This window comes from Diadema setosum, chromosome 4 (assembly GCF_964275005.1).
Source record: "Diadema setosum chromosome 4, eeDiaSeto1, whole genome shotgun sequence".
In the NCBI taxonomy this organism is placed as follows: Eukaryota; Metazoa; Echinodermata; class Echinoidea; order Diadematoida; family Diadematidae; genus Diadema; species Diadema setosum.
This window is the reverse complement of record NC_092688.1, coordinates 34,340,494-34,484,672: the sequence shown is the minus strand read 5'-3', so window position 1 is coordinate 34,484,672 and position 144,179 is coordinate 34,340,494.

The window sequence follows — 144,179 nt, the reverse complement described above, 5'->3', positions numbered from 1 at the left end:
ACGTTAATTGTTACACGATATCACAGAATGGCGCGAAAGGATCGAGATACTGATTTTGGATCCGTTCGCACTATTACTGTAAAGCATTTATGTAACAATGATTCACCATAAGTTCCTCCACCTCAGCCACTGAAGGAACATCTGATTGATTTTTTTTTTTTTCATGGTCGCATGATACCGCAGGAAAGTCTACAGACTCTGGCACTCATTGTATAACGACGCGTATAATAGCCCAACGTGTATATGGCGCGATGAAGAGGATATAATTTTGCGTCGTTTTCCCATGTAAAAAGTCAGAGCTGTATTTGTCTTTTAGTTGTTATTGTAAAATACGCTGCTACACCACATGGCTGCTTGAACTCTCTTAAAAGAAGAAGGAGGAGTAGGAGAAGGAGAAAGAGGAGGAGAAGAAGACGAAAAAGATGACGACGACGACGACGAAGAAGAAGAAGAAGAAGAAGAAGCATGTCCGCAGACACATAATACATGTACATCAACCCGCCGCCGTTCGTTCAACCCGTAGACCACACAGACCGGACACCGTCCTCACTGCCTTCCTTCCTCCTTTACCGTATCTCTCCCTCCCCCCTCTCATTCTCTCTATCTCTCTCTCTGATTGGCCTTTCTCAGTTTCTCTTGTCATGTATCCTGTCCTCGGTAATTCCCGAGCGTCTGCGTGGTTGTGTGTGCGAGAACTTATGTATGCTTCCGTTACCTCATTTTCTTTTTCTTTTGTAATTCGAATTTATTAAGTGGTCCACACAAGCTTGTCTTTTTCGTGGACCTTTTTTTTTTTTTCTTTTTTGGTTGTTTTCACATATTAACCTATACGGTTTTGAATGAATAGTTTGATATTGTATGTGTTTTATTTATTTAGCTTTAGCTATTATTCAGCTAGTATTTTAACGGAACACGCTACATCTGCAGATGGCTCCATTCTCATAAAGTGCAATAAACCCACCACCACCATGTCAACACGGAAGTTTCGAGCTTGGCAGATTTTATTAGATTCTACATAAAGTTTTTACTAGTAAACTGACGCAGAATGTCGACCGATGTCATGCTCTTCCATTTTATCAACATGTTATTGACACAACTCGAACCAATATCTCGGTTCTTCTCAACTGTAAACATGAAATCTGCAGACGCCAACATGTTCATACTGGAGAACGATATGATTCAATGTTATTAATTGTCTTGCTCGTGATGAAAAAGATACCGATAGGTGGCATTTACCTAGTGGAGGTAGATAGCCTGTCTTTGGTACTTGCTGTCAGTTCATGACTTTACCAACACCCAGTAAAATAGCCTTGACAAAACTGCAATTTCTTAAAACAAGATAAAGGTGAAATTTCCATCTCACGGGAAATCATTTCTTGCGCTTTTATACCCCCATTCCACAGAGATTTTCTCTCATCGGTCCCTCAATGGAACAAAGTTTACCGCCTCTGGCCACCCGCCGAAGTGTATCGGATCACAGTCCGATGAATCCGACTTTGTTGGTAAAATATTAGGTGAGTGTCAGACGTGTGGCGCGTGATCTTCATCGGACCATCTTGCCTCATCGGATCACCGCTGACCTGATAGTCGACCAACAAGAGTAGGATTCATAAGACTGTGATCGGATACACTTCGATGGGTGGCCAGAAGCGATATACTTTGCTTCCGTAATCTCGGTAGAATGGGGGTATGAGACTTTACGGACTCTGCTTCAAAACTACCCACTTATACGTTGAGCTCGCAATTCTGCAGTGAAGCGCGCGTCCTCTGAAATGTTTCTTTGCTCATTGATGATGATGATGATGATGATAATGATGATGATGATGATGATGACGATGATGATGATGATGAAAAGGTCCAGGCTGCTCTGGATGCATGAGATTCTCGGGAAGGACAGAGGTCGAGGACATTCTCAAATGGTGAGGCCAAAATATGTGTCAATTACTTTCCTGACACACTGGAACTAAACTCTGGAAAAAAGGCCAAAAGTGGAGTAAAACGAACACTTGAAGTTTTTCTTTCTGAGAGAAAATATCGCCTTGTCATTATGTCGTGGATAAAGATAATCTACACCTAAATGGCATATGAATTTCTTTGTACAGGATCTCTTGATCAGCATGGCAATTCAAATATCGTCAGCAAATACAAAAAAAAAAAAACCAAAAAAAAAAAAGACTATTAAGAGGGTTTGTATGTCAATGCGAAGGAGAACTAACATCCTGCAGGTAGCAATGGCAGCACACAAGAAATGTGAATTGGGCAAGTCAAGTACTTAGGTTGAAGTCTAGTCTAAAAACAGAGCAATAGTAATGCGTAACAGTACGTGTGTTATGATTTTACATGTACCATGAAGGCTGCGTGACGATCTACGTTTTGAAACCTTGCCAAACCGAGGATGTGGTACTGCTGGTTTCCTGGTACTGCGGATTTGGTTTGCGGTCCTCTGCGCATGGCCTTTGTAGATTCAATTTGGGCGACCTCGAGACGACTGAAATTGTGTGACGAATCAGTAAGTTTACCTTTTCACAATAACCAGTAAAAGAGAAAGATGAATAAAGAAACAATTCGCACTGATAGCTACAATTGATTCTGTTTTGTTCTATGGGCGGATAAGTCTGTTTTGAATCTGTGCCGTGTATCTCCTGTTTATTCTATGCGACAGCTTAAATGTTGTATGATTTAAGTGCTTATTAACATTATAAAGCATGTTTGAAAAAAAAACAACTTTGTATGCCTAAAATATGATTTATACGTATAGTATTATATATAGGTAATGGATCATTAACGTCCATGCAGCGTTATTCTACATAGAGTTAGCTACACCAAATTAGGAGTTCTGTAAGAGGATATTTTGATGCGTCGAATAGAGCATTTTTCTTCTCATATTAGGATATATATATACATTTAATATAAGTATTATGTATAATATATATATGGGTGAGAATTTTGAACGATGTACAATTGCCAATTTTCGCACCTTATGACATTCTTTCCCTTAAGAATTAGAACACGCCAGGATGATCTAAGAAACCAGATTTTTTCATGTCATCTCAAAGATTGCTAAATTTCCTTTCAGGAAATATATGGTTTGGTTGACTTTTGCCTGATATTTTTCATTTGACAAGGACTTAAAGCGTAAAAATACGGTAAAAACACTGTTTTCACAATAATTGTTGTTTTTCAAATTAATGATGTGCATTTTTAAGCGTACGTGGCATTTAAAACTGCATCTGACCATATTCTGGATCTGACATATCATGGGTATGAACCACAAAATTATAAGAACTTTATGAGCACGTACAAAATCACAGAAAACAATTGAAATATCAAAGTCCTAAACAGACGAACGTCCGTGATGCTTTTATTTCTATCGCTGCTGCAAATTCTACTTTGTTGTCCCAACTGTAATGTATACGAAAATTTGGTGTTCCACCTAATGAACATATCCTGCAAAAATTGTACGTCTGCTGGCTGTACATGGGACGTAATATTCTTTTATGCAAAATTATACTCAGTTTTCGTCACGGACGTGCTTCCGCTATTTTCTAATAAAGATCGTATCCCATTAAACGTTATTGGCGATATTGTTCTGAGTCGTAATCAACTAAGATCTAGCCACATGATAATATCTTTGTTTTGAGTTTCTGTCCTTCCTTTGTCAAATAGGAACCGAAATTATATTTCTAGACGAACCTCCGAGAAAAAAAGAACGTCCGTGATGATCAAAACGTTTTCGAGGGGGACATCATTTTGCTTTGATGATGAAGGTGCATTTTACCTTTGGCTCTCTAGCCGAGGAGCTGCATGTTATTTTTGGAGCGGACTGAGGCTTGTCCGCAGTTTTTGGACCATGCAATTCACCGAAAACCGAGCAAATAATTAATATTTTCTCTGAAAATTCACCTCCTGATCCCCCTCTAAGCAATACATATGTTGTAAGGATGTCAAATTTCTTTTAATTGCATTCACAATACCTTTCCAAATTTTTGAAAGAGTTAGGAAGGCTAGGTACTCTCTGCCGATTAGTTATGCGTCCTGGAACATGACCCTATCAGTAGAACGAACGTCCGTGACAATTCCAGCGAACGTCCGTGACGTATGCAATCCCTCCGATAGGGATAACTTGTCCCGAAAGTGTCCTGTATTCTTTAAAACGTTTAGCTCCAATAGCCACAAATAAAGTTTTACAAAGTAAACAATGAGTTTAGAGCAGTAGTTTCAGAATTTTTAAGGCGTTATGCGATCATGATGAACAAACAATTGAAAATTTACTCACAATTTCACGCCTGTTTTCCCTCTAATTATACAAGAACAGCTACACACTGAAAACAAAGCTATAGGAAAATGGAATTTTGCGTAATCTGTAACTTCTGTGCATTTAAATTTCTTTCTAAAGAGGATCTGGAGACAATTTGTACTGTTACAGGTTCTGGAAGTTTCGCTCACGGATGTTCTGTCCGAGAAAGGAAATTTCTGATAATTACAAATATATCACTGCAAATTAAGTTAATGTTATTTGAAAATATTACCAAATCACCGAGCCGCTCATACCCAAAAGTGAACAATGTTCAGCAGCTCAATTTACTTGTAATAACAAAAGGAAAACGTTTTGGTCACGGATGTTCGTTGGTAGAATAAGTCAATGGATTACATAGTAGGAGAAAGAGGATCAGTGCCATTTTTAGTGACAGGTGCTCCAAGTGTTTATCTTTTGAGTATGGTAGCTGCCGTCTCAAACAGAACACATCCAGTTTTGGTCTTCATAACGGACGTTCGCTGTAATTGTCATGATATCAAATGCCTTAATTCATTCTTATTTTTCTCTTCATGACGATTTTTCTCTCATTCCCTCAATAGCCTGGACATGCTGCGACCAAACATAAAACAGAAACAAAACAAAACAAAACAAAACAAATCCGAAAAGTGTACGTAATCACATGCAGGATAATGACGGAAGAAGTCTGTAATGGGCATGTGTAGAATAAAAAATGGAAAAGTTTCTGAAGGACGTGGAAGCAGTTGAATGAAAATGACTGAGAAACAGAGAAGGGATCGAGCTCCAACACACAGAGAAAAGAATTGCCAGTGCACTCCCGTTGTACCAAATTCCTGTGGAGACGTTTTTGTTTGTTTGTTTATATTATTTATTCATCGAAATGCCGTCACAAGCGAACAAAAATAATGCAGTATACAATTATTGTCTGATGAAAACAAACAAATCCTCCGCTTATCATCACATGGTGTTGTTTTATACCCATCAATGAAAAGCAATGTTCATTTTACATTTAAGAGACAGAGAGATCGTCAATTTGTTTGTGCTTTTGTGCTTACTTTGAAAACACATGTTAAAAAAGTAATGATTAAGAATAGGTTTAAGGTTGCACTTTGATACGTTCGCTCTTCCTAAGATTCGTTACTCCGATGTCCAAACGTTTGTTATTCCGAAAATGAAAAAAAGTTTGTAGTTAATTAAGGAGGTTTGTTATTAAAAATTTTCTTATTCCGAAAGTTTATAGTCCGAAAAATAAATATTAAGGATCATTATTTTTAGGTCCGTTCTTCTAAAAGTGGAAAGGGCCTGATATTCGTTTAGGTGAAAACGGTTATTATGAGGTATTGAAATTTGGAGGATTTTAGTTGTTACCTTGTTTCTCCACATTTGGATAAGCGAACATGATTTTTCATGTTCCAATTAATAAACCTTTCGATTAACCTTCGGAGATTCCTATCATTTACCGAATAAAAAAGATTCATAATTATACGAACTCTATCAATTTTCGTATTGACAAATTGTATGAATAACGAGCCTCCGAAATGACGCGCTACAAAATGTTTGTTATAACAAACCATATTGTATGATATCGAAGTCACAAACATCCATCCAAGTTATATGGACTTATTGTGTCTTGTTATGACGAAACTTCGCAGTATCGAACCTATTAACATTTCTGACTAATATAATAATACAAATTCTCCACGGTAACAGTGTGTAACACAAGGAGCAAACATAGAGGGATTTCTTCCCAACGTATTCGTTTGCCCTCCCCAGCTAAACTTCGTATTTCTATATCTTAAACGGAACACATTTCTGGTGTCTTTCTATGTTAATTCTTTGTCATAATTTTAGCTGTGACCATGTTCGTTATAAGCAAATTTTGCATTGTAGACTTTAGATAACAAATTTAGGACCTGAATCTTTACTTCATGATAACGAAATTTTGATAAATATATTCGTTCTAAAGGATGGACTACGTCACTGAGATTACACGTACGTTTGTACGTTCATTTACGAGAGATCGATAATTGTTTTCTTTGATTCCTCAGTATGAGAAGATAAACAAGCTTATATAATTGAGAATTGGTAATATCTATTCAGGATTTTGCAGATGAGTTTGTTCTCGACATGAAAATGCTGTTTGTTGAGAGTAGAATGCGTTTCCAACTCAAGAGAGCTGCATCTTGTTTGTTCCGAACGTCCGTGAGCTACATGCGAACCTCCGTGATGAAAACTATGCTATGTTTGTTGGGTTATAGAGACTGCCTAGATCAGATACATCTTAAAAAGGAATGTTATTATTTGGGAGTGAGGATTAAAGTATGGGATAGTGAAATAAGAGGTCAAAATATTGAGTTTCTGTAAATGCGCGTAAAGTGGAGAAAGTGTTTAGCGAAAGAGCAATATTTCAACAGAAACGACGAATTTAGTTAAATCATCAGTTGTCTACCATTACGTACAGGTTAAGAGTACAAGCTTAATATTCTGCAAGCACGTACACATGTCCCTTAAGATATTTCGTTAGGATTTTGAACTGAATCAGATCTTTTCAAACTATGTTAAATGGTATTCAAGTGCATGTGCAGTACCATTCCTCACGGACGTTCGCTGCTCTGGACATGGTAAACTTCAGCGGTGAATAAAAACTTGTTCCTCTGGGAAAATCCTAGTATAATTGGGTTCATATTAAAGCTTGAGTTACACTCTTTCAGGTAGGATGAATAATTTGGAGAATTTCCTACTTTTTAAATTTTGCCTTAATTTGACTCAATTGTGCATCGTTCAAAATTCTGACCCATATATATATATATATATATATATATATATATATATATATACATATATATATACATATATATATACATTATGTGAGGTTCATTAACTGAACAACTACAGGTAATGTGGACGTCGCTAGTTTAACCACAGCCTAGATAAATGGTTTACCCGGTTTTTTGTTTGTTTGGGTTTTTGTTTGTTTTATATTGCCAAGCTTTTGACCTCATCGGCCTTCAAGTTCAAGTTCAAGTTCAATCTAGTTCTTATTTTCCACCCAATGGGGAGTTGTAAACGAGCAGAAAGGTTGTTACGTAAGTCCTTGTAAAGATGACCATACAGATGTTCTTATTCAAAAAGTCCGTCAGTGTAAAGGATTCACATTCACTCATCTCAACTGCGTGTCTTTGTTGAAAAACATAGAAGAGATTCGATTGTTGCATGAACAAATTCTCCCTGATGTGTTCGCACTAAGTGAAACGCACGTAAATGAAAACATTGATGACACTGAACTCAAAATAGATGGTTATGATTTAATACGCAAAGACAGAGAGAGAAATGGAGGAGGAGTTGCCGCATATACCGGGTGTCCCAAAAAAAGCGGAACGGTGGATTTTCAGTACCTTGCGGTCTAAAAGTTATATATCTTTTAACATTATTAGAAAGAGCATCTTCCGCAGAAGACTACGTTACCAAAATCATTTAATTTGGTTCAGTACTTTTTATTCTACGCCAGTTTCTGAAAATGCAGTCACTGTCAAATTTCGCCGGATTTTTGCGACTTATGAGATAATAATTTGAGTGCGACACGCGATCCATACGGTGAATATTGTGTAAGCTCGGTGATCATGTCAACAAAAGATACAGCTTTCACATTGGGAACGGGCCAGGAAAAAACAGTGTGTGTGTGTGTGTGTGTGTGTGTGTGTGCGCGCGCGCGCGCGCTCCCAATATGAAAGCGTTATCTTTTGTTGACATGGATCAACGAGCTTACACAATCCACCGTATGGAACGCGTGTCGCACCCAAATTATTATCTCATAAGTCGCAAAAATTGAAAATGACTGCATTTACAGAAATTGGCGTAGAATAAAAAGTGTTCCACCAAATTTAATGAATTTGGTGTCATGGTCTGCTGCGGAAAATGCTCTTTCTAATGATGTCAAAAAATATATCACTTTTAGAACGCAAGGTACTAAAAATCCACCGTTCCGCTTTTTTTGGGACACCCGGTATTAAGTCGAGCGTTAATTACGAATTACGTGTAGATTTAGTAGATGAAAAGTTGGAGATATCACTGATTGAAATGAAGTTTACATACATGAAAAATATTCTTGTGTTGGTATGGTACAGACCGCCAAACTCTGGTGTAGAAATTTTTCAGAATTTTGAGGCACTCTTCCAAAGAATTGACGATATCAACATGGACGTAGTTATTATTGGTGATATAAACTGTGATATGTTAGATCGTACTTTGTGGCAGTCGAAACGGTTTTGTCAGATATTGGATAATTTTGATTTGAAGCAAGTCATAACTGAACCAACTACAGTAACAAATGTGACTTCAACATTAGTGGATCTCATTATTACAAATAATTCTGATAAAATAAGACAGAGTGGAGTTATTCATGTAGCTCTGAGTGATCATTATTTAATCCATTGTACGTGGGGATCGGAACACAGATCAAACGCCAACCCCCCAAACCAATACAAGTATATCATGGTACGTAACGTAAAGCGTATAGATATGGAAGCATACGTTAAAGAAATTGCTGATATTGATTGGCATGAATTGAGAACTAAAGATGATGTAAATGATGCTTATGGTTATTTTGAAAACACGTTAGCGGTTATTGTTGATAGATATGCTCCCATTAAGAAGCATAGAGTAAGAAAGAAAAAATCCCCGTGGATGACAAGAAGGATATTAAAGTTGATTCATGTAAGAAATACACAAAAGAAAACAGCAAAGAAAACGAAAGAAGACAGAGATTTGAGTGAGTATAGAATATTAAGAAATAAGGTCACTACAGAAATAAGAAAGGCTAAATCTGAGTATATCACTAAGAATGTTGAAACAAATGATAGAAATTCTCATGAGGTATGGAAATCATTGAAGCATGTTATGCCATCGAAGAAGAAAGATCAAGATCCAGTGTATTTACAAGGTAAAGATGGTGCATTGATGAGATCAGAAGAGGTTGCAGATGGATTTAATGTTTATTTCAGTGAAGTTGGTCAAATCATACAGAGGAGCGTCACACAAGATAGTAATTTTGGCTACAGGAAGTATATACCAATCAATCAACCAAATTTTAGTTTTCAGCCAATCTCTGAATCAGATGTTGAAAAAGCATTGCGGGCTCTACCGAACAAAAAAAATCCAGTGAAGGGGGTACGCTACCTCTGAGTCTGTTAAAAGCCGTATCTGAGTATATCATTGCACCATTAGCCTTTATATTCATTTTGTCCTTTAAAACTGGTAAAATTCCGACTTCACTGAAATGTTCAAAAATCATCCCTATTCATAAAAAGGGAAGGAAGACAGATGTCAATAATTATCGACCAATCTCCATTCTGCCGATCACTGTGAAGATGCTTGAAAAGATTGTGTACAATCAGGTTTACTCCTATTTGCATTCAGTAGACGCCATTAACAAAAACCAGTCAGGTTTTCGCCCACAACATTCAACAATGACCACGCTATTGAAGGTTACAGAAGACTGGCTCTCCTCTATGGATGATGGTACAATGACAGGAATGGTTAGTATAGACTTAAGAAAAGCCTTTGATACAGTGGACCACGCCATACTTGTAGACAAGCTGCGCATGATTGGCATGGCTCCCCATGCCTGTGAATGGTTTAATACCTCAGCAATCGCACACAATATACTGAGGTGAATGGTTTTCAATCGAAATCACTTAGCGTAACATGTGGAGTCCCCCAAGGGTCCAATCTTGGCCCACTTTTGTTCACAATCTATATCAATGATTTGCCTAACTGCTTACAACGTTCATCGGTTGCATTATATGCTGACGATACGTGTATTTATGTGTCTGGTAAAAATGTAAAACAGATGGAATAAAATTTAAACCATGATATGGCCTGTATTGCAGATTGGCTAATATGTAACCGATTAGCCCTTAATTTTGAAAAATGTGAAACTATGTTAATAGGATCTAAAAAAAGGTTAAACATGTGAATTTGAATGTGATTGTAAATGATGTTAGAATAACTCAAGTTCCTTATTGTAAATATCTCGGTGTGTATATTGACCAATCACTAGACTGGAGCCATCATATTGAACATTTGTATGAACGCATTATCAGAGATTTGTATCTGTTAAAGAGAGTAAGACATTTTATATCAGTTGAAACAGCTGTTACATTCTATAAATCCATCATTCAAAGTAACTTTGACTATTATGATGTTATATGGTCAAATGTTAATCAGAGTCATATTCAGCGTCTTCAAATTCTTCAGAATCGTTCTCTAAGAGCAGTGTTGCAGGTGAATTCGAGATACCCAACTAATTTTGTTATACTCACAAATTAATGTTGACACACTTGAGATGAGAAGAAAAAAACATATGTTGTGCACAATGTATAAAGTCACTTATAATTTAACCCCTAAATATATAAGTGAAATGTTTGAGTTGACAATTTTTGATTATGATTTAAGGAATACAACGCTGATATTCAAGTTACCATATCAAAACCTGCTTTAGGCAAAGGAGTTTTAGTTATCAAGGTCCAAAATTATGGAATACAATGCCAACATGCGTAAAACAGCAAACAATTTTTAGCGGTTATAGACGGAGTTTGAATTTGTATCTGACACCACAGTGATATTGTACCCATTCCCCATCTTTTTTTTTTTTCAAGTAAACCAAGCATGTATTCATTTTTTTAAATGTAAATATATATATTTTTAATTTTGTTCTGATTTGTTTCATCTAATTGTATTTTTTATATATGTTTAATGTACATGCATATATGTTTTGATTAAAAAAAAGTATGTCATTTTTACCTCATGATGCACGGACATGAGGAAGAACAGCCGTCTGGCTGAATCATGTGCCGTGTTGAAATAAATAAATGAAATGAAATGAAATGAAACAAAATATGAAATATAAAGCATGCGTATTAAAACAGTCACGTTGTTTGATTAATATTGCAATCAAGGAAAGAAACACAGAACGAAAAGTGCATCACATAGTATATAAGAAGATATAATGATATACTATATAGTATACCTAAGCACATCACATCTATGCGTGCTTTGAAGGATAACAATAAGGTAGGTATGGAAAAAGAATGGTCCACTAAAAAGCTATAGGCTTGTAATACATGATTCACCAAAACATAGTGATAAATAAATATACATCATCATTATAAACTGTAAGTATTTTAAAGTAGAGAAAATACAATTTCAAGTATATCTAACAATGTTAAAGTTGCAAGCACTATTCGATGAGCCGTGTGTACCCAACAGCAGAATAGTGAAAAAAGCAAAACAAAACATAAATCAAAAAAGTGGATATATACGTGCATATACATGCACACGTGCCCATGCATTGCCCACATTCGTATAAAAAGGAGAACGGAAAAAGCAGATGAGTGCTTTAACAAAGGACGCAATATTCACAAGGATGCGAAATCGTACAAGGAAGAGAACACAGTAACATTACAAAGCAACTAAGAATCAAGCAGAGATTGGACTGAAGAGGACAGGAGCAAAGAAGAATATAGAACGGTGTGCATATTTTCAGAACACGCCACTCTTTTTCAACCGCGGGCGAAGTACGAATATCATTACTGAAAAACTATATATTTATTATGTTAAAAGCAAATATTATTTTCTTAGTTTTTATTAAAAAAGTAACAACTTTACAAGATTCTTTATACCGTTTTCAAGGTAGTTCCAAAGCTTTGGTCCAGAATATACGAATGTACTTTGGGTTTGTACTGTTGTAGTTAAGGGAAGTTTTTTTTTTTTTTTTTTTTTTTTTTTAGTTATCACTATTGTCGGGTGATGTATATATGGACATGACTATTTCGATGAAATAGATCGTGAAATATTTTAGGAAGATGATTAATGTTATAATCAAACATAAACTGACCAAGTTAGAATAAATACATATCTTTCATTTTCAAAATCTTGTGATAGACTAAAGAAAACCCATCAGTGTGCGTTTGACGGTTTGTGGGTGAAGGTAAAAAGCAATTCGTAGGGTCTTCTTTTGCAATAATCAAAGTTTGTCTTAACTTATCTGGTATAACGGTAATATCGAACCTAAATATAACACCATTAATACAGATGAGGGAAGCCAATACAGTATCTGAACCTATGTTACAATTATGTAAAATTATTTACAAATATAGGTTTTCCCCGGCGGCCAATTTCGCACTTTTTTCAGTCCAATTCCTAATTGCTGCATTCAATTTAGCAAAATTTAGCCTAGATGGCCTGTTCGGTATTTCAATTTTATAATCTTTTCATTCAAATTCATTTTGGAGCATTCAAATTACCTTTAACATCATTCGAATCACCACTTTTTCAGTTCAAATTCGTAAGACAAGCACCTTTTCGCAAATCGTTCATTCAATTTAGCATGATATAGTCACTGGTCACGTGATCACGTATACGCTTCGCTCGTTCATTCGAATTCATTCTTGGGCATCCAATTTCGCATTTACTGCAGTCAATTTAGCAGACACATTTATGCTCTTATTCCTTTTTTCATTTTCATTCATCATAGTTATTGTTTGCAAGAATCATAACATTTTATATTTTCGTATTCATTCTTCATGTATAACATGCGCAAGTCGTAGAGTTCAGACGTGTTTCAGGGTGGGCTCCCGCCGCATACTTCCTCCGTCATTTACACATATCGAAGTACAACCTCTACTTGTCGTCAAAGGTGCAATACCACGCGGAATACCATTTAATTCTACAAGTCATGTCAGATATTCAAAAAACATATAATCTACGAACTCATATTTCAACGCAAAAATCTGACAAATCCGCCAAAGTCACGTCGAAAATGCCAGGGAACAGCAATGCAAGGGGGGGGGGGGACCTACCACAGCGGGCACGAGGACGCGCTCATTGCAACCTGCGCCTCAACCGGCGCCTCAACAGGAGCCCCCACAAGCCATCGGTATCCCAGCAACGCCGACGCCAACTCCAACCCCAGGCCCTGTGAATGTCCTGCCAACTACAGGTGCTGGAGATTCCGGGGACTCTCGTGAACAGACATCCTGCCCACCAACCAACCCCGACTCTGGCGTTTCCACCATAATGAACGAGTTGAAAGGCATGATAACTGAGCTATCCAACAAGTTGACAACGAAAATGGACTCGGTACTGCTGGAGATAAATACCGTGAAACATGACCTGGCAGAAACGAAAAGGTATGTGTCCGAAATTGAGGCAACCGTGAACTTCAACGCTGAAAAAATACAGTCGTTAGAGAAGGAAACCATACCTAACATAAATAAGTCAATGGAAAACAAAATAGACGATCTTAATGAAAAACTGATATTGCTGGAGCTGCACCAGAGAAAGCAGAATCTCCTTATCTACGGGATTCCGGAGGACAGGAATGAAAATATCTATGATACGATTGCTCATGTCTTCTGTCACTACCTCGGCACTAATTCAGAGGAAGCCCGGGCAATTCCAGTCATCAATGCCCACCGACTGCCCTCCGCCAGAAGAGACGCTCAACCCACAGGACCCCAGCCTATAATTGTCAGATTTGGCCGAATGGCTGACAGAAATCGTCTGCTACAGGCGTACGAGCATCCCCGAACTCGACCAGCCCCCGCCGCCCCTTCTGGAGGTCGACCGGACCCAATACGCCCCTCGAGTAACCAATCGACCCAAGCCACTCCAGACGGCCAGCAACCCGAAAGCACGGAGAGAGTCGACAGTCCTACCCAACTGGGATCCACCAGCCCCGCCCGGAGCTATGCTGACAGCGTATCTCACGGATTCAACTTCGCCAGGGTGTCAATACGCACAGATCTACCTGCCAATATGAAACGGGAGCGGGCACGATTAGCAACTATCGCCTATAAACTTCGACAAGAGAAGAATCTGTCAACCAGAATCCGGCAGAATGGAACCAAGGTGTACCTTCAAACGCGTAAAGCAAAATCGAATGGAGTGCCGCAGCAAAATTGGAGTGACTGGAAAGAGTAAGCTCATTTCATTCAAAATGTATTCTACAGTGAAATTATATTTTAAGAAATTTGATGTCTGAAAACGTGTTTTCTTTCTCGTACACTGCAACCAAACAAAGAAAAATTGTGAATCTTTATGCTACCCAAGAATATCAGCTTATTTATGGCTCACATAAGATTATCCATAAATGTAATATTGCTGTTTCTGATGCCAGGCAAAAAACAGCCTGAGTTAGTAGGTGACAGAAAAAAAAAAAATCTCAATTCAGGATGTATGAGGCACAAGACTCTTCGTCAGTATCTCTTTTTTATTCATACATCGGCATGATTTTTTTTTCTTCACCATAAAGAAAGAGCGACATATGTTACTGCCAATGCAATCAAGAATATTGCTTAAATTCCGTGTGCACTTTATATGGAACTCTTATAGTTGCCGATTAATTTTTTCTTTGTTTTGTGTTGTTTTTGTTCCCAATGTCTCGGAATGAATTCAGTGGTACATTAACTCAATTTAAAACACTGGTATTTAGTTCACAAAAGAAAAGAGAAACGTTTCTGATAAGCCCGGTGTGACGCTTCTTACATGATGAACGAACGTTTCAACTTTAAAAGTTTGAGTATTTTATTTGGTTTAAAATTGGTTAGTTTTTTTTTATGGCGAAAAAGTGGTTTTGCGCAGTACAAATTAATGATAATTTCTCCTTCGAATTTCTATAGAGTAGTCAATAGGATGCATAACATGAAAGTTATTACACCCTTTTAAAAAAATAATAATCTTTTTTTTTTTTTTTGTTGGATATACAGGGCACTAATGTCCGTGAGACAAAATGTATGTTATAATTCTTTGAAAGGTAATTCGCATATATATTCTCATTTGTTCAAGTATTCGGCGACTCTCTCGGGTTCACCCTCTGTATCTTGTCAATCTGATAAATCATCGCACTCATCAATGTTACATTGTCCCGTTATATTACAGACTAAGGGAGGTCGAAATGATATTTTGATGAATTCATTAGAATTGAATACTGACTTTTTTCTCGGCAATGTGTCATTCTTTTTTAATATATAAAATCCCTTTTGTATGTGTGGCGGTCTACCCCCCCCCCCCCCCCGAAGAGGAGGTGATTTGCGACCAGGTTGTTACCGCCTGCTGGATGAATGATTATTTCAATCCTTTAAAAGGTCAAAGCCCGAGATTTTTTTTTTTTTGTTGTTGTTTTTTTTTTTGTGCGTATGTGTGTGCTAAGGTACAGCGACACTCTTTGGCTTGCCTATTGTGTGATGATAGAATAGACTGGAGATGCACTCCTCAGTATAATCCCCATTAATATGTAAATAGAAATTAGTGTAATGTAAGAATCATTATGGAGTTTCTAGCAACGTCCACGTTGCCTGTTACACCATAGCCACTGTTAGCTGCCACCTTGTAAATTCATCCATGACTGCTACTTTTCTTGAAAATGCACCCAATAATTGTTTGTGTGTATGTGTGTGTCTGGCATACCGTCTCCCTTTCGACCCCGGGTGTCCGATTGATGCAATTTAACAGCTTGCATTGCTTCTCCCTCTAAAATTGAGACAAAAATAATGATGGCTTTCCCAGTCAAATGAATGGATTGAAAGGCTGTTGTAAATTTGATGTCTCATAGTATTGTCGAGGCGCACACATCCTAACTTCCTCTTTTCTCTAGATGAGCGACTTGGAATTTCTTCGAATTGTGTTTTCAATTAAAGTAACTCCATACCCCTTCAGAGGATGAGCCCAGATGTTAGAGGTTTGCAGTTCACATAACCCCATTCTTTTGTTCTAAAAAAAAAAAGCACTCTTTGCAGTGGATGCACTCTATGGTACATCCAACTTAAATCATGGCTATTGTGTGTCTTAACACTGGAGTTGAGACACGCCCATAATTCCACAAAGAATTTGATTTCAACAAAAAGGTCAAAGAAAAAGAAGACCTTTAGTGTCAACAGCTTGTCACTTTTGACAGACATATAAATCACTTAATATTTGAATATGAATATCCAGCCCCCCCCCCCCTCCCGTGTGATTTGGGATTCATTAGCCCCTATCCGATAATGAGGCCAAATGTGACAGGTTTACGCACTAAGCGTAACCCCATTCTTTGTAAAACTGCAGCATTGTTCCGCATGCACCCTGTGATATTGGTCTCTAAGGAATTTTCTTACAATGTATAGCAAATTCTCGCACTTATAAGTGAAGTGCTAATGCGCTTTTATCTCATGTCATTACCCTCTCCTCCTTGCATTTACAAATGAGTTGAAAGTACGCTTTTATCTTATGTCATTACCCTTCTTTTTTGTATTTACAAGTGAAGTGAAAAAACACACTTTCATCTTATGCCATTACCCTTTGCCATGACGCCTGTATTTGTTATTATGTGTCAATCCCTTCTGTTCATTTATCGTGAAAACATTCCCTGGATCCCTTGAACTACAGTAATTTATGTAAAGTACATAATTTATTATCCCACACTGGTTTGCTCCGGTTTGTAGAGTACCAAAAGAGTCTGTATCCTGCCACCGCGATTCTTTGGCTATACCTTAGAAGTTGCATACTGTTTGTCATAGCAACAGTGCAATGCACAAGGTTTTAATGTTTTCCGTAAATATTGAGCACTATAAATGTACATTATTTTGTAGTAATGGAAGTTTTGAAATGTTTTTGAAACATTATAATACGCTCTGGACCTTAAAACTACTCCAGATGTTTTATGTATTCAACACACAGGTGACGTGCCTTGTACTAAATATCACGCGAATGTCTATTGTGTATGGTTTAACCGTGGTACTTTGTTAGTTTTCTTTTCCTTTTTTTATCCTTCTCCTCCTCTTCTTTTCTTCTTCTCTCTCTTCCTGCTACCACAGATCCGTCTTGCAGACAAGTGCACAATTAAATTGTCCTACCTGTATATTCAAAAGCCTTTATTCATACTGTTCATTATACTCATAGCCACCAGGTGGCAGATTTCGGGTGTCTCGCTGGGACAGTGTGAGGTTTCCGGGGTTCCCTCGGGAATTATCATTTCCTTTGTCTACAGCCTTATTCTCATTTTGTTCCTATAACCTGAAGTCATGAGGTACAATTTTGCACTATCCTGTTTGATACCTGTATTTTTTCCTTTTCTTTTGTGCGGATATTACTTCCCATGTTCATAGTATACATGTTGTCTATTTCAAAATGCATTTTATGTGCACTGCATAGTTCTTCTCCCCTTTTACTTATATGTTGGCTTACACTTAGTCTCAACAATGTTGATGTCACACGATAGGGACGCTAGCTTCCGGCTCTATGCCGCCCTCTCTCGCTTGCACTGGCGTTCCCTCTGATTTCCTGCACACATGGTATAATGCATACTCTTTGCATCCTCAGCATACCGTCCAGTACATATCTCTGTTACCTTTCTGTCTGCTGGCCATTATTATGAAACGTTTTCGCCTCATTGATTACATTGTTATATTGTACAATTCTTGATTACCATGTACAATACTTTGATCCTCAATCTTGAACTCATTTGTTTTTTTGGATGTTATATATGAATGTAATTATTTTTTATTATTTTTTTTTCTTTCTTTCATTAATCGTTCCGAAATGTTATATCCGAAACTCAAGAAAGATGTATTTAAACCTCCTTACATATTCTCTTATGCTGTTAAATTGTCGTATTATCATTGAAGGACTATTGTTCATTACAATTTTATTTCATCTAATGTAATTCTGTTCCCCATCGTATTTTCCGTATCTGGCGGGAGCCCTCCCCCAAACACACTACAACATGGCTTTGTTATCCCACCTTCTTCGCTCTAGCATATCGGCTTGCCTCTCACAATCCTCTTTATCCTTTCCAATGCATGTATGTCTTCTCGGAAGCCCACTGAGACACTGGATTTATTCTTGTTATTGTGTTGTGTGTGTTCTATGTCCTTTTCTGTCGATTCTTCTCACTGCTCTTACTTACCTCATTCTTCCCCTTCTCGCTTCACGTTCTACGTCTCCTCAGCGATCTTCTGCTTATCATGATTTTGACGTCACCCATGTTCGTAACTTACTCCAGTGTCTTGCCACATTACGGCGACTGGGTATTTACTTGTATTGCCCACTCGTTCACTACATCCTAGTTTCGTTGATGACGCAGACTTTAAAAGATTCGTCTTGTATTCGTAATTATGGCTAATTTTTTGAATGCTTCATTTTATTCCTTATCGAACGATGATTTTTTTGAATTGTTTAGGGACACAGGCTTAGACTCTGACCCAGTGAGTGGGTCAACCAGTATACGAACCACCCCTTACGATAATTTTGTTACCGATAGCCTGAACACTGCTGCAAATGAATTGTCTTTTGATTTTAGTAATGATAATATCACCCAAAATAAGTTGTGCAATTACATTACAGTGAATCAATACAAAAATATAATTCATAATTTTTCTGAGGATACATTTTCTTTTTTGCATTTAAATATAAGGAGTTTGAATAAACATTTTGATGATTTAAAATTTTTATTAGAATCTGATGCAAGTCAGTCGCTATCCGTTATCGGATTAAGTGAGACATGGTTAGCTTCCAATGCAGAAAATTATTTCGCAATCGAGGGTTATAATTTATTTGTTAACAATAGGTCTGATAAGAATGGAGGGGGGGTTGCATTGTATGTAGCACGTTCCTATGATACTATTATTCATGAAGATATCTCTAGAATGGACAATATTGTTGAATCTTTGTTTATAGAAATTTTCATCCCAGGATGTAGAAATCTTATGGTAGGCGTTATATACAGACCCCCTAATTCAAATTCTAATGATTTTTTAGATTATTTTTCAGATCTGGCTAATTCACACGTTTTTCAAAATAAGGATTGCTTCTTACTCGGCGATTTTAATATTGATTTGCTGAAGTCTGAGCGTGATAATATCTCTAGTGAGTTTCTCCACACACTTCTGTCCTCGTCTTTTCTTCCGCTTATTTCTAAACCCACACGTGTTACAGATCGCTCTGCCACCCTCATTGACAACTTGTTTTGTAATATTTTACCCCTCCCCGATTCTTTTATAATTCTTTCAGATATGACCGATCATTTTCCAATAATGACTTGTTTTACACCTAAAACACCAGCTAATACTAAACCTGTTTCATCTTTTTTGTTCAGACGTAGAGTTTCACCTGAAAAGTTAGCAAGTTTTGATGCGGCTCTCGAGAATGCTGACTGGTCAGGAGTATTTGGCAGCGATGACGTTAATATATCTTTTCATAATTTTATGGAAATTTTCAATCATCATTTAGATGATGTAATTCCAAAACAAAGAAATAGAACAGAGTATAAAAAAACACCCAGGTTACCTTGGATTTCAAGATCAATTCTTCGTTCAATTAATAGGAAAAATCGTTTGTATTATAAGTACAAAATGGAAAAAACTGAGCGATCGAAGAATAGATATACATCATACAAAAATACTTTGACAATGATTTTACGTTCGGAAAAGAAAAGATATTATGCTAAGCAATTATCGAAATATAAGTTTGATATGAAAAATACCTGGAAAGTTTTAAAACAGGCCATGAATGTTCCGAGTAAAAACTCTGACATTGATAGAGTTAAAGTGAATGATGAATTGATTAATGATCCCCTTTATATTGCAAATATTTTTAATACTTATTTTTCAAAAATAGGCGAAAATTATGCTCATAACATTCCTGCAACAGAGACTCATTTTACTGAATTTTTAGGTCAGCGTAACTCTGATTCCATATTTTTCACACCAACTAACAGATTTGAAATTATTGATATAGTTTCCTCTTTTGAAAATAAACGTAGTTCTGGTTATGATGAGATAGATAATTTTGTACTTAAGGGTGTTATTTCCTCGGTTGCTGATCCACTTGCTCATATATTCAATTTGTCAATTTTTAACGGTGTGTTTCCCGATAAAATGAAATTAGCTAAAGTAATCCCAATATTTAAGGCAGGTGATAAGTTTGAAATCAGCAATTATCGCCCAATTTCATTATTATCGTCATTGTCCAAGGTTTTAGAAAAACTCATTTATAAGAGAATGATTAATTTTTTGAAGGCACATGAGGTTATTACGAATCATCAGTTTGGTTTTCGCGAGAAACATAGTACTACGCATGCTCTTTTGCATTTTGTTGATAGAGTTGTTCATGCAATTGATAACCATTCTCATTTAGTTAGTATTTTCTTGGACTTCTCCAAGGCCTTTGACACTATCAATCATGATATTTTACTTTATAAGTTATCGCATTATGGAATACGTGGGAAGGCCTTGGAGTGGTTCAGGAGTTATTTAGTTGATAGAAAACAATTTGTAACAATCAAAAACTATGATTCAGTTGTCAGAGAAGTCAAATGCGGCGTCCCACAGGGAAGTCTTTTAGGGCCGTTATTGTTCATTATTTATATCAATGATTTTTGTCGCGTATCCGACAACCTCTCTTTTATTCATTTTGCAGATGACACAAATGTATTTTTTGCCCATAATGATATTGATTTTCTTGTTCATAAAATCAATATTGAGTTGAAGAAAGTGACAAATTGGGTCAGGGCCAATAGGCTATCACTCAATGCTCAAAAAACGAAATATATGCTTTTTAGTAACACTGTTGATAGTTTAAGTATGAATATAGTATTAGATGACTCTCATCTACAAAGAGTCTCACATACCAAATTTTTGGGTGTCATTGTGGATGACAAACTTTCCTGGAAATCACATGTTGATAATGTTTGTAATATAGTATCACGCAATATAGGTATAATAAATAGATTGAAATTTTATATTTCACAAAAATCATTACTTATGTTATATTCGTCGTTAATATTGCCTCATCTTAATTATGGAGTATTAGTTTGGGGCAACACCCATCAGAATTTATTAGACAAAGTGTTCCTTTTACAAAAGAAAGCTCTTCGTGTTATCTGTAATTCCTCTGTATGTTCTCATACAAATATGTTGTTTGCCTCCAACAAGCTCTTAAAAATGACAGATTTGTTTTTGTTTAATTTAGGGCAATTTATGTACAAGTATTGTAATAACTTGCTTCCATCTATTTTTGATTCTATGTTCCTCAAAAATCAATTATTTCATAAATATCCCACTAGGCGATCTGGTGAATTTCATTTACCTCTTTTAAGAACGATTTTTGCTAAAAACTCACTTATTTATGTAGGCCCAAATTATTGGAATTCTTTGAATCATGACTTAAAAGATGCTCCATCCATATACTCTTTCAAGAGGAGACTGAAGTCTTTTTTATGGCAATCGTATGACTCTACAATACTGAATTAACCTTTTGGGTTTTTTATACTAACCTGTTTACTTTGTCCCCTATTCGAAGAATTAACGGTATTTTTCCCCCTGGAGGTTTGCAATGTTGTCATCTATGCCATTTTTTACCCATAGAGTCTACTAGCTGACTCTCCGTGTGCTACTTCGGTTCATATATCCCTCTATTTTCTATTTTCTTGTCTTTCTTCAAGGCGTCAAAATTTCGCTTTCCCCAGCAACTATCTTCTGTTTCTCTCGGCATGCTTCTGCCGAAGATCGCTGTTTATGTTTGTTGTTTCTGTTGTTCTGTTACTGTTTCTGTCTCTTGTTTGCGTTCTTGTCTGCTATTTTGTCTTCAGTTCGTCAGTCTTGTCCATCCCGTTTTGTCCTTTACAACCTTTTCTTTAGTAGTTATCCTGCTGTCTAGTCCTGTTTTATGTTAGTTCGCGTCTATGTAAATGTATTTATTTGTTAATCTAATTTCTAGTGGGCTTCCAGACTTCTTCCACTTTGTTATCTGTTTGTATATACGACGGTTCAATTTAGGATCTTTTCGTTCATGTTCTTCTCCAGAGGGACCCACATACTACAAGCTCTGTCTTTTTAGTGGGTCCCTCCATTTTTCACATTTAAAACAACGGTATACATGTATTTCGCTTTGATCACTTATGTTTCTTTCTTGCAATACAATGTATGATTACTTTAGGTCCTCAATTGTTATAATCTTTTTATTTCACTATGTTCTACTTACCTTATTTTCTGTTACAAAATGAAGTGAAACATATGTTTTTTGTTGAAAAATGAAATAAACTTTGAACTTTGAACTTTGAACTTTATTCTGATATCATCTTTGCAACAGTACTTTGAAAATATGTGTATGTGTTTATAATGTTCGATAGCATTATTTCATTCACAGATACATTAATCTTAAATTTGTTTTGACATTAATTGGGAGAAGGAGGTTTCAGTTTACATCGTGATTAATACTTTCATCTACATGTTTCATTATGTTCATTTGCTGGGTGCTATATTGCGTTAATCATCATTAGGAATAAAGTTCTTGGATCAGCTCTAGCCATCAATTTGTCAAGGTTATTACCCTCAAATGCCTCTATGATTCTTTTCCTGTCTTCGTGAGAGAAACGCCTGTATCTACCTTGTGCTGCCATGACTGGACATACAATGACATAAGAAAGTGAAGTGAATCTATGGTATTGGTGCATGTGTGGTTCTGATAACATGTATGAAAGAATAGGGGCGTTACAGAACAACAAACTTGAGTTATTTAGGGTCAAAGATACCTTGACTATACCGGGTGTCAAAAAAAAAAAAGCGGAACGGTGGATTTTCAGTACCTTGCATTCCAGAAGTGATATATTTTTTGACATCATTAGAAAGAGCATCTTCCGCAGAAGACCATGATACCAAAATCATTAAATTTGGTTCAGCACTTCTTATTCTACGCCAGTTTCCGTAAATGCAGTCATTTTCATTTTTTTGCGACTTATGAGATAATAATTTGGGTGCGACACGCGTTCCATACGGTGAATTGTGTAAGCTCGTTGATCCATGTCAACAAAGATAACGCTTTCATATTGGGAGCGCGCACACACACACACACAGACACACACACAGACACACAGTTTTTTTTTCCTGGCCCGTGCCCAATCCGAAAGCTGTATCTTTTGTTGACATGGATCACCGCGCTTACACAATATTCACCGTATGGATCGCGTGTCGCACTCAAATTATTATCTCATAAGTCGCAAAAATCCGGCGAAATTTGACAATGACTGCATTTTCAGAAATTGGCGTAGAATAAAAAGTACTGAACCAAATTAAATGATTTTGGTATCATAGTCTTCTGCGGAAGATGCTCTTTCTAATGATGTCAAAAATATATAACATTTAGACCGCGAGGTACTGAAAATCCACCGTTCCGCTTTTTTGGGGACACCCGGTATACTTAACAGTGTGTGGATAAAACAAAAATTCACATTTAAATACGTATAAATCACGGTTCTCACCTTTTCAAAATAGAAATAACATTATGCCAATTTGAAAGAACATGTTTGGAATTTGACTGCCCATACGCGAAATTGAATGACTGAAATACCATTTTCCGCCAGTGCTGGCGAATTTGAATGACTGAAGAGCACGTGCAATTTGAATGCCCGTTTTACGAATTCGAAAGGCACATGTGCAAATTTCATTGATCGAAATGCTAAATTGAACGAACAAGTTGCAATTTTGAATGACAGAATGTGCAGTGACGAGGATTTTCGCTAAATTGAATGAACCTTTTATCAAATGGACTGACAAAAGTGCGAAATTGGCCGGGAAAACCTATATTTTAATGTGACACTTCATGAAAGTTTATTATCAACACAAACACCTAAGAATTTAATGGAAGAATCTACTTCCAGGGGAGTACTGTAAAATGTTATTTAACTGATGGGTTATCTTATGAGCATTCATTTTGTTTTTGTTACATTCAGTTACGCGTAAATACATTGTGTTACATTATTCTATTCATCGTTTTCTGTTTCCACCAAAATATCAGGCCAGGGTGAGAATATAAAAAGAGATATCTGCTAAATGATATAAATGACAATTGTCCGAGGACCTATAGAAATCATTAATGTAAATAATAAATAACAATGGGACTAACCATCTCCCTTGTAGGACACTGAAGTGCACATATTGAGATCTGTATAGCTTACGTAGCTTGTGAACCACTGTAATGCTTTTCCTCGAATACCATAATGAGATGATTTGGAGAGAAGTATTCATGGTTAATTGTATTGAAAGCATTTGAAAAATCCCCCCCCCCCCAAAAAAAAAAAAACCATAGTGTGTTTGAATACGTATTTACTTGATGGCGTATGTGGTGTAATAACCCAATTCTCAACCATTTGTAACGATTTCGTTTTTCCGCTAATCAAGGCTAATATAGGCAAAGTTTGACAACAACAAACCATGTCACACACACACACACACACACACACACACACACACACATATAAATGCATGTGTGTGTGTGTGTTGTATGAAAAAGGGTGTTGAGTGTAGGTTTGTGTGCATGGGTCTGTCTGTATATGTGACAAATAACAATAGAGGAAGAAACACTTTATCTATTGATTATGACGGTATAGTGATGTACATTGAAAATTGAAAAAAAAAACCAAAACAAAACTAATGCCTTCGTCTTTCGCCGAGTCAATGGATCCGAAACAGAAATTGTGCTGTTCATTGCATGTCAAATGTCGCTAATCATTATTCTTATTATTTATTGTTCTTTTCTTCCAAGCAAAACACAAACACACACACACACACACACACACACGCACACACGCACAAATGCATACACTTACATAGTAGGAAAGCAAAGTAAAAATAATGTGCTGCCTATTTCTTTTTATGTCTCGGAACAAACAGAACGATGCAGCAGGAGGCGTATCGATTCCTGTGATTCGTGATTATAATAATTATGATTACTGCGTATGCGCAGGGTGTGTGTGGGGGTGGGGGGGGGGGGGGGAAGGGGACCCCATGAGCCTAGCCACGCCGGATGTTGTACCACCCTTCTATTCGATTTGTGGTCCTCTGCGCATGTCCAATGTGGATTCTGTTAGGGCAAACCCAATACGAGTGAAATTCTGTGGCCGAATGGGCAAGCATAACTCTTTGGATACCATTATTGTTGTTAAGACCGCGCACAGTGCATCGGTCCAAAGAGACAGATAGAGGCGGCTGTTAGACGCTGAATATAGCTTATCCACTCAGGCACAACACACACACACACACACACACACACACACACACACACACACACACACACATGTATTTTAGGTTTTAACACGTTAAGTGATTGTGCCATTCAAACACCGGAATACCAGTCAGTAATTTCTATGAAAATCATATTTTCATGTTTTTCAAGAAATTTATACAATCACTATGACTATTGACAAAGGTCATATACAGCTATTGACTGATAGAAAGGCAGTCAGGTACCGGTACGTTTATTTGAAATACCATGAAGCCAAAGAGAGACCTCCAACTTTCTTCTTAAAAATAGGGATGATCTGGCTCTAAAGTAGGAAAGAAAGAGCAATTCCAATAGGAGAGTGAAGTAAAATTATCAACAAAAAGATAAGAAACTCCTATTGAAACAAGAGCTGAGAACGGTCATAAAAAAAATTCTTTCCTAAAAATCTAGAATGATTGGGAGGACTGCAAAGAAATCTGTCATTTATCATAAGATAACCAACTCTGAACTATACTGTGTATCCCGCATTGGAGAAAGAACAGAGAGAACTGGTTAGATTCTTGGTTACAGCTCGTTATTCCGAAGGTTCGTTATTCCGAAGGTTCTTTATTCCGAAGGTTCGTTATATCGAAGATTCGTTATTCCGAAGGTTCGTTAATCCGAAAATGAAACAAAGCTCGTTATTCCGAAGGTTTGTTACGGACCCTATATCATTTCGGATCAACGAACCTTCGGAATAACGAACCCTATTTCATTTTCGGATTAACGAACCTTCGGACTAACGATCCCTATTTCATTTTCGGATACACGAGCCTTCGGAATAGCGAACCCTATTTCATTTTCGGATTAACGAAGCTTCGGATTAACGAACCTTCGGAATAACGCCACAAATGTTCGGATTAACGAACCCTTTTTCATTTTCGGATTAACGAACCTCTAGGTAAAGGGAATTTGTGTGTTTCGGATTAACGAACCTTCGGAATAACGAACCTTCGGAATAACGAACCTTCGGAATAACGAACAGCACCCAGATTGGATTCGTTACCTTTACCGTAACTTATAGCAATACCTCACTCTTGCGATGACAATGACGGATGTATGGATTTTGTATACTTCATGACTTGCTTTCTTTCTTTCATCGCACATTCGTGACTCCATATAGCCATTACTGACAATTTAAGACCAGCGATAAATTCCACAGAAGCGCCAGGTTGGTTGATTTTATAGCATTTCCATCTTAAATACACAATTTGCTGTTACAAGCTTATTGAAGCATCGAAGCCCTTCGAACAAAACTGAGTAGCCTACTCAGCTGATAATCAGTCCATTTATGACAAATGTTGTCTTTGGAACGGAATACCACTTTGGTAAACCTTAATGGTGGTCACTATCAAGGAAGGGGGAGAAGGTAGGAAGCAATTGTGACATTTTTATTGGCATGCAAGCATGCAATAGCACTATTTGTTTTAATGTACCCGAGTTCACAAAAAAAGAAAAAGAAAAAAAGATAATGATAATGAATAATGAATAATACCAATCGTTAGGTGGCGCTGTATATACACGCTCAGTAGATTGATGGTTTGCTTCCACTGGCACTACTGCAAGTATGGCATGTCATATATAGTCACCACAAGTTACAAACAAAGGAGAAAAAAAGAAAACAAGAACAATAACACTTATACAACATAAGAACCTTTATCATTGATTATTATATAAAAATGACATTGTTTATTTGGCCCCTATTTACATATTAAACTTTGTTTTTGCAGATGATACAGGTATTGTATTTTCTCACAGAAGTTTTGATACCCTTGTAAGTGTACTTATTGGTGAATTATTTAAAACTCATTCATGTTTTAAATGAAACAAACGGAAACAGAAAAAAACTGACCAGAATGAATATTATTCATTAGTGGAAAATTGAGCAAAGAAAATGGGATTCCATCAGGATTCGAACCCGAAACCTCTGGATGCTAGCCAGGTGCTCTACTGACTGAGCTATAAAAAGCCCTAGTTCAGCGTTCGTCCCAGAGGCCCTAAACTCTCAGTGCTCGAATGTAATGTTCAGAAGCTATAGCAGTGTGTTTACTTATTGTTGTGTGAACATTATTTGCTTCGGAATGGTCTCATATTCAAGTAAATTCAAGTGAATATATCTCATGATACTGAATCATATGGAGGTGTTCGAGTATGTGTGCTTTTGGAGATGACATTACGAAAATTTAGCTCCAGTGGTAAGTTATTTGCTCTTTAGGTGAAGAGTAATAATTTGCCAAAAGTGATATGAGATAAGAGAAATTACATGTGCACATTATAATCATGTTATAGCAGTGAACATATTCAGTTCAGACGCAAACGGAAAGTTTGAGTTTTTGACAAAGAGACGCCCTGTAATACGTCTTTGGATATATGTTGTTTTGTCTATCATGCCTATGCTCACTTCAGTGAGTCATTTGGTGTAATGTTTAATGACATAATGGAACAGTTTACAAGATACTGTATGATATTACATATTATGTTTTGATGCGCAGACATAAATCTAATTTAAGTTTCAAGATGGAACATAAGAGGTATGGCACAGATGTACAAATGCAAATATTTCTAAATCAGTCGAGGTGTTAATCATAAAATTTGGTATGCAAACTTTTGGCTTCGGTGTAGTAAATTTTGGAAAAGTGTGAAGACAAAAGTGCACTTTGTAATTGCAAGTGTATATTGCATTATATTCTAATTTTATGTGGAGTTGCTGTAGTGTCAAGTGTAGACCACGTTAAACAGGGAGGTCAGTTTAAACAGGGATTTTGAGAGATTACAAAGTCAGAAGGTACAAAAGAGATAAAAGTAGTGGTATATTATAACAAGGTATTATTTTCATTGTTTCAGAATCTGCCAAATCCAAGTGGTGATTTGTTGTTCTGATGCTGTTTGCTCTATGCTACTATTAAGATACAGCATGGAACATAGATGTCATTAATAGTGAATAGTGTATGCAAATATGCTCATCTGGTGATAGTGATTGCAGACTTGGTGTTGATAGGTGTTGGTAAAAGAGAATCAATGGGTTTAAAAACCAAAGGAGGATCCAAATGCATATTGAGAGTTTTGTATTTGGACAAACTTGGTTTGTTGTTATGGGCATACTCGTTATATGGTATTGCATACATTTTTTTTTTCCATTAATTGATCCTAGTTGTAGAGTGACAAGCTGAGTCTCAAAGGATTTGTGCATTTACCAGTTGGTAATACATAGAAACACTCTCTGAAACACAAAAGCTTAAACGAGAGAAATTGTGATTTTAATCACTTGAGGATTGATTATAGTAGAATGAGCAGCAGGAGGTGCAAGTGCCTTAAGTAAATACATGCCTTGTATTGAGTTTGAGTAGGATGTTTATCAATCAGAACAGTTTAAAGTGCCAAATTCATAGGAGCATTGGGTTATGTGTTTTACATTAATTTGTTCTAGTTTGTTTCATACTATAATGTATGCATGGTAGTTAACCATCCGTTGGTATTTGATTTTGTTACTAGAACATTGAAGGGTTATGTAGAAGCCTAAGTGAAGCTTCATGGACACTAATAGAGCATGGTTTATGTTGGTTAACATGGTTTCAAGGAAACAGAAAGAGGTAATTATCACCGGCAAGCGTGTTGAAAATTAAGGGGCCGGAATGTTTTTTTTTTTTTTTTTGACGCTTTTTATAGCCTTTATTCAGACTAATCAAATGAAATTGTTACATTGTAGTGACACAAAATATTTATAATACACTGTTTGACGGACAACAAAAAGCTTTTGTGCAAAATATATATAGATTAAACATTTATAAATTGTACACACTTGACATGATTCAGTCACCAGTCTGAATAAAGATTTTATCTAAAACAAATACAAGAAACATGAGAGGTGATGGAATTAAAAAATCTTTAAAATGTAATCTATTCACCGGTTATAAACATCATGAGAACTAATATCTATCTCGGTCTTAGGCAAGTGGAGATTCATAACCAGATAATATTTGATTAAGCTTTAATAATGACGATCAGAGAAAAAGAACCAGTATATGGAGCGGGTAAAGCAAAACACAGGATATTCAACTCATTTTAAATAGATTGACTGAGGTAAATACAAAAGATATGTCTTAACAGGATGCAATGATTAAACCCGGTGTTTCATGAAGTATAATTTTCCCATTTCGTGTAATGTAATGCCAATTTATCCTTTAATGTTGCTTTTTCATATTCAGACTGTTTTGAGGTGGCGATTGCCCTAGATATTTCTTCACAGGTTGGAACTCTTCCAATGTTACTGCAGATTTAACATGAATAGCGCCACCTTATTACTCTTCCAATGTTACTGCAGATTTTAACATGAATAGCGCCACCTTGTGGTCAGATATAAAAATGCATATCTCACTAGTATCATAGGCAGTATCAGAGAGAAGAGAGGACTTGGCTGAAAGAACCGGGTGAGGGATGCTGTGATTGTGACTCGGGGGAGGCGCACAATCTTTCAACTCACTTTGTACCGCTTTTCCTACTTTTTCCACCTTTCTACTTTTCCACTTTTGGCACTATTTACCACTACTATGCTACTATTCTGGTCGGTAATCATAAGGACGTAGAATTGAACATGCATCAGGTTGATGACAGGCAGTGGAAAATTCATCGTGTTGACCTTCATTAATGCTCGTGTCTCAGGTGTCCAGAAGTGTAACTTGTCATAGTGAGTCAGACGCAAACGATGCATTAAAGAACACAGTGGACAATACCACCCACAGTACACGTACTTGATTGTGATTCGCTGCAAGTCTGTGAGTACTTGTACCAGAGACTCCAACCCAAAGCACCTTCTGATCTGGAGATTCTCCCGCCTGAAACCCCTAGCAAACGGGAGACTCCAACTTGATGTGTGCGAAGCGCGAAGTTCCTAGGGTTCTAGATGCTCTCTTGTGATCTAAGGCTTATTTTTTTCAACACACGATAGAGATAAGTAAGAAATCCTTTCCAACGGGAGACAAAGAGCCAGGGCGGGAGAAATCAAATCTCAAACGGGAGAACGGGAGATTTTGCAAAAATGTGTTTTCGGCGGGAGATCTCCCGTCGAAAACGGGAGAGTCGGAGTCTCTGTTGTACTAGTACCAGAGCAGAACATGATTGTGTACAGACCATCATTATGCGATGATCGATGTGATGACTGATGTGTGAATGGAAGTGGAAATCGGGAGACGGATCGGAGGAAGAGTGCCGTGATTAGAAAGAGCCAACCCAAGAAGCCCAGGTATCATACATTACAGCATACAACAGACAGTAGCAATAACCAGCAGCTACAGTGGGTCTCTCCACACGTTCCCAGATGCACAATCTCGCACTATTTAAGGGCCATTCCATTATCGGGAGCATCATTCGCCCGAAGAAGCCAATTGATAATTAGCGAAACGTCGCAACAGTGAGTTTGTTTTCTAGTTTCTTGATTCAGCTTATCATTGATCTTGTACTTCGAATGGATGAATGAGAAGAATTTACATCAGTCTAATAATTATTTTGTTGAAAGATTTTTCCCTGTACACGGTATGTCTAAGGAAAGGTAGAAAAGGTTGATTATTGCGACTTAATTTGTAAAATGAAAAATTCTACCCTCGGAAAATCCCTTGCATTTTATTTCACTTTCACCGTGGAATGTAAGAAGATTTCCTTTTATTACAAAATGTGTTAAATCCACTTCTAATGCTAAGAAGAAAAACCTGATTTTTTTTTTTCACAAGCTTGTAAGTGTTTTCATGTAACGACTTTATTTCCCATAGTACCTCGTAATGCTATGAAGACAATGCGTCTCCTAGTTGTATGTGTGTACAGTGGCGCCATAGGTTGCACTGCAGCAGAGCTCTTCTAAAGGAAGTTATTTTCGCCCTGAGTTGCTTCTGTTTTTCAGCAAATTTGGTAACATCCTCTCTGGCTATACTCAGAGTCCTCGCTAGACCACTGTCAGGTCATTCCAACATGGGAATGAGCGGAAATGCCAGTAGACATTTTCAGAAATTTCTGCAAGCAAAGAGACCTACTCCATGGAAGGAGGCCATTGCTATAATACATGCCTTTGTGTTTCATCTACTTCAGTGATTTTCTTCGGTCATGGGTAAAGCAGTGATGGCCGTCAATACAAAGCTTGCTTTTGTTATAGTGCTCTGGTCCTTCCTCATGACAATGCCTGGTATTTCTTACTCTAGAGAGCAGCTTTTGTCAATAGGAGCCTCATCTCAGCACCATAGAGTTCCACTGGATGTGTATCATACATTGAAACAGCATGGCCTGTGCACAATTCAACCAACCAAACGTGGAAGGAGAGCTTTTGAGAAGAGTCAGCATCCTATTACAGTGATATCTCCGTCCAGGACTTGTACAAAAGCAAGTGAATTAGCTGTAAAGAGGAGGACACGTGTTGAGAATCTTGTTTCTATTCCGTGCCACCCAAACGCAGAAGTAGAACAAAGTCAGTCTGCAGTAAACTCATCAGTGCCATCTACCATCTTGTTGAATGCACGATCTCTCTGTAACAAGGCAGATGAACTCCTTGCAACTTCACACACACACACTTTCAAGATGTGCATCTGATTGCAGTCACAGAAATTTGGTTTTCCGTCGACAAGACTGCCTCAGCATGTCTTCTTCCCGGATACCAACTGCTACATCGTGATCGCTCCGACGGTCGCATTGGCGGAGGTGTGGCACTGTATGTACGCAATGATATCACCGCCACTATGATATTTGAAGCCAACACCCCTCCATCCTTGGAAATCATGTGGGTTAAGTTAAAGTCATCCTCAGATACATCATGGCGACATGACATAGTTGTCGGTGTTGTGTATTTCCCACCACGCTGTCCCTATGTGATGAAATGTGCGATCACATCGTTGATGTTGTAGACTCAGTTCGAGCACAATCCAATAGTACCACACTATAAATAGCAGGAGACTTCAATGATCTTGATACCCAGCCCATCGAGCTGCACACATTGCTTCGGCAGGTCTTTCTGGAGCCAACGAGAGGCAATTCCATCCTTGATAAGATCTTCACTGACATGGGGAGTGACTACAGAGAGCCTACTACGCGTGCTCCCCTAGGTAAGAGTGACCACCTGATCGTATCACTCCAACCTTTGACTCGACAGGTTCCACGCCAAAATGTCAATTTCTTGATTCGACCTCATCGTGATTCATCCGTGCGCTCCTTTGGACAATGGATAACACATACCAACTGGTCGGATGTTGATGAACAGCCCGATGCATCTTTGCAAGCAAAGCGGCTCCAGGAAATCCTTACTGCTCGCTATCATTCTCATTTTGGTGAGGTGTCCATCAAACGTCGAGTGAATGACAGGGTGTGGATGAACAACCGCATTAGACGACTCATAACCACCCGAAATGACCATCATGACCGGGGTGATATGCAATCTTATAAGCAGGCTCGTAACCTTGTTCAAAGAGAGATTGCTCAGGCAAAAAAGAACTTTGGAGCTCGAAAAGTACATCACCTTAGGCGGACGGAACCTGGAAAATGGCACCAACAAATCAGGCCTTACAGGGATGCGCAAGTCTTCTGTCTCTAAGCTGGCTTCTGATAAAATGCCTGCTGAATTTGCCCATGAACTCAACTGCCATTTTGCCAGTATTTGCAACCGACTTCCTAGCCTTGATGTATCTGCCTTGCCCGCATATCTACCTTCCCTACCTCCTCCAAAGATCAATCGACATGAAGTCTATAAGCGTCTCAAGAAGTTGAATGCATCCAAGGCTGGACATCCTAGAGACATACCTATTCGCCTCATCAAAGAATTCGCATATGAAATCTCTGAACCCTTGACCACCATCTTCAACAACTGCTTTGACAGACAGGACACTTCCCATCCTGCTGGAAAACTGCATCTATATGTCCTGTCCCCAAAACAACACCCGTTGTCGATTTCAGTCAGCTGAGACCCGTTTCAATTAACTTGCCCGTGTTTTTGAGGGTTTCCTAGCAGAATGGATGATGGTAGATGTCAAGCCGATGATTGACCCACAGCAATTTGGGAATATGAGGGGCAGTTCTGTGAGCCACTATCTTGTCTTCTCGATGAGGTCTATCGATGTCTTGTGAGACCAGGATACGAGGCCATTCTCTGAACTATTGACTTCATGAAAGCATTTGACTTGATTGATCACTCTATAGCACTTTGCAAGATGATGGAGCATGGTGTCCGCCCAGCTATCATTCCTGTTATTTCAAGCTTCTTGTCTTGTCGCACTCAAACAGTGGAGTATTGTGGCACATCTTCGACCGAGCAGAAGCTCACGTGTGGAGTTCCTCAGGGGACCACGTTGGGGCCCATAATCTTCCTCATTATGATCGACGATGCTGCAATGAGCACCGAGAGGAGATGAAAGTATGTTGATGATCTGTCACTTGTAGACATACGACACAGATCTCATGCTGGTCAGCTCCAGTTGCAGATGGACACCTTGTCACAGTGGTGTTCCGTCAATGGTATGACGCCCAAACCTGAGAAATGCAAGATCATGCATCTTAGCTTCCTACGCAATGCTCCAGCTCCGCCTGTTATCATGCTTGAAAGCACAGCACTGGAAGCAGTACCTGCCCTTCGTCTGCATGGTGTGACGATACAAGCCAACCTGAAGTGGGATGCTCAGGTTGATCACATGATCTCACAAGCATCTCGCCGCCTGTAATCATTCAGAGTTTCTCGTGGTGATTTGGTGTTCGTCTACACAACATACATTCGCCCCTTGATGGAATTCTGTGTTCCAGTCTGGGGAAGCAGCATCACCGCACATCAGTCCACCAGAATCGAGAGAGTTCAAAAGCGGACTCTTCGCATGATCGCCTCTCCCGAGAAACATCATTATGATGAACTCTTAGTGTTGTATGACATCCCAACCCTGGAGTCTCGTCGAACAGACCTCATCCTGAGCTTTGGAAAATCTCTGTTGCTCTCTGACAGACATAGAGGTCTGCTTCCCTCAAGTAGACAATCTGTATCTCGAACCGGACTCAGAAATGGTCACAAATTAACACTGCCAAAAATCAGAACAAAAAGGTACGCACAATCAAGCATCCCAGCAATTGTGAACCTCTTGAATTCTCTGTAATTGTATATACATCACTCAACTATAATTAGAACAATAACAAATTTTATTAGGTATCTTTCATAGATTATGTGAATATATATATGTATATATATATATATATATATATATATATATATATTGTATCAAGAATAAGATGTGTGCAATCAGGTATTTCAACAAGTATGAAATTTTTGAGAAATTTGTTATTTCATCATGTATTTGCATTTGGAATCTCATGATTTACATTTTTTATAGAGTTGGGCAATCAAGTACTCCGGTAATTGTGAAACGTTTGAACATTTTGCAATAACATTACTCATTGGCAAGTTGAACAGATAAAGCCTCATTGTGCCCAATGCATTTTGTAATATGATAAACCAAGAAATAAATAGTTATGTACAATTAATTTTTGAAAATTTGAATCGCAATTTTTATATTTGAATGAAATCTGATTTTGATATTGTATATTGTTGAAATTATATCTGTTAGTAATAAGGATATAGTATACAAATAGATTGAAACTGGCGTTTCTATCTTTACGCTGTTTATATGTACGTACACTGTTGTACATGATGAGTGTATATCTGTGTATGGTTATGTTGATGAAGATAATATTTTACTGAAAGGGGTATGTTTTAATGATTTAGGTGTTTTTTTTTCTGGATTCGTTGTAATTTCATATTTGATGTATTTGATATATGATATACACACATGTATTTCCTGTTTCTCACTGTTGTGCGTGAATGTGTACAGTTTGTTTACATGGTATGTCCAAATGCATACTACCACAATGTGATTTTTTTTTTCTGAAGTGCAGTGCAATAGTAATATGATACCAATGATATATAGTGCTGAAAGGTGATTTGATATCAGTTTAGTAGAATGTTTTTTTTTGAAGGATATGAACTGTTGTATTTTCGTTTTTTTCCATATATGGTACTATACATCCGCTGATTTAATGTTGTTTTTTATTCGTTATGCTGCATGTGGAAATTTATTCTGATCTAGCTATAGTACATGTATATTGTCTGTTTTTGAATGTCTGCATCTATATGTATGTTTACAGCAATATCACAACATATGTATCCAGTTTTAACCTTGTGTAAATGTAATGCATAATTATAGGACTGTAAGGAATATAATATTGGTTTGACTGAATAATTTTATAGGTTTTTTAACTTGATTTTTTCTATAATTGTGAATGTTCCGAAATCATGCATGTACTTTTATTCTGTACGCATGACACTATTAGTCTGCGGACTTACTGTTATGCTTCTTTGATTGGAAGTAAAACCGAATTGAATTGAATTGAATTGAATATCTACGTGACTACTCCGATTTTTATAAGGAATTTTTGTGTTTAGCAACATTTAAAGTAATTTTTTTTTAACGAGGTGATGTACAACATGTAAATGTTGTCTTCGCGACGATTTTCTGTGACTTTGTGTATTTTGGGGGATTTTATTTCTACAAATTCTCTTCCTGTTTTCTTCACCCATATATATATATATATAGATATATATATATATATATATATATATATATATATATATATTAATATATGCATACATTAATTCAAAGAAGTGAAATATTCCATAGCTAATAATGTACGTAATCTGTGAAGCTACACAGCTAAGAAAGCCAGCCGACCCGACATTACTCAGGATTTCTTATTGGATCCCGCTGGATTGACCACCTTTTTGATTTTTCCATTTTATCAAAGAATTTCAGTAATTTGAATAGTTTAGAGTATGAGACTACTACAAATGAATAATTTCTACCAAAAAAAGTCCAATTAGATGGATTTGGATAAAGCACATTTTGGAAAAAGTACTCTTCGTATGTTCTTATTTATGTAAACTTCTTACACAGCGTCTCAACCGTGCAGTGGGCCTACACTAAATTTAAGGGAAAATGGCAAAAACAGTTTGTTCAAATCACATAAACTTGCTAAATATCATCAGCAGGCCTGCAATCTCCGAGTTTGGTAGTAAAAAAAAAAGAAAAAAAAAGTCAACCGATTTTCGAATCAGCTCGTATAAGTTCCTTCGTCGGGGCAAGTATAATTTGTTACTACGTGATCAGCCCGGCACGAGAAGGTTTATTAGAATAATGTTCCATAGTTAAGCGTAGCGTGTGGCTGTATTCAAGGAGGTAATGCTGGTGTCAATAGGGAATTTTAGATTTGCAGTGAGGACGCTTGAGACGACGCTTGATCTGGACGTTCTCCGCTCCCCTGCGTCGTGCTGAAAAGTAGCTTAAGATTACCCTGGGACTCAACGGATTAAAAATAAGATGGCGACCCCATATGATCGGTGCATCAAGTAGCTCTCTACGTCGTAAATTGGGTGGATGTTTAAAAAAAAAGCCTCAACGTGTAGTGAAAAATTTAGACGACACGAGCTAAAAATAGCTTGATGCGCACTTTTGGGCATGCCTAGAACAGTTTTTTTCTTCCTTTTTTCCCCTCTCAACGTCCCCGTCGCGAAAATCTGCTGCGTTCGAGCGCTCTCCTAAAGCGAACTGTACCGTATCGTACCCGCGCCAGAGGAGCGTTCGAACACTCCTAAAGTGTACCTGTACCCATAGTTCTGTGACTGTATCGAGCCAAAGTGGACCACTTCCCGATGTGCTCCAAAACCGTACCAAAACCGTACCAAAAGTTCGCAGGTGAGAATGCGCGTATCATGCACATACGTCACAATGCAAAGACATCATTCTCTTTGTTCGGGACAGGACTGGTGTAAGTAGTTCAAGCGCCAGGTGGATGACATTCTGGCTACAAACATGCATGACCTTTTCTAAAAATAACTCGTGAGGTACGCAGGCTTTCTCCACAGAGTGCTCGAACGCTCCAAAACTGGCACAGTTCGGTACGGTACGCTTTGGTTCAGTTCGCTTTGGTTCGCTTTAGAGCGCTCGAACGCACCCCTATTGTAGGAGGCACGACTTCAGTATATAACGCAATGAGAATGTCACATAAGAATAATGTATAATATATCATTATAGTTTATTGTCAGCATCGAAACACACGTTACAAGTACCATAAATCACTGAATTGCTCAAAACCCAAATACCAATCGAAATAAAATGTGCTCGCGGTCTCAGGCACCTCACTCGAAGTCTTGTCTTGCAACTCTTCACCCTGCCCAACCCTCTCCCTTTAAACAGATATAACACGACCATCTATTGATTGTACATTATTTTACTCCCAAGATTCCTTGACGTTACGTACTCAACGTAAAAAAGGAAAAAAAAAAGACCTGAGTTTTGCAAGGCGAAGGCTGCACGCGAGAGTATAGCCTTTACTCCAAGGTCATAGAGCGCATTTGTCTAAAACAGCGAGAGTTACCAGGTTCGTGGCGAGGTCATGAGGTGGAATGAAAGAGGGAGGTGAAATGTGCCAATTGGCATATTTTTTGTGTGTGTGTCGATTCGAGGTCAAACCGCAGGGACAGAAAAAGAGGAGATGCTAGGACAACATAAAGGTCGAACATCGAAGTGAGAGCATTTGTACACAGACAAGATCGAGAACAAGTGTAGGCAATAGACATGAACAAGATCAAAAGCAAGGATAATCCTTAGAGTAGTACTACTGTTGGCCTGTCAGCATTAATATTGGGTGTCTTCGTTTAGCACAGAGCAACGCAGTGTAGATGCATACACATAATATTGCGAAAACTCGTCATTTACTAGAATATATATCAGCGATTGGAATTCCCTAACAATACTCTTATACATGTTTGTGACCGTGCACCACAAAAGAAACAAAAAGTCGCATCCCTTGATTTTATGTGAAGACTCAATACAGGTGGAATGGTTAAACCAAGTCAGTTTTGAGTCTTTAATATTTTCTGAAAGAACTATCCTTCTTAAACGTTTTTCTTCAGGTTGGTATCATAACATGAATGGGAAAGTGTGTTTTTGTCAGTTTTTCTACAACCCTTTTTGGGGGAAGAGTAGAATGATTAGTATGTCTTAAAGGCTGCTTTTCATGACTTGAAATCCTTTGCACACTCTTTCCATTCAAGTCTAATAATTTTTGAAAGGGTGACGCTATTGCTTTGAAATTTTGTATTCATCATGGACAGAATGTGTTAATGAAACATGCTAAATTTCAGCTTAATCTGATAATGCCTTCGTTGTGGTTGCTCTGGTGGTTTACATCCTGTGTTGTGTTCTTTTCATGGCACAACTGGCACGGCTTGGTAAAGATTAACGGCTTGAATACACCGTGTACTTCAGAGCCTGTTTTCCAAGTTCATATTCTTTTTCAGTGTGTGCTTTCTTTCCAGTATTTAGGTAGGTTAGGGGAGTCCATTTGAATTGAGTTATACATTATTTTAAAGCTTAGAGATCGCTCTTTCAGAATCTGACCTTAACTAAAAAAATTTTGTCTGGCAACGTTTTGTTTGTCTTGTGGTGCAGGATTACATTTTATGGACTATTCATTTTGGAAAAACAAATGATTGGAAATCTGTCATTTGATTGAAGTTTACACTTATTATGATTTATTTCCCTCTTCCGATTCCATTAAAAAAAAAATCAAACATTGATTTCTGAATATCGCTGAAACCTATATAGATAGCACTTGAAGACGCATAATCTAACTTCGAAAGTATAAATGTATTGATTGGTGTTATCTAACCTTCTATTTAAGGTTAAATCCCTTTATTTACACCAAACTTATTGTCTTAATAATTTCACTTTGTTATCACAATGATGTATAACGAACGACCCCAGAAAATCCCGAGTAGCTGGCAGGTAAATTGCAAATTAATATTTTCATACACAATGTGAATAGAATAAAACTTTCGTTCGCTTCACATCCCTACAGGATTATAGAACATTTAGTTGTGGTCATCATACGGGACCCAACACCCAAGAGTCATACGGCCCACATGCTCGACATTGACAAAAGGTTCGTGAATCATACAACCCGTGAGCTCAAAACCACGCAAAACAGTCCTTTAATTGAGCAAATCATTAAGCAAACAAGGTCCACGAATCCGTCACAAGGAACAAAAGGCCCACGAAACTGACACTGCGTACATTAAAGCATCGTGATGTAATGTCCGTCTCGTGGGCCTAAATTTTACCCTTGTGTCACACTTATTGGCCTTTTTCAGCCTAGAATTGGACTCATGGGCCCTATTTGCTTAGTGTCGGGCATATGGGCGCTGTTTGTCTACTTTAAACTCATGGGTTGTACAACTATTCAGCTGTATGACTCGTGGGTGTTGGACCCGTGACGGGCACCCGTTTGGGTCGGCGCTTGTCAGTTTGCACAGTCTGTCCGACCCAATTTACGTTATTATTGCAATGTACAACAATTTGCTCTGTTATCCGGCATTGCATCAACTTCATCATAGATATGATTAAGTTAAGGATTAAATGCGGGATTATACACTGGAACCGGAGCAGCAATGTTTCCTGCAGGCGCGGGAGCTGGCCGATGCATCCTTAGAGCACTGCAATATGAAATAAATCCAACATTACATAAGTTATATCATTCCAGAGATTACAACCTCAGATCTTCTCTCTTTCTCTGTACTCACTATTTGCATATGATTAAAATTTCAAAAGGTAATCATTGGCATGATATATTTACAGTATAAAACCAAATTCTGACTTAAACATAATGCCATTGATTAACGGGAGGAAGTGATATTTTGTGATATTTCGAATAACCGACAGTTATAATCAATATTGATCCTTTTATCTGTGAGATACACCTGGTCACCTAGCTGTCTCTCAAAGCAGTTACGCTTAAACCCGAGAACGTATTACCCCAATTAAACCTGCCACACGCCTGGCAGCATTCTCGAAGTGCGCACGTCTCAACAGGAATCTTCCTCCATAAAGATAATAAGGGCCCCTAACAAGGGAAACATCCAGGGTTGCAAGGTGAGGCGAGGGGACGGCGGGCGGGCAGCCAGACGGGCGACCACTTGTATCTCGTAAAGAAGAGAATCAGCGAATATCTACGCATGCTCCGAGTTCTCCAGCACATCCAACGCCAGAATGGATAACGCGTCCTCCAAGGATTTTACGGCCACCTAGATTCAGTAGGTGAGTGACGTCATCGCTTGGAGCACCAATCGCCAGCCCGCTAGAGGGGACGGGGCCATGACGTCATAACAGTACGTCGTGCGAAAATTGAAATGGGTGATAACACCGCGGACATAACGAGTGGATTGCAGCAATTTGAAACCGCTCTTATATGAGAAAGATGGCCAGGTACACACAATTAAAAAGTCCCTACTATAAGGACTATCGATTGCGTAGGCGTGACCATGACGGCGAGTCTCGTAAGTGCTGGAGAACCTATAGCATGAGCAGTTCTTTGTGTTGACGTCATTAATCCTCAACGGCCAAGTCTACGAAGTGAAATCAAAAGTCCCTATCGAGAAGTCCACACTGTATGCTAGACTAGCACCATGGGCCAGGGAGATACCAAAGTTTGCTGTAAGTCATTTTGGGCAATTTGGATTTTTTTTAAGACCCGCTACGTGTCAATGGACAATACTTTGAAAGATATTTCATTAAAATATTAAGTTCATGTATATATATACATTATAAGAAAAGGTGTTTTACGGCATGAATTGTCGTCCCCGCATAGTTTGTTGCCTGGCGGCAAATTGTGATGCTTGTGCAGTTCCCAATTTGACCTCGATGGCGATAATTTGTGCAGGCAAAATAAAACTTACATTGTAGCTGCACAATGTCGTCGGCCACGCACTATGAATAGTGTGGTTGGGGTGGTTGCTCCGGTGTTACGCTTGGGTGGGGTATACTGGTAAGTAATGCGTATGTGTGTGTGGGGGGGGGGGGGTGGGTGGGCTGCATGGTATGTGTTGTGTATGATTTGTAGGTGCGTATTTATAGGCCCCTGTGTGACTTGTGTATGCGTTGGCGCATAGCTGTAAGTGTATGTGTTTGGAGTACAACAATACGATATGTGGAAACTGTTTGCATGTATGGTGGTTGTACAGTGGTAGTGGTTTGTCTGTGTGTATACGTGTGCCTGTGTGGGCACGTGTGTCTGTTTGTGTTTGTGTCTTGATGTTTGTGCGAACGCACTTTTTTGGACAAATGTTAAGCTTTTACGGCGCGTTTCTACTGTGGCTTATAACTTTTGATCCATAGGTCTTTTAAGACCAAACTTGGATGTTAGATAGCCCTTGGAGAGTTGATGGGTGTCAGAAAGCAGGTTTAAAGTCACGGGTATGAGTCAACGAACTTTTTGGACCCAATGTTAACTTCTCATGCGGCGTGTTTATTACGACCCAGAACTTTTGATCGATTGGTCCGTTTGTGACCAAACTTGCATGATAGATCTCTGTCCCTTTTGGAGTTGAAAGTCACTACAAGGTCAGAGGCCACAGGCAAGGGTCAACGAACTTGTAGGGCCCAATGTTCAACGTTTATGGCAAGTTTGTATAATTGCTCAAACTTTTGATCAATTCATCTGTTTGTGCCCACACTTGGTTGGTATAGATGTCCCCCTGGGAGCTGGAGATCACAGTAAGGTCTAATGTCACAGGCAGAGGCAAATATCAATTTGTTGTGCGCGAATGGGCGAGACAGATTTTGGCAATTGCCTTTTGTGTTCAAGCTTCTGTGTTTGTGCATGTTTACCAGTTTTTGCCTGTATTGGGTATAATTTGCATAATTTTGTAGGTATGTGTGTATATGGATACGTGATGTATGTGTACAGGCTGTGTGTGATGCGTGTGTGTGAGATCGGTTTTGTGCTGTATGGGTGTTTATCTGTGTGGTGTGGTGTGGTGTACGTGGGCTACGTAATGTGTGTTGTGTGCGAGCGTTCGTGTGTCTGCGTATTAAAGCACTCGGGAGATAAAAGGTACGAAGCATTCAAGCCACACAATTCCCACCACACGCACAGCGCTCCATCACACACACACACACACACACGCACACACACACACACACACACACACACACGAACGGACACTCAATTATCATGTGCGCGCGCACATACACGCTTCCTCGACCGTGACCTTTTACATGGCTTGTTTGCATGGATGTAGCCATGTAAGTTATGTGTTGGTATTTCAATTACTATGCCAAGAATTACATTACCCCTCAAAAAGTCATGTGCTTCGAGGGCGGGCGACAATTTGTGCCGTCAGCGCTCTGCACAAATTGTCGCCAGACGACACATTGTGCAGTAACGACAGCTCCATAATCATGTACAATTTGTCGCCTTAGGCCATGCGCTAGTGGGGGTCAACGTGCACCCCCTCTGCACCTAACATTCATTGGTGTTTCCATGTAGCCCTTGGTCTGGAGGGTCAGAAAAGTGATGTTAACAAAAAAAAAAAAAACTTGGGTCCCAAGACCGCCCCATGACGTTTTGTGACGTCACTTCCGGAACGACCTTTAAGCAAATATAGGAGAATAGCATTTGAGTATTATTCTAATAAAGTGGTACCCATGCCTTTATTTTGCAATGATAACCAAAGATTTTGGTATTTATAGATTCCTCAGAAGATGGAAAATATGATGTAAAGCAAAGTTTGGCAATATAAGCCCTTAGATTACTGTCATCGACAACGATGTCGACAAAATTCAACAAAATTTGTGCAATTTTTCAAGTTTCAGCCTTAAAGTTTGTATATTTTTGTGAAAATTTTGTTAAATGACTTGAAATTTGGTCTAGACATTGAATGGATATCCCTTTTTATGAAGAAAACAAACGATTTTGGTCTAATTGTAAGCCTCCCAAATGCCTTTTTTGATGTCCAGTATACAAAATGAGTTACAACTCATCTCTTTATTAGTAAATCCACAAATTTAATTATGTTTTGCAATCAGCAATCACCTGATTTAATAGAAGTTGCCCTAAAATGATAAATCACAGTTGACCATGGTTCTTTTTGATGATGTTGTTGGTCACGACATCGAAGGTGAAGACGACGTCAATGACTGGAATTACGACATAGCAGGGATTCTTTTGCAAATCTCCATCTCCATTGATTGATTTTAGGGATAGATTCACAGTAAAAAGAAATTAAGGTAATGAATTTTCAATTCTATTGTCATTTTATTCCTTTGCAATAAACTCAAATCCTGCTTAAAGGGAAAATCCAGTCTAAAAATAAGTTGTTCCGATTAAAAAAAAAAACAACCCAGTTATATCTTAGGAGTTCAACAGCATGAATTTGACTGTAATCTGACGAAAATTATAGTTATGAAATGTTATTTTGAATTTTTGCTTATTTCTGCAAAACAGTTCTTGTACACTGGATATGAATATGCGAATGAGTGAGATGAACATGTTATAACCTCATAATTTTCCATTGATTGTGTCCAAAAATGGCCAAAAATCAATGTTTCTTTCATCAAAGTTTGAAACATGATGTTATTCCTGGTTGCATAACTTCGTTATAGTGATCAGTTAGATATATCAGGATTTGAACCTCAATCGTAATAGCGTTCGAATGAAAATTTGAAATGTCAAAATTTTATGTACAAACTTTAGGGCAAGATGTGGGGGGATGACATGCCCACTTTGTTATTTGCATATTCATATCGACCGTTCAAGAACTTTTTAGTAAAAAAATATCGAAACTTTGAAATGTCGAAACTTCCTTATTTTTCATGGAATATTGATCACTATGTTAATGATTATTGAACTCGTAATATTTCACTTTTTCCTTTCAGACTTAATTATATTTGTACTGGATTTTTCCTTTAGATAAAGTCTAATAACTAGCTTCTTTACCAACATAATTAAAACATTGATCTCAACTACGCTGCATTCACTGGCACAATTCTAAATAGTATACTGTCTCAGGCATGGATTTTATTGTTGTTGTAATCAGGGAGTAATCGTGTCTTTATTGATTCGTAAAAACAAAGGACATGTTGATATACATAATACCAGGTCCATGGTCCTATTCTTGACACATGGCATTCAATGACACACTTACAAATACTTGCGCAGTGATTGAATAACAATATAGCTAGTTTTATTTACAACAGATTTGTGAGGTTGACAACAATAAAATCAATTAACCACCGTATTATCTCCCCACGTAGTACACATACACTTTACTACCACTGACTACCTTATTTTGTCCAGGAAGCTACATAACACTTTCTAATTAATCACGTGACATTCGAATAAATCATTATGTCCGCTATAAATGCATAAGTATTCGCGTGGATCTAATATTACTAATCTATTGTTTTTTTGTTTTTTTTTTGGATAAGTGCCAAATGTTATTCCAGTAAATTATTACATTTATCCAATTAATGTAATAATTCCACATAATTACTGCATTATTATTAAGTGCCTTTTATTATTGAACGTTACTTTCTAAGTGATTAACGTCTCCCCAGTTCTGTTCCTTTTCTTGTATTTAATAATATGGTGAATGATGAAACTATTGCATATGTCTTGATAGAATTCAGTGGACTTTGTTTGGATTCATATGTTTTGTGTAGACCTTTGAGTCGTTATTTGTTTTCAAGTGTTATCTGTTCCCTTGCTCCGATCTCAATATTAAGAAAGGAAAGCTTATAGCCCTTGCGTTTTAGTTCATTCAACAATACTTTGTATTTCTCTACTTTTCTTTCATAAGCGGCCTCAGTGTTAGATTCGAATGGTATAATTTATACTGTCAATTTGACAATTAGGATTTGCTTTGCTCTTTCTATCAAAACTACTATGTCTGGTAATTGATTAGTTGTAACTACGTGGGGTAGAATCGTTCCGCCTGCCACTTTGCACACATCTAGATCAGCGTATATTTCATGACCAGTGGGAAGAGACTCTTTGATCGTACGGTAAATGTATTGCAATAATGTTGTTGTGTCTCCATGCGTACTTTTCCAAAAATGCCGGGCAATTTGACAAAATATGGTGGAGAGTGCCGGTTGTAGTTGTACTAGGTGTTTCAAAAAACATTTCCCACTTTTGATGATAAATATTTCAAAAACTATTCATTCGATAAAACTGTCATTGATATGAGTAATAGGTGGATAGTGTACAATTTGGTTGGAGGTAATTTGCACGTGAAAGCATAAATCAGTTTCATTAAATCTAAGATTGATTTTGAAGTAAGGTTTCAGATTTTGGTCAAATTTTAACCCTCTGTACAAAAATTGAACTTGGCACATTAACCAATGATGTGTATGTGAGTGTGTGCTGACAATGACCCTGAACAATGGACATGCCTGAACCACCTGTTGACCAGGCGTCAGTCTGGCGCTCCCTGGCACATGAATGCTTAATCAATAATTCATTTGGATTGCCCTGGGCACTGCTAGTCTGAATTCATGCACGGTAAAGTGCTTGCAAACACCACATTTCATTCCAGCTGGCGATCATTTTCAAATTTTGCTTCACATATCACTAAATTTGGGATATAAATAAGCATAAATGATCTAAAGTTCCTCATTTTGATACATCTGTCCACTAATTAAATAGTCTGACAAATTTTTGCTTTTTCGATAAAAAGATATCATTTTTGGTAAAGAGTTCAGCAGCATTTATCATTGGGGCGATTTGTTTCAGAGTAGATTTATTTAAGGCTCCGTATACACAAGTGTATATATACTCTAATTTATTTTCTTTACTTCCTGTCACCACGTTTACGATAGAACAGAAGGTATTCATTGTAATTTTGTTTTTCAGAAGTAGGGAGAGCACTGACGCGACTCAATGACAGTATCGACAGGCGTTTGACTTTACACAGATACTGCCAGAGGCTGAATGAAAACTAGCTGTGCTAGTGGAATTTCTCATGAATGAATAATGAAGCATTCAAACCCTGGCCATTGTTCAGGACCATTGTCAGGGTGTTAACCACACACTCCCATACACACCCATTGCCCTCTGTGCAAAGTGAAATTTTGTACAGAGGGTTGAAAATAGAGCAAAGTCTGGTACCTAACTGTGAAATCAATCATGGATTTCATGAAACTTATTTATGCTTTCATATTTAAACTACCTTCAACCAAATTGTACACTATTCAGCTATCACTCATATTAATAACAGTGTTATCTAATATATAGTTTTTGAATTATTAAGAATCAAAAGTGGGAAATGTTTTTTGAAACACCTAGTACAAAAGAGTCATTTGTTTGTTAACCTTCTCCCCCATCTATAAAGATTAATTATTTTACATACGGTGGTAAGGAGTCAATACATACATTTGTCACAAAACTGAGTACCCTTTTTGGCAAGTTGTACATAATTGATTTCTAGGTGAGATTTTCGTCAGAAAGGGGTAGGGAGTGTTACGGCTCATTTTTGTAAATTGCACATTGTGGTAAATTACCAAAATGTGCCGTAACTATGTTACGGCACATTTTGGTAACTGTAAATTTTGGTAAATTTACCAAAATGTGCAGGACATTGACGGCACATTTTGGTAACTTTCTGCTCCTCCACAATTATCACAAAAACGAATTGTAAGTGCAGTTGGATTTTGTCCCCACCAAATGAGTTCCGCAGCCTAAAGGCCGTGTCACACCTTTCCGGGCAAGCTACGCAGACTTGTTGCGAGTAAGGTTTTTCCAGCACGCAGGAAAATTATCTCGCCCGTAGTTGCCCGGAGCTGCGCACGCAAGTCCGATATACCCGCAGCAAAGTTTTGAGCAGCACCTCGCAGGCAACTCCCACGCAAGTACTTCGCAGGCCCCGTATGCGGTCAGCACGGCCAATATAATGACATTCTGTCATTTCTGTTGGACTTCTGCTATTCCTTCACATGAATTTCTGAGTTGTCAGCCCCAACACGCCTGGCACGCAGGTCACACAGAATACCCACAAGAAGAACATAAGTAGCACGCATCCAGCAAGTAACACATGCACAACTCGCCCAAATCCTTGTCCGTCTTCAGAAATTGTCCGGTGTGCTGGAAAATCCTCACACGCAACAAGCCCGCGTAGCTTGCCCGGAAAGGTGTGACAATTAAGGCCTTAACATGGTTACGGGTAAAAAGGATTTGCGTGCGCACCTCCGGGCGACCACAGGTGAGATACGTGCTAGGTTATCTGCGGGGACCTCCGGGTAGTGAAAATTGTTCTTCGCAAGTCGCACCTAAGGCTTGGCCGGAAAGATGTGTCTTAAGGCAGTGTCACACCTTTCCGGGCAAGCTAAGCGGGATTGTTGTGTGTAGGGATTTTTCAGCACGCAGGAATTTTTTTTTTTTTGCGGGCGGACAAGAATGTTTACGACTTTCGCACTTGTGACTTTTTTGCTAGACGCGTGCTACTTACTTTCTACTTGCGTGTATTCCGTTTGACCTGCGTGAGATTTTTGAAACCGATCCGTTTTCTGTTACAAGCGACTTGTGGGTACTGGGAAGTACCTGTGTTGGGGTTATCTGCAAGGTGTTGCCGGTAAGGGTCTCCGATTGGTTTTTCTGCGTGTACCCCCGCAACTCACTCGGAACATATTTTGAACATGCTCAAGGCCTATTTGTCATACCGTATCTGGGGAAGTTTGACTTGCGGGGAAACAAATTTGCTACCCAGAGCTCTCCGTATATTATACATGTAGTTGGTCCGCACCTGACAGTACCTAGCGCGTATCGCGCCTGTATTTGCCCGGAGGTGCGCACGCAAGTCCGGTTTACCCGCAGCTAAGTTTACAGCATGACCAAGACTTTTTACGGGTGATTCATGGGAATTGCCCGCAGAGGTACACGCAGAACGCCAGTAGGCGGCCCTTAGCGGCATGCACCTCGCAGGCAACTCCCACGCATGTATTTCGCGGTCCCCGTATGCGGCCAAATTAATGACATTCCGTGGCACTTCTGCCATTCCTTCAGAGGAATTCCTTCGCTGAGTTGTCAGCCCCACGCACCTTGCACGCAGGTCACACAGCATACCCGCACGAAAAGCAATCGCAAAAGCTTACTCGAGCCTTCAGCTCGGGTGAGCTAAATAAGTATCTTGCCTGTCTATACTGCAGGACCATGTCAATTGAACTCCTTGACCGTATTATAAATCTCAAGCCCGTCCATGGGTTTTTAGTTCAGTTACCCAAATGTGCAGATTGTCCAAAATGTGTAGGCAAATCCACTTTTAACTGCACATGTTGGTAACAGTTGATCCCGTCAGGTATAGGTGCACTAACCACATTTTGGTAAATTACCAAAATGTGCCGATTTACCAAAATGTGCCGTAACAGGGAGCTTTACAAATAGACCTTGCACCAACAGCGGCTCGATACGTTTTTTTTTTTCAGTACTCGGTTATAATTATTGTCTTCAAATGCCCCCCTAATCGTTTTCTTCACAGAATTCCACTTACTGTTATAGACGTCAATGGTGTCTTTGACTTTTTGGAGACTTTCATGACAGTGGGTCATCATTGACCATTTTTTACCATTGTAATTCTCGTCTGAGAGTACTATTAAGTGCGTGGTTCACTAAGTTGTCACCTTTTATTCTTGACCGGGCGTATGCGAGGGTATGACATTCACGGTAGATGTCTGATAATTGTGGTATATTCATTCCGTTAGGTATATGTAACAGACCTACATTGGCTCCGCGGGAGGGGATACCCATCCATTTTTTTTTTTTTTGAAATTTTCTCGATAGAAGGTCAAGATCTTCTAAATGACATTTCTGGATTGAGTGAACCGTTAACAGAAACTGGATGGAGGGTTGGAAGTACTTATGGCATCTGGTCTTATCTCAGTCTCGTCGATTAATTCTTTCAAGTTTAACTCGATTTCACTTTGGTCATGTTTTAGAACATCTTTTGTTTTTCCGGAAATATAAATCTTGGCCCCTAGAATCCGATGGGGTTTATCTTTAATCGATCGAATTTTATGAGGTATGACATATTTTGACATGACATATTTAGACATGACATATTTTGACATGATTTTTTTTCCTGTATTTTCTTCAGAAAAAAAAAATTGATGTTTTCTTAATTTGGGATGCTACCTTAGGGGTTCTTGGCGATGCTGTGGCATAGTGAATAAAAAAAAAAAATCCTGACTCCCGACTTCCGATCTGACTCGAGGACCCGAGTTCGATTTCCGCCTGGTGCTTACGTCCTTGGACAATAAATTATGTTTTACCCACCATCTCCCTCTCAACTCAAGTGTATTAATTGGTACCTGACAATGCCTATTTATCGAATTTATCGAATGTTTGATAAAAACAACAACAACAACAAATAAGGCATAATTTTAAATCAGGCTTCTTCTGTACATTTGAACTGAAAAGTCATTTTTTTTCTTTTTTTAGATCAGCCGTGGTGCCTTATAGATGTCCAAGAGCTGACGCTGAATCATCGGGTGCACTTCACGAGTTTGACACCCACGAATCATACAGACCATGAGTCATAGAGCCAGAGGGTTTTACAGCCTGTGAGTCGTACAGCTCATGATAGTCCATGGGCCAGGCCAGATATTGGTACCATCTGAGGTGGCAAACCTTTTTTGTGTAATTTTGTTTGTCGGGCATAGATATGCTTTTCAAGCTATGATAGCATTTCCAAATGAGTAGCTTAGTCATAATAAATGAATTTTTAACCAATTTGGTCTCGTTGTTATATCCCTATACTTCTGAATCGAAACTAACCGCTATACAAAGAAGAGCACTGTCTTCTGTATGTTCCATAGAGCTGTAAAATGCAGCTCTATGGTATGTTCACAGGTGTTCTGTTGTAAACTCGGTGCGCTTAACCTATATAATCTATATAACCTATATAACCTTTGGCTATTACCTTCGCTGCCTTAAATAAATACTAAGCGCACCGCGTTTACAACAGAACACCTGTGGACATACGGAAGACAGTGCTCTTCTTTGTATAGCGGTTAGTTTCAATTCAGATGTATAGGGATATAAAAACGAGACCAAATTGGTTAAAAATTCATTTATTACGACTAAGCTACTCATTTGCAAATGCTATCATAGCTTGATAAGCATATCTATGCCCGACAAACAAACTGACACCAAAAAGGTTGTGCCACCTCAGGTGGTACCAACAACCCATTTTTCGTGTCTTGGCCCATGGACTATGAGTTTGACGCCATTGAGTCTGACACTAGGCAAGGAAGGCCCATGAGTTCGACACGTAATAAACATGACCCACGAAGCCAACACATTTACGGCCCTGCGATGTAATGTCGAACTCGTGGGCCTTGTTTGCCTAGTATCAAACTTGCGGGCCTTGTTTGCATACTTCCGGACTCATGGGCCTTAATAAACGACTGTTTTGCCTACTGTCGAAGTCATGGGCTGTACGACTCGTTTGCTGTATGATTCGTGGATGTCGAACTCGTGGGATGACCCCGAATCACTTCGCCATCTTTTCAAAGTCTGACATTCATTTGCACTTAAGCTCTGAATTGAATTTCAATGTCACCATCATTGTCATTCTTTTAGTGTATAGATTATGTAAGAATATAGAAATAATACGAAATAAAAGAAATAATAATAACGGTATAATGAAATAGTATAAAGAAAATTCAACATATTTTTACTTATAATATCCTTCATATAAGTTACTGACATGTCGAGGAAATATGTGTGGTTTTTTTTTTTCAATTAGATTTTTGAAATTCTCTTTATATTTTCCTTACATTCTATATATCGTTCTACGCATGTGACATCACATATTGCACTGTAGTAGTCTTCTCATCCAACAGTGAGAGTGCAGATACTTTCAAAAGTCAAAACTTTCGAATGGATTGTCCACTTTTCCCAAACTTTCACCGATGTGGAATTCTACTAATAGTGCTGCATTCACTTAATTAACATGTACAAGAGACTGGACTTATCCTTTGATAACCAGAATAAATTCCAATTCACATTGTCAAACAACCACAAAGTAATGGATATCTAAATTAGCATGAAGACTTGTGATGACTTAGTTTGTCGACCGCATTTATGCCCATTTCGTTGTCGATGACCTGCAAGTCCCTATTGCCAAATTTTTGAAAGAAAATGGTAACAAAATCCAAAACAGTTTAGGTCATACAGTGTATTGATCAAATGAATATCAATTCTGTTAAATATAAGGAATAAACAAACAATCAGATATTGATGTTAATAAAATCATTACCAACAAGGTAATGTGCATTTGTGACTGACCTAATTACAAACATGACTTACAATATTTCATAAAAGTTTCAAAGAGATTAAAAGAGATTTGTAAAAGAATCCCTGCTATGTCGTAATTCTAGTCTTTGACGTCGTCTTCACCTTCGATGCCGTGACCAACGTCATCATCAAAAAGAGCCATAGTCACCTTTGATTTCTCATTTGAGGGCAACTTTTATTCAATCAGCTGATTGCTGATTGCAAAATATGATTAAATTTGTGAATTTTCATGATAAACAGATGAGTTGTACCTCATTTTTGATACTGGACATCAAGAAAAGGCATTTGGGAGGCTTATTTCTTGACACCGCGCATGCGCACTTGAATGTCTGCAAAAGACGATAGCATTACAATTAGGCCAAAATCTTTTGTTTTCATAAAAGGGGATATCCATTCAACGTCTAGACCAAATTTCAAGTCATTTAGAAAAAAAGAATCACGGAAATATACAAACTTTAAGGCTGAAATTTCAAAAATTGCACAAATTTTGCACATTTTTTTTTGAATTTTGTCGACATCGTTGCCCATTTCGTTGTCGATGACAACAATCTGGGGGCTTATCTTGCCAAACTTTGCTTTGCATCGTGTTTTCCATCTTCTGAGAAATCTATGAATACCAAAATCTTTGGTTATCATTGAAAATTAAAGGTATGGGGACCACGTTCTTAGGATGATAACCAATGCTATTTCCCCATATTCGCAAAAAGGTCGTTCCGGAAGTGACGTCACAAAACGTCACGGGAAGGGTCTTGGAACCCAACTTTTTTTTTGTTAACATCATTTTTCTGACCCTCCAGACCAAGGGCTACATGGAAACACCAATGAATATTAGGTGCAGAGGGAATGCACGTTTACCCCTACTAGCCCATGGCCTACCTATGCCGGACAATTTGTGCCGGGGCGACAATTCGTGTCGCAACAAGGGGTATATTCCCTACCTGAAGAAGAAAAATACATGTACAGCATAATACCAGAGTTTCAGAGCAAATTGTAACGACTTTAATAAAGAAGTTATTTCAACTTGTAGTTTCAAGATATCGATTTGTAATTGCTCCCACATGTACATGAATTATATGGCTCGTTTCGGCAGCTAAAAAACTAAAAAAGATGAAAGTGTACGATAACAAAGAAGGTTATTAGTGTTTCCCTGTATCTCCTTATTATAACTACAGTACAAGCTAATTCTCTCTTGCGATATGTTGTATGGGTACCTTAGAACTTACTTTATCCTACTCTCCACATATGCGGGTAAACACCCATTCAACAAAGATTGTATTCTCATCGGTCACCCGTTGGAAGCAAAGTTTGCTGCTTCCGACCACCTATCGAAGTATATCGCGCCACAGTCTAATGAACCCGACTCGTGTTGGTCGACTACCAGGTCAATGTCAGACATTGCTCTCGTGCCCGTCAACGACCGATCTTGCCTCATCGATCATGCCTGACGTGTCTGACATTGACCTGATAGGAAACCAACACAAGTCGGACTCATCAGGCTGGGATCCGATACACTTCGATGGGTTGCTGGAGTAAAAAGAAAATGTATAAAAAAAAAGATAATAAAGAACTAAGTTGCTGCCGACAAGTGACCGTTGACAGAAAAAAAAAAGGAAATAAATTCTGCGGGAACGGGCGTATAGTTTCACATGGTAGTGATTACAAAAAATATGTATATACAGTGTATATATTAATAAATATTGTAGTAGGCCTTTTCTTTTTTAATGCAAATTTTCATGCATTTCATACTTAGTTGCTTTAAGTCGGACGATCGTCACCCCTAGTGGTACGGTATTGCGTAACTCTTCCAAACGAACGAAATTAATTTTGTGCATGCAATTGCGCAATGACAGACTGCAGTGCTATCCATAAACGTGTTGGACAATGCTGCCACAGAGACACTGGGACACGTGTGTGTGTGTGTGTGGGTGTGTACGCACCATACACAAACATTGTGACCGCGAGCTGCGGTGATTGGAGGAGAGAGGCCAGAAGGCGCTAGCCTCTTCATGCGCATGGGCACTGTGAGTGTGCGTCCATTCGGATCCCTTCGGAAGCTCAGGTGGCTCCACAGAAATCAGAGTTCTGTGGGTGGCTCGGACAGCCATTTTGGGTCAGGTGATGTTGAGACCAGTGTGTGTTCGCGGACCCATTGAGCCAGCGCTATTCTCATTCGGTGTCACGACAATTGACACAGAATGGGGGGAGGCAGCGTGTTGCGTTCGTCTCCGTGTCGCACAAACCACTCACCACGATTGTTAGGCCTTAATCATTAACATTTCCTCTGATTAATGACTCCCTAATCTGTTATCTTTCCAGTAGAATATTATTTTTTTGTAGAGTTTTGCGTTTGTTAAAAGTTTGGTATATGACTAAAGTTATGAAAGAGGTTGATTAAAACGATATCAACGATGGGCTTTACATCCCGCATTATACGTGTTCTGCTAGAGTAGAGTGAAGAAATTCGCCAAGTAGTACAGCGTACTAATTCTCACTAATTTCACGGACAACGATATTTTTTTTTCCTTTTTTTGATGTATGACTGTCATCATAAATTAGATTCCTCTGATGAAACCCGAAAGTTTATCATTATAACATCAATTATTCATTTTAAACATACTGAACAGTGTCAGTAAATGTGAGAAACATTAATCAAACACTTTCACATCGACCTTCGAAGAAATACATCAACAGTCTATGAACTGCATTGCTTTATTCGTCATTATTGAAAACATAATTATTTCTAGGTAGCCAATTAAAAATCAGCATCACAGTGATGTAATCTGAATTTGAAATTATGGCAAGAGAAACCATGGAATATAAATTTGGCGCACTTTGAGCTCATTCTGCCATTGCTCACTGTGCGATGCCCCCGTATAAACTCCCACCATACACAGATTGATCCGGCGCTGTTGCGACTTGCGAGGGCATGGGGCGACCCTCGATGCTCTCCCAAGGCAATTAGTGGCCATCAGGAACAGGTTCTTTAATGTGTGGTCATGGAAGGGAGCCCTAGCGAGAGGGTCAAAAAACGAAAAGACGGATGGTTATTAAGGGGCGTCCTGTACCGTGGGCAGGCTCCAAGATAGTAGTGACTTATGTGATGGTGGCCGTTGAAGGAATAGAGTGAGAGTGGGCACATTCAACACATTAGTAACATCCTCGAAGCCGTTTTCGATGGCGGCAGTAGCGGACCAACGAGCCCCGCACCGTAGGGAGGGCCAGAATTGAGCAAACACGGCATGACGCCTTGTTTAAGACGAGAAAGCAAGAAAGCAACTTGTATAAAGTCGTCAAGGCGCCTTGCTTAAGACGAGAAGGCGTGAAGGCGAATTGTGCAAAGTCACTAAGGCGCCTGGTTAAAGACGATAAGCCGGAAAAGAGAGATGTTTAAACTCGCCAAGGCACCTCATTAAGACGATAAGACGGGAATGCAAGAGGCGCCTAAGGACAGGTCCATCCCCAACTCACACATTTGTGTAAACTTGTGAAGTCTGTTACCATGTATGCACACAGGGGCGGATGGCACTATTGGTTGTTCGGGCATTGCCCGGTGGGTCGGTGAAAAACTAAAAGGCGGGCCGGTGTAGGGTTCAACAAACGGGAAAAAATCAAGGGAAAAAATCAAGGGAAAAAAAGTAAGAACTATTCGAAAAGAAATTTTGGATAAACAGAATCAAGGGGAAAAGAATAAGAGAAATTGGGAACTCAGTTATCCATTTAATTATCTTCTTAATGATATTATATTATGCTACTGAGTTCTTTCTGCGTATACTATTTCTATATCCACTTAAGAGTACAGGCTATGCTCTTAAAAATCTTTATACAATAATAACTTTCTATTTTGGTGCTTAACAGGCCAGCCAATCCGGGGAGGCAGGCATATCACCTATAGAATATGGTACAGCCTAGCCTATTGTTTCACCCCTAATATATGAGGTGAAACTTTGAAAATGGAATATAAAAAAAACCTCTAAACCTATCAAAAATGCTAGCTAGGTCCATGGTCGTACGCAGCGGAGGGCGCGGGTTGCGGGGGGGGGGGTTGAGTCAAATGCGTCCCAGAAATTTTCGAAACAATGTGTTTTTTGTAACCATTTAGATTTGCGAAAATTTCGCCCAATTATGTGCACCAAATAGGTCCATTTTAACTCGGAAAATGTAAAATTTGTCACTCGGGCGCTTCGCGCCCTCGCTTTCAGTGTCCCGTTTTGTTGTAAAAAAAATTGCCTCCCCCCCCATAGGTCGTTATAAAAAGTCGGTACGTATTCTGATACATCTTATCACTCGCACTGCTTTCTACCTTTTATTTAGTTAAGGTTTGTCGATATAAACCCATACAAAACCATAGCCATATAGAGTATTACAAACATGATATGATAGATGACATCATGATTGATATTTTTCAATGAATTTATGTGTAAGAATTTCATATGTTAGGCGTTGTAAATTAGAAACATTTTGGGCTCGCTTGCACTGATTTATATGGATTTTTATATAGTTTGGTATTTTTGTATTGGAGGACAGCTGATATATTTAGAACGCTTGCGTAAGAATTACGTGATTTAGCAATGAATTAAAATAGTTGTAGCCTTCGCTATAATCAGAAGCATTATTTGTACATATTGATTGTACTTCATTTATTTTCGAGAGTATCTAGCCACGCTTCATGGACATACTTAAAAAGGCGCCTTGGTGAGTTGGCACAACTCTCCGCCTTCTCGCCTTTTTGGCTACAACAATTAAGGCGCCTTGGCGAGTCTGTGCAAGTCGTCTTCTCGCTTTCTCGTCTTAAATATGGCGCCTTGACGTATTTGTACAAGTCGTTTTCTCGCCTTCTCATCTTTAATGAAGCACATTGTCAACTTTATACAAGTCGCTTTCTCGCCTCCTCGTCTTAAACAAAGCGCTTTGGCGACTTTGTACAAGTCGCCTTCTCACCTTCTTATCTGAAACAAGGCGCTTTGGCGACTTTGTACAAATCGCCATCTCGTTTTGGCGACTTTTAAAAAGTCGCCTTATCGCCTTGTCGTCTTAACCCTATAAAGCCCAAGGGGGGGGGGGGGCACATTGTGCCCCCCTACCAGGATTTTCATTTTCCACTCCTTCTCCCTTCGTCCGATTTCAACGAAATTTGGTCACTTTTCCTAGAATCGTATTGCGAACATTTTTATGTATGATTTAGCGTTATTTGATGCTTTTTTGTTTTGTTTGATAGATACTTTATTTTCTGCAAATCAATATACATAAGTTACATAATCATCAAGATGTAGGAAATATACAAAGTAAATTCAACACAGAGTCGTTTCACTTGCATAAACAACGATATACATAAGTTACATAATCATGAACATGTAGGATATATACAAAGTAAATTTAACACAGAGTCTTTTGACTCTGGGTGGGATTTCACGGAGCACGCGAACGATTTGCGAAGGACGCGAATGGCAAAGTCCAGCATTCGTATTTTAGTCTGCAAAAGATCGCCAAACGAACGTGAGGCGTCGGAAGCGTCGTCAATCGTTCGCAAATGTCGTTTTTACTTCGGCGAGAATTTCAAAAAAGTTTGAAATTTTTTGCGAACCTTTTCCGCACACTTGGTCGTGATTTGCTCGTGAATTGTTCTCGAAAGTGTCTTTAAAGCCTCGTCATATGCGCAAGACCTTCGCAAGACACGCGCGATGTTCGCAAAATCTTCGTGAAACCCCAAACAGACTCCGAAACTTTGGAGAATGTCTCGCGTATGTTACGCGAAATCTGCGAAGTTTTTCCGATCATTTTACGACGAGATCGCAAACTGTTCGCGTACCTTTTGAGACATTCTCGCGAACGTTTAGCGCACGTTTGGGGGGATGTATGACCTATATGTTTTCTACAAATAAAAATCGTAGCATACATATGAACATCAAACAATATTATTAACAACTATGGTAACAAAACAAATTAAAGACTACCAAAGAGAAAGAAATGTTTGATATACAAAAAAAAAAAAGAAATCGCAGAATACAATTAAAATTAATCTAAAGTATGTAAAATTTCATTTGAACTATTATAGAGATTATGTGTTGGAGGAACTGAAAAAAATCTAATGCTTCACTGGTGGAGATAGGTCCTAGGAAAAAAAATGTAGGCAAGCACACGATAGAGAAATGAGAGAAAAAGAAAGGAGAAATAGAGGAAAGGAAAAAAAAAAACTCAAGACAGCTTCCACCTCTCCTTGGGTACATTTTCTCCCATGATTATTGAAATTTTTTTCGTTGTTCGCATTTCCGTCGCGCGTTCTTCGAGTACGTAACATGCTGTACTTTAGCAATGATACACACGACATTCGCACATAAGTCGTGGAAACTTCGCACAAATTGCGCAAGAATAGTTTTCGGCTTCATTGTCGGAACACATTCGGAGAAAAACATTTCCGAATGTTGGATTTTGTCCTTCGCAAATCGTTCGCGTGCTCCGTGAAATCCCACCCTTAGGTGTTTCTCTTGTGTGGAACAAACGGGTTTGTGATCCCATCAGGACACACTTTATTGATTTGCGAAGGACGCGAAGGACAAAATCCAACATTCGGAAAAGTTTTTCTCCGAATGTGTTCCGACAATGAAGCCGAAAACTATTCTTGCGCAATTTGCGCGAAGTTTCCACGACGTATGTGCGAACGTCGTGTGTATCATTGCTAAAGTACAGCATGTTACGTACACGAAGAACACGCGACGGAAATGCGAGCAACGAAAATTTTTCAATAATCATGGGAGAAAATGTACTCAGTAAGGAGTGGTGGAAGCTGTCTTAAGTTGAATTTTTTTTTTCGTTCCTCTATTCTCCTTTCTTTTTCTCTCATTTCTCTATCGTGTGCTTGCCTACATTTTTTTCCCCTAGGACCTATCTCCACTAGTAAAGCATTTCATTTTTTTTTTGCAGTTCCTCCAACACATAATCTCTATGTACGGTTCAAATGAAATTTTGCATACTTAAGAGTAATATTAAGTTTATTCTGCGATTTTTTTTTGTATATCAAACATGTCTTTTTCTTTGGTAGTCTTTAATTTCTTTTGTTACTGTAGTTGTTAATGATTGTTTGATGTTTAGATGTATGGTACGATTTTTATTTGTAGAAAACGTATAGGTCATACATCCCCAAACGTGCGCCAAACGTTCGCGAGAATGTCTCAAAAGGTACGCGAACAGTTTGCGATTACGTCGTAAAATGATCGGAAAAACTTCGCAGATTTCGCGTAACATACGCGAGACATTCTCCAAAGTTTTGGAGTCTGTTTGGGGTTTCACGAACATTTTGCGAACACCGCGCGTGTCTTGCGAAGGTCTTGCGCATATGACGAGGCTTTAAAGACACTTTCGAGAACAATTCACGAGCAAATCACGACCAAGTGTGCGGAAAAGGTTCGCAAAAAATTTCAAACTTTTTTGAAATCATCGCCGAAGTAAAAACGACATTCGCGAACAATTGACGACGCTTTTGCAGACTAAAATACGAATGCTGGATTTTGCCATTCGCGTCCTTCGCAAATCGTGCGCGTGCTCCGTGAAATCCCACTTTTATGGGGCTAAAGAAATTATACAGAAAAATCATGTTTTTAGCATATTTCTTATGTATTTCTTTATATTTAGGTTAAGAGCGCCCTCCATCGGTGACCTTGAGAGAATTCAAATGTACGGTCAAGTCGAGTATGAGCTACTCTACACATGTGCCAAATATGACGATGATACATCAAATGATAAAAAAAGTTATATAGGATTGTGATCCCCCCCCCCCCCCCTTGGGCCTGCGAGGGGTCAAAATAGCGTGGGCTTAATAGGGATAAGCAAGGAGAAGAAGGGGAAGACTTTGTAAAAGTCTCCTTGTCGTCTTTTTGACTAAAACAAGACGCCTTGGCCAGTTAAGCAACTCGCCTTGGCACTGGACGTATAGCTTCCATAGAAACGTACAATGCGCCCCAGTCACACAGTGCTTTACGATGGATTACGTCCGCCGCGAATAGATACGAATGAGATATATGGTCTTACCTAAAAATTCATGTCTGGCGACTTTTTGTTTGTTTTGAGGTGCACCACAAAACACACAAAAAGTCGCCACACATGAAATTTTAGTTGAGAGCATATTCTGAAAGAGCAGACTTTAAGCTTTAAAATGATGTATTACTCAAATCAAATGGACTCTCCTAACCTATCTAAATAGTGGAAAGAATGCACACATTCAGAAAAAGTGTAAACTGAGAAAAAAGGCTCTGAAGTACAGTGTCTATTCAAGCGCTTAATCTTCATCAAGCCGTGCTGGTTGTGCGATGAATGGGATAAAAAACAGGATGGAAACCACCGGAGTAACAACAATGAGGGGATTATCAGATTAAGCTGAAATTAATAATAATAATGATAATAACAATAATGATAATAATAATAATAATAACAATAATAATAATAATAATAATAATAATAATAATAATAATAATAATAATAATAATAATAATAATAATAATAATGATAAGGCCTTATTTACCCCGGGAAGCCAAGTCAAGATCGGCTCGGTTGACCCATTTCACCTATTTTTAGTCCTCACACAAAATCAGTGTGTGCGACTTTTTGTTCGTTTTGTGATGCACGGGCACATATATTCTTTACATTTATGACGTTTATTCATATATGAGTTGCACAAACAAAATTCAAACTTCAAATTCAAAATTTCATATATCTTTTATTATTGTAAAGCAAATTAAAGGATTACGATTTTTTCACAACTTGTACGTAATTCAATTTCAGTTTTCCCCAGTGAACAATGTAAGACAGTCCAAAATGTGATAACCTTGCTGTCATAATACAATGACTTAGCAGGAATCGTAAGAGAAAACCAAATTGTCCATAATTATTAATAACAATCTGTAACTATCCGTAACTATCCGAAAATATCCGCAACTCTCCGCAAGTGTTCAAAACTATTATGTGCCAGTTCGTAAGAATATCCGTATGTGGACGCAAGTATTCGCATCTGGTCATATCTGTCCGAATCGCCCGCATTTTTTGCCCGCATGTTTTGTACAAATTTCTGGTGACGGCAAAGGATCCGCGGGGGTCCGCGGAAAAAATGACTTTTTTGGACGTAACGCCGGACGCAGAGCATTATGTGACTGGGGCTTGACCGCTGACCGATTTACCTCGGCAGCAACGGCGTAAATCCGTACTGAGGAGTGGGGAATGGTCGGCGATAGTCACCATCACCACGATTACAAGCCCATAACCGGACCGGCGCAGCCTTGGGGGGGGGGGGGGGGGGGGGGAAGAGAGAAGCTTGGTTGGGGGGTTGCCCCCCCCCCCCCCCCCACCCACCCACACACACACACACACACTTTAAAGGGAACGAATGTTTGCATCCCCACTCTTTTGCATGAAAAACAAAGTGGGAGGGAAGTGGCAGCAAAAATATGAAGACTTTTTGTTCTTGTTTTTGTTTGTTTATTTTTTCATTGCTTGCAAGCCGACTTTCGGCGGAAAATCAGACCTTTAGAAAAAGGCTATTTTGTTGCTGTTTCTCTTGTCTTTTGATTTTCTTTATTCTTGACTGACAGGCGACTTTGACCCCCCCCCCCTTTCAAAAACGTAGCTTCGCCGTGATTAATGCCCAAATAAAATCAATAGAATGGTAATATGGATCGCCATTTCTCTGTTTGTAATAATGTTGTAGATATTTTCCTGTAGCTATTGTATTTTTCAACTTTGATTTAAGTTAATAAAACCATCATCTCCAGGGGTATCGTTCCGTTTTAATGATGGTTGGTGAGGGAGGGACTTTGAGTTTTAATATCTGTGCAAGGGAGCGGAGCGACCGAGCCGGGGGGGGGGGGGGGTATCCCCCTCCCACACGAGGAAGATTTTGCATTTTCAGACCTGAAATTCAGCGCTCTGGTCCATATTTCGGTGAAATTTTAAATTGTTTTCCTATCAAATAACCAAGTAAGAAAAAGAAATATTCATAGATAATTGAATGACTTAACCGTGGTATCTCAGCTCGTGCTTCGCCTGTGCGACATCACTGTGTAGGCCTACTAAATAGTAGGGCCTATAACCGGTGTAGCCAGGATTTGATCTTGGGAGGGGGGGGGGGGAGGATGTGGGAGGTAAATGATGCAATTTGATGCATTTTTGCGTGTTTTATCGACTTGGAACAGTCCCACATGTTTAAGGTAGCAGTACATTTTGATGTAGATTATTATTGAACAATTTTGCCTATAAAATTGTAAACTTCTTGTATATTATTACACTGAATATCAGGGGAGAGTGTGGGGGAGAGTGTGGGAGGAGGTGTCCCCCCTCCCATGGTGAGAACTTTTTTTTTTTCATTTTGATTTTGTTTGTTTTTATCGACTTAAAACAGTCCCACTTGTTTAAGGTAGCAGTTTATTTTTGATGTAGATTATTATTGAACAATTTGCCTTAAATGGTATCATTTAAATAAACTTCTTGTATTAATTCTTACACTAAATGTCATGAACGCGACCGAGCCCAAGTGAGCGGAGCGAGCGAGGGGGGGGGAGGTGTGGAAGGGGGTGCACACTTTTGTTGGAATATCTGGAAATTTGTCAATCAGAGAAGATGGGAAGGGATAAGCCCTATTCCCCTCTCCTACACGAGGGCGGTTCTGTATTTTCTAATTGCATTAAACGTTTTGGTGCCCACATTTTGTGACATTTTGAAAACTGTCTATGTTGAAAGTGTAGCCACAGTCTAATGCATAGGGGCGGGGGGGGGGGGGGTTGGGCGGGTGAGCAAGGAAAAGGCGTGGGCGAGTGCTACCACCACCCTTCCGGTACGAGGGAGCTTTTGCCTTTTTTAAAGTTGAAATTGAGATATCTCGTATAAGCATATTTGATGGAAAATTTGGGAAATTATTTTTAAAAAACTGATCTGGGGGAACTGCGCGAGGAAAGGGTTGATTGAAAGGGGATATTCCCCTTGCACATGAAGGAATTGTCGAGTCTTCGGAATATAAGTGATAAGTCTTGTACACTCAGAAATATTCAAGATATTTTGTAAATCTGAAAAGTGTACTAAGGGTAGGGAAAGGAGCTCAGAGGGGGAGGGTTTGGGAGGGGGTATCCCCCTCCCAAGCACGAGAGATTTTGTGTTTTTTAATTGAAAGTAAACGATCTGGTGCACACTTTGAGTGAAATATTGAAAAAAATTATGATCTTACTTGATGAAAGGTTGAAAGGGAGACCCGCTTCATGTACATACATACAGTATGCACGCAATGTTTTTTCCGCCCGGTTCAAATCTTGGGGGGGGGGGGGTTGCTCCCATCGCCCCCTCCCCTTGGCTACACAAGTGCAGAGACAGCCCCCATAACTTCCAATTTAGAAGTTATGGGGGATGTGGGAGGGGGTAGCCCCTCCGACAAGACGGAGCTTTTGCATTTTTAGGATTGACATGTTATAATGATCTGATGTGCACTTGCGTGGAGTATTCAGAAAATTATCAATCCCCAAAGTGTGCAGAGTCTAAATCAATGGACAGGAACCGAGCGGGCGGGGGGGGGGGGGTAAATTAAAAGAGGATGATGGAATTTTTAAATTTATTAGAATTGAAACAATACATGTACATCTGATGCACACTTAATGAAATATTTGGAAATCTGTCAATCTAAATCTGTACTTAGTCTATAGGAAAAGGACCGAACGGGGGAGGGGGTGGGAGGGAATGGGAGGGGGTATTCCCCTCACACGCGAGAGAGATTCTGCATTTTCAGAATTGAAATTCAACACTCTGGTGCACACTTTGGATAATTGGACAAAACGCAAGAAAAATTCCTTCATTTCGGGAATTATTGAGGGACAAAATGACCTGTTTGCTCCCCCCCCCCCCCCCGGCCTCCAGGATCGACGTCCCTGCATTCTTATAATACAAATAGTACAAATGAAAAGTTTTGCCGGAATTCGGAAAGCTGTCAATCCCCAAAGCGTACTACAGTTTTTAATGGGAAACCAAGCGGGGAAAGGGTTGATTGAAAAAGGATATCCCCTCCCACCCGCGGTGGATCTTTTGCGTTCTTTTTTATTTTTTGTAACTGAAGTGACAGACCAGGTGCACACTCAAGATAAAACATTTGGAAGTCTGTCAATCTAAAAAGAAATAAGGAAAAGGACCGAAAGGGGAGGGGGTGAGAGACACGAGACGCGAGAGACATTTTTTTTTTTTCATCTTTAGAATTGAAATTCTGCAATCTGGTGCACACTTTGGATAAAATATTTGGACACTTTTCTATCAAAAACGCAAGAAAATTTTCCTCCTTTCGGGAATCATTGGCGATCAAAATAATTATGTTTGCCCCCCCCCCCCCACCCCCCTGTCCGCGCCCCCGTCCTCCAGGATCGACGCCTCTGCATTCGAGGGTTCTTTCGCATTTTTAGAATTCAGATGAAAATATCTCGTAAACACATATAGGCCCTATGATGTAATCTGGGAAAATTTCAATCCCAGAAGTTTTTTTTTTTTTTTTTGGGGGGGGGGGGGAGGGGGAGGGGAGAACCCTCCGTTTGAAAGTAATTTTTTTTTAACAGAAGTAACAGACCTGGTGCACACTTTAGATGAAACATTTGGAATCTGTCAATCTATAACTATAAAGGACTTAACGGGGAGGGTATGGAAGGGGATAGGCCTATCCCCCTCTCACGCGAGGGAGATTTTGTATTTTAAGAATCGAAATTCAGCCATGTTTGGATGAAATATTTAGAGGGAATTTTTGTGAGTGAAAGATCTGCTGCACACTCTTTGATAAGATATTAGGAAATACGTCAATCTCAAAAGTGTACAAAGTCTATCGAAAGGGACCCAGTAGTGGAGCTTTTGCATTTTTTATGATTGCAATTCAACGATCTGGTCCATAGTTCTGGCGGTATTTGGACAATTTTCCATAAAGAAAGTTCGAGATTTGTCTTCATCTCGGGAATTGCTTGGGGACAAATGATTTGTCTGCCGCCCCCCCCCCCAACATTTCCGTAGGGGCGGGGCAAATGCCCCTTGGCCCCCCCCCCCCTCCCCCGAGATAGAATCGACGCCCCAGATCATCCCTGCGTATGCCCATAAATGTATCCTGGCTGAGTCATCAGAGTCATCATCGTTTCAGGAATGATTCAGGAAATTGGGGGGGGGGGGTCAATTATACGGCGGCATAGTTTTTTTTATTGTTTGTTTGTTTGTTTTCGTACATAGTTTGCAGATGGTCCCGAGTTGCTCGCGTCATAGCATATTTTCAGGCATGTTTACATGTAAGCCTACACTATTTGACGTTGTCAACGTCTGGACTATACGTTATGTCGATATTACTTTCTTCGCGAGCGAGCGCTTGAGAAAATTATGTAGTCATTATCCTACAAGATAGAATACTGTTCGGCTCTGTTACCTCTCTGAATGCGGGCGTACGAACGTCATGCAATATGCCAAAATTGATACAATCACATTTTGCTTCCTCCATTTTTTTTCCAAATTTCAAGGGGGGGGGGGGATGATTGTACAGGCCATCCCCCCTCCTCCATTTCGGGGGGGGGGGGGGATCCCCCCCCCCCCCCCATCCTCCCGGGATTTACGCCCATGCTCGGCAGTGCTGAAAGATTTTGGTTTTGGCTTTTAAACCACCCTGTTTTTCATCGCATTTCACTACACACAAATTTTTGGACGTGACGCATTTACGCAAGCTTAAGCACAGACACGGACACACACCAACATACACGGTGTGTGCATTAATGCATTCTTGCAAAATAGACGATCTACAATATTGTACACAAGCACGTATAATCACTGATCGTCATCTTCCTTCTTATATCTGCACTGAACGTACAGTGTGCCTATACTTACATCCTGGCGACAATGGCTGTAACGACAATAAGAAGTACAACTAGACTTGGAATTTGTCAACACTGACAAATTAGGTGATCCGATCTTTTCGAAAATCAATGATTTGAGTTCTGATCCCAATATAGGCATGACCATGTACAGGTTTCATCTGTGTTTAGGAACATTGGCCGTGTGATGTTTGGATTCTCATTTAGAAAAGGGAGTCAGGTCTGCCATCTTTGGTACCAAATTCCGTATACACTATAACGAAGATACAAAATGAAGTACATATGACCTTTGACCCCACTTTGCACAGCCAAGATGGCATCTGAGCAAAAAGTGGTTATTTTGTGAAATGATCCTTGTAACATAGTCTTTACGTGTGCAAAATATGGAAAAGATAAGACATGTATTCACCAAGATACAAGATGATACATTTATGACCTTTGACCCTAATTTACATACCCAAGATGACGTCTGATCAAGTAGTTGTTATTTTATGAAATAATGTACTTGACATGAACTAAACATGTGCAAAATATGGGGATGATAGGGGTGTTTTTCTTGAGTTATTGCATAGAAAGTTGCAGAAAGAAAGAAATATCTCAATACATCGAAGATAAGTTTGATTTCAACCAAGTTTTTTGACGTAATCTCGGCGTCGTATGAAAAAATAGAGAGGACCTTTACGACAGCTCAAAGTCTCAGCTACAACATACTAAAATCTGGGAGAAATTCACCGAAGAGTAAGTGAGCTAGTGCTCGATAAAGACCGTCATGTCAATTTTCATTTCCAGAAAAATTCCCTCCCATAGAGATAACACGTAAACTGGTTGAATTTGACAAGGTTACATTATATCCATTTTCACGAGGTGAAGACATCATCCGATTAAAACTTTGATGAACAAAACTTAAAGAGTATTAAATTGGCTACAACATACTAAAATCTGGAAGAAATTCACCGAAGGGTAAGTGAGCTAGTCGTCGATAAAGACAATCATGTCAATTTTCACATCTAGAAAAATTCCCTCCCATAGAGATAACACGTCATAACGAAGATACAGGAAGAAGTACATATGACCTTTGACCCTACTTTGCACAGACAAGATGGCATCTGAGCAAAAAGTGGTTATTTTGTGAAATGATCCTTGTAACATGGTCTTTACGTGTGCAAAATATGGTAAAGATAGGACATGTATTCACCAAGATACCGGATAAAACATTTATGACCTTTAAAAGACCTTTGACCCTAATTTACATACCCAAGATGGAGTCTGATCAAGTAGTTGTTATTTTGTGAAATAATGTACGTGACATGAACTAAACATGTGCAAAATATGGTGGTGATAGGGTATGTTTTTCTTGAGTTATTGCAAAGAAAGTTGCAGAAAGGAAGAAATATTTCAATACATCGAAGATAAGATTTAATTTCAACCAAGTTTTTTGACGTGATGCCGACTCCGTATGAAAAAACAAAGGGCACACTCACGATAGCCCAAAGTCTCAGCTACAACATACTAAAATATGGGAGAAATTCACCGAAGCATAAGTGAGCTAGTGCTCGATAAAGATAGTCATGTCAGTTTTCATTTCCAGAAAAACTGCACTCCCATAGAGATAACACGTAAACTGGTCAAATTTGACAATGTTACTTTCAATCCCTTTTTACGAGGTGATGCCGTCATCCAATCAAAATGTTGTTATTATATGACTGAAAGACCATTTAATAAGCTACAACATATTGAAATTTGGATGAAAATCAACAAAAGAATAAGTGAGATATGCTTGAGTGAACTTAAAATTCGATGACGTCATTTTGAAAATTTACTTTTTTTTATTTCATTAAGAAATTTGATATCTTTTCATCATTTTTCCAGCATCGCCAACCCATGAAATGACATGTACAACTCATCAGCTTTCAGAATATGTAAAAAAAATGGGGGGTCACCGTCCATCCTGACGAGTAAAATCGGATTCAAAATTGGCGGTTTTTTTGCATTGTTGCACTGTATATCACCATTGACGCGCGCGCGGAATTTCAACTTTGACGGGCCCGTGTGACGTCATATTGAGTCGAATTGACTTGAAACTTGGTAGAAATATTCCTTGACATTATAGACATCCGATAAATGTGAAAAAATGGGAAATTTCTATTGCATAAGAGCTGTGCGTGCGTATATGTGCGCGCGCGTACGCGTCCGTCCAATTTTTTCAATTTTTCAAAAAATGCTCCGATTGGTCTGAAACGTGTGCAAAAAAAATTTGAGCTCGATTTGAGCATACAAATATTTCAACGCGCGCGTACGCGCACGTTTTAGGAGAAAATATGAATTTTGATTATATGAGTAGAATGCGCTTGACTTGAACTATATGTGACGTAAATTTCATTGAAAAATTCCATTCCATTAATGAGATAGGAGTGAAAATGTGTTTTCATATAATGACGTCATAGTGACGTCACGGTCGACTGATCACTATGATTTTATAAAATTTGTCGTCTTTGGGACATGATACATATATGGTATGAGTTTGAAGTTGATACTCTGAGTACTTTCTGAGTACGTAGATACACAACTTTTGTCCAGAAATAAAGAAGAAGAACCAACAAAGAATCCGTACAGATACAGAAGGTGATCCGAGAGGATACTCGGATCACCTAATGACAGCTGCCGCGAGTCCAACGACTATCCAAATAGTATTGTCTGCCGAGATGAAAAGAAGCAAGATTGTGCAAATCCCCTCGTAACACTAGGCACACAGGACTAATATAGTGTGTATATAATTCACCTACACCCTTTCTAAAAGAGTAATTCAAACTAAAGATCAGTAAACGTTATGCATGGGAGACATTTCCATGTTGTGAATAGCTCTTCATCCAGTTATTCATACAGGAATTGAAAAGATACTTTACGAAAAGACGCCTTTACCTAAAAACAAATCTTCAAAAAAGAAAAAAACAACAACAACTAGCGTTTGTACTCTTACTTATTAATTTAATCAAAACATGATTAGGTTCTTTCTACTCTTTGCGATAAATTTACGTTAAACACCTCAAGAAAAGCCCAGAACATTGTTGTTAAAGTGGAATCAAAATCCACTTTACAAGATTCGAAACTCCACGAAAAATTTGTTTTAATCAATCAGAACAAACACACTGTATCAGACAAAATAATGTAGCCGCTTTTCCTCATCAAAATAATCATGCATGTACGTTCATATATAAATGAAAATATAACTATATGAATATTGCAACTGATTGACAAATTGCTCTACATCGACGTAAATAAGCACTGAATTGATCAGTGTTTTAGTAGTAGCCATGATAAAAAAAATCATGGGCGTACATACTCGAGCAGGATTCGAACCCACGACCTCCTGATCACCGGACAGGCGTCATCTCCACTAGACCACCGAGCTTTCGCCCGACAGCAAGTGTTGGTTCTAATCCTTATAGCATGCAGCGGGTACTGCTTTGTTATTCAAATTTATGAAGTTCTTGCGTCGAGATGTTTTCATTGCAACTGATTGACAAATTGCTCTACATCGACGTAAATAAGCACTGAATTGATCAGTGTTTTAGTAGTAGCCATGATAAAAAAATCATGGGCGTACATACTCGAGCAGGATTCGAACCCACGACCTCCTGATCACCGGACAGGCGTCATCTCCACTAGACCACCGAGCTTTCGCCCGACAGCAAGTGTTGGTTCTAATCCTTATAGCATGCAGCGGGTACTGCTTTGTTATTCAAATTTATGAAGTTCTTGCGTCGAGATGTTTTCATTGCAACTGATTGACAAATTGCTCTACATCGACGTAAATAAGCACTGAATTGATCAGTGTTTTAGTAGTAGCCATGATAAAAAAATCATGGGCGTACATACTCGAGCAGGATTCGAACCCACGACCTCCTGATCACCGGACAGGCGTCATCTCCACTAGACCACCGAGCTTTCGCCCGACAGCAAGTGTTGGTTCTAATCCTTATAGCATGCAGCGGGTACTGCTTTGTTATTCAAATTTATGAAGTTCTTGCGTCGAGATGTTTTCATTGCAACTGATTGACAAATTGCTCTACATCGACGTAAATAAGCACTGAATTGATCAGTGTTTTAGTAGTAGCCATGATAAAAAAATCATGGGCGTACATACTCGAGCAGGATTCGAACCCACGACCTCCTGATCACCGGACAGGCGTCATCTCCACTAGACCACCGAGCTTTCGCCCGACAGCAAGTGTTGGTTCTAATCCTTATAGCATGCAGCGGGTACTGCTTTGTTATTCAAATTTATGAAGTTCTTGCGTCGAGATGTTTTCATTGCAACTGATTGACAAATTGCTCTACATCGACGTAAATAAGCACTGAATTGATCAGTGTTTTAGTAGTAGCCATGATAAAAAAATCATGGGCGTACATACTCGAGCAGGATTCGAACCCACGACCTCCTGATCACCGGACAGGCGTCATCTCCACTAGACCACCGAGCTTTCGCCCGACAGCAAGTGTTGGTTCTAATCCTTATAGCATGCAGCGGGTACTGCTTTGTTATTCAAATTTATGAAGTTCTTGCGTCGAGATGTTTTCATTGCAACTGATTGACAAATTGCTCTACATCGACGTAAATAAGCACTGAATTGATCAGTGTTTTAGTAGTAGCCATGATAAAAAAATCATGGGCGTACATACTCGAGCAGGATTCGAACCCACGACCTCCTGATCACCGGACAGGCGTCATCTCCACTAGACCACCGAGCTTTCGCCCGACAGCAAGTGTTGGTTCTAATCCTTATAGCATGCAGCGGGTACTGCTTTGTTATTCAAATTTATGAAGTTCTTGCGTCGAGATGTTTTCATTGCAACTGATTGACAAATTGCTCTACATCGACGTAAATAAGCACTGAATTGATCAGTGTTTTAGTAGTAGCCATGATAAAAAATCATGGGCGTACATACTCGAGCAGGATTCGAACCCACGACCTCCTGATCACCGGACAGGCGTCATCTCCACTAGACCACCGAGCTTTCGCCCGACAGCAAGTGTTGGTTCTAATCCTTATAGCATGCAGCGGGTACTGCTTTGTTATTCAAATTTATGAAGTTCTTGCGTCGAGATGTTTTTTATCATGGCTACTACTAAAACACTGATCAATTCAGTGCTTATTTACGTCGATGTAGAGCAATTTGTCAATCAGTTGCAATGAAAACATCTCGACGCAAGAACTTCATAAATTTGAATAACAAAGCAGTACCCGCTGCATGCTATAAGGATTAGAACCAACACTTGCTGTCGGGCGAAAGCTCGGTGGTCTAGTGGAGATGACGCCTGTCCGGTGATCAGGAGGTCGTGGGTTCGAATCCTGCTCGAGTATGTACGCCCATGATTTTTTTATCATGGCTACTACTAAAACACTGATCAATTCAGTGCTTATTTACGTCGATGTAGAGCAATTTGTCAATCAGTTGCAATGAAAACATCTCGACGCAAGAACTTCATAAATTTGAATAACAAAGCAGTACCCGCTGCATGCTATAAGGATTAGAACCAACACTTGCTGTCGGGCGAAAGCTCGGTGGTCTAGTGGAGATGACGCCTGTCCGGTGATCAGGAGGTCGTGGGTTCGAATCCTGCTCGAGTATGTACGCCCATGATTTTTTTATCATGGCTACTACTAAAACACTGATCAATTCAGTGCTTATTTACGTCGATGTAGAGCAATTTGTCAATCAGTTGCAATGAAAACATCTCGACGCAAGAACTTCATAAATTTGAATAACAAAGCAGTACCCGCTGCATGCTATAAGGATTAGAACCAACACTTGCTGTCGGGCGAAAGCTCGGTGGTCTAGTGGAGATGACGCCTGTCCGGTGATCAGGAGGTCGTGGGTTCGAATCCTGCTCGAGTATGTACGCCCATGATTTTTTTTATCATGGCTACTACTAAAACACTGATCAATTCAGTGCTTATTTACGTCGATGTAGAGCAATTTGTCAATCAGTTGCAATGAAAACATCTCGACGCAAGAACTTCATAAATTTGAATAACAAAGCAGTACCCGCTGCATGCTATAAGGATTAGAACCAACACTTGCTGTCGGGCGAAAGCTCGGTGGTCTAGTGGAGATGACGCCTGTCCGGTGATCAGGAGGTCGTGGGTTCGAATCCTGCTCGAGTATGTACGCCCATGATTTTTTTATCATGGCTACTACTAAAACACTGATCAATTCAGTGCTTATTTACGTCGATGTAGAGCAATTTGTCAATCAGTTGCAATGAAAACATCTCGACGCAAGAACTTCATAAATTTGAATAACAAAGCAGTACCCGCTGCATGCTATAAGGATTAGAACCAACACTTGCTGTCGGGCGAAAGCTCGGTGGTCTAGTGGAGATGACGCCTGTCCGGTGATCAGGAGGTCGTGGGTTCGAATCCTGCTCGAGTATGTACGCCCATGATTTTTTTATCATGGCTACTACTAAAACACTGATCAATTCAGTGCTTATTTACGTCGATGTAGAGCAATTTGTCAATCAGTTGCAATGAAAACATCTCGACGCAAGAACTTCATAAATTTGAATAACAAAGCAGTACCCGCTGCATGCTATAAGGATTAGAACCAACACTTGCTGTCGGGCGAAAGCTCGGTGGTCTAGTGGAGATGACGCCTGTCCGGTGATCAGGAGGTCGTGGGTTCGAATCCTGCTCGAGTATGTACGCCCATGATTTTTTTATCATGGCTACTACTAAAACACTGATCAATTCAGTGCTTATTTACGTCGATGTAGAGCAATTTGTCAATCAGTTGCAATGAAAACATCTCGACGCAAGAACTTCATAAATTTGAATAACAAAGCAGTACCCGCTGCATGCTATAAGGATTAGAACCAACACTTGCTGTCGGGCGAAAGCTCGGTGGTCTAGTGGAGATGACGCCTGTCCGGTGATCAGGAGGTCGTGGGTTCGAATCCTGCTCGAGTATGTACGCCCATGATTTTTTTATCATGGCTACTACTAAAACACTGATCAATTCAGTGCTTATTTACGTCGATGTAGAGCAATTTGTCAATCAGTTGCAATGAAAACATCTCGACGCAAGAACTTCATAAATATATGAATATTTCTCGCATATTTCTTCACATCTATACTTTTTTTCCTAAATCAATCTGCACATATTAGACAAATATATCAGACGTGAGAGGTTTTGGTTGAAACTATATGCAAGAGGTAGCTTCAGTAGGACTGTTTTCTGAGGGGGCGCAGCCCCGAATAAAATTGTTATACTTAACTCTTTATGTGCCATGGTGTAAACTCCCTGTGTGCCACATTTTTCTGAGACAGCAACGTATGCTGTGGAAAAACATTATGTTTTTTTTTTTTTTTAATCTATGCAACTTTTATAGATTTTTGTTACCGTGAAAGTGTAATGAGCATAGTTGTATAGAAAATGCCTAGCTTTGCTTTGAAGTAAATTGTATGCAAAATCTGTGATTGTTCTCTTTCAAATTGCCGACAGCTACATTATTGTAGTTGCATGACTTTTGCGCATAAAACAGTGACTTAAACTTGGAATTTATTCGCCAATTCAGGAGTGAATACCTCTTGATAGTAAATCAGCTCATAAAATGCAAGGTACATGAGACAGGACTGGAATCGCAAGAAACCCTTCCATTGTACTGTGGCATTTGGCGATTTATCGATTGGTTTGGGCGGGTTTGTGCGTTTGAGCAGAATATGGGAAGTTGGCACGCCGTCGACTGAGTCGGGAGTGCGAACGTGGCACATAAAGAGTTAAGTAACCGTAAGCACATGGTTTAGCCAGAATCACGAACAATGACCTGGTAAGACCTATATTTATTTTTTATTCCTCCCAATGAACTTCGTGGTATCAAATAGCAAGTACCTTGGGTGGTTGACTGATCTAGAAAAAAATTAAAATTACAATGTGAACGTGTACATCGACTGCTCGAAGCCATCTATCTCGCGAAGCGTAGACGAGGTGCCTTTGGTGGAAAACCGTGACGTGTTGTCTCATATGCAATAGAATACGGGCTTGTGACAAGAGTGCTGCGCTTGCGCTTAGTAATGTCGCCATCGGAGCGTGATAATAGTTTGTTTTACTATTTTCCGAGAGGAACAGTTGGAGTAGGATTTTCATGGTGGAAATTTATGTTATGTCACTTTCAATGTCCTCGACCAATCAGAGGACAAGAAATAATTTGTGAGGGATATAAAAGTAAATAGAGTACTTACCGACCCATTTAGTAACAAAGAGAAAGCGCCCTGGTATGGAATCGAAAACAACTGGCATACACAGTATTATATTCATTACCTCCGCCAAGGGAGGAGGTTATGTTTACTTCGGTGTTTGTTGGCTTGTTTGTTTGTTTGTCCGTGTATAGAATAACTCAAAAAGTTGTAAACGGGTTTGGATGAAACTTACTAGGAAGGTTGAGAAAGACACACGTAACAGATGATTAAATTTTGGTAGTGATTCGGATTTTTTTTTTGTGGATTTTATGAAGGATGCGCATTTTTGATGTTTTCATACGAGCACTTAAGTGCGTGCTCTAGCTTGTGCTAAGCTGGAAGTTGATGAAAAGGCTCATATTGGGAAATCGAGCGAGTTTCAGTATGCGTACGTATGAATGAAATTCACTCATCTCTACGGAAGAACAAGATCAGTGGTGGAAATGAGCTGCTTGACGGAGTTAAACACAATGATTGTACATGCTTTTCGACAAAAGAAAAAACTTATTAGCTTATAAATAAGCTAATACAATATTTTATGTATATGTATAACATAGAAATAAGCTAAAGTTACAAAATATATTTTGAATAAGTATTAAAAGCATTCAAATCACATTATAGTTGTAAAATAAACACCTGCTTTTCTTTAGAAGCTTGATAGTGTCAAGTGCCAGCAAGAAAAAAAAAAACAATGAGTGCATAAAAGCACAAAGTGATACAAGATGAGTATAATCATGCAAAACATGAAAACACAACCGTTCATACGTACAAGAAGCATTCATTCACACTGTACACAACTAACAAAAAGACAAATCATGACAATTATATACAATATGAATATGCATTTCTTCAAATTTCAGGTTTATTAGCTGTTTTGGGAAGGAAATGAGTGACGATTATGTCTGAATTGTTAAAAATGTATTCATAGATTTTTATTGTCGATATGACATTAATATCATATTTGCAGTATTTAGTGAACTGTGACATATAAAACATACATTCTCATCTTGAGAGAATACATTTTGTATTTTCATATACTTTCCTTTGTCACTACACATGAGCGAATTTAACTGCCAAAAGTCAATTGTCAAAAGTTTATTTTCTCCTGAATTACTTATCAAAACTAAACTCATGTTATGTTCATAAGTATGATGTTGGCTTCCAAGTAATGTTTTCTTTGTAAGCAAGCATATTTCAATTATCAACATTATGTCAGTTATTGTATGTATATAATAAAGAATCAAAAGACATTGACATCACTTTAACAGACCCAGCTATTGAGATAGACAGACAAACAAACAGACAAAAGAAAGAAGCAAGAGTACAGAAACTGTGTCCAATCTACTCGTCCCCAGTAGAACATATCGACGTGAGAGCTTGTTTTCCATGCTGTAGAGAAAAAAAAAAATTAAGAGCAAACGAGTTTGTCTATTTCATACATTGAATTAAGTGCTCGAAGGGGCAATACTGGCAACAGTGCATAAATGAAATGAAGACGATTTACTTGTCGTTTCAACGCATTGACGTAAAGGAATTATGCGCACGCAAATGTGTGATGACTCCTGTTGATTTATAATATCCGATCAACACGCATGTGGCCAACAGAATATCTAAATTAAAGTCATCCATTCTAGGACATTTTCTTTTTCATTTTTGTTCAGAGTGCTTCGATACGGCCTAAAAAAACAACCAGACCAAAATTACTGTCAATTACTTCATCTGTCAAACCCTAGACAACGAAAATGATCAACAAAAGACATTGTGATGCACCTTCCCCTAGATGGAGCATAACTTGCGAGTCCCCCTGCAATTTCTTTTGTTGATTGTGTTCGTGACATTAATACATGCAACTTATACTCAGTATAGGAAAGGGGCATTTCAATGTGTTTATTGATACTGATGTTATCTCGTGAATAAACTTAAGTAAACATGTATTTGCATATCATAGGTTCTTTAATTTCAACAAACCATTCTAAAAATAAACAAAATATTTCCACAGAAGAGGAGTCTTGAAAACAGTGAAAAAGTGTAGACAGCAATTAAACAAACGTGTGTATGTGAATATAGTAATAAAGGTGTTTTTATCGTCAGTACAGAAAGTGTTAAGTATGCTTGACGATATTTGTGATTGGAGCTTACAACTGTATTTGATTTAATAGTACAGCAATTTTTTTGATTACCGGGTTTCTAGTGATCCGTCCTTCAAATATACATCTTGTCTTCTCTCACAAAGTCACACCTGCTGCTTGACCTTGCACAATTGCATGTCCGTCTAGAGTACACGAGGGAATCACCCGATCCGTCTTTTTCCTGTAACACAATCAATTTCGATGATTCAATAAACTGAAGGGCGATGAACATAATGACTATTTCAGAAAGCTTACAATATGGAAACACCTTTCATGTGTAGCTCTTTCTACATGCAATGACATTGAATATACGTTTAACTTTGTATGATTAAAGTATAAGCTTATATCACAATTATATTTCATAATCCCTTAAAAACTATGCCGATTAGAGTTTTTATGGCGTCAAACAATTCTGCCGCATAAAGGTTTTTTTTTTTCTTCTTCTTCTATTACTGTTGACTGCAGCAATGATGACATAGGATGATCCAAGAATAATGCTAGGACGCCACTCTGATGACCAACTGAACTGGAACACTCGTCTTATTTGTTTGAATAAACCGATTTCAAAAGATGCAGGATTATTTACGAACTAAAGCATTTTGTCGATTAAAGGGGCCCTGAACCCCAAATCAGCCTAACTTTTATGTTTAGGGCAATTTTATGTAATGTTATGTGCTGATTTCGCATTTACGACTACTTTTTAATGTTTCTGACCAATGTAAGTGTTATTTTGAGAGAAGTTACAGCTCTGGGAACGCCCCTTGAAATTCTTTCAAAACACGCGAACGGCGCGCACGCCGTGACGACGTTATCTCAAAAATGATGCGAGTTCGAGCAGACGCTACTCAGCTCTATTTGCACGATGTTGTATACAGATTCTATTAATAGCTTTGGTCGTTCGTCTACAGTGGATAACACAACTACTAGTACTTTTCTTTGGATAACCCTTTCCCAAACATGAGCGATTCATCGGATAGTAGCGTGGGAGAGAGGGGTGACTGACTTTTCAAGTTCAGATTCTAAAAGTGCGGGTGTTTGTGACAAAATTCCTGCGATTTTGCCTAGTCCACGGTGCAAATAGCTGTCGCTCGGTTTGATGATGGAGAAGACATTGAAAGGCGGCTTGGTAACAGAGATTGGTAAACCAGACTGTTGATTTTCACTTAACTGAAATTCTATTGGTTTTTGTAGCAAAACTGTAGTTCCCTAGCTACCCATTTGCCCATTACCCGTACTTTCGCGGCTTCGACGTGCATAATTATTTACTAGTAGAAGGCCTATTATTACCCCGATCGGCCGGTGAACCGAACGTTTGCTACTGTCATTGCCAGCCGAGCCTAGCCGCGCAGCACTTTGACCGCGCCTTGGCCATAGCTATAATATGTAACGAGGATTAGCTTCGGCATTTTATGTTTTTTTTTTTTTTTTTTTTTTTAATGAGCTGAGCTAGGAACTGGAAATGCATGAGCAGAATTGAGATTTGCTTCGCTTGAAAATAATAAAAATAAGTTCTTGGAACTTTGGGCAATCATATTTGCATAAGCATGATGTTGAATTATGGTAATGGACTATGAAAAAAAAAAACACTTCAAGTGGACAAATTATTGTGAGGAACTATGCATTGATCGGGCTCCCGTCATAAAAGCTCAGCCCCGGCGATTTCCCGATGCTGATGTACGAACAATAACGCCTAAGGCCTGCACTGCACCATAGGTTCATGCTGATGAATGATAATGTTTCATTTCATTAATTATCCCCGCTCTTTATCTGATCATAAAGCCTAAATCAGAAATTTCTGCGCATTTACATGAACATAATTTTTAATGAGACCTTTTATTGGTTCTGAAAATATTACAGCAAAAAATGTGTACATCTATGAATTTTTGTTTGTTCGGCAATTGTATTCTTTATAATTATCATTTATGTCAACACAAGAGACAAAATCTGATCATTCCGATTTCAGAGCAAAATCTTATCTTTTTTTTTCACTTCATCTATTTTCATTGATTTACATACATGCATTTCTTCTATCAACTCTTTGTCGGTATGCCATGGTGCAAATCCCCTGTGTGTCACTATATTCTGAGACTGCAACGTAGTAATGCTTTGTGAGAAATATTCTGTTTTTCAAACCTATGTAACTTTATTTTTTTTTATATAAGTGTTAGTTACCCTGGACATGTAATGGACATAAATGTAGAGAAAACCCGAAGCTTTGATTTGATGTAAATTGTATGGCAACTCTATGATTTTTTTTTCTTTCAAATTACCAATAGCTACATTATTGTAGAGGCGCAGATTTTTTGCACACAAAACAGCGACAGAAACCTGGAATTTACTCACAAAGCCATTACGAAACACCGCTTGATAGTCACCACATAAAATGCAATCTAAACGTGGGGAATAGAATCTAAAGAAACGATTCTATCGTACTGTGGAATTTGGGGATTTGATTCATCACGCGTTACCCTTGCTTTACTCTTGCTGTCTAAATTTGCCGTAAATTTGGATCTTATGGGAAAGGAGTGAAGACTCATCCCATCCATTGCCGTGTTACTACATATGCAACGATGCATCGTCTAGCCTCTAGGCATGGTTTACAAGGTGTAGTTAAGATCTCCTAAAACGACATTTTTCTTGCAATACGTTTTACAACCCAACGTCTTGTGAGCAATCAACACACGACAACAGCCAGGTACGCGTACGGGTAAGGTCGGGTATACGCGGTACGGGTGCCTTGAACATTGGCTAAAAATGTTGTCAGCTATCGTCTGCTACGAAAGATTCATTCTTGAGATGACGTACGCGGTCACGTGACTCGCATTTGTCGAAGGTTGACTTTTTAAGGGACGGGGCTTAGAAACTTCAAAATGTGCAATATCAGGGTAGCAAAAGTGGTTTCTCTCTCACACAGGTGCTTTCTACAACCTACTGGTGAAAGAATATCAAAGAATGAACACATCTTAGCCGTCTCAGAGCTCAAATTTATGGATTTAAGGCCCCATTAGAGTACTTTTATCATTATAATTATTCAACTATAATTTCATATTAAAATAATGGAAAACTTGCATGGGAAAGCTCGACCAAGATCAATATTGATAAGATATTGAGAACTCATAGAGTGCTAAAAAGATGTATTTATGGTAATGATTTATGTGCTCATATTAATCCGTTTTTGTAAGAAAGAATGCGAATTACCGAAAGTTTTTGCGTCCTTATTTATGAAAAATAAAGAAACACATACATGATAACTTAACAAGACAGATTGATGTGCATCATATACAGTACCAAGAACTGTATTACGAAAATTGCAAAATATATAATGACCCAAACCTTTTTACTATAATCTAATAAATATAAAACACAAATCAAATCGAGTAGCCAGTAAGACCCATTGACAAATGAATGTGCTCTTTTATATTCTTTTGGAATATATTAAAAATTGTTGCCTTTGTTACAATATAAGGAATTGTATTAAAGTGAAAACTCCCTCTATAAGAAAATCATTCGCTTACAATAATTAGTCCTTGGTGTTGGAATGTTAATGTTATAATCAGATCGCAAGGAATATGTGTTCTCTTTCACTTGAAAAAAATTCACTTAAATAAGGCGGTGTCAATCCATTCAATGATTTATAAACTAATTGGAGAAGAAGCTTTCTTCTTCTCTTGACAAGGGAATCCCACTGAAGAATTTCATGCAACCTAAAACTAGAAGTATGAGAAAATGAATCAATTTTTAGAGTGATTCTCCCTGCTCTATTCTAAAGTTTTTGAATCATATCCATTTGTTTCTTTTTGCCAGAGTCCCATACAATATCAGCATAATCTATTAAACTGGGATAATATGAAAGACTTATATAATATCTTTAAACTTCGTTCATCAATAATACGACTATTTAAAGTCTTCCCATGAAGCCTATCATTTTACTCACTCTCCTACAGACATTATCAACTTGCAAATTCCAATTTAACTCTTCGTCAACGGTAATACCCAAATACTTAACTCATTTCACCTGTTCAAAACTTTTGAAATCTATACTCAAGTTTAACTCATTATACTTATCGAACAATTTCATATTATCAATTAGCATGCAAACTATTTTTTTTTTCAAAATTCAAAATGAGTCTGTTTGTACACATCCAATTGAAAATATTATTCAGATCTTTTTGCAACATCATTTCAACTTTTTGAGGATTTGTGTCAGCAGAATACAATACTATATCGTCGGCATACAGGTGAATGTTACATGCATCAACTTTATTTACCATGTCATTTAGCCTACATAAATGAAAAACAACAGTGGCCCCAATATCGATCACTGAGGGACCCCGTAAGAAATACACTGTTCATCTGATAATGTGTTGTTTAATTGCGTTACAATTCGTCGATCACTTAAATATCCTCTAAACCACTGAATGTTTGTATTACTAACACCTAAGTATACCAATTTATCTAATAATATGTCGTGCACCACGGTATCAAAGGCTTTTCGTAAACCGACGAAAACTGCACCAATATGACAATGTTTATCCATTGTATCAAGCCAATCATCCGTGACCTTAATGAGGGCCGTGAACGTTAAATGTAGTCTTCTAAAACCAGACTGTTCTATTGCTATTAAAGCTCTACGTTGTAAATAATCACACAGCTGCTTATGAATAATTTTGAGACTACTGGTAGCAAAGAAATAGGTCGATAATTATCTTGCTGGCTCCTATCACCCTTTTTAAACAATGGAATCATTTTAGCCACTTTCCATCGGGCGGGTACTACTTTCTCTGTAATAGACCTGTTAATTGAATAAACAAGAGTTGGTGCAATCTCTTCTGCTGCTGATTTAAGTATACTAGAAGATATTCCATCGATACCCGTTGACCTTTTATCTTTGAGTTTCCTCAGTTCCAACAAAACTTCATTGTGAGACACACATTTCAATTCAAACTTATTTTCAAGTGATTTTTCTCATTTACAAATAATCTACCTTGCTTTTTACATGGAATTGATTAAGACAGCGTCTGCCCTACTTTAGCAAAGAATGAATTAAATTCGTCAGCTAATTTCTCATTTTCTTCACGAACTGTTACATTATTGAAGATTTTTTACCTGGGAACAAAGTTTTCATTGTTTTCCAAGCTTGAGCCGAAATACTTTGATCACTCGTTAGCTTCTTAACATAATAACTTCTCTTTACTTTTCTAATTTCTCCTGTTACTTTGTTTCGTAATTGCCTGTACTGACTCATCAAATTATCATCCTTCTCTTTACAAGCTCGTAGTTTCAGCCTGTCACGCTTTTTTATGAGTCTATATTAACATGAGAATTCATCCAAGGGGAAGGCTGTTGCCGTACTCGCTTTTTTCTAATTTTTGGCATATGTTTATTAACCACTTGCATCAATAATTCTTCACATCTGTAACTGTACAAGGGGTAATTGTCCTAGAATCCAAGGAACAACAAACACACACACACACAAAAAAAATTTCGTTGAAATGGTGAATATAACTGGTGTGACGATATCAGCAGGCCAGCTTGATCATTTGTTTGCTGAATTGATATTTACTTTATTTGTTTTCCATAAACATTTGACTGAATTTTCTTAGCTTTCCTTCTTATATACACGCGGCTGAACTAGGAAGTTGTAACTTTAGAATCGAGACGTACCCACCATGAACATTTGCTACAGGGAGACAAAGAACAAAATGATATCCCCCCCCCCCCTCTCTCTCTCTCTCTATCTCTCGTTCTCATTCCTGTATGACGAAACTCGAATAACAATTGTGGGCAAACAATACGAGCTGGGGTTATATATATATTATAGCAGTTAGAGGGCTGAGACACGTATAACTCTTTGTAGCAGGCGTGTTACAATTGAACTTTGCACCAGAGAACGTGCACTGTCATTCAATTTTTAAGAAGCCTTGTTATAAGAGTAGAATGGGAACAGAGCGATAGAAAAGAAACAATTGTCGCATTACAAAGTTTAACGTTGTTACACAGATTGGTGATATTCACAAACCGCATATGCATACTAGTTGGGGGCCTAAGGGCTCAAAATGGGTTGCTTGGTTCAGATTCTTCCAAAAGCACCAAATTTGGCTCATAGGTCCCTTGTACCATACTCTTTCGATTTTTGATGGGCGCCAAGACTAAAAACCCTTGGGGCCGCCATATTGGTGGAATCCAATATGGCCGCCATCCGGGTTAAAGGTCAACTGCAGTTACAAATTGAAAAGGTTGATTAATGTTATGAATCCCATGTGGAAGATTTTACGGGGTTAGAGAATGTGATTCTAGATATCATTTCTGCAATTCAAGGTCACTATCACCTCTCAAGGTCACTTTCAAGGTCAAATAAGGGTCAAATCAGGCATTTTGTGCATTTTTCGAAATGACGTCTGTGAGCATTCAACTGCAATTCACTGGTACCCCTATTTTGTCCCATTTGTCATCTTTCAATGGTCAATTAGGGCTAAGAGCGGTTCCATCCTCCTACATATCAATAATGATAATGACAAATGAATAAAAAAAAATATTTAAGATAAATATGAAATTTTGAGCACAGAAAATGGGCTTCCATCGGTTTCGTTTTCTTTTCTCATTTTCTTTGCCCAAAGTTTCACTATTTATCAATTGTTTCTGCTCAGTTGTTCCTTTCTTTGTTTATATAATATATACATATATATATATATATATATATATATATATATATATATATATACATGCATGCTTAAATACGGCCGCCATCCTATTCCAAGGTGCCGAATCAGGGTGCAATGGCAAAGAGGGTAATAAACACGCCTAATCTTATTTTGTCTTCGTTTTTCCTTCTGGCGAGATAGCTGGATAGCACGTATGCAACTAGCTGGTCAGTTGTATGTACTTGGGGTGGACCACTTTACCGGTTTATGTACCTTGAGTTTTCCGATAACGGACTGCCGATTCGGGATCTTTTCGTGTGTCGGGTTTGTGATTCTTTCACACAAGGGACTTCCACTTTTTATATCCAAGTGATGAGGTGCAAAGTGTTGTGCCTCTACTAGAGGGGACGGTAAGACAACACACACCATTGCTCAGCTAGACTTGAGATAAGTGGGATTCGAACCCGCGCCGGAACACAAGTCTTTAGACCGCAAGCCATACGCTACCGACTGAGCCACCTCGTCACCTTTCATGGTCAATTATATAACTTTCCAACTGGCAAGCGATATGATTCTCCTCCGGCTGAAATTAGTGTATGCTTGCTCTCCCTTGCTTCAGGGGAATCGAGCTCCTCAATCCAGGTCAGGCCAGTATTCTAGGGGCAGTTAACTAAATTCGATCATTAAAGTCCTTTAATGGCAGTATCGTATCAGAGTAGGTGAAGACAATTCGGCTGAAGGTTTTTTCTTATCTTTTTTTATCAAACGAAACCGTTTCTTTACTGAAAGCGCAAATGACTAGGGAAACTGAACACCTATTGATGTTGTATGGGATACTGATCCTGAAGAAAATAATCTTAACATTTTTGGGCAGCAACACTGTGCAGTCCTCTGACAAGAGATGGTGATGGCACCACTCAAATTTCAAATTATGATTGGAAGAGCGTAGCGGCTTCCTAAAATTAAGATTGAAAAATAAAGTACTGCCCTCATTTATCAGCGCACAGATATCCAAGAATAAATGGGACGGACAACTCATCCTGAGCACCTGATTCGAGACGGAAAATATCCAACAGGAATTGATCTCACAACCCTTCAGCTTTCCAACAACTTAGATGCGATCTTTGCAAAGATATCCTTACAAAGGATGACATAATGTTTTCTGAAAGCATTTTCTGAAAACAGTATACAATCGCACGGATGAGCATAACATCACATCTTCGGTAGTGTGCTTTTTTTATCCCTTTGATCCGAGGGAGTTACGGGTGGGTCGTGGTATTGAAAAGATAAAGGCCTTTTCAGCTCTTTCCTGTACAGCGTACCTCTCTTCCAGCACTGTCCAGAGCCCAACATCATCAGGCACTGACAGGGTGCGACATTACTTCAGACTTGATTTGATGTGGCATGCAAAATGCCTAAGTAGTATGGGTCAGCAAACCAGAGCTCACTGACACATTAACTACTTTAATAATTGTGCTCATGTCCAGCAATGACTGATGAGCAACAAGGTTTATGGGGCAGCCTGCGTCAACGAGGGTAGGCATCATCTCGTCATAACATGGGAGCAGATCATCAGAAACCACCCTATCTGATGTGATCCCTGACTTCAGGGAGTGGAGTTGGAGGAAAGATGGCACAGGTACATGGCAATTACTAGTACTATCAGCCACTCTCCGCAATGCTTCAGTACCAAATTTCATTCTTCTGCACCACAGCTGTTTCAAGGCATGCATTGGGAGGTGGAAAACATGGAAATGAAAAAAAAAAAATTAATGAAATTAAATGAATGAATGAATGAATGAATGCATGAATGAATGAATGAATGAATGAAGGTGAAAATGCACAATGTAGAGCAGGTGTCAGACGAGCCATGGTCAGTAGTTTGATATTGCCGCAAACTTAAAGTGGGGGGGGGGGGATTGAGGGCCTATCTGACGGGAGGAGACATTGTCGCAATGCCAGCGTCTCGAAGAAATTACAATTGTATTTTCGCTGTCACAACTAACGCGATTTCCAGGGCGACGTCCAAGACGTCTTCAAACAAAGGGACAACTTATTTGCTTGGAAGTCACGGGGATGTTGGCACGGCTTTTGCAGTCGCAGGGACTTATCAGAGACGTCTTTTCTCAGCGACTTCACCCTTTCATCGCCATTGTGTTATTACGGTCTCCACAAGATGCGAAGACATCTCGAAGATGTTGCAGACAAATTTAGTCCCCACTACATGACCACAGAAATGGAGACTTCGCTCTAAGACGTCTCGGAGACAAGCTGGAAGACGGATATAGTCTCTGCAAAAATCGGAAATGTTCGATTCTCCTGCGAATCCTGGAGATTGGGCTCTTCTCCAGGAGACGTGCGTCGTAGAGATGTTGCGGAGAGTAGAGTTGCAACCTATATCATAGTCTTCAGACCAACGAGATACCAACTTATAAAGTTTTGTGATATCATACCAATTTGCCTCCAAGCACTTTGGATAGAATCTTAATAGGCCCTTGAAGGTGTCATGAAAGTTGTACTATAGCATATCTAAACTGTACCCTGTTAATGGTGTCACTGTCATGACTGTAGCACCTGCGAAATATGCTTGTTCCTACATGGCGTCACCAGGACCGTCATGTTCCCTGAACGGCATATTAAGCTGTGGAGGCACATAAATTTCCTATAAGAACTTTAGAATCGAACTTTCTTACACAAGTTCGAAAATAGCAAATTGATGCCAAATTGATGTACTAAAAACTCTCTTAAACACAACAGATTTTGTCTTTTTTTTCATCCAGATTAGGAGTGATCTTCATAATTATTATTCCATTGAATTTAAATCTGAATTATGAATATCTGTTGTGATTGAGGATCCCTGAACTGCAACAGAGAAATAAAAACACTTCTCTTTTTAGTGGTAACGTCAAGGACGCTGGTAATATAGAGAGTAGCCCCCCCCCCCCCCCTTATTGCTAAACGATTGATATATTAGGTAGCTATAGGATTCTATTTCTCATATGATTCCTTGCAGATGAAGATGGAAATAATAATCCAATAATCAAATCTTGAAAACTCTTTTGAAGGGCATTACCCATAATTCTAACTAGCTCTTTTGGCTTTCATTAAAGCAAATGCAAATATATTGAATTCCGCAAATATGACCAGTCGGTGAGGACATTTCCTCTTAGCGCCTGTAATGTAAAAATAATTAATGGAATGATTGTGACATGAACTATGATATTCCATAGCTTTGGACAGAACCTCACTTAAAAGCTTGTGTAGCCATATTATAGCAGGCCATAATTGAAATGATGCAGAAACAAATTACCGTAAGTAATCATTAAAAATGAAATTGAAGGGTTACCAAGTCTTCAAATTTGATTGTGAAATAAGGATCTGAGTAAGATCCCTTAAACCTAATTACCCTCAGAAAGGGGTTCTAATAATTCATGAGTGTATACCTAGTGTTTGAAATCTTAACACGAAAGCAGATGTATTGATGTTGCTCGTGAGAAAGCCCACCTCTCCCTCTCCCACAGCCCTCAACAAATGCAATTCTATTAGCAGGGCTGGCATTCCTCTTATATTGACTATAGGCAAGCCATTTTCTAAATTACCTATTGTGAATATAATGGCTTGACCCCAAATGACCTTTAGGGAGACCTTATAAGGAAAATTTGACATCAGACCATAAAAACAACTTCAGAATCGAATTCCTTGACCCATAAAACCTCTAAAGCTGACTTTTAAAATTGTTGTAACACTTTAAAGGTTTTTTGTTATGGACTGGTCTTTAAACGTAGGTGGCAGCCATATTGGATTTTGTAAATATGCCGCCCCGGAGGGCGCCCTTCACAAGAAATACGCCTTTTTTCAGCCGTCGACAACTATAATTCTATTACTAAGGCTGGCATTCCTGGAATATTGACCATGGGCAAGCCATTTTTGTCAATAAACTGTTATGAATACAATGGCTTGACCCCTAAATGACCTTAAGGTGACCTTATAAGGTAAAATTGACTTCAGACCATAAAAAACAACTTCAGATTCGAATTTCTTGACCCAGAAAACCTCTTAACCTGACTTTTTAAATGATTGTAACCCTTTTATGTTTTCAAATGCAAGTGACCTTTAAACCTATATGGCGGCCATATTGGATTTTGCCAATATGGCCGTCCCAGAGGGCGCCCTTCTTGGCGCCCATCAAAAATCGAAATAGTATGGTTTGGGATACATGTGTGCCAAATTTTGGTGCTTTTGGAAAAATTTGAACCAAAAATCCCTTGCGCCCCCCACTATACGACTATATCATCATGATACCCATGACTTCACAAAAATCCTCTAAGTTTATGATTAAGCAACCACATAGGGGCCTACCTTTCCCCCTTATATTTTTCTACAGTCACAATAGTATGGCGGGGGGGGGGGAGGTCTTGTGTTTTCCAATCTTGTATCAGATTTTGTCATTTTATCAATTTTGCTTTCTAAATTTAGTACAGCTAACATGAATATACCCACTCATTCTGCGTATAATCACACTTTATGCTGTTTGTCACTGACATTCATTTAAAAATTATTCTTTTTTATTTTCCTTATCAATTAAGTGTGTGTCTGGGTATGTGTCTGTGTGCGCGCTTGTATACTTGCATTGTTTGTGTGAGTGGTTTAGATTTCTTCCCATGTCATGTTTGTCAATGTGTTCTATGATGTACCATATAGATAGTTCCTTATCTTACAACATAAGATAGTTGTTCAGTGAAATGAAAATATAAAGCCCTGTAATAATGTCAGGTTGAAATGTCATAAGTAGAAATTACAGAGGTGAATGTGTAATGTGTGGAAGAGCAATAACCTTGGACTGGTCTCTATGTTCAATTTGCTTTAACAGGTGTACCTGTACTGTGTGGTATTTTCATGCCTTCGCCAACAAATATTTGGTAGAGGCAATGTTTTCGGGTTATCGATTCGTCCGTCCTTTGAGGACAGCGTAACTGAAAAAAAAAGTGTTTGAGGTATCCGAATGAAAATTGGCATGTATCAGTGAACTTTTGGGTGCACTTGCTCCGGGTCAAAGGTCGAGGTCAAATCCTCAGAATTTTACAATTTCCCCCATATTTATGCAATGCTTGAAGATATTTTCTTGAAATTTATTGTACACATGTATTACCCCAAAAAGATTCCATGGAGAAACTAGTGGGCCATGAGGTCGAAGGTCAAAGTTCAATTCCTCCATTCCTCCATATTTCGAAAATGGTTCAAGTACCCTTCATGGAACTTGCATAGACATGTACTCTTGGGAATTTTTCGGGATCTTGGGGTCAAGGTTAAAAGGTCAAGGTCAAATTCTCAAAATTTCACTGTTTCCCTCCTATATGCAATTGTGAATTTAATGTATACATGTATTACCGATAGGGTCCTCTGGGGAAGTGTTTGTTTGTTTGTTTGTTTTTTTTTTGTTTTTTTTTTTGCCTAAAGGTCAAAAACTCAAAGGTCAAATGTAAAGGTAAAGTGAAAATGCAAAATTTCACTTTTTCATACATAATTATCTTGAGAGTGGCTCAAGGTATCAGCGTGAAACGTATTATATATGAAAGCATGAACTGCCTGACAGTGATTCCCTTGGGAATTTTAAGGTCGTTGAGTCACAGACACGGTTCAAATGCTATTCAAAATTTTACCATTTAACACTGGAAGGACACTTTTTCTCCAAATTTGGAGATTACTTTAATACTACAAAAACTTATAAAAGGGTCAAAGGTAAAGTAAAAATCCTCAAATCCAAAATACCTGCTCCCTTAAACGATAATATAACCTTTCATCCAATTAAACCTAGTTCAAGGAAAATTAACACTCAACACATTTGTGACAAACGTGCCATTTTAGTTTTTCTGCCAATAATGTGAAACTGTCGTCACATTGTCAAGACGTACTATATAGACCTATTGAGATAACAAAGTATTATGGCGGAGGCATACCAGTCGCATAGCGACATTTCTAGTTCATTCTGATATTCTCCCTCTTAGCATTTTTACATTTGACATGTTTACCTGGCATATGCAAATCGTTCGCAATTCAATACACCACGCTCTTGGAAATGATCATGTCTTACAAACCGCGTATCAAACATATTGGAAGATATTATGCAGTGTAATACCAAAGATACAGGTACTTCCTGGCAATTGTATTCACAGTATAATTCATGTGCAATGTTTTAGAATACTGCTTCTGGTATAATCTGTAACTAAACCGTTGTCACATTCTCATCAATTGCTCCATTCTTGTCAAAGATCATTCACACAAAAGCATCTACACAAACATACATATTCGTCATCTACACACACACGTACAAATTTTAAGGAAATTCAACTTACATTTTTATCAGACGGTTTTGCAACTGAAGAAATAAAACATCTTATGCACTAAAAGTAGTTCCACATGTTCCACAAGGTCTGTTTGTTGTCTATCCGGCCATACCCCATGGCAATCATCACGCCACTATATGTTTCTTAATGCGCTACAACGAGATTGCTTTCTGACGTTACAGATATTGTTAACAAGGGAGTAGTAACAACGACACTGCCAAGGAACACCAACAGTGGGAAACTCACCTACCAGTCTTACCAAAATTCGACGGCACCTGACTGGGACACTCTGGGCCCCCCAGTCCTCATCGCCGACAACAATCAAATAATGCATAGTTCGTCATGCCTCTTTTCCTCCATACAAAACAAATCACTCCCAGCAGCGAACGAGCCACTCAAATGGATGACAAAACACTCAAGGTTATATCATTTTGCTCTCATCTTCAGACATAAAGGACTGTCTTGTTAGTGGGCCATCCATTTTTCGAAATTTGCGTATTGCTATTTCACCTTTATTATTTCGGTTCTCATTACAACGTTATATTACTACAAGGTGTACAATTATTTTTGACTTTTCTCTCTTTACTGTAAAATTCCTTGGTCTTCATATTGATTGCAAGTTGACATGAAAAGTGCATGTTGATTCTCTGCGGAAATTATTATCAAAAAAATGTATGTGTTATGTATAAGTTAAAGCAGTATTTTCCTAGGCATGTTCTGCATTCATTGTATTCTACTCTTTTGTTGCCCTATGGAATCCTGGCATGGGGAAACTGTTGTACAACTAGACTTAATTCTTTATTATTGATACAGAAAAGAGCTGTTCGAATAATCAACTGCGCCACATTCCTGGAACATACTAATGCCTTATTTTCTTCAAGTAGAATTCGTAAGATCCAGGATCTATATCATTTCAATATCGGATCATTTATGTATCAGTTAAACTCAGGTGGTCTCCCCGATGTATTTTCTTCTATGTTTGTTAAAAATACTGCAGTTCATTCTTACCCTACGAGACAAAAAGATTCTTTTCATCTCTCTCCTGTACGGACCGTTTCTGGTTTAAAAGCAATAACTACAACAGGACCTAAATTTTGGAATGATTTGGATAGAGAATTTATCCAATCCCCATCTCTTAATACATTTAAGCATAAACTTAAATAAGTGTTTTTGAATTCATATTTATAGTTATTCTTTAATCCTCCTCGATATTCTTTGCTCATACTTGTAACTTCTATCATCGATTATGTAATACGTGCCTTGCTCGCGATTTCTTATTATCTCCTGGACCTTCTTTATGCATATTTTGCATTTTTGCTATTGTACACTGTATCTGACTTGAAACCTCGCTCGGGTGATGACGCAACTCTTCCTAAGATTTGTGACACAGACATTGTCTTTCTTTGTTGTTGTTTTTTTTTTTTTTTGTCTTTTGCGTTCTTCGACAACTATATTTCCCCATTTCACAATTGTCATTCCTTTCAATTATAAATTCAAGTAAGAATTCATCTCATATCAGCTATCTGGGAATCTACACCCTACAAGTAATGCTTCTTTGTAGATTCCTCATATTTTACATGTTAAATCGTCTTAAATGTTGTACTTGACAATTCACCTATGCTTCTGTATTGTTATGTTTATGATTTATTCATTTGTTGAAATGTGAAATATGGAACAATAAAAACAAACAAAAACAAACTTTGTTTTGTTTATGGAACCTGTTCTCGGTTACTATGGAAAGAGGAATGTTTATGTTCTTTTCGAGAAAAAAAAAATGATTTAAGATTTGAAATGAATTGAATTGAATTGATTTGAATAGGAATATCGTGCCTATACACAAACCTGAACAAATATTACATCTACAGAGATGTATATCTCCACTTGGTACGGAGCAATAAATGCTGTTTGGCATCGAACACACAACAATAACTGACATTTCTTAATATCTGTTGATCCCAAAGTAATATTTTAGATTGTTGTCTCCCCCTTGATCATTCGTGAATGCAATATAAGTTTGTATTAACTTGGAAATGGAAATAATATGTGCAATGAGGCGCGTCTGTGTCAACAGCTTGCGCCAAAAGAGCATTGCACTTTTTCAAGTATCGGGAGCCTATCATTGACAGGTAGTATCACACAAACACCACTGCTGACATAAAGTAAATAAACAACCCGTCCTGGATTAGTGGCGTTTCACTCCTGTAGTCATCACCATTGTGGAACTTTCCTGTGTGTGTGTTTGTGTGTGTGTCATGGGCGTAAATCCCGGGGGGGATGGGGGGGATATATCCCCCCCCCCTGAAATGGAGGAGGGGGGGATGGCCTGTACAATCATCCCCCCCTGAATTTTGAAGAAAAAAAAAATGGAGGAAGCAGAAATGTGATTGTATCAATTTTGGCATATTGCATGACGTTTGTACGCCGGCCTTCAGACAGGTAACAGAGCTGAACAGTATTCTATCTTGTAGGAAATCGAATGCATAATTTTCTCAAGCGCTCGCTCGCTTCGCTCGCTCGCGGACATGGACATACACTGTAAGGTATGGCTCAGACGTTGACAACGTCAAATAGTGTAGGCCTACATGTACATGTAAACATGCTAAGACGAGACTAACTTGGGACCATCTGCAAAATATGTACGAAAACAAACAAACAAACAATAACAAAACTATATTGCCATAATAATTATTGAACCCCCTCCATTTCCTGAATCATTCATGAGGAACGACAGTGACTGATAATTCAGTCAAGATACATCTATGGGTATACCCAGGGAAGATCAGGGGCGTCGAAAATATCTCGGGGGGGGGGGGGGGCAAAGGGCATTTGCCCCGCCCCTACGAAAGTGTTTAGGCAGGCAAATCATTTATCCCCCAAGCAATTTCCGAGATGAGGACAAATTTCGAACTTTCTTAATGGAATTATTGTCCAAATACCGCCAGAACTATGCACCGAATCGTTGAATTGCAATCATAAACATGCAAAAGCTCCGCTATACTGGATCCCTTTCGATAAGTACACTGTTGAGATTGACGTATATTTCCCTAATTTGTCAAAGAGTGTGCAGCATATCTTTCACTTAACAAAAGGTCCCTCATATGCAGAGGCGTCGATGGGGGGGGGGATGGTTCCCCCATAAAAGTGGGACAAACCAAATCGCAAAAATATAGCTAAAAACGGCAGTTTTTGGGGTGTAAAATGTCAAAATTTTAAAGCTCGCTCGCTCCGCTCGCTCGCATTTAAGCGCTAAGCCATTCCCCTGATGTTACTACCAGTGATTGACAGCAGTTGCGCCCGGTGCGCCCCCCCCCCCCCTAATCTCCAAAGCAAAAAAATATAGCTACAAATGGCAGTTTGGGGGACTGTAAGATGTCAAAATTTTTCAAGCTCGCTCGCTTCGCACACTCGCATTTAATCATTATGCCATTCTCATGATGTTGCTGCCATAAATTGCCAGCAGTTTTCGCCCGGTGCTCCCCCTTAATTTCCAAAGCTAAAAATAAAGCTACAAACGGCAGTTTTGGGACTGTAATAAGTCGAAATTTTGAAGCTCGCTCGCTCCGCTCGCTCGGATTTAATCATGATGCCATTCTCCTGATGTTGCTGCCAGTAATTGCCGGCAGTTTTCGCCCGGTGTACCTCCCCTTAATTTCCAAAGCGAAAAAATACAGCTTCAAACGACATTTTCTGGGATTGCAAAATGTCAAAATTAGGCTCGCTTGCTCCGCTCGCTCGCATTTAATCACTATGGCATTCTCCTGATGTTGCTGCCAGTGATTGACAGCAGTTGTGCCCGGTGCGTCCCCTTTAATTTCCAAAGCGAAAAATATAACTACAAATGGCAGTTTTGGGGACTGTAAGATGTCAAAATTTTCAAGCTCGCTCGCTTCGCACACTCGCATTTAATCATTATGCCATTCTCATGGTGTTGCTGCCATAAATTGCCAGCAGTTTTCGCCCGGTGCTCCCCCTTAATTTCCAAAGCTAAAAATAAAGCTACAAACGGCAGTTTTGGGACTGTAATAAGTCGAAATTTTGAAGCTCGCTCGCTCCGCTCGCTCGGATTTAATCATGATGCCATTCTCCTGATGTTGCTGCCAGTAATTGCCAGCAGTTTTCGCCCGGTGTGCCTCCCCTTAATTTCCAAAGCGAAAAAATACAGCTTCAAACGACATTTTCTGGGATTGCAAAATGTCAAAATTTTAAGGCTCGCTTGCTCCGCACGCTCGCATTTAATCGCTATGGCATTCTCCTGATGTTGCTGCCAGTGATTGACAGCAGTTGTGCCCGGTGCGTCCCCTTTAATTTCCAAAGCGAAAAATATAACTACAAATGGCAGTTTTTGGGACTGTAAGATGTCAAAATTTTCAAGCTCGCTCGCTTCGCACACTCGCATTTAATCATTATGCCATTCTCATGATGTTGCTGCCAGTAATTGCCAGCAGTTTTCGCCCGGTGCTCCCCCCTTAATCTCCACAGCGAAAAACATAGCTACAAACGGCAGTTTTGGGACTGTAAGATGTCAAAATTTTGAAGCTCGCTTCACTCACTCGCATTTAATCATTATGCCAGTCTCCTGATGTTGCTGCCAGTTATTGCCAGCAGTTTTCGCCCGGTGCTCCCCCCCCCCCCTTAATTTCCAAAGCGAAAAATATAGCTACAAACGGCAGTTTTGGGACTGTAATAAGTCAAAATTTTGAAGCTCGCTCGCTTCGCTCGCTCGCATTTAAACATTATGCTATTCTCCTGATATTGCTGCCAGTTATTGCCAGCAGTTGCGCCCTGTGCGCCCCCTTAATTTCCAAAGCGAAAAAATACAGCCCAAAACGGCAGTTTTTTACTGTAAAATGCCAAAATTTTCAAGCTCGCTCGCTTCGCTCGCTCGCATTTTATTGTTATGCCATTCTCTTGATGTTGCTGTCAGTAATTGCCAGCAGTTTCACCCGGTGCCCCCCCCCCCTTAATTTCCAAAGCTAAAAATAAACCTACAAACGGCAGTTTTGGGACTGTAATAAGTCAAAAATTTTGAAGCTCGCTCGCTCCGCTCACTCGCTCAATCATTATGCCATTCTCCTGATGTTGCTGCCAGTAATTGCCAGCAGTTTTCGCCCGGTGTGCCTCCCCTTAATTTCCAAAGCGAAAAAATGCAGCTACAAACGACATTGTCTGGGATTGCAAAATGTCAAAATTTTAAGGCTCGCTTGCTCCGCTTGCTCGCATTTAATCGCTATGGCATTCTCCTGATGTTGCTGCCAGTGATTGACAGCAGTTGTGCCCGGTGCGTCCCCTTTAATTTCCAAAGCGAAAAATATAACTACAAATGGCAGTTTTGGGGACTGTAAGATGTCAAAATTTTCAAGCTCGCTCGCTTCGCACACTCGCATTTAATCATTATGCCATTCTCATGATGTTGCTGCCAGTAATTGCCACCAGTTTTCGCCCGGTGCTCCCCCTTAATTTCCAAAGCTAAAAATAAAGCTACAAACGGCAGTTTTGGGACTGTAAAATGTCAAAATTTTCAAGCTCACTCGCTTCGCTCGCTCGCATTTAATCGTTATGCCATTCTCCTGATGTTGCTGCCAGTACGAACTGCCAGCAGTTGCGCCCTGTGCGCCCCCCTTAATTTCCAAAGCGAAAAACATACAGCCCAAAACGGCAGTTTTTTTTTTTTTTTTACTGTAAAATGTCAAAATTTTCAAGCTCGCTCGCTTCGCTCGCTCGCATTTAATTGTTATGCCATTTTCATGATGTTGCTGCCAGTAATTGCCACCAGTTTTCGCCCGGTGCTCCCCCTTAATTTCCAAAGCTAAAAATAAAGCTACAAACGGCAGTTTTGGGACTGTAAAATGTCAAAATTTTCAAGCTCACTCGCTTCGCTCGCTCGCATTTAATCGTTATGCCATTCTCCTGATGTTGCTGCCAGTACGAACTGCCAGCAGTTGCGCCCTGTGCGCCCCCCTTAATTTCCAAAGCGAAAAACATACAGCCCAAAACGGCAGTTTTTTTTTTTTTTACTGTAAAATATCAAAATTTTCAAGCTCGCTCGCTTCGCTCGCTCGCATTTAATTGTTATGCCATTCTCTTGATGTTGCTGTCAGTAGTAACTGCCAGCAGTTTCACCCCGTGCCCCCCCCCCCTTAATTTCCAAAGCGGACAAAATACAGTCACAAACTGCAGTTTTGGGACTGTAAAATGTCACAATTTTCAAGCTCGCTTGTAACAGTTTGTCAGAAATATATCACTCTCCTCCCACTTTATATTTCATGCAAAAGAGTGAGACATCCGATCCCTGTAAAGTGTGTGTGTGTGTGTGGGGGGGGGGGGGGGGTTACCAAGCTTCTCTCACCCCCCGTCCCCCTCAAGGCTGCGCCGGTTCGGTTATGGGCTTGTAATCGTGGTGATGGTGACTATCGCCGATCATCCCCCCCACTCCTCAGTATGCATTTACGCCGTTGGTGTGTGTGTGTGTGTGTGTGTGTGTGTGTGTGTGTGTGTGTGTGTTTTATCTGCGAGGAGATACAACAATTCGGGAATTCGGAACAAGGTTTGAGCTGGCATCATCCTGAATATTATGATTGCCTGCGAGTTGATACAGGCAACTTTTCTATTCCAAGTTGTATGTATTCGAATAAGCTAAACTTAGATAGTGCAGGGAGGTGTAAGAAAAGGAGAGACAACTCGTTCGTAATTCATGCAAACACATGTTTGGTCTCAAAGCGTTACACTGGGATGTCTATCATTCCACTATACGCTTTGAAGTCATGCTCTGCACCGCTCTAGTTGCAAGGTGAAGTTCGGAGACGAGGAACGCATTTCACCTTTCGTTGAATTACAAGCTTTATTCCCCCGTAAAATTTTGAATGAAATACTCGTATTGATTAAGAGTACATGTAGTTTAGGAAAGAATTCAATGTTATAAACATGTATTTCTAGTTTCTTCGTAATGCGCAAATCGAAATGAAATGAAAATTAGGCCCTCTTAAAAACCTAATATTTCCCTATAATGCGCACATTTCCGCATGTTAATTTTCTGTCCTTTAATCTGGGATATTTTGATCTTTCAAATAAAGTACTCCGATAAAGCGTGCTCCAGCGTGCTTTTAAACTATTTGCTGTTAAAATTGTCAGTTTTACACTACATTTTGATTCGCTGCTCCAATTCAAGGTACACAAATTCATTGCTGCCATCACATTGATAGAGAGAGAGAGAGAGAGAGAGAAATGCAGTAGGGGCAAGTATTCTAGATGTGAGAGCGCTAGTAACCGGGGGGCCAAAAGCTAAAAACAGAGGTCGAGTTGCACTCTCTCTACAAACTAAGTAGACCATGCTTATTTTCAAGTTTTTATTGTAACAAACAACATTCCACTGGTCTACCTCAAAAAAATTGTTGCGAAAGCCTCCAAATCCAAGATGGCGTCCAAGATGGCCGCCATATTTACTGAATTTGTTATTTGAAAGATAGAATTTGATTGAAAGATCAGATTTCAACAAATGTGATGTCATATGAAAGAGAATAAAATTTTCTACAAGTTGATACCATTTTTGTGGGTTATTGTGATAAATGGATTGAGATTTTAAGGAAAAAACCCTCATTTTTTGATATTTTTCTGAAAAAAGGAAAATCATGGAAATGCTTGATTCAGCATAAATCAGAGAAAGACTGAAGGATTACCTTGAAACGTTTTAAGAATTTTGTTTGACATATAAATAATATTTGGAGAAAATTAGGGGTCAGTACCATTTTTGGTTCAGGAGTTATAATGTCTCAAACTTGAAAACTCACTATGTAAAAATGGCCACTTTAGTTGTGACAATACCTTGTTGGTCGTAAAAAGAGCCTGCGCGCACCAAGACTACTACAAGCACCACTGACACTGGCGCTTGTAGCAGTGCCAGTGGTGCGTGTAGTAGTGTTGGCAAACGCAGACATTTTCTTTGACAAACAAGGGTTTGTGCCTGCAAACTAACTTTTCATACCAAGTGGTAGCTCAGGTGACGCTGATTGCTATTATTTCAAAGTAGATTGTTCTGAAGCAGATGAGATGAAGCAAAAATATCTTTCAAATAGAGGTAGAAGCTTGAAACAACCTTGCTATAGAAAGTTTAAAACAAAATCTGGATCAATCACTCAAAAAATTCAAGATTGCAGGCCATCAAAGCTGACATAGTGTATTGCGCCAAAGTAAATGTATCATTTCGATTTTGATACAACTCTGTCTGTTTTGCTGTCTATTTATATGGTTTTTATATATTCTGAACATTTTAATGCTATTTCAAACCATCTTAGGTTTTTACGGAGACATTATTTTTTTCAGAATGCACCATGAATATTTCTCTAAAAAGTAAAAAAAAAATTAAATCAAAAATGTTTATGAAAACCACGCAGAAATTAACATCTTTCCCATATAATCAATATTTGGAGAAAATTAGAGGTCAGTATTGTATTTGGTTCAGGAGTTATAATGTCTCAAACTTGAAATCCCATTTTACATAATATGCATTTACACGCATCTGTTCCCAAAGACGTCAAAGAGGGTCAAATCCAAGATCGTGCTTACTTTTCGAGTTCCACTCTCTCTATAAACAAGACCATACGTAATATTAAGCATACTAAGCAATGTTCCGTAAGTACACCTCAATAGATTTGTTGCAAAAACCTCCAAAGTACAGATGCGGTCCAATAGGGCCGCCATTTTTATTGAAGTTAACATTTCAAACATAAAATTTGATAGAGACATTGGATTGCAACACATTTGATGTGAAGTAGAGTAAAACTTCCTAAAAGTTGATACCACTTTAGCTGTGTATTGTGATAAATGGGGGGGGGGGGATCCATATTTTTATATTGTTTTGAAAAAAGGAAGACATGTGAAAATGCATGATTTAGTATTTATCAAAGAAGAACTGAAGAATTATTTTGAAACCTGCGATTGAGATTGAGATTTACTGAGATTGAGACATAATTCATATTTCTGGAATTACAGGCAATATCATACACTATTGACAAGTTAACGTCTAAAACTTGAAAAAAAAAAATACATTTATGCATTATAAATTTAGCATACAATGTGTTTACATGGTCACATGTAATACTGTAACGGTCTAGTGACTTGCAAGAACCTGCAAACTAACTTTTCATGCCAAGTGGTAGGTGACGCTGATCGCTATTACTGTAGAATTTCATCATAGTAGATTGTTCTGAGGCAGATAAGATTGAACAGAAAGTATTTTCCAAAAAGAGATAGGAGCTTGGAATTTGGCACAAATTTTGCCAATGTGTAATATTTAGCGATAAAAATAGTATCCACACAAAATTCAGGATGGCGGTAATTAATCGAGGTTGTCGTTCAAGGCATTATTTACCATTAGTGCACGTAAAGCAAAAACCCAGCTTTACTTAATTCCTCAAACTAGTTCTAAACTGTGTGTTAGGGATAGAACAACTAATGTACAAACTGAAATCAGTATAATTAATGCTAAATATTGTTAGATATACTAAATAGATCTGATAAGAATGTTTTTTTTTTATATACTAAATTGTCAACAGTTATGGCTATGGTTTCTTGAAAAGCAATGGTGATATCTCCATATGTTTTAGGCTTTATTATAATTTTTTTACATGGCAATGTTTTGTAATACAACTAACCTGCACATATAAATCGAATGTGATATCTCTCCCAATGGTAGAATACCTTTAGTGAGTTGCGTCAAAGTTAAATCTCAACTTATAACTTATAATTTGATATATTTTTTAAATCTTCTTATATTGCTGTCTATTACATGTTCCTATACATCCGAACGATATTGTGCTAGTGTAAACCATATTGAGGGTCTTTTTTTTTGGGGGGGGGGAGGAGGGTTGGAGCTCATTCCAGTGTTAGGGTAAGGCCCAATCTTTGATAAAAAGAAATGCTTCTGCATCAAAGATATGCTTTTTTACTTGTATGTTACTCTGCTGTTGTAGAAACGCCTGAATGATGATGATATTTGTGTAATAATGTCTGATCCGTAGATGTCCTTGAAAGCCCTTCTGATCCGAACCCCCCCCCCAAAAAAAAAAAAAATAAAAAATAAAAAAATAAAAAAATAAAAAAATAAATCCGACATGGCGGCAATTTCTCAACTTTGTTGTGCGAAATGTGTTGTGTCAAATTACTTTTCAGTATATTGTTCGAATAAAATTGTCCAAATTGATTATTCGTGCTGTATACTTCAGTATTCACATTTACAAATAAGCATAATGAAATTGTATTTTCTGTTACCAGATTTTTCTTACATTGTTTTTAGGCTGATTTCATGTGGGTTATAGTGTCACAATTGATCTGAGCTTATGCCATTGGTAGATGCTTTCCCATATTAGACATCAGGATCACTCGAGAGTGAAAATGTTCATATTCATTCATTTTAGAGTGACCTCGGGGATCACTCGAAGAGTGACAAGTGATCCCTAAGGCAGGGCTCGACACTAACGGTGGTCCGGTGGCCCGGGGCCACCAAAAACGCACGTCGGGCCACCAAAATGTCAGAAATGAAGAACATAGGTGGCCTGATCGGGCCATCAAAAAACATCGGATATTTGCCTTTGGGCCACCAAAAATAAAAGTTAGTGTGGAGCCCTGCCTATTAAGGTCACTCTAAAATGAGTGAAAATGAACATTTTCACTCAAAAGTCACTCCAATTTCACTCTAAATTCACCGTTTTCTTGTTATTCACTCCTCACATCAAAAGCAAAAACTTCCACTCGATTTGGGTTTTTTTTTCTTTTTCGGAGAGTAGAATATCACTGGTTCTAAAAATGTGTCCATAAAAACCTAAGACGGTTTAAGATAGCACAACAGACAGAATTGTATCAAAAACGAAATAATACATTTACTTTGGTGCAATTTTATACACTATGTCAGCTTTGATGGCCTGCAATCTTGAATTTTTTGAGTGATTGATCCAGATTTTGTTTTAAACTTTCTATAGCAAGGTTGTTTCAAGCTTCTACCTCTATTTGAAAGATATTTTTGCTTCATTTCATCTGCTTCAGAACAATCTACTTTGAAATAGTAGCAATCAGCGTCACCTGAGCTACCACTTGGTATGAAAAGTTAGTTTGCAGGCACAAACCCTTGTTTGTCAAAGAAGATGTCTGCGTTTGCTAAGACTACTACACGCACCACTGGCACTGCTACAAGCGCCAGTGTCAGTGGTGCGTGTAGTAGTCTTGGCGCGCGCAGGCTCTTTTTACGACCAACAAGGTATTGTCACAACTAAAGTGGCCATTTTTACATAGTGAGTTTTCAAGTTTGAGACATTATAACTCCTGAACCAAAAACGGTACTGACCCCTAATTTTCTCCAAATATTAATTATATGTCAAAAAAAAAAATTCTTGAAACGTTTCAAGATAATCCTTCAGTCTTTCTCTGATTTATGCTGAATCAAGCATTTTCATGATTTTCCTTTTTTCAGAAAAATATCAAAAAATGAGTGTTTTTTCCTTAAAATCTCAATCCACTTATCACAATAACCCACAAAAATGGTATCAACTTGTAGAAAATTTTATTCTCTTTCATATGACATCACATTTGTTGAAATCTGATCTTTCAAATAACAAATTCAGTAAATATGGCGGCCATCTTGGACGCCATCTTGGATTTGGAGGCTTTCGCAACAAATTTTTTGAGGTAGACCAGTGGAATGTTGTTTATTACAATAAAAACTTGAAAATAAGCATGGTCTACTTAGTTTGTAGAGAGAGTGCAACTCACTCGTTAAGTAAGCGACTTTTGGGGGTTTGGCCCTCAGGTTATAGTCCCGATTATTGATGCTCTCTTTTGTCAAAGCACCTGATTTCCACCTGTAGTTAAGCGCATAACTTCTCGGCGGTGCTGCGCATGACTTCAAAGGAGAGCAGGAGTTATCTCTCCTTTTCTTACACCTCCCTGGATAGTGTAACCCATTGTCCTTTGGCACGTGGAAACTGGAAACATTACAAATCCCAATCATTAGCGTTTTCACATCAGCCCGATGTTTCGAAATAGCGCGCTGTTTTGCTGATTATTTTCTGCGAAAAATATCTCGAGCTTGGATTTTTATCGGGCTGATGTGAAAACGCCTATTAGGCGTTTTCACATCAGCCCGATGTTTTGAAATAGCGCGCTATTTCCTGACTTGAGAAATTATCCCGACACCGAGCGCGTGTAACTCGATCGATCGAAGCAAACTGCACACAAACCATGAGGAATTTTTGAGAGGGCACACACATTACTGATGCTGTTTGCACATACTCAGCTGTCGAATTAGCTCGAAAAAAAATTCGGGCTAATTCTCTTCGGGCTGATGTGAATAAGAAATGAAATAGCGCGCTAATTTGCAATCGCGAAAAATATCTCGGGCTTGGATTTTTATCGGGCTGATGTGAAAACGCCTAATTATGTCTCAGCACCTTGGACAGTATGTATCAAAGAAGCAATAGACCGGTCGTGTAATGTATTCAGATTTTATGCGTGCTCTGTTCACAGAAGTTGCCTATTATCACAAAGCTTGCTCAAAGCAGGGAGGTGAGAGGAAAGCTCCCTGCTCAAAGCAAAGCAATGACCATGTGAATTCCTGCCTACGAAACTTAACTGGAAGGAGCAGGTGAATGAAATACTTCGTTACTAGGTTGTAGGAAAAGAAACATCGATTAATTTTAAAACATTACAGAAACGTTCTATTGCGTGTAAGAAATGTTAATCGATATAATCAATAATAAGTATTGGTGAATATACAAATTACATACGAGGAAAGGTGCTAGTAATGTCTTGATTACGAAAGTTATTATGGAGTCACAAGGTACAAGTTTACAGTAAAGTCAGGATAACGCCATTTCAGAAAAATGGACAGGAAATAATGGCGTCAAGCGGAGGCTTTACTATTTGAACAGGCAGAAAACGAAGTTTTCAGAAGTTGTTTCCAAACTTTCAAAAAAACAACAACACTCACTCAAACAATCAATAAAATAGAGATGTTCAAACGCAAGATTCAGAAGTGGCATACAACTGGAAGTTAAATCACATCAAGCCTCGTCACTCGAAATTATAGAAGTTTAGTGTAGCAGAGAGTATTAGAACCACTGTGGTCTCGGTCAGCCGGACTCACTCACCAGGATGATTGTGTACGTCACGAATCCCACACCCACGATTCATACAGCTCATGAGTCTTACAACTAAAATCATACAGCCAATGAGTCATAAAGCCTACGAGTCAGACAGCCACGAGTCTTCAGTCTACAAGATCTACACTAGGCAAAAACGCCCATGAGTTCGACAATAAGCAAAAAGGTCCACGAGACGGACATTACATCACGGTATGATATAGATTTTGATAGATTGATAGATACTTTATTTTCTGCAAATCAGTATACATAAGTTGCATAATCATGAACATATAGGAAACATACAAAGTAAACCTAACACAGAGTCGTTTGACTTGCATAAACAACGATATAAAAGGAAATTAATAATATAATATACAGTATGCATGTCTATGTAGCAGGGATTACAATAACAATTGTAGTTAAGAAGCGATTATGTAGAGGGCCGCCATTATAAGCATTGCTTGAAAAGATGGCCGGCCCGAGGAAAAGATAGGGACGTACTAGATTCGTAACAATAAATATTCTGCTGCGAAGATAGCAGGGGAAAATAAACTGTGATGTGTGGTGGTGGTGAATGTGCGTGCAGGTGCTTGAAAGTGCACAAGGGCAGATAAGCCGGAATTTAGAATAATAGGGGACGATATGGGATGTTGCTGTCGGGAGACCAACATTAGTCATATAAATTATTTGTTTTTAGTTCGTATTTGAAGTATACTGTAATAAAATGTGCTTCTTTAAGTTTGCTCTGAATGAAAACAAGGAGACACACTGTTTCAACTCCTCAGGAAGAGTGTTCCATATATCCGGACCGTGATGTCTGATCTACTTTTGAGCGAGAAAAGCTTTGGATTACTTAAATGAAAATTATGGGAACGACGGGTAGGGTATGAGTGAATATGGTCATTGGTTACTAGGACGTTATGAAAAAATTGTAATAAATTTCAAGTGTGTTTATACATAAATATGGCAGTTAGGTATAAATGTATATCATGGGCCTTCAAAGTTTTTAGGCGATAAAATATGGGATCAGTACGAGCCAAGAAATTTGAATTTGTGCATAAACGAAGAGCCTTTTTCTGGAGAAGAAAAATTGTGTTCAATTTAGTTTTGCGACAGTTGCCCCATACGATATTGCAGTACAGTACATAAGTGTTTTATAATTATATAATATTATTAAGGTTTGATCATTAAATAAGTATCTTATTCTTCTTAAAACATCAGTTGCTTTAGATATTGCTGTCGTAATATTCTTGACATGAGTATTCCAAGTTAGATCGCTATCTAGGGTCACTCCAAGGAACTAGGTTGAATGTTTCTCAGCAATGTTTGTATCATCAATAGAAATACTTTGAGGAAGGGTGGGTTGGGATTGAAGCGTATGAAAGTGTATAAAACATGTCTTATCAATATTCAATGAAAGCTTGTTACTTCTAAACCATTTCGAGATGTTGCTTAATTCCAGTGTTACAATGTCTTTGTGGGAATAAAAAAAAAACAAACACTGGTGTCGTCTGCAAATAAGATGAAGTTTAATCGAGGAGAGGAATTGATAATATCATTAATGTAAATTAAAAAAAAAAGTAGGGGCCCAAGGATAGATCCCTGAGGGACACCACTTGACTCGTAAGAATATGTTGAGTGACTGGATTTAAATGAAACATATTGTTTTCGATGACTTTGATAACTTCTTAACCACGACAGAGTAATCCCTCTGACGCCATAATTATGTAATTTTTTTTCAAGCAAAATGTCATGATCGATAGTGTCAAATGCTTTACTAAGATCCATAAAGACTCCAATTAGTCAGTCAGTTTCGTGGGCTTAGTCAGTGTCGTGGGCTTTGTATGCCTAATGTTAAATCCATGGGTCTTTTTTTTTTTCTGTCGGACTCGTGGGTTCTGTTTTCCTACTGTCGGACCTATGGGCCTTATTTGCCTAGTGTCGAGCGCATGGCCTGTTTTAATGTCGAGCTCATAGGCTCGTGGGAAGACCCCGAATGATTCTAGTTGAAACACCACCTGCTGTAATTACATGACCACTGTAATGTAAAACCAGACTGTATTGACATTGTATATGTCAGGCCTGTATATCAAACCCAATCTGAATTGCACTGTGGAAGTAATGTGGACCAAGAAATATGCTTTGTACTGATTATAAAATCCACTACTTAATGTCATGTGTAAAGATAATGACTTGAAGAGTTTGTTTGCAAAAACCGATAAGTCCATATTTGCCAAATGTAGATATTTGCGATTAAAGGTCAAGAAAAATAAAGAGAACAATAAAAAAAAATTTGCTTCTTTTGACCATAACTTCAAAATAATACCTATATATGTAATGACCAATATATCATTTAAAAGGTATTATTTTTTACTTTATGACAGAGATCGTACTTCAAAATCTTCAAAAATGGACTTATCGGTTTTTGCAAACAAACCCTTCACTTATTGCAACACATTACTTAGAAAAAATATTTGAAAGAATTAAATAATGAATATCATCTGATCCCCCACCCCCCAAAAAAGACAACATAGAAAATGAAAAATGAGTAAAATAAAGTGAAATAAATGGATAAATAGATCCGATTAGCTCCGACAAGCTACAAAATTGTCCAACAAGCTCCAGAGACTGGCACCACCGCAATGCCGAAAGAGCCTAAGAACCCGTAGACTATAACCGGGCCGACGATTGTTTAATCTTCAGAAACTCAACAGACTGTCATAGGATGTCGGCTGGACATGCTCGATAGTAGCACAACATTAGAATAACTCGAATCGGATGACTCCTTTTATCGACATTTATCCAAAGTCGACTGGAAATGACGTCCGATGGCAAACTAAGATCTGAGCTCAGTTCCTTCATCGCACGATCTTGCTTCATCGGATCTGACATGTCTGACACTGACCCGATCACTGCTGATAGTCGACCAACACAAGTCGGATTCATCAGACTACGATCTGATACATTTCAGTGGGTGGTCGAAAAAAAGAATGCTTCCAATCTTGTTTTCTTTTCCATCCTTTGGCACTGGCGTGAGATGAGCTCTGTTAGAAAATGTTAGATAGGATGATTGTGAATTTGTCCTTGGTTATAAACGTCTCTCTGTTTGTCAGATGCGTTTCACCGAGGCCAAGGATATTCTTTGTCGAACCGCAGTGTATGACCAGGCCTATTGATCACACAGCCCAAAATCACGCATGAAATTTGGTTGTGCGTGCTTGTCCGGTGAGAATTTTCGCTGATTTACGCGATGAAAAATCACCGATAAATTGCGCAAGAACTACGGAAAGATCACGCAAAAATCATTAACAAACCACGCACTTTCAGTGCATAGGTACGGTACGCAAGGCCCCAAACAGGGCAAATTCGTGGTTTGTGCGCGACGACTGAGGTCCACGGAAAACCACGCGTAAAAGCTACCCTGAAATTTGCACGAATTTGGGCTTGCGCACTGCGCCGCATCATGGCTTGTCGGTACGTGGTATTTAGAGGCGCGCAAGCCGACTTTAGTCATTTCGAATTTACGAATAGTTCAAGGAATGCGTGTTCTCAGTAAAACTCAATGATACGTCATGTTTACGACACATTTACGCATAATTTACGCATTCGTATTCGTTGCCAGGACACTACTCCAAAAGTCTCTTTAATCCGACAAAGAAAAAGGTGCGTTAATCCGAAGGTCATTTGATAATCTGTTAAAGAGTACTTGTACATGCGGATGGGAAGGGGCTGATCTATCATGACCAGGGGAACACACGGAATCCTTTCAAAAGTAACGATCAGTACACACATGTGTATTTTTTTGGGGGGAAGGGGGTGCCTTTGAGAGTATTGCTGTTTCTTACAAAAAAAAAAATGCGTGACTCATGCTGATGATCATGTAGGAGATGAGAAGACTTTTTTTTCATCAGAATCCAATTATTACTAATAACGAAAGCATCCAAATTCTCAAATAAATATGTTAATCTTTACTGTATGTTTGAATGTGTCTATTACATAGGCCCCTGTGTTACTGTGTGTGTGTACGTGTTTTCATTCACTTTTCAATGCTTAATATCATACATTATTTAAAAATCTAATGACATCACCGCACTTTGTCATTAAGAGAATTTTATTTCATGACTTGAATTGTGAATTGTGTGTCATTATCGGGTTATTGAACATTATCCAATTTTCGGAATTAACGAACCCTGCATCATTAGGATAAACAAACATTCGGAATATCTACAAAAAAAAAGAGTGTAATCCTAGTCGAGCCCACATAAAAATCACCGAGATTCATTTTTATTTGCAAGAAACAACCACTATATTACACACTATCATAAATAAGTGTTTATTCCGAGAGAACAATAAAAACATTTATTACAACCACTATGAAGAAAAACAAATATGCACGTCATGTACAAATCATTTGCCATTACTTGAGAGTCACTTGAGGTTTAGTTACAGTGATTGCAAAGTAAAGAGCCATTCCTTGAGTGGTTAATGCAAATTTGCTATGTGGATGACATACTACCATAGTGGATGACTCTTAATTGCTTAACTCTATATGTAAAACCGACCGGGTTATTCAATAAAAGTGCATCTTCATTCTCTTGCCTGTGCTTGTGCACATTCTCATCGTCTGGCAAGTATATTGTTTTGTTTTCACATTTGTTGTAGTTGTTGTTTTTATGACGACCTAAAACAACCCCGAATTCTAACGCTGATCGAGTCTTTTATCTCGGAGCTTCGTCGTCTAAAATGTACTGTAAAACAAAGAATCCTTTGTGTGTACACCTATCAGTATGGGGGAAATTGAAAAAAAAATATTTATCATCACATCCAATACATAATATCTGCACATACAATGAGGGAATGCAAATGGTATAGTGCTATGCAATATGACAAAGAAGAAAGGAGGGGAACAGACAATGGACGGGCACCAAAGGTATGCCGTAGTGAACCCATCCCAAAACCCATGCAATTCCCTTAAAGGACAAGTCCACCTTCATGTGGATTGAGTGAATGCAGCAATATTAGTAGATCACATCAGTGAAAGTTTGGGGGAAATTCGTTCAAAAGTTATGATTTTTAGCGTTAGCGAAACATCCTTACATAGACTAGTACAATAACCATGAAAGCAATGAAAAACATGTAATGCTACATTCATGTTACATCACACATCCTAACCAAAATACGTGCCACTATGTAGAAAACGATGACATTCGTTTGATCAATATCATCATGTAAGCGTTCTATACCTGTTCCTTATGTTACATTTCTGGGCGCCTTTGAATGTTTCTACAGATAAATGGGGTTGTATAAATGCTGTTTCATCTTCATCATCATCATCAGCAGTGTAATCCCTTCCTGTTAGGCATGGACATATTATTCTCGCGATCAAACAGCTTTAATGAGCTGTTTTATTGACTTGATTGGTTTTGATTACAAATACCTTCTTTAAATGGCAATTAAATGGTAATGTTAGTCTTGTCCAGTTCTGTCTTTTATTTTAGTCCCCCTTTATAAGTTTTGTCGTCCCAGTCTCGTTTAATGTTTATTCGCCTGTGTATGTGCGTCTGTCTGTTATACTGTCTACTTAGTGGGCTTCCAGACTTTTTTACCTACCTTTATTCCCTACCTTTTTTCCCCTTTTTTGCATCAGTTAATTTTCTATTGACATTCTGTATCTGAGGGGCCCACACTCTACAAGCATTGTCTTTTTAGTGGGTCTGTTGCGACACGGATTGTTGCCCCTACACGGATTGTCGCCTCCTGCTCGGGGCGACAATCCGTGACGGGCGTTGGCGGCAAGGATTGTCGCCCCCGTCACGGATTGTCGTCTGGCGACAATCCGTGACGAGGGCTGGCGGCACGGATTGTCGCCCGCCCTGGAAGCACATTTTGCTGGGTAATATCGTTCTGGACATAGTCATTGAAATACAAACCCATAACTTAAGGGCTTTTTACACTTGTGTTTCTTAACCCCGGACTTTCTCTGACCCAGGACTATCGTTAGTCCCGTACCAATTTTTTCAGCTTTTTACACTCGCCAATTAGTCCCGTACTATCTCTTGTCCGGGGCTAAGGAGAAAACTGTCCTTTTTACACTCGTATTTCTTAGCCCCGGACTTTCCAAACCACATGAATATTCATAATTACGCTGTGTACTGTACAAGTACACGCACGCACCGGCAGCACTTGATTACCTCGTTTCTGATTGGTCAGTGAGGGTCGAACTTCTTCTCCGTCGCTTAGCCCAGGATTATTTTTTCGTTCTGTTTACACTCACTTGCTTGGCACCGCAATTGCGGTGCTAACCTCTGCTATTTTGCAGGGCCAGATAGTACCGTACTATCGGTGGGGCTAGCCCACTTTGGCAAAAACGAGTGTAAACAGAAAGTGGGCTAAGGATAGTCCCGTACCAACGGTGGGGCTAAGGCCCCCCCCCCCCCCTTAGCCCCACCGTTGGTCCGGGGCTAAGCAAAAATTTACAAGTGTAAAAAGCCCTTTACATGGCTACATCCATGCAAACATGCCATGTAAAAAGTCATGGTGAGGTTTCAAGGAAGTGTGTATGTGCGCGTGCACATGATAATTTAGTTTCCTTGTGTGTGTGTGTGTGTGTGTGTGTGTGTGTTTGTGTGTGTGTGATGGAGCGCTGCGCGTGTTGTGGGAATTGTGTCGCTTGAATATTTCGTTCCTATTATCTCCTGCGTGCTAATGCAACAGTCACACAGTGCTTTACGATGGGTTACGTACGCCGTGGATAGATGCGGATGAGTGGACGCAGGTATCCGCAGGGACGTACGTAGACGTAACCGTCCGTAACTCGTCTGTAAAGAAACGTAATGCCCCAGTCACACAGTGCTTTACGATGGATTACGTCCGCCGAGGATAGATACGAATGAGTGGACGCAGGGGACGCAGCGTGGACGCAGGCGTCCGCAGGGAAGTATGTAGACGTAACTGTCCGTAACTCATCCGTAAAGAAACGCAAAATGATGTCGCCAAACCTGCGAAATTTTGAAATGTTCAAAATTTCGCAGAGGGACGCCACGGACGCAAAATTACGCAAGGTAACCGTAACCAAACCTAACTATCCGTAACTCAACGTAACTACCCGTGGCTTGGACGCAGACCATCCTCAAAAAAATTCCCTCAGTCCGTTTGCGTTCGCTTACGTCCACCGTAAGTATCCGAAATTAACCGCAAGTTAACGTATCACAACAGTTTCGTCCGCTTACGGATATTTACGGACAGCTACGGATGCTGCGGACAATTACGTCCTTCGACGTTTTCCGTTTTCCACTCGCATGGGAACACAGAGACTTGTGGGAAGGCACTCTACTCCTGTTGCCAAGCTGCAGCGCCTTTAACTGGAGGAATGCTACAACACAATCGGAGCGGTGGAGAGGCAGAACTGCAGGGCCAAATTATGAAATTTCTCCCACAATTAATGGTCATTTAAGTGGCACCCATATACCATGTATACTCATGACATCGGTTGACACTTGGTGCTGAACTTTTTTTCTTGCGCTCTTCGAATGTATATTTTTCGAAAAAAAAACAACAATATTTTGGGTAGGGGAAGGGGTGACAGCATCCTATTCACTTTTCTGGCCGGGGAAGGTGTGGGACAGGGGCAACTATATAAAATGAGAACGAATTTAGTATTTCTCTATGGTCTTACCCACTTTACGCTCCATCGAATGTGTATTACATTTTTTATAATAATAATAATAATAATAATAATAATAATAATAATAATAATAATAATAATAATAATAAAGGACATTTGAAGGGGTCGGTGCAATATAGTGCTAACCCACACTTCTGTCAAAATTGAGTTACATGCATTTTCATAATCCTTATCATTCACTCTAACCTCCGTGAAAATATCATATTTGAATTCAACCAATAAGATGGTAAAAAATGCATGCATTCATGTCTTATGATGTACAATGCATGGACTTTTCAAACTTTCAACAGCGATTTGTACAAATTTCTGGTGACGGCAAAGGATCCGAGGGGGTCCGCGGAAAAAAATGACTTTTTCGGACGTAACGCCGGACGCAGAGCATTATGTGACTGGGGCTTTACGTAGACACACGAACGCTCGCACACAACACACATACGAACACCAAACCCCTCAGATACTCATGCAGGCCAGGCCCGTAGCCAGGGGGGGGGGGGGGGGGGGTGCGTCGGGTGCGTACGCACCCCCCTAAATTCTGAAAGGTCCACTTTTTCATAATAACGGTTTTTAGCAATTCTCAAGATAACAATCCAAATAAATATAAAGACACATTATATGCTACGTAAATGTGGAAGAGTACGTTTAACAATGTTAAAAATAATTGTACGAAACCCTTTTGTTGTATGAACCACCGGATCGTCCCCATGCACACAAACACAAATGTTATGTATCAATTTGTGCGAGCTATTATTATATTGGCACTGCATGCCATGGCCCTTGGCGCGTGTGACCGGTGTTTTTTTTTTTTTTTCCACTGGCCGCCCGAGTACGCCATATGGAAAACTTGCGCGCATTTGCTCCGGAGCGAGAGCACCGGTGCTTATAACACGTGAAAAGACGCGTCATATCCCCCTCCTTTGGGACAAAAATAGCTCTGCACAAAAAAACATGGCTATGAATTCAAAACCCTCGCCCTCCAAATGAAACTAGAATGTACCCTCTTTCTACTCCGTGTATTTCCCCAAAAATAGGTTTGGGGAAATTAGGGCACTTTTCCCCTGAAATTCTGCTTCAAATCACCAAATCTTGAGTTTGTCTATGGCGGAGTACCCAAAATAAGCCATAATTTTCGGACATGGCCATATAAATCACAGGCTGTACCACGGAAGCTTAGTTGAATTGTTTACCCTCGCACTTCAAAATGAAGTAGAATGTTTGGGCTCTTCAGTGATGTATAACTTGCTTTGATTGGTCAGAGAGAAATTAGGGCACTTTTCTTGTCAAATCAAAGAATGTTTTACAAAACTGCTTGTGACTTTGCTAAAGCGTGCGAGCTTTTGTGCTGTCCATTGTACACAATTCCCCTAATGCTTACGGACAACGGACGAGTGCATGTGCGTAAACAAACAATTGTGTTTGTGCTGTGAAACGAAGGCGGGAGAGTTCAAGTTATTCACAATTTTCGCTGGATATCATGCCTTTTGAATCGTCTTTCGTCCACATTATAACAGATTAGTCTAATCTGACAATCCTGCAGAGTGTATTACCACTTCTTTCAGAGCTAAATATTGCCAAATTCAAGGATCATCATGCGTATTAATGTGAGAGCGTTAGACTGCATTGTGACGCGTCGTTATTTAATTTACATTCTTTATTCATATTTTTCATAAAAAACACAGGTAATGAGCCGGATTGGGTTAAAATTCTCACTTACAGCTTTGTAGAAGTCTGAGTCAACAGTATCACACAGTACTTCAAGACGTATTAGTACAAACGATTTCTTGAGCCTGCACCGTTTCAGGCTCTGTTCTGGATACGGCGGTAGAAACTCATTCTTTTTTGTTGTTTATTTTATCATTATTTACTAATCTCTTTTCTAACTTACAGGTAGCGGATTTCTTTGCAGGCCAAATTAGGAAATGTACTGTTGATTATTACTTATACATTTTCTCATGTTGTGACAGTTCTATTGGTTCTCATTTTAAAGTGAGCCAAAACCTAAGAACATTCTCACTTATAATTTCCAAAGAGTATTATGCAGGCACGCAAACTCATTTTAGTTGTATTTCATTTAAATGTAATGGGTAAGAGGGTATGAGAGAGAATGGAAAGTGCTGAGCTATGAAGTAAAATGGTAAAGTAAAAAGTTTGTCAGATAGTATTACAAAAGCCTGAATATTGCAAGAGCTCCGGAGTAAAAACAGTCAGTGAAAAACCCTAGGTATATGTATGATAGCATTGTGAGAGCGTTAGACTGCATTGTGACGCGTCGTTATTTAATTTACATTCTTTATTGATATGTTTTCATAAATATCTCAGGTAATGAGTCGGATTGGATTACAATTCTCACTTACAGCTTTGTAGAAGTCTGAGTCAACAGTATCACACAGTACTTCAAGACGTATTATAGTACAAACGATTTCTTGAGCCTGCACCGTTTCAGGCTCTGTTCTGGATACGGCGGTAGAAACTCATTCTTTTTTTCTTTTTTTTTTTTATCATTATTTACTAATCTCTTTTCTAACTTACAGGTAGCGGATTTCTTTGCAGGCCAAATTCGGAAATGTACTGTTGATTATTACTTATACATTTTCTCATGTTGTGACAGTTCTATTGGTTCTCATTTTAAAGTGAGCCAAAACCTAAGAACATTCTCACTTATAATTTCCAAAGAGTATTATGCAGGCACGCAAACTCATTTTAGTTGTATTTCATTTAAATGTAATGGGTAAGAGGGTATGAGAGAGAATGGAAAGTGCTGAGCTATGAAGTAAAATGGTAAAGTAAAAAGTTTGTCAGATAGTATTACAAAAGCCTGAATATTGCAAGAGCTCCGGAGTAAAAACAGTCAGTGAAAAACCCTAGGTATATGTATGATAGCATTGTGAGAGCGTTAGACTGCATTGTGACGCGTCGTTATTTAATTTACATTCTTTATTGATATGTTTTCATAAATATCTCAGGTAATGAGTCGGATTGGATTACAATTCTCACTTACAGCTTTGTAGAAGTCTGAGTCAACAGTATCACACAGTACTTCAAGACGTATTATAGTACAAACGATTTCTTGAGCCTGCACCGTTTCAGGCTCTGTTCTGGATACGGCGGTAGAAACTCATTCTTTTTTGTTGTTTATTTTATCATTATTTACTAATCTCTTTTTCTAACTTACAGGTAGCGGATTTCTTTGCAGGCCAAATTCGGAAATGTACTGTTGATTATTACTTATACATTTTCTCATGTTGTGACAGTTCTATTGGTTCTCATGTTGTGACAGTTCTATTGGTTCTCATTTCAAAGTGAGCCAAAACCTAAGAACATTTTCACTTATAATTTCCAAAGAGTATTATGCAGGCACGCAAACTCATTTTAGTTGTATTTCATTTAAATGTAATGGGTAAGAGGGTATGAGAGAGAATGGAAAGTGCTGAGCTATGAAGTAAAATGGTAAAGTAAAAAGTTTGTCAGATAGTATTACAAAAGAAACTCATTCTTTTTTGTTTGTTTATTTTATAATTATTTACTTATCTCTCTTCTAACTTAAAGGTAGTGGATCTCTTTGCAGCCCAAATTCGAAAATGCCTAGAGACAGCTAGTAACCAAATATGCTACTATAATTTAATAAATAAGAAATAACCATTCCAGTATGTATCTTAGTGTGCACAGTAAGACAGATCAAATCAAATAGGAAAACATCTGAGCACTAATATAGGTCTGAATTTGCACTCAACTTCTTCCAATGGCTAACGGATGTTTAATTTTTGAATTTCACTGACCTCCAAATTTCACAAAGAAAACCTTCTTAGCATGATGGTTAATATGACATTTGACTGATATTGGAGATGTTTGCGAATCGGATCTACTACCTTTAATATTATTAAATCTAAAATGATTATTTGAAAGTTCGGAAATGCTGGAAATATCCTACCACAAGGAGGCAAAATGTAAATGGTTCACATTTACAATTAATTTTGTTTTAAAAATTTTCTTATTTATTTTCGTTTTTGACAAACTCGCATACCAGGCTTCAGGCCTGCTAACGCGGGTATACAATAGAAAAAAAAAGTTAAAACAACACCAGGAAAATCACTATATTATTCTCAATTTTGCGGCGCGCTACGCGCGCAGAGTCTCGAACACAATTAAACTTTGCAACTTCCTGGCAAAATGAGTTTTTACTATTTCCTAGATGAAATACCGTAACGCGATTGCATGCAACAGACAAAAATACAAATTTCCTCGAGACTTTAAAACGTCATTAAAACAGTCAAAATTCATAATTTGCGGCGCGCTTCGCGCGCAAATTCTTATACAACTTTTGTAGTTCGGTCGTCAAAAGAATATATATATATATATATATATATATATATATAATTGTGTGTGTGTGTGTGTGTGTGTGTGTGTGTGTGTGTCATCATTGGTATTGGTACCGAAGGTCCGTTTTTTTAATGACCGCACCCCCCCTTGAAAAATCCTGGCTACGGGCCTGCAGGCACAAAACTGCGGCCACAAACACGCACCATCACATACCCTTTGATATACACATACGCCACTACCACATACACACGTAAGCATACAGGCACACGTATACACACAGACAAACAAACCACTACCACTATACAACCACCACACATACGCAGTTTCTACATATTGTATTATTATACTCCAAACACACACACACACACACACACACACACACACACAACAATACGGAAACCCATACACAAGTCACTTATTGTATGCACATACAAATCATACACACACATATCATGCAGCTCACAACAAATACATACACACACACACACACACACACACGCACACACACACACATACGCATAACTTACCAGTCATACCCATCCCACCAAAGCTTAACACCGGAGGAACCATCCCGAGCCCGGGGCGACAATCCTTGACTGGGCGACAATCCGTGTCGCAACAATTTTTTTTTTTTTTGCCATCATGGATTGTCGCCTTCGAGGTCAAAAACTGGGAACTCCACAAGCTCCACGTCACGGATTGTCGTTTGGCGACAACCCGTGACGGGGGCGACAATCCGTGTAGGGGCGACAATCCGTGTGGCAACAGGGTCCCTCATTTTTCGATGTTTTCCGTAATGTTTTATGGTCTGTATCACTTCAGTCAATCAATTTTCATTACTACGTATTTGTTACTCCAAGGTTCTACAATTGTGTTTTCTCAATTTGAATTGTTTTAATTATACAACCTTTGTTATCAACGAAAGTGAAATGTTTATGTTCTTTTCGAAAAATGAAATAAAGTTTAAATTGAACTGAATAGAATTGAATTGCAATACACGCATACTCATGCATAAATGATGTTATTATGCTAAAAGCTTCATAGATTAACAATATTTTGAAAGGTAACCAATTGTTGAACTGCTCTGAATGTGCATGGAACACATGATAATCATTATTTGCAAGAAACGACCACTATATTACACATAATCATTAATAAGTGTTTATTCCGAGAGAACAATAAAAACATTCATTACAACCATAACGAAGAAATATGCATATGCACATACATGTATGAATTATTTGCCAGTACTTGAGAGTCACTTGAAGTTTAGTTACAGTGATTGCAAAGTAAAGAGCCATTACTTGAATGGTTGATGCAGATTTGCTATGTGGATGAAATACTACCATAGTGGATTACTCTTAATTGTTTGAATATATGTAAAACCGACCGGGTTATTCAATAAAAGCGCATCTTTATTCTCTTGCCTGTGCTCATGGGCGTCACCAGGGGGAGGGGGGGGGGGTGCGTTGGGTGCGAACGCACCCCCCTTCAGATCCTTAAAAAAAAAAAATAAATAAGTCTGCGAGCGACCTCAACGCCGAACGCTAAATAATTATTCTTTTCTATTTTTTTTATTTTGCACCGAGGACAAAAAAAAAAAAAAAAAAAATCGTCGGCAAAAACAATTCGCATCCCTGGTTCTGACAGCACTGATTTTATACATATCTACAAGTATTCTACAATGTTTACTATTCATCGACCGTACTGTACATCCGTACGATACGGAGCACTTATACACATTTGCATGTACGTGTGCTACTTACAAGTATGTAGGGTCTATGTACGTTACTTCTGACCAATCCATATTGCCAGCCCAAGAGCGAGCCTTAGCCTCATAAAAAAAAAAATGAAAAAAAAAAATGGAGGGGCAAGCATATCATTTTGCCCACCCCCCCCCCCCCCCTTCCATAATTCCAGAGACGGGAAGACTTTCTTATTTTTTTTTTTTTAATAGAAAAACAAAAAGCAACCCCCATAAAAATATTGTAAGGGCACATGTTTTAATTTTGCCCCCCCCCCCATAATTAATTATTCCCGAAATGAGAAGATTTTCTTGCTTTTGAAAGAAAACAATAATGTTGCCCCCATAAAAATATTGGAAGGCAAGCGCACCATTTGCCCCACCTAACATAATCATAATTCCCGCGATGAAAAGATTTTCTTGCTTTTTTTGTTAGAATTCAAGAAATCTGTCCAATTATTTCACCCAAAAGCAGTGGCATAACTACGGAGGGGGGGGGGTGCGCCCCCTCCCAATCCGCTGGTAAAAAAAAGACTTACCGAAATAGTCATTCAAGTGTAAGTAAACTGCTTTTAAATGAAAGGGTGATCAAGAAATAAGATATTTTTCTATGATTTCTTTTAACCATAATTAAATAGGTATATAGTGTGAAACATTGTTCAAAAAGCCGGACCCGACAAAAGATTGTGATTCAGCGTGATTCCTGGTTGGCATTCTGCATATAAGCAGGATGTGCGCAGTGTGGCTCAGTACATCCGAACGAAGAGTCGCTAAAATGTTGCGCAATGTGATGTAGAATGTACACCTTTGTACCATACGCTTCGTTCAGTCGTTATATCAAAGCTAGATCATTGATTTTGCAGTGTTGCTTTACATATCCTAGTCTATTTAAAAATGTCTTGCATTGCCAATAAAAAGACTTGACCTGGGCTAATTCCTAACTTCTCCATGTATATAATACACACACACAAACAAACACGCACAATAGTTTTAGGGGATGCTCTAAAGTGCAGGTTTTGGGACATCCTTCCCCCGCTTGGTCACTTCGACGCCACCTCGCTGGTCATACCTCCCCCAGTCATGAACATAAACCCACACCCTTGACTACCAGTGGCGGATCCAGGGGAGGGGCGCACCGGGCGTCCCCCCCCCCCTTTAATTTCCAAAGCGAAAAAAATTAATACAGCTTAAAACGGCAGTTTTTGGACAGTAAAATGTCAAAATTTTCAAGCTCGCTCGCTCCGCTCGCTCGCATTTAGTCGTAATGCCATTTTCCTGAAGTTGCTGCCAGTAATTGCCGGCAGTTGCACCTGGTGCGCCCCCCCCCCCCTTAATTTCCAAAGCGAAAAAATATAGCTACAATCGGCAGTTTGGGGACTGTAAGAATGTCAAAATTTTCAAGCTCGCTCGCTCCGCTCGCTCGCATTTAAATTTCCTGATATTGCTGCCAGTAATTGCCAGCAGTTGCGCCAGGTACGCCCCCTTAATTTCGAAAGCAAAAAAGCTATAGCTAAAGCGTTACGCAATTCACCTGATGTTGCTGCCAGTAATCGCCTGCAGTTGCGCCCGGTGCGCCCCCCCCCCCCCTTAATTTCCAAAGCGAAAAAATATGGCTAAGAACGGCAGTTTTTGGACTGCAAAATGTAAAATTTTCTAGCTCGCTCTCTTCGATCGCTCACATTATTTTAATCGTTATGCAATTTACCTGATGTTGCTGCCAGTAATTGCCAGCAGTTCCGCCCGATGCGCCCCCCCCCGTAATTTCCAAAGCTAAAAAATATGGCTACAAACGGCAGTTTTTGGATTGTAAAATGTCAAAATTTTCAAGCTCGCTCGCTCGCTCGCATTTAATTGTTAAGCAATTCTCCTGATGTTGCTGCCAGTAATTACCGGCGCCCGTTGCGCCCCCACCCCTCCTTTATTTCCAAAGCTAAAAAAATATGGCTCCAAATGGCAGTTTGGGGACTGTAAAATGTCAAAATTTCCAAGCTCGCTCTCTTCGCTCGCTCGCATTTAATTATTATGCCATTCACCTGATGTTGCTGCCAGTAATTGTGAGCAGTTGCGCCCGGTGCGCCCCCCCCCCCTTAATTTACAAAGCAAAAAAATATGGCTACAAACGGCAGTTTTTGGACTGTAAAATGTCAAAATTTTCAAGCTCGCTCGCTCCGCTCGCTCGCATTTAATCTTTATGCCATTCTTCTGATGTTACTACCAGTAATTGTCAGCAATTGCGCCCGGTGCGCCCCCCCCCCCCCTTAATTTCCAAAGTGAAAAATATATAGCTACAAACGGCAGTTTTTCTTACTGTAAAATGTCAAAATTTTCAAGCTCGCTCTCTTCGGTCGCTCGCATTTAATCGTTATGCAATTCACCTGATGTTGCTGCCAGTAATCGCCTGCAGTTGCGCCCGGTGCGCCCCCCCTTAATTTCCAAAGCGAAAAAATATGTCTAAGAACGGCAGTTTTTGGACTGTAAAATGTAAAATTTTCAAGCTCGCTCTCTTCGATCGCTCACATTATTTTAATCGTTATGCAATTTACCTGATGTTGCTGCCAGTAATTGCCAGCAGTTCCGCCCGGTGCGCCCCCCCCCCCCGTAATTTCCAAAGCAAAAAAAAATATGGCTACAAACGGCAGTTTTTGGACTGTAAAATGTCAAAATTTTCACGCTCGCTCGCTCGCATTTAATTGTTAAGCAATTCTCCTGATGTTGCTGCCAGTAATTACCGGCGCCCGTTGCGCCCCCACCCCTCCTTTATTTCCAAAGCTAAAAAAAAATATGGCTCCAAATGGCAGTTTGGGGACTGTAAAATGTCAAAATTTCCAAGCTCGCTCTCTTCGCTCGCTCGCATTTAATTATTATGCCATTCACCTGATGTTGCTGCCAGTAATTGTGAGCAGTTGCGCCCGGTGCGCCCCCCCCCTTAATTTACAAAGCAAAAAAATATGGCTACAAACGGCAGTTTTTGGACTGTATAATGTCAAAATTTTCAAGCTCGCTCGCTCTTCTCGCTCGCATGTAGTCGTTATGCCATTCTCCTGATATCGCTGCCAGTAATTTGTCGTATCACAGCATCATTCCATAATCCATTTATAGAGGGTACAACCCCCTCCGGCACTTTCATACCCTCCCCCACCCTTGCTCGATCGCTCCCTCGCATACTAACACCCCCCCCCCCCCCCCCAAGATGAAATCCTATATAGCTACGCCGGTGCCCTTTCCCTGCTTGGTTTCCCTCAAAATACAGTAAAAGTCTAGGGATTGAGAGCTTCCTATATTCCAAAATGTCTGTCCAAAAAATCTCGTAAACATTTAGTGTCAAAACGCAACCCCCTTGAAAAAAAAGCTGGTAACGCCCCTGTGTGCTTGTGCACGTTTTCATCGTCTGGCAAGTAAATTGTTTTGTTTTCACATCTGTTGTTGTTGTTGTTTTTTTTTTTATGACGACCTAAAACAGCCCCGAATTCTAACGCTGATTGAGTCTGTTATCTCCGAGCTTCGTCGTCTGAAATGTACTGTAAAACAAAGAATCCTGTGGGTGTACACCTATCAGTATGGGGGAAAATGAAAAATATACATATATATAGTGTATTTATCGTCACATCCAACATGCAATATCTGCACGTACAATGACAGAATGCAAATGTAGTGCTATGCAATATGACAAAGAAGAAAGGAGGGGAACAGACAATGGACGGGCACCAAAGGTATGCCGTAGTGAACCCATCGCAAAACCCATGCAGTTCCCTTAAAGGACTATAGTCCCCCTTGATATACATGTGGACTGAGTGAATGCAGCAATATTAGTAGATGACATCAGGGAAAGTTTGGGGGAAATCCGTTCAAAAGTTATGTTTTTTTTTTTTTTTAAGTATCTGCACAGTCACTGCTGGATGAGAAGACCACTACAGTGAATAATGTCACATGCGGTTTGAAAAAAAAGCGTACATTTCCTCGACTCGGCACTGACATACGTTAAGGGTTATATTATTCCCCTTGCCTTCTGAAAGAGGGAAGATACGTTGGTTTTTTTATGCGAGAAAAGTGAAAATGTGTTGAATTTTCTTTGTATTTTCTCTATATCGTTGTGCACATGTGAAATCACAAGCTGTAGTAGTTTTCTCATCCAGCAGTGACTGAGCAGAAACTTCAAAAATTCATAACTTTAAACGGATTGTCCGATTTTCCTCAAATTCTTGCTGATGGGTTCAATTAATATTGCTACATTCATTCAATCCACATGTCTATGAAGGTGAACTTGTCCTTTAATAAAACGCTTGACTCAGTGGAGCGGGGAGACCCACCGTTCGAGACAGAACATTCGTTTTCCGCGCACTTCGCGATCACAGGGTGAATTACACATCATTTGCCGTAACTGTTTTTTGGATAAACCAGCACACGCATTTCAAGTTCAACTGTTAAGGCTCACGTATAGTGAATAGCGTGTTTCCAATATCGCGGTCTCTGTCAAAAACGTTTGGAATATGTGTGGCAGCCATTTTACTATTTGTTCATGCTTCTTCCATCACGATGACACGGACTCCAAGAAACTGTACAGCTCTTGTCCTTGCCGGCTTCCTCGCCTTTAACCTGGTCGGCCAGCTGCAGGCACTTCCAAACGGAGCCCCAACGTCTGCGTGCCAGACTCTCACCCCTGGTCACTCGGGCACCTCAGGGCAGACTGGGGCCAGCCCATACACCATCAGCGTCAGTCAAGACACTTATACCACCGGGGTGACGCTAACGGGTAAGGTTGAAACCATGAAGAAAAAAAATGGTAGCGAGGGACCTAATATCTTTTGTCAAATATGCCATCAAGATTCGTACTATATGTACTGTATTTTTACTGCATGTACTAGTTGGGCAATAATAGTAATTCTAACAATAAAGATCAATATATTTCCTTCAACAGTAACTTTGCACAATGTCTATCAATGATAGAAACTGAAAGCTACATGGAGTTTAGAAAAAAAATGACCGAACAACTTTGTTCTGAAGTGTTAACTGGTTCAATATAAAATTCATCCGAATGTACATGCTGCTGAAGCTGCTCAAGAAACTCAGAGTTATGTCCACAACGCGTTGAGCGGTCTGGAGACAAACCTGCTGTTATGAAATGTAAACAAAACCAATCAAACAAAATAAAATAAAGTGAAAACAGCATGGGGAAAAATCACATCTATGAGTCACTGAACGCATGGGGCTAAACAGACAACACGATAACATACCGCAGATTTTTTTTTCAGTAATAACAAATTAACATCAACAATCCTTGATGAACACCGCACACTGCAGTTGCCAGTCGTAGTAGTAGTAGTAGTATATAGTAGAAGTAGTATAGTAGTAGTAGTGGTAGCTGCAGCAGCAACCAGTTAACTACAACTATAACGTCCCGAAAGCGTACATGCATTCCAAGTAGATTCTCATTTCCGTAATTCAAAGTTACCACTGCTATCTAAGCCTATGAGTCATATAATAGGGATCCTCATATTTCGTATTTATTATCATCTGAAGTTTGCCTATAGAAGCAATTCTCGTAACTCAGATCTGTGAATATCAAACGCGCACATAATGGTTGGTTACATGATATAGGAGATAATAGGCGCAAGGAAAGAGGTGTGCAAAATGTTCCATCAGAACTATGCAATTCAGGGCGGTTATGAGTCTCGAAGGAAATCGATGGAATTATGCCTTCCCTGTCTGCAGTCCCGACAATAACAGTGATCAGGTGTTATAATGTGATCATTAAATTATGGGTTATCTCTTGAATTCAACTCCCAGCCCCAATTTCAATTTGTCGTATGAGCCGTTTTTGCAGCATCAGCACAAGGGAAAAAACATGTTATACAGCAAAAAATCTTGGTACCTTCGGGATAAAAAAAAACCAACAACACTCTGTGAGTGACGTGATAACCACATGCTCCTGAGAGCCAATGTGAATTGTGACGCTTTTTTCTATGAACCTTCTATGTAGATGTGTTGGTCAAAGTGTTCCCTTATTTGTTACTAATATGACGTATGTTTTGCTCTTGCAAAATAAATCTTTTGAGGATACCACTTATTCATTTAACGTCTTTTTGCTTCGTTTTTGTATCCACACAAGACTTCTTACTGGTGCACCATGCAGGATGCAATTTCTTTCCATGCTTTCGAATGCCATGACGGTGTGCTTTAACGGACAAACTTGTACAAGTTTTATATTTTTTCTAATACGTTAGCATGTAAGTTGTTTGCCTACGCGTGTGCTTTTATTACGTGTGGGTGCACATTTGATTTTGTGCATGGTTCGTTGTCTGTATTAATGCCATGGCCATGCACTTGGTTTGATTAGATAGAATTTATTTTGAATCGAATTTATTTCCACTTTGTGTTCTCATGAACAAGAACAAACATAATTGAGTTCAAAAAGTCTCGTATACATGAAAATTATGCATCCCTATCATTATTATTATTATTATTAGTAGTAGTATTATCATCATCATCTTCATTATTGTTTTCTATCATCATCATCATAGTTATAGGTTTTCCCGGTCAATTCCATACTTTTGTCATTCAAGTTTTTATTCCGAGCATTCGATTTCACGCATTCCACGCTCGCAGCACTGAATCAGCAATCAAATTCATAATCCAGTCATTCAAATTCACTATCGGAGCATTCAAATTTAAGAGAGTAGAATTCATTTTAGCAATGAGCATTGAAATTCATGTCAAGATGGCAACATAATCTCTTCGGTCATTCAAATTTGTGATTAGGCAACCATGTTCCAAATAAAGGTATTCAATTCAAAAGAAGTTCTGAATTTAGTTAGTTTGCGGCCGTGTATTTCTGTCTTTTTCATTTAAATATTTTAGGATTTATGATTGAGATGATTTATTGTGCAGTACAGGTCACCTGTACATTGAAAAATTTGAAATCGGGCTTCACAAAAGGGAATAAAAAGGCACATGTCCCTCTGGTAGGACATAAAATGGAGGTCTCATGTGTAAGAGAGTCACAACTCATGCAAGTAAAAGATCCCACTTCATATTTTCATCGCAATAAGCAGGGTGTTTAACCTGGCGAATTGGTCCCACCTTACATCCAGACGGACGCCATAGAAGACCAGCTATTGCAGCTGAATATGGAATATCCAGCTATGAAACAAGGTCCGTTGGGACACTGAGATGTCATTCACCAGGTTTCCTTATCCTGTGCCATTCTCATACAGATTTTCACCGGCTTCTCCGCCCATCTCCTCATATCATCCACCCAATTCCTCCTTCGTCTTCCTTGAACTCGCCGTCCATCCACCCGACCGTGCATTACCGTGTGTTCTAGTGTGCCTAGCCGTCGAGTGACACGTCCAAACCATTGCAGCTTCCTTCTCTTTATTGTGTCCAGCAGTGGTTCATAATCCCAGATTTTCCTCCTGATCTCTTCCAGCACCGATGCATTAGTGCGGCGATCGTACCAATGTATTCCGAGAAATCGGCGGAAACATCTCGTCTCGAAAGCGGCTATTTTCTTCTCCAAGATTTTTGCTGAGCGTCCATGATTCACATCCGTAGGCCTATAGGGGTATCGAGGTCACCAGTGCCTTCATCAACTCAATCTTTGTTTTCTCTCTCACCTCTCTGCTTCTCCAGACGTGGTTCAACTTGGCCAACTGAGCAGTCGCTAGGCCATTTGTGTCTTTATTTCTGTTGCTGAAGTGGCCTCCTCATTCATCATGGCGCCTATAGGTACATGTATTTGAATTTGTGGACTTCCTCTAGTGCGCGCGCATCCACCCATAATAGCCGGGTTCACACGTACACCAGTTAGCTGGATACAAATTTCGAGATTTGCATCGCGATCGTCATCCCGAGTTTTTTGCACGTGTGGACAGAAAAAAACCCGAAAATTAGCGGGATAAGCATCGCGATGCTAATCCAAAGAAATCTTGCCCTGGTTCGTCAATTAGCGGGATAATTGGCCCCGCGCTGGTACGTGTGAACGGTCGGGATTAGAATCTCGAGTTTTTACATCCCATCATGCAATGCGCACATCACAACAGCGAGGCCTCTGCGAAGAGGTGCTTCACCTCTTTGGCTCATAGGTCCCTTGCACCATACCATACATTTTTGATGGGCGCCAAGACTAAAAACCCTTGGGGCCGCCATATTGGTGGAAATCAATATGGCCGCCATCAGGGTTAAAGGTCAACTGCAGTTACAAATTGAAAAGGTTGATTAATGTTATGAATCTCATGTGGAAGATTTTATGGGGTTAGAGAATGTGATTCTAAATAATCAGTTCTGCAATTCAAGGTCACTATCACCTCTCAAGGTCACTTTCGAGGTCAAATAAGGGTCAAATCAGGCATTTTGTGCATTTTTCGAAATGGCGTCTGTGAGCATTCAACTGCAATTCACTGGTACCCCTATTTTGTCCCATTTGTCATCTCTTCCATACTCCTTCAATGGTCAATTAGGGCCAAGAGCGGTTCCATCCTGCTACATATCAATAGTGATTATGACAAATAAATGGAAAAATTATATTTGAGATAATTTTCATGTATATACACATTATATATTTACATTTTGAGCACAGAAAATGGGCTTCCATCGGTTTCATTTTCTTTTCTCATTTTCTTTGCTCAAAGTTTTCACTATTCATCAATTGTTTCTGGTCAGTTTTTCCTTTCTTTGTTTCAATATATATATATATATATATATATATATATATATATATATATATACATATATACATATATATATATATATATATATGTATATATATACATATATATACATACATACAGCACGCTTAAATACGGCCGCCATCCTATTCCAAGGTGCCGAATCAGGGTGCAATGGCAAAGAGGGTAATAAACACGCCTAATCTTATTTTGTCTTCGTTTTTCCTTCTGACGGAATATCTGGATAGCCCGTATACAACTAGCTGGTCAGTTGTATGTACTTGGGGTGGACCACTTTACCAGTTTATGCACCTTCAGTTTTCCGATAACGGAATGCCGATTCGGGATCTTTTCATGTGTCTGGGTTAATGATTCTTTCCCACAAGGGACTTCCACTTTTTATATCCAAGTGATGAGGTGCAAAGTGTTGTGCCTCTACTAGAGGGGACGGTATGACAACACACACCATTGCTCAGCTAGACTTGAGATAAGTGGGATTCGAACCCGCACCGGAACACAAGTCTTTAGACCGCAAGCCATACGCTACCGACTGAGCCACCTCGTCACCTTTCATGGTCAATTATATAACTTTCCATCTGGCAAGCGATATGATTCTCCTCCTGTTGAAATTGGTGTATGCCTGCTCTCCCTTGCTTCCGGGGTATCGAGCTCCTCAATCCAGGTCAGACCAGTATTCTAGGGGCAGTTAACTAAATTCGGTCATTAAAGTCCTTTAATGGCAGTATCGTATCAGAGTAGGTGAAGACAATTCAGCTGAAGGTTTTTTCTTATCTTTTTTATTCTCTTTTTATCAAACGAAACCGTTTCTTTACTGAAAGCGCAAATGACTAGGGAAACTGAACACCTATTGATGTTGTATGGGATACTGATCCTGAAGAAAATAATCTTAACATTTTTGCGCAGCAACACTGTGCAGTCCTCAGGGGCGGATCTAGCTTTTTATAAAGGGGGGGGGGGGGCGTGTGGGAAGGGGGGTGTCCCCCCTCCCACAGTAGGGAGAATTTTTGAAAATCTGTGTGTGAAAATGGCGTTTTCTTGCATCTAGAACACCACTATTTTTGGTATAGAGGTCATTGCCAAATTAACCCCCCTTGAAAAAATAAAATTACAAGTTTTAAAAAAAGATAAGATTTTTAAAAAAAAATGGTCCCCGGATTTTTTTTCTGGGGGGGGGGGGGTTCCCTCTAGATCCGCTTCTGGTCCTCTGACAAGAGATGGTGATGGCACCACTCAAATCTCAAATTATGGTTGGAAGAGCGTAGCGGCTTCCTGAAAATTAAGATTGAAAAATAAAGAACTGCCCTCATTATCAGCGCACAGATATCCAAGAATAAATGGGACGGACAACTCATCCTGAGCACCTGATTCGAGACGGAAATATTCAACAGGAATTGTGATCTCACAACCCTTCAGCTTTCCAACAACTTAGATGCGATCTACGCAAAGATATCCTTACAAAGGATGACATATTTGTTTTATGAAAGCATTTTCTGAAAACAGTATACAATCGCACGGATGAGCATAACATCACATGTCCGGTAGTGTGCTTTTTTTTAATCCCTTTGATCTGAGGGAGTTACGGGTGGGTCGTGGTATTAAAAAGATAAAGGCCTTTTCAGCTCTTAGCTGTACAGCATACCTCTCTTCCAGAGCCCAACATCAGGCACTGACAGGGTGCGACATTACTTCAGACTTGCTTTGATGTGGCATGCAAAATGCCTAAGTAGTATGGGTCAGCAAACCAGAGCTCACTGACATATTAACTACTTTAATAATCGTGCTCATGTCCAGCAAGGACTGATGAGCAACAAGGTTTATGGGGCAGCCTGCGTCAACGAGAGTAGGCATCATCTCGTCATAACGTGGGAGCAGATCATCAGAAACCACCTGATCTGATGTGATCCCTGCTTTAGGGAGTGGAGTTGGAGGAAAGACGGGAGGACGGGAGGAGACATTGTCGCAATGCCAGCGTCTCGAAGAAATTATTTTCGCTGTCGCAACTAACGGGATTTCCAGGGCGACGTCCAAGACGTCTTCAAACAAAGGGACAACCGATTTGCTTGGAAGTCACGGGGATGTTGGCACAGCTTTTGCAGTCGCAGGGACTTATAACAGACGTCTTTTCTCAACGACTTCTCCCTTTCGTCGCCATTATGTTATTACGGTCTCAACAAGATGCGGGGACATCTCGAAGATGTTGCAGAAAATTTAGTCCCAACGACATGGCCACAGTGATGGAGACTTCGCAGAGACGTCTCGGAGACAAGCTGGAAGACGGAAATAGCATCTGTAAAAATCGGAAATGTTCGATTCTCCTGCGAATCCTGGAGATTGGGCTCGTCTCCAGGAGACGTGCGTTGTAGAGATGTTGCGGAGAGTAGAGTTGCAACCTATAGTCTTCAGACCAACGAGACACCGACTTATAAAGTCTTGTGATATCATACCAATTTGCGTCCAAGCACTTTGGATAGAATCTTAACAGACCCTAGAAGGTGTCATGAAAGTTGTACTATAGCATATCTAATCTGTACCCTGTTAATGGTGTCACTGTGGCACCTGTGAAATATGCTTGTTCCCTACATGGCGTCACCAGGACCGTCATGTTCTCTGAACGGCATATTTAGCTGAGGGAAATTTCCTATAAGGACTTTAGAATCGGACTTTCCAACACAAGTTCGAAAATAGCAAATTGATGCAAACTGATGTACTAAAAATTCTCTTAAACACGACAGATTTTTTCTTTTTTTCATCCAGATTAGGAATGATCTTCATAATTATTATTCCATTGAATTTAAATCTGAATTATGAATATCTATTGTGATTGAGGATCCCTGAACTGCAACTTTGAAATAAAAACACTTCTCTATTTAGTGGCAACGTCAAGGACGCTGGTAATATAGAGAGTAGCCCCCCCCCCCCCCCCTTATTGCTAAACAATTAATATATTAGGTAGCAATAGGATTCCATTTCTCATATATGTATGTTTTTATTGCATCCTTGCAGATGAAGATGAAAATAATAATCCAATAATCAAATCTTGGAAACTCTTTTAAAGGGCATTACCTATAATTCTAACTAGCTCTTTTGGCTGTCATTAAAGCAAATGCAAATAGGTTGTAGGCCTATATTGAATTCCGCAAATATGACCAGTCGGTGAGGACATTTCCTCTTAGCGCCTGTAATGTAAAAATAATTAATGGAATGATTGTGACATGAACTATGATATTCCATAGCTTTGGACAGAACCTCACTTAAAAGCTTGTGTAGCCATATTATAACAGGCCATAATTGAAATGATGCAGAAAAAAAATTACCGAAAGTAATCATTAAAAATGAAATTAAAGGGTTACCAAGTCTTCAAATTTGATTGTGGAATAAGGATCTGAGTAAGATTCGTTAAACCTAATTACTCTCAGAAAGGGGTTCTTATTATAATTCATGAGTGTATACCTAGTGTTTGAATCTTGACACGAAAGCAGATATATTGATGTTACTCGTGAGAAAGCCCACCTCTCCCTCTCCCACAACCCTCAATAACTGCAATTCTATTAGCAGGGCTAGCATTCCTCGTATATTGACTATAGGCAAGCCATTTTCTAAATTACCTATTGTGAATATGATGGTTTGACCCCAAATGTGACAGTGCACCTCAAAACAAACAAAAAGTCGCCAGATATGAACTTTTAGTTAAGACCATATTCTGAAAGACCAGACTTTAAGCTTTAAAATGATGTATAACTCAAATCAAATGGACTCTCCTAACCTATCTAAATATTGGAAAGAAGCACAAACTCAGGAAAAGTGTGAACTGAGAAAAGAGGCTCTGAAGTACAGTGTCTATTCAAGCGCTTAATCTTTGCCAAAACCATGCTGGCTGTGCGATGAATGGGACAAAAAACAGGAAGTAAACCACCAGAGTAACAACAATGAAGGGATTATCAGATTAAACTGAAATTAAGCATGCCTCATTAACACATTCTGTCCATAATTAATCCCAACTTTCAAAGCAGTAGCACTATTTTTTTCAAAAGTTATTAGAGTTGAAAGTGAAGAGTGTGGACAAGGTTTTTCAGAAATGAAAAAGGGATTCGAAAGACGCACCTAATCACACTATTTCTGCCAAAAATGTTCGAGAAAAACTGCTAAAAAAACACACTTTCCTGCCCGTTTTATGGTACCAAATTTTAGCATAATGTAAAAGAAGACCCGCTCTTTCAGAAATATGAAAAAGTCAAGTTCGGCTAGGTTGACCCATTTCAGTTATTTTCAGTCCTCACGCAAAATCAGTGTGTGCGACTTTATGTTCGTTTTGAGGTGCACGGTCACAAATGACCTCTAGGGAGACCTTATAAGGAGAAGTTGACATCAGACCACAAAAACGACTTCAGAATTGAATTCCTTGACCCATAAAACCTCAAAAAGCTGGCTTTTCAAATTATTGTAACACTTTAAAGGTTTTTTTTTTTGTTATGGACTGGCCTTTAAACGTAAGTGGCAGCCATATTGATTTTGAAAATATGCCGCCCCGGAGGGTGCCCTACACAAGAAATACGCCTTTTTTCAGCCGTCGACAACTGCAATTCTGTTACTAAGGCTGGCATTCCTGGAATATTGACCATGGGCAAGCCATTTTTTCAATAAACTGTTATGAATACAATGGCTTGACCCCTAAATGACCTTAAGGTGACCATAATAAGGAAAACTTGACTTCAGACCATAAAAACAACTTCAGACTCGAATTCCTTGACCCAGAAAACCTCTTAACCTGACTTTTTAAATGATTGTAACCCTTTTATGTTTTCAAATGCAAGTGACCTTTAAACCTATATGGCGGCCATATTGGATTTTGCCATATGGCCGCCCCAGAGGGCGGCCTTCTTGGCGCCCATCAAAAATCGAAATAGTATGGTTTGGGCTACATGTGTGCCAAATTTGGTGCTTTTAGAAAAATTTGAACCAAAAATCCCTTGCGCCCCCACAAATAAGTACGTATGGGTGGAAATTACTGATATCTCTACGGAAGAACAAGATCAGTGGTGAAAATGATTTGCATGCTTGGCGGAGGTCTGCGCTCTCAGAGTGTTTTTCTAGTTTGTTAGTTGGTTCGTTCGTTCGTTCGTTTTTCCGTGTGCAAAATAACTCAAAAAGTAGTGAACGGATTGTGATGAAACTTGCAGGAAAATTTGCTTCGGGCAACGTTTGGTTCTGCTTACAGTCCATTTCTGTTCGAATTGATGGCTTAATGTGGCTCGGTCGATAGGAACCTGGGAGAGCTACACTGAATTGACGGCCATCGCATGCGCACACAGACATCTTAACCGGTCATGGATTTCATGTGATGTGTGCGCATGCGCTCGCCGGCAATTCAGCGTAGCTCTCCCAGGTTCGTCTCGACCGAGTCACATTAAGTCATCAATTCGAACAGAAAGGGACTATTGGCAGAACCAAACGTTGCCCGAAGCCTGTTGTCAATACTTAAAATTCACTGGTAGGTCTTCAAATTGAAGAAATTTTTCGATTTTAAATTGATATTTATCCGCGGTACTAGCTACAGTGCGCAGCCCCATTACGCTGTGCGTATTGGGCTGCTGGCTTACGCTACGCGTATGGGGCTGCTGGCCGCAGTTAGGTTACGGATACCAGACGCCGGTCGCTATTTTATCTAAGTTAGGACATAAATAAAGACAACTTAAGTATAACTTATTGAAAATTAGGCCTGAGATTACATTTTTAGAGGCCAAATAATGTATTCTACTCCTCCGGAAGGTCACGTGATCGCATATCTAGTGCGGAAGGGACTTTTTCGGACCGTAAATGCACCGTCTGCGGAGGTGCTGGGTCAGTTCCATACATTGAAATTAGCGTTGTTCATTCTGTCAAGTGAAACTCCGTGATCGTGTGTTGTGTATGTGGCGATGGCAGTTTGTTCAGCTAATTTACAACAATTAGTGTACAGTGTACAAATATTGGATTGTTATATTGGATTATGGATTTTACAGCTCAAGAAAAGAATGATCGAATGACGCTGTCTATAATAGTATAGACAGAGTCTTTATCTTCATCTCTGATTATTTTCTGGAAATTATGTTCTAGCCAAATAGGGTAGGCCTGTAGGAGTATAGACCGGGGCCCAGAAGATTTATTCAGCTGAAAAGGGTCACACTTTTTAATGGTATCATCATATAAGGATGTGTCCAAGGGTCAATAAAAAGAATTGCTGGCAAGTCACATCCTGTACCGTAAGCCTAGGACCACAAAAAGGGACCCCGAAAAATGGATTTATTCAGCCGAAGGGGGTCACGGACAAAAGTTGGTGGATATTGTTCCTTTGGGTGTACTTATCATGAAAACAGCAATGCCAGCTATTTTATCCTGTACGGGGCCCAGACAGTAGCCCCAAAGGGCCCACAAATATGGTGTTATTCAGCTGAAAAGGGTCACGGCTAATTTCTTTGCGATGGAAGTAGTTCCCGTCAGAGATATCCAAAACACCAAAGCCAGCTATTTTATCCTGTACGGGGCCCCAGACAGTAGCCCCAAAGGGCCCCACCCCCCATAGGCCCACGTACAAACACACACAAACATTGATTTTATTCAGTTGAAAAGAGTCACGGCTAATTTCTTTTGCAATTGAAGTAGTTCCCATCAGAAATATCCAAAACACCAATACCAGCTACTTTATCCTGTACGGGGCCCCAGACAGTAGCCCCAAAGTGCCCCACCCCCCATAGGCCATACGTACAAACACACACAAACATTGATTTCATTCGTGCAGCTGAGAAGAGTCACGGCTAATTTCATTTGCAATGGAAGGAGTACCCATCAGAGATATCAAAAACACCAAAGTCAGCTATGTTATCCAGTACGGGGCCCCGGACAGTAGACCCAAAGGAGCTCTCCTCCCCCCCCCCCCCCCCATACACACACACACATACACACACATTTTGTTTCATTCAGCTGAAAAGAGTCATGGCTAATTTCTTTTGCAATGGTAGTAGTGCCCATCAGAGATATCCAAAATACCAAAGCCAGCTATTTTATCCTGCACGGGGCCCCAGTCAGTAGCCCCAAATTGCTCCCTCCTCCCCCCCCCCCCCCCCACACACACACATTAATTTTATTCAGCTGAAAAGGGTCATGGCTACTTTCTTTTGCAAATTGGAAGTAGTAGGCATACTCATCAGAGATATCCAAAACACTAAAGCCAGTTATTTTATCCTGTACGGGGTCCCAGACAGCAATTAGCCCCGAAGTGCACACCCCCCCCCCCCCCCAACACACACAAACACACACTAGTTTCATTCAGCCAAAATGGGTCTCGGCTAATTTCTTTTGCAATGGAAGTATACCCATCAGAGATATCCAAAGCACCAAAGCCAGTTATTTTATCCTGTACGGGGCCCCAGACAGTAGCCCCAAAGTGCCCCCCCCCCCCCTCTCCACATACACACACATACACACACACACACACACACACACACACATTAGTTTCATTCAGCTGAAAAGAGTCACGGCTAATTTCTTTTACAAGAAGTAGTACCCATCAGAGATATCCAAAATACCAAAGCCAGTTATTTTATCCTGTACGGGGCCCCGCACAGTATAGCCCCAAACACGGGTAATTTCTTTTACACTGGAAGAAGTACCTATCAGAGATATTCAACACACCAAGGCTAGTTATTTTATCCTGCACAGAGCCCCAGACAGTAGCTCCACAGTGTCCCATCCCATTATACATGTACTGTGAATCAGCTGAAAATGGTCTTACAAATTCTTTTGTAACGTTAATATCAGGGCATACTGAACAGAGATATCACAAACACTAAAGTAAGTCATCTTATCCTGTATACGGGGTCCCATAAGTTACAGTAGCAAAACACTCTAGAAATTTGCAAAGGAAGCATACTTCTGTATAGTGCACAACCAAGATGACCATATTACGAAAACCAGTCATTTCATCTTGTACTGGGCCCAGGTTACAGTAGCCATAAAGTGCCCCTCCCCACATAATTATTATGACATCATTTAAGCCCCCGTTCCACTATGCCGTTCTCGCTACGATTTGACAATTTTCTCAGGTCGGGAAGGATCGGGTAAAACCTGAGCCGATCTGGACACAGTACGATGTTAGAACGCTCTAAGTACGCTGCAGTTACGACTACCAAGCGCTTGCTACGCTCTTACTACGATGATCGGGAATGAGACATTACGATCTCTGCCGCTGCCGGTACGCTTTAGAAAGATGTAGCTACGCTGTCAGTGCGATGTTGCCGATGTTATCCGATCGATGCACGCTGTATCTACGCTCTGAACGATCTATACGATCTTATCACGCTGTTACCCCGTTCAGAGGGCTGAAAAGTGCCCGATGTGCCCCGATGTACCCCCGATTCGACTGTCAGTCTGCAGTCAGTCAACTTATTAGCATGCAGAACCGAAGAAACTTACTGTGGACCTCGAAGAGGCTCCTCAACTCACGGTTCTTTTGCAGCAATGCATTGTATAAACAAAGACGTGCTGATTTTTCCAAGGCTTTTTCTTGATGTCCTTGCTTTTATAGTCCGTCTTCCTCCAGTTGTAGATGATTTCATATTCTTCAAAATTCTGCTATGTCCTCTTCTTCCTCTTTTGAACAGCATCACGTGCAGTCTCTCTTTCTTCGCCTTTTGGGTAGCTGCTTCGCTGCTTTCTTCTCTTCTTTTTCTTCATCTCTTCTTCTTCTTCGAAAATTACAGCTAAAATTACATCCCGTTCTTGTGCCGATGTTACTACGCTCAGAAAGACCTTGTTACGCTCATCTCGCTGCGTTTACGCCGTCACTACGCTCTCCCCGCTGCATTTACGCTGTCACTACGCTCTCCCCGCTTGCCGTACGATTAAAAATATGTCAATTTTGATCGGGGAGATCGGGAAGAAATCCTGAACCGGTTCAAAATTTCTTCCCGATCTGAAAAAATGCCCGCTCCAACCCCGACCTCCACACGCTGCTGCTACGATGCTTCCGATCCCCGTACGCTTTTGCCGCTCTCTCCCGATCTGCTAGATCGGGACAGATCGGGGTCCAAATCGTGATAGTGGAACGGGGGCTTAGCTGAAAAGAGTCATAGTTGTTTTTCTTTTACAATCGAAGTAGGCCTTAGTTTACATCATAGATACCCAAAACATCAAAGCCAGTTAGGTTTTCCCAGCCAATTTCGCACTTTTGTTGGTTCATTTGATAGAAGGTTTGAATTCGTAAAATGGGTATTCAAATTGGCTGGTACCCTACGTTCATTCAAATTCGCCTTGACTTGCCGAAAAGGGTATTTCAGTCATTAAATTTCGCGAAAGACAGTCACATTCCAAACGTGTTCATTGAAATTCAAATCATGCTATTTCTTTGTTTCAGATCATTTTAACATGTCTTTCTATGTGTGTTTTCGTTTCATCTATAAATTACTGTTATAAAGCAGTAAAAGTATCATATTTCTTATCTAGTATAACTGGATTTGATTGTTCTGTAACCAGACTGGTAACGCTCCTTCTCTTTCATATACATGTCATTATAGGCCTATACGTGTACCAGTAATGCAGATTAACTTCATTTTTTATAGTCATGACAGCACAATAGATACAGACGTATATCTCTAGAAGACATAGAAAAAATTATTAAAAAAACATTTCAGGATCATAACCTTGACTTCTTATGGAACTGGCCGACCGCTCGTAATAAAGCGCTCGTAACGGCCAGATAATTTGTGGCTTCTTACTTCTTTGGATTCAAAAAGCACGTAAAAAAGAATGGTGTCAAAGTCTCTTAAACGAATACGAAAACATGAAATGCTATGATGCTTACAAAACAATAACTACGATGAAAGAAAATAAGGAAAGAGGCCAAGCATGAACATATCTGTTTAATTGACTGCAGAACATGTTAAATTAGATGGCCAGAAATCAATTTGAATGAACGAGCGCAGCATGTAATCAAGTGACTATATCATCATGAATTTATGAATGAACGGATAGTGGAATGGTACTTGTCTTATATATGGATTTCAGTTGGAAAAAAGTGTTATTTAGAATAAGGTTAGAGGTAATGTGAATGTTTCCAAATAAATTTGAATGAAGAGATTAATATGACATTGAACTACCATATCATCTAGGCGAAATTTTTGCTAAATTTAATTCAACATTAAAGAATTCGATTAAAAGAGGTGCGATATTGGCCCGGATGCAGGGCCCTTGACAGGTATAGCCCCAGGTATTCCCACCCCATATGAATTAAATGTTTTTAGGTGAAAAGAGTCATGTATGCCTATTTTCCTTGGCAGTGGAATTAACAGCTGAGATACGTAAAACACAAACCCATCCAGTTAAGGGGCCCCCAGCCAGTAGCTGGAAAGTGCTCCCGTATTATTTTATTCTAAGTGAAAAGAATCACTGCTATAATTTCTTTTGCAATGGAAGTAGTACTCAACGAGGTATCAAAAGCACCGAAACCAGTTATATAGCTGTACGGGGCCCCATGGAGTGTTCCTAAAGTATCCCCACAAGTAATTCCACTATCAAGATCTGCATCCTGATCTATTCAATCTGTCAGATCGGGAGAGAGCGGCGAAAGTGTGCGGGGACTGGGAGCATCGTAGCAGCAGCGTTTGGGTGATGGGGTTGGATCTGGCAATTTTACAGATCGGGAAGAAATTTTGAACTGGTTCAAAATTTCTTCCTCCTCTCCCCATCAAGATTGACCTATTTTGAATCGTAGCTCAAACGGGGAGAGAGCAGTGACAGCGAAAATACCGCGGGATGAGCGTAATAATTCTAGGTTTTTCTGACCGTAGTAACAGCGGCACAAGAACGGGAAATATAGTCTAAACTAGACACCGACGACATGGTCCCGCTGCTGCGCCGCTTTCTTGATCAAAGCACGACCTTCCCGTTTTAACGACACTCTCACTAAGTTCTCTACTCTCGTATAAAATCAAGGCCTGTTCCTACGACGCTTCATTCCTGCTTCGATAACGCTGTTGGCTGCTTTAGCTACGCTGTTCCTACGCTTTCCCAGACTCAATTATGCATGTCTTCCGCTCTCGCCGCTCTAAAATCGAACGTAGCCGATACGCTGGAAAATGTTTGCCAGAACAGCAAAACTGATGATGATGAGGAGGACGCGTTGTCGTTGTCGCGAAAATGAAGACGAAGGAGTGCATATTATTTAAGAAGAAGAAGAGATGCAAAAGATAAAGAGAATAAAGCAAAACACTTTGGAGCTACTGTACGGGGCCCCATGCAGGATAAAATATCTGACTTTGGTATTTTGATATCCGATGGATACTACTTCCATTGTAAAAGGAATTAGCCGTGACCCTTTTCGGCTGAATGAAACCAATATATGATATTATGTGTGTGTATTTGTGTGTGTGTGTGTGTGTGCGTTTGTGTGTGTAGGGGGCACTTTGGGGCTACTGTCTGGGGCCCCGTACAGGATAAAATAACTGGCTTTAGTGCTTTGGATATCTCTGATGAGTACTACTTCCGATTGCAAAAGAAAGTAGCCGTGAACCTTTTCAGCCGAATAAAATCAATGTGTGTGTGTGTGTGGGGGGGGGGAGGGGGTAAGGGGGTAAGGGGGCAATTTGGGGCTACTGTTTGGGGCTACTGTCTGGGGCACCAGACAGTAGCAAATAACTGGCTTTGGTATTTTGGATTTCTCTGATGGGTACTAATTCCATTGCAAAAGAAATTAGCCGTGACCCTTTTCAGCTGAATGAAACTATTGTGTGAGTGTGTGTGCTGGGGATGGGGGGGGGGGGGGGGCACTTTGGGGCTACTGTCTGGGGCCCCGTACAGGACAAAATAACTGGCTTTGGTGTTTTGTATGTCTGTGATGGGTACTACTTCCATTGCAAATGAAATTAGCCGTGACCCTTTTCGGCTGAATGAAACCAATATATAATATTATGTGTGTGTGTGTGTGTGTGTGTGTGTGTGTGTGTGTTTGTGTGTGTAGGGGGCACTTTGGGGCTACTGTCTGGGGCCCCGTACAGGATAAAATAACTGGCTTTAGTGCTTTGGATATCTCTGATGAGTACTACTTCCGATTGCAAAAGAAAGTAGCCGTGACCCTTTTCAGCTGAATAAAATCAATGTGTGTGTGGGGGGGGGGGGGGGAGGGGTAAGGGGCAATTTGGGGCTACTGTCTGGGGCTACTGTCTGGGGCCCCATAAGGATGAAATAACTGGCTTTGGTATTTTGGATTTCTCTGATGGGTACTAATTCCATTGCAAAAGAAATTAGCCGTGACCCTTTTCAGCTGAATGAAACTATTGTGTGAGTATGTGTGTTGGGGGGGGGGGGGCACTTTGGGGCTACTGTCTGGGGCCCTACAGGAAAAAATAACTGGCTTTGGTGTTTTGTATGTCTCTGATGGGTACTACTTCCATTGCAAATGAAATTAGCCGTTACTCTTATCAGCTGAATAAAGTCAGTGTGTGTGTGTGTGTGTGTGTGTTTGTACGTAGGGCTTATAGGGGGTGGGGCACTTTGGGGCTACTGTCTGGGGCCCCGTGCAGGATAAAATAGCTGGCTTTGGTATTTTGGATATCTCTGATTGGTACTCCTTCCATTGCAAAAGAAATTAGCCGTGACTCTTTCCAACTGAATAAATCAATGTTTGTGTGTGTTTGTACGTAGGGCCTATGGGGGGTGGGGCCCTTTGGGGCTACTGTCTGGGGCCCCGTACAGGATAAAATAGCTGGCTTTGGTGTTTTCGATATCTCTGATGGGAACTACTTCCATTGCAAAAGAAATTAGCCGTGACCCTTTTCAGCTGAATAACACCATATTTGTGGGGCCCTTTGGGGCTACTGTCTGGGGCCCCGTACAGGATAAAATAGCTGGCATTGCTGTTTTCATGATAAGTACACCCAAAGGAACAATATCCACCAACTTTTGTCCGTGACCCCCTTCGGCTGAATAAATCCATTTTTCGGGGTCCCTTTTTGTGGTCCCTAGGCTTACGGTACAGGAAGTGACTTGCCAGCAATTCATTTTATTGACCCTTGGCCACATCCTTACATGATGAGACCATCAAAAAGTGTGACCCTTTTCAGCTGAATAAATGCTCTGGGCCCCCGGTCTAGTAGGTTCTGGGACAGGTTCTCGTTTGAAAGAGTAGCCTAATTGTATAGTCGTTATATATATGTATGTATGTATGTATGTATGTATAATATATATATATATATATATATATATATATATATATATATATATATATATTAAGTTTTCCCTGTCAATTTCATATTTTTGTCATTCCAATTCATTAATGTGCATTCAAACTCACACAGTACACTAACGCAAAGACATTTGGGCATTACAATTCTGAATTTCATTTATTGGAGTTCATTCCGGTTTTTGACAAACAATAGTCATTGTAATAAATCCCAGTATATTCAAAGCTAAATGAAAAGACACACATCTACGACCCAAACTAACGAAATCTAGTAATTTTTTTAATTGAATGCAGTTATTTGGAACATGGTTGCCTATTCACGAATTTGAATAACCGACGAGATTCAGTCGTCAGCCTAATTGACATGAATTTGAATGCTCATTGCTGAAATACGTGCTCCTCTCTTAAATATGAATGTTCCGATAGTGAATTCGAATGGACGGATTTTGTATTTGATTGCTGATTTAGTCCTGCGAGCGTGGAAAGCGTGAAATAAATGCTAGAAATAGGAACCTGAAAGACAAAGCATGAAATTAATAGGGAAAACCTATACTTCAGGTTTTCCGCCAGATTTCATCAGACTTGCATTCGAATTTACGAAAAGGTCTTCAAATTCAAGCGATTAGGCACTGCTCCCCTCTAACGATTTATTTTAATTCTTTGAGTATTCAATTTCATGTCATTCCTTTTAGATTGTTTTTCAGTCAGTTTAGTGAGAAGTTCATTTAAGTTAACGACTCAAAGTTGGCACTCAATTTCGCGCCAGCTGGATATACTTTTAGATTCGTGCTTAATACCAGTTTCAATTTCATTTATAGGAACACAATTTTGTACTTTAAACGTTCGAATTCAATCAACATAATACAACTTCTACGGAACTTTTTTTTTTCACTATCATGATTGCATAATACAATTTCATTTTTATTTCAAAGTCTTATTTAATTATCTTAATTGTATTGGATGTATTTCTTTCCTGTCAACCTTTCTGCCACTTTAAATTCATCCCTAACATTATGGACGTAACATTAAGGAAATAGCCATATCTCGGAATTTTATATCTCAGTGGTCCTATACGTTCAAATCCATATCGTGTCCATATCATAAGTTGCGGCAATCGGATCAGCTGTAGATAGACATATTTCACCAAAGGGTCATACCGCCAGTTGCTGGTTGTCAAGGTCATTCTTCATCCACTAATTGAATATTAATCACATTGACCAAAGCATTGGTGCATATACAGTACATTCTGTTGTTTCTGAACTATGCACTGAAGTTCTTTTTAGGTGATACGCTATCAGCGTATCACCTATTGTGATTGTCAAAATCTCTATTTTTTTTTTAGGTGATACGCTATCAGCGTATCACCTATTGTGATTGTCAAAATTTCTCTTTTTTTTTATTAGGTGATACGCTTTTAGCGTATCACCTATTGTGATTGTCAAAATCTGTCTTTTTTCTTATTCTTCTTTCTTTCTGGCCTATTTTGTGTCGTCAATATCTCAAGAATGACATTACGGAGTAACATGACATTTTCAGTCAACATGTCTCATGACAATATCTAGCCACAATAAGGTTTTCATGACAGTAACGTATCTATGACGTCATCTAGGCGCCATTTTGTGATTTTCGGACCATGTTACATGATCGATCATAACTTCATAACTAAAGGTCCTTTCTGTATCAGTTTTTGTGGACATAAAGTTCAGGTCACGCTCTATCTTTCTTTCTCAGATGCTAATTACCTAGGACGTCATCTAGGACGCGTAAGCGCGCGTCAAACATTTAAAAGGCTCAAAACAACTTTCCAATGGGAAATCTCGAAGTTTCAGACAATTTTAAGCGTTTCAAACAATTTTGCGCGTGCGCGTCCGTCCGCGCATTTTCGCGCGCACAGCGCGTCAGTAACATGAAAATGCACATTTTTTGACTGATCTGGATTCCTGATACTTTGAGTAACAATATCCATTGATTTCTGATCGATTTTGACAAATAACAAAGCAATGCACTGGCGTCAAAGTTGAAATTTCGCGTGCGCATCTATGTGCAAATATAGTGAAAAAACATGTCTTTGTTTATTTCGCCATAGCTCTTTAAAACGTCAGGTGACCCTATGTTTTTATTGCATATTACAAAAGCATATGAATTGAAAATAACGTTTCAAGTATCATTATTTAAATAATTACAATATGACGTCATCATATCGTCATCTGAAATCAAAAAAGTGGAATTAATTTTTTTAAGGTACTGTTTCTGACATTCATTTGCTCGTATCTCTGTTGTTTAAGCTCAATATTATCCCAAATTCAGATATGTTGTACTTTGAACATTTGCTTTTTAAGTCCATGTCATGCTTTTGATATTTGATGACGTCATCATACCTTAAATTGTGATTAAAGGTAAAGACGCAAAATCGGACAAGTTTACGTGTATTGTCTATGGGAGGTGATTTTTTTTAAAAGCATCAATTGACTTAACAACGTTTAAGCACCTTTATCTCAGCTGATTTTGCTTCATTTCCTCTGAAACTTTAATATGTTGTAGCTGAGACAATAAGCTGCAGTAATCATGCATTTTATTCTTTGAAATCTCCTCATCAGATTGACAATTTTGCAGTTTAAAACTGAAAATGAAAATGGAATGTGGACTAAACGATTCCCCATGTATCTTTCACATACATAAGTTTACGTTCCCCATATTTTCTCGTCGAGACGTATGGCCGAGTGGTTAAAGGCGCCGTCTCAGAGACGTGAGATTGCGGGTTCGAACCCCACAAGATCACGAAACATTTTTTTTTATTTTACTTTTTTTTCTTCAATTTTGTATTACATATTCGTCCATGTAGAAATCACGTTCGTATATAAACGCACCTATACACACACACAGACACACACACACGCCATATCCCTCTTTTTTGTGTGTTGGAGACCACATTGCTTCGACTGCAGCAACATTTTGCAGGTTGACTTTGTCAAACCGATCATAGTATGTAATGACGACGACTGAGGTGTTGTACTTTGAACAATTGTCTTTCAAGACGATGTCATTGTTTTGTAATTTGATGACGTCATTACACTGAAAATTGTGATTAAAGGCAAGGTATCAAAACCAGCCGATTATAGGTTTTATGTCTGCGGGACGTATTTTTCCCAAGTTGCCAGAAATGGCATAGTGACCTCAGTCGTTACAGGGCCGCTTCTCCGTCTAGCAATGCAATAGATGTTCACCAGGCCACGTTAGTTGAGTGGGCATTGACTTTCCCCCTGTTATATCTATACATTGTTTTTTTTTTTTTTTTGTCTTACCATTTCCGTGGATGACCCGTGGCCGAGTGGTTACAGAAACGGTTTCGCATGCACGCTCAATATAAGTTCAAGGTGCCTATATCACATTCTTTTCTTTGTCGATCACAGATGACCGTCATCTGATGACCACAAGCGTATCACCTAACTCGTCCTCAATGTGACGAGTTTTCATGTCTCGTTCTTCTTTCTTTCTGCCACATTTTGTGTCGTCAATATCTCAATAATGACATTACAGAATGACATGACATTTTCAGTCAACATGTCTCATGACAAAATCTAGCCACAATAAGGTTTTCATGACAGTAACATATCTATGACGTCATCTAGGCGCCATTTTGTGATTTTCGGACCTTGTCACGTGATCGATCATAATTTCATAACTAGATGTTATTTCTGTATCATTTTCGGTGGACATGAAGTTCAGGTCACGCTCTATCTTACTTTTTAACGCTAGTTACACAGGTCATCATTACGCGCGCGTAAGCGCGCGTCAAAATTTTAAAAGACTCAAAACGACTTCCCAATGGGAAATCTCGAAGTTTCAGACAATTTTAAGCGTTTCAAACATTTTCTCGCGTGCGCGTCCGTCCGCGCAATTTCGCGCGCAGAGCCCGTAAGCAACATGAAAATGCAATTTTTTGACTGATTTGGATTCATTATACTTGGAGTAACAATATCCATTGATTTCCGATCGATTTCGACCTATAACAAAGGAATGCACTGGCGTCAAAGTTGTAATTCCGCGTGCGCGTCTTTCTGCAAATATAGTGAAAAAACATGTCTTTGTTTATTTCGCCATAGCTCTTTAAATCGTCCGTTGACCCTATATTTCTATTGCATATTACAAAAGTATATGAATTGTAAATAACATTCCAAGTATCAATATTGCCAGGAATACGCGATGACGTCATCATATCGTCATTTTAAATAAAAAAAGTGGAATTGATTTTTTTCAGGTACTCTTTCAGACATTCATTTGCTCGTATCTCTGTTGTTTAAGCTCAATATTATCCCAAATTCAGATATGTTGTACTTTGAACATTTGCCTCTCAAGTCCATGTGATGGTTTTGAAATATAATGACGTCATCATACTAGAAATTGTGATTAAAGGTAAAGACTCAAAATCAGACAAGTTTACGTGTTATGTCTATGGGAGGTGATTTTTTTTTAAACCATGCATTGACTTGACAACGTTTAAGCACCTTTACCTCATCTGATTTTGCTCCATTTCCTCTGAAACATATGTATGTTGTAGCTGAGACAATAAGCTTTAGTAATCGTGCATTTTATGTTTTCAAATCTCCTCATTAGGTTGATAATTTTGTAGTTTAAAACTGAAAATGAGAATGCAATCTGTACAGAACGATTCCCAATTTATCTTTGCAACTGTATATTGATCGAATCCACGCTGCCACTTGTGAGAAGTTGAATAGCGCCATCACAAGTCAACCAGTCACGACAGTATTATTATACATTTAAGTTTCGCACTCGGTCTTCCGGACAGCCGTGTGGCGTAATCGCTTAGCGCGCTGAGTGTTCATAATGCCATACCGGAAGGAGAGAAGTTCGACTCCCGCAGGATTTTTCCCGTTTTTTCTTTTTCTTTTTTTTTTTTCGGCAATTCAGATTTACTCCGATGTCATTTATCATATTATTTTATTAAGTGTACGTAACCCGTGAACACGGCTGCTCTATTTCCCTTGTTTTGTATTGGAGTTTGGACATTGGGTTTGCTTCATTAATTTTGTCACACTTAATGTTGTAAATTGCCCCTTGTTACAGTGTCCCGCTTGCCACCTTTCGTTTGCTCTTTCCTTTTCTCTTCATTGGCTCTTGTTATATTGTAACAGGATAGGTAGGAACATGTACGTCTAGATAACTGGCAGGAATGGGAGCTGAATTGATTAACTCTAGTCCAGGTGTATGGCGTCTCGCTCATCTCTTTGAAATTCCAGGTTGTCATAAATGGAAGGCATCACTGTTTAGTAGTAGTAATGAACCTTTTCATGTTGTAAATGATATAAAGATATGAATTTCACATCCAATCTTCGGGACAGCCGTGTGGCTTTATAGTCTCTTAGCGCGCTCCATGGTCATTGTGCACTACCTTCGAGACCCGCAGGACGCTATTATTTTTTTTTTCTCTCTCTAACTCAACTGGAGCACGAATGGCAACTGAATAGATTAACTCTAGGCCAGGTGTATGGCGTCTCGCTCATCTCTTTGAAATTCCAGGTTGTTATTGTTTGACCCAAGAACGGAATTGTAGACAGGTTTTATGTTGCTATAGAGGTATCTTGTGCCACATGAGTAGAAGGCATCACTGTTTAGTAGTAGTAATGAACCTTTTCTTGTCCCTCCATGTCAATTATAGTGTGTTTAAAGGGGTTGTGTGTCTATCTGCTAAAGAAAAGGAAAACTTATTTTCGTCATGGCTGTTTCTCTATACGTAGCCGTAGGTGAGGAGTGTTGTTGGTATCTGAGCAGTGAACAACAGAGCATCAGGCTAAAATCCCCCTTAGTTATACGCGCTAAGCGTTCAATTTGATATTATCTTTATTTATGTAGTCAATCACTGCTAATGAAGTTACAGAATTATGTTATGACACATTGCACTGAAAGTTTGTAAAGCAAAGTTTATGGACAAGGCAAGCAATTGTACATGAATAATACCATTGATTTCAGAGGGAAATTATGGTATACCTAAATGTAAGGGTATCATTGCTTTGGAATTGCTGAGACAATATCTTGGCACGAGGGCTTCCACTTCTAATAACTGATCCCTTTGAAGATGTGTCGGTCACGGGTGATCGTCATGATTCATCTTTCACGTAGAAGCTTCCGTTCCACACTCTTCGTTCGAGAAGACTTACCATCATACTTCAAATTGTGATTAAAGGTAAAGACTCAAAATCAGACAAGTTGACGTGTTATGTCTATGGGAGGTGATTTTTTTTTAAACCATGCATTGACTTGACAACGTTTAAGCACCTTTATCTCAGCTGATTTTGCTCCATTTCCTCTGAAACTTATGTATGTCGTAGCTGAGACAATAAGCTGCAGTGATCATGCATTTTATTTTTTTCAAATCTCCTCGTCAGGTTGATAATTTTGCAGCTAAAAACTGAAAATGAGAATGGAATGTGGACCAAACGATTCCTGAATCATCTTTCACATATAAGCTTACGTTCCTCATATTTTCTCGTCAAGACGTACATGGCCGAGAGGATAAAGGCGACGTCACAAGAGACGTGAGGTTGCACACGTACGGGTTCGAACCCCATAAGAGCACGAAACAAAATACGTATATCTTTTTTTTTATGGAGTATTCACCTTCGTCCATGTAGAAAGCACGTTTTCATGTAAACGTACACACACAC